Consider the following 144,179-nt stretch of genomic DNA (forward strand, 5'->3'; position numbering starts at 1 on the left):
CTCTGTTAAATGTCACTTGCCATGTGTCTGCCCAGTTCTGAATCTTGTCTAGATCATTTTGAATGACCTTTGCTGCTGCAAAAGTTTTTGCCACTCCTCCTATTTTTGTGTCGTCTGCGAATTTAACAAGTTTGCTTACTATACCAGAATCTAAATCATTAATGTAGATTAGGAACAGCAGAAGACCTAATACTGATCCCTGTGGTACTCCACTGGTTACCACACTCCATTCTGAGGTTTCTCCTCTAATCAGTACTTTCTGTTTTCTACATGTTAACCACTCCCTAATCCATGTACATGTGTTTCCTTGAATCCCTACTGCGTTCAGTTTGAGAATTAATCTTTTGTGTGAGATTTTGTCAAAAGCTTTCTGGAAATCTAAATAAACCATGTCATATGCTTTGCAATTATCCATTACCGAAGTTGCATCCTCAAAAAAATCAAGCAAGTTAGTTAGACATGATCTCCCTTGCCTAAAACCATGTTGACTGTCTCCCAGCACCCTGTTACCATATAGGTACTTTTCCATTTTGGATCTTATTATAGTTTCCATAAGTTTGCCTATAATAGAAGTCAGGCTTACTGGTCTGTAGTTACCTGGTTCAGTTTTGTTTCCCTTTTTGTGGATCGGTATTACGTTTGCAATTTTCCAGTCTGCCGTTACCACCCCTGTGTCAAGAGTAGTATGCAAAGCATATGCAGCTATTTTTTTTTAAAGAAATAGAAGTATGAGCAACATAAAGCAAAGACTATATATTTTATGCTACAGATTACAATTACATCTCTGAACAAATCATCAATCTGTGGCCCCAACTAATTCAGATTTGCAAGAGTCTACTCTACAATACAATGCATTAAATACACCATTATAAAAAAAAAAGCCTTCAACTACAACTGAAAATATGCATGTTATTGTATATGGCAATATACTTTGAGAAAAGAAAGCCTGCATGTGCCAGTAATATAATACATGAGGCGTGTGGTTTGACCAGGGTGATTAATCGATCAAAAAATATTTGAAGCTTGCAACATAAGCCATGATGACCAATAATCAATTATTCGATTAACTGTGAGTTTTGATAGCTGTGGTAAGTGACAGTTGGTGGCTTTTACCGTAAACATGACATTCTTTTAAGTGAAACTCTGTCTTCCTTTCAAAAGAAAAAAAGTTAAAAGGTGACACGCTTCAGTTTTATCCAATCGCAGCAGAAGACATAAAGTATACACAAGGTCTGCAGCCACGAGCAATGCATATAAGAGATAATTTTCCAGAACAGACAGAGACAAGCAGCTCGGACCTCAAGTGTGGCTAAAAGCATTTTGGATATAAATATCTTCCTTCTCTAAATGATGCGCAGGTTCCAGATCTGTTTTTTTAATCTTTCCACATTGAAGGCAGCCATGATAAGATCTTGAGAGACACGAATAGACAGATGCAGAACTGCCAATATTTTCACTAAACCTCCAGCCTCCCCCCCATCAGAGTTTTGCATCAACCCCTTCTGCGGAGATAGTGTAGTAGCTGCTTGCATTTTGCAGTTGCATCACTGGGCTGGCTCCAGAGACTGCAGGTTGATTCATATGCCTTCAGAGCAGTCTACCCAGGCTGAGAGTCCTTGGCTCTTCACCAGAATCAGATTTAGACTCCGAGAAGTGGTTAAAACACTTAGGCCGTCAGTGATCTTGGGCCAATTTTATACATACACTATATGTATTTGCCAGCACTAAATGAGTCTGAACTTCAAGTCTTTAGAGGTTTTCAAGTCCATTCACCCTTATAACCTGGCACACAGTAAGCAGCAGGGTTGTTAAAATGAGTAAACACAAACACGGTTCAAGCTGAAGTTTACTGAGGCAGTCTGTTTAACAGTGTGGGAAATAATCAAACTTGCAAAAGTCCAATAGAATGTAAGCTTAACTCTTCCCAATGGAGCCATTCCTGACGCCACTGCCACTCGAGGAAGCATTTCACAGATGCGCGTGCAACAACTTCAAACAGCCTTATCAGGCCCTTAAACACAGGAAAACAGCCACTGATTGTGACAACAAATTAACATCAAGGTCATTTTTTTGAGAACTTGTAACATCAAGAATGGCTGTGTAGAACCACTTTAGAACCTTCCAGTCGTGTTGAACCAGTGGCATCCTTGCTCCACACACAATCCACAGAGTTACTGAGAGTTAGTTAGGTTTGTCCAACCTTATAGGAATAAAAAAAGAAACAAAATAAATTAATTAAAAAATGACTAGAAGTCATGGATTGAAGACACTGAAAAACTCTAAATAGGTCGATGAATTCAATAGTTTCTTTTAGTATTTCTAAATGCAGCACTATAGAGTTTTTTACAGTTATGGGTGGAATATCTACAGTATCACAACAGATATCTACAATAGAACAGAAAGCGCCATATGAGCTCTCTGCAATGAACACAAAGCTATTCACAAGGGTTTACAGAGCAAACAGAAATCTCAGGTAATCACTGTGAGACAATGAGGACCTCACAAGGGCAGTTTAAGAAAAACATTCAGAATACAGGACGCTTTTTGTATTTCGGTCCCTGTGGCAAAGTGCCTGCCCCTGTGTGTATTTTGTGTTGTATGTTGTGTGTTCAGTGAGTGGAGAATGGGATTGGAGACAGAGGTAATAATAAAATAATAACGTAAAGTAAAATAGAAGCTCCCCGTGTTTGTCTGTGTAGTTTGTTTTGTTTGTCTCTTTTGTTTTGGCGAATGTGCCGTGTCCTTTTGTTTTTGTTTGTCACAACTTTTTTATTTATTGTTCTGTTAATTCATTAAATGCTGAGCGACACCATTCACTCAGCTCCACCAAACTCCACCTCTCTCTTGTTTATTTCCTGGTTCCTGTTTCTGTTCTGTCTTCCCCCACTCCAGCCGTCTTTGTGACACGTGGTTTTAGAAGTGGGATTACCAGCGCCTCCTAGACGCAGACCATAGCGGGAACCGTAGTGTTTTTAAAAACAAAACAGACTACACAGACAAACACGGGGAGCTTCTATTTTACTTTACGTTATTATTTTATTATTACCTCCGTCTCCAATCCCGTTCTCCACTCACCGAACACACAACATGCAACACAAAATATACACAGGGGCGGGCACTTTGCCACAGTCCCTCAAGCAAATCAGATAACTGTAACTTGTGATTGTCTTCTATTTATTTATACCAGGACTATGAATTTGTTTCTTAGTCATAACCTTTATACATTAGTGAGGAAAAAAATACGGCAAACGTATCCAAAGCTCTGGTAGCAGAATACACAAAAAAATGTTCCACTATTTTGTCCTCAGACAGTTAGCTTTTAAAAGCTATAAAAAGATCCAAATATTAAAAATAGCAATACACTCAATAGCGTACATATTTAGGAGGGAAACTTTGTTTCTGTCTTAACTATTATAATGGTAAAACTAGCAAATAAGTTGCCACTAAATTTGTGCTACATAAATACAATTATAAACATTTCAACTTCAGACCCACTTCTAACTCATTACTCTTAAATAAATGTGCAACCCTAAAGAGCACACAATGATTCCCAAGATCTTATTTTCCATACTTTACTGAATTCTACTTCTCTAGATGGGCCAGTTTCAAGACCTTTATACCTTAAAAGTGCAATCTAAAAGTCTAAATCTCTAAAAGAGTTCACCATTGAAGACAGAAAGACTTCTTGTCATTTGTCAAAGAGTGTTGCTAAGTTTCTTTTAGTTTTGCTGTGGGTTAACTGCTTCTATTCAAGTCAAACGTCCCAGAAAACACATAATGTGTCTAAGTGTGATTGGAAGTGACAGGTGGCAACAATAACGGGCCCAGAGGATTCTGACCTCTGAAACACAACCTACACAATAACCTAAAACAGTGAATGCAGTTATAATGATCAAGACAAGATGGGTTTTCACCAAATCACGAGGCAGTGGCCATGCAAAGAACCTGGGCACACCCTGTGGGTTTATTTTGTTGTTGATGATAATGTAAAGTTCTATTGCCTCATATTTCATAACACACAGTTCTGAGGATTTTTGCCAATTACAATAACTGAAAACATAAAACAAGCTGTGACACTATGAAAGAAAAATAACTTAAAGGCAAGCAGGGTTATTTTACCTTAATATTGGTAGTGGTGGTAATAATAATAATAATAATAATAATAATAATAATAATAATAATAATAATAATAATAATAATAATAATAGCAACAACAACAGCAGCACAGTCCCAGTGTGTAGGTTCAAGCATAATTAACCTTACACATGCAGTATATATCGGATATTGAGAGTCACAGTAGTTACTCCTACCAAGTAAAAATAAATAGTAAATAAATAGTAACTGCCATCACTCTGTGCTACAGTATTAATACACTTTTCCAGTTATTTCAATGCCAGTTTACTTACAGCATGTAGCTTTGGTACAGATCTTGACACATGTGGACATCTCAAATATAGTAAATTAAACTTGGCGTACTTTTTTATTACTACCCCCTTTTTATAGACATCACCTTTGTATGGCTGATCCCTTTAATCGAAACAACCTGGGTTGTTTTTTTTGTTTGGTTTTCTTTTTCGCCATATTATTAAAGAGAACTGGTATATCATTTTTTTTATATTTTAAATAACTTACTAGAATACTGAATCTTTTTGTTCAGTTTATGGGACCAAATCCAACCACAGTATATCAGGAAATGTTTAGCATAGCCAGGGAATCTGTTCTGTGGCTGGGCGAGGGAAAAGGGCTTGACGGAGATGATCGCCACTGTTTACAGAGCAAAGAGCTCCATCCGTCCTACTGGGTGGAAATGTTTGGAAGAGGTGAGGCTGCAGACCAGTTTTCCAAAAAATAACACTTCTTAGTGTGAAAATCCATCTTCCATAACCTTTATCTCTGAAACACAAAGGAAATGCTTACATTGGCGTATTCCGCAATTTACAGCTATGACCAAAGTTTTGCATCACCTAGAATTTTAGGATTGAGACAATTAAAACATAAACACATTCAAGAGACATAATACCGTAATTCTACAAATACAAATCACACAACTTTATTCCATGTATGTGGATAAGTAGCCCAGGGTTTCTATTCTTAAATAGCACTATTTTATAAGGAAACTCAAACTGTACTGCACACCTTGTACATAACACACAAACCACATAGAACATACTGAAAATCTCAAAATAAATGCAAATTATGGTAGCTTTGTAACAATGTCACGCCACATAAAAGTTGTGTTTAAAAAGGTCAGCCTCAGCTTTAATATTAATGCTGGACTTATTTTATTAGTAGTATTTACTTCTATATCTTCTTATTTTTCAGTGAGTATATGGTACTATCGTGCATTATCCTTTCATACAAAATTAATGGTTAAAATCTTTGGTATAAAAAATATGTTGACAAGATTTTATTCCTAGATTATGGTTTGCATTTTTTTTTTTTTGGAGCAGTACTTGTGCTCCGTGCTGCCTTGGGAAATACCAGCTCCATGTTGGAGAGTATAAACAACATTAATACTTTTTAGTGCCACTGTTGGCTTGCCCTCTCTGTGGACCTGCTGTTAACTGTTGTTATCTGCCAAATCAAACTCATTAAGTGGGAGACCGACTGCGGTTTGACAAAACATACACATTTTTGTTATCGCCCCGTGTCTTGCAATGTAAACCTGACAAATTCTAAAGGGGAACCAGACTGGAAGCACATGAACAACAAAACGCTGAACCTGTGCAAAAACAAATCTGCTTCAAGTTACTAAGAATGAGGAGAACTTGAATGAAGATTGGATTGTCTAACATTTATTACCAGAAACAAATGTATTTAATGTTTAGCAACTATAGGTTTAAAGCATGTTTATTGCTGAAATATATTTCTGCTATATGTTGCTCCTGCACACAGATTCCTGTTGCGTGATGCAGGAGTAGCCAATAGGTGGACAAATATGTATCATGTGGCATCAGGGCTACCAGAGCTGTGCAGCATTGTGTGAGGATGCCATTCTAAAGAATGCCACGTGTTGCATTATATAGGGTTCCATCTATGTACCAATGCAAGGTCACACTTGCAAGGCAGCCTTATTTAGGTACAATACTAACTTACATACAAACACTTAAAGTTTTTGACTACCAGTAATCCGCAACAGGGTAGTCCATGTCTGTAACTGTATGTTCAATACATCTACAGTAATAAAGCCTGTTTTTCACATAACTGTACTGCTCTAAAAAGGAAAAGCCAATAGAGCATTCAGTTTATCTACAAAAGCCATGCAGAACTGTAGTGTTGGAACAGAGCAGAAGTGAGTAAATCTACTTAAAATCCACTTACCAACCAAAGTAATACCTGGATATTCATATTTGAATGGCCCACGTCAATATACACTGGTTAGCCTTTGCTGTTCCAAGTGTGCTAGCAGGACCACTGTACAATATTACTGATTTGTTTTAATTCTGTAAGCTGTCAGTGGATTTCTTAGGGTTTCTTCAGGAAAACATGTATGTCTGTGCTGAGATCCAATAGTATGACAGAGTTCTTTAACATCAGCAAGATGGAATAGAATGCCAGTCACTGCTAATCGTATTAGAATGCAGTCAGTGACCAGCAGGATAGAATTTGGCATTGCCAATGAGCTGATCCACCTGGAAGTATGCAGCTGGAAGATGACAGTGAATAGTTCAAAATCTGTACATCAGTAATAGCTCCCTTGGAAGCTAAATGTTTGCCAAATCCCACCATTGGAAGGATCAGCAAGGCGTTGGGAACAGGACATTGGGTTCCTGGTGACATCTGGTGGAAATGTACCCTTACTTTATTTATTCCAGCGTGTGTGAATGGGGACACAAATAGTGCTGGGTCAAAAGACTATAAATCTAAAATGTGGAGACTTTCAGGATAGGTGGAGGCTTCCTTTTCATAAAATCCAGACCAGCGGGGCTCTGCTAAATATAGGGGTGTGTGTGTGTGATAGAGAGAGAGAGAGAGAGAGAGAGAGAGAGAGAGAGAGAGAGAGAGAGAGAGAGAGAGAGAGATGGAGTTAGTTCTGAAATATCAGTTATCTTCACTATTGTATTCTTGTTTAGAATCACTATTTAGATATATTTTCTGTCTCAGTCTTCACATCCTGGTGACTTTTGAGAACAACACACCTCTGGCCTCCCAAACACAACCCAGTACAGTTGGTAAAACAGAGTGTAACCATTCACTCTGCCCCACACATACCTGTGTCTTTTCTCTTGAGCTCATAGGTGGTAGAGGTATACTGCAGGGAAGTTAGGCCTTGCGCTAAGCAATTCCCAGTTGTAACTGGAACCATGCCCTTTGAGTGCTTTCTATCACTGTATTTTTAAAGATACATGATTGCACCACTCACTTTGTAACCTCTAATGTGATTAATATGCACCCGATGTTTTCTCTACCTACCATCGTACTATAATTTAAAACAATTACTTTTTACAATTACTGTGACTTTGAAATTTTTGTGTTAAGACAATTGTCAATTTGTCAACTTCATATGAGTATTTTAGGTGCATGCTGTGTAGGCCAGTCCCATATTCTCTGCAGTGTTTCTTTAAAGGAAATGTCTTTATAAATCATGCATACTGGACAAATAAATATGAACAGGAGATGGTGGACATATTGTACACCACTTTGTGGAAGCAAAGGTTGGGTCTACTGTGAACTGCTGCTGAAAGGTTTGAAATCTTTCTAGTCTAGCTAGGAGAAGTGAGGAGTGAAGAATGTGCCTTTGTTGAAATAAAGAAACAAACTCTGAAATATCTCTTTACCAATGACAGCCTTAGACTGAGAAGCACTGAAAAGACAAGGCAACATTCAGGAAACTAATTTCCTTGAGTTTACACATGGACCTTGGGTAAAGCCGTGAGTCTCAGCCCTTTCAACCTCACAACCCTAGAGATGACACAGATTTTCAAATGCTACCTTCTTTGGTGGGGGAGGGAGAGTAGAGTTGTAAGGACTTTCCACAATTACTACATAACAAACCAACCTAAACCTTCTAGTAGCGTGAGACATACCAGTGCACCTCAAATCCAAAACCCAGGTCCTTACGAATTCTTCCTGCTCCACAGTACATCTGGCATAACTCACATGCTCTCTGTAAATAACAGGAAACCAGCCCATCATGACCCACATGTCCGTTTGATCACCAAAGTATACATTTCAAGCCAAAATGTCCCTGATTAAGATGGATGGAATACATTTAAGCATGCTAGCCAGATACGCTAGAGCACCACAGTAGACAATTGCACATTTCTTCCATGAGGACGGATGCTATTTTCAGATTGTTTTTGTGGGTCCTTATTCTTGGCAGCTAATCGCCCCAGCTGAGCCAGTATCAGTGAAATATTATAATAAATACCCCCCCCCCCTGCTCCCCCAGCCCTTCTCCAGATGGGACCTCTTGCTGGTAACAGTGATTTGACTGCAGTCCAGCCAAAGGGTCAAGCCCCAAGATCAAGGATAACACAGTCACCACTGCTTTCAAGCACAATGCTATTCCTGTTTCCAAGCGCATTCTTATAATGTGTTGCTTAAACTGTATAATATATATATATATATATATATATATATATAATATATAATATTATATATATCTATATATACACACACACACACACACAAGTCTATAGATATATATCTGACGTAGACTCTTCGGGTACACAAAAAAAAATAGAAGTCTTTTTACTTAATTGTTGTTAGACTTATCTTTATAAAACGTATAAGTACAAGATAAATTCTGTAAGATTTAATTTTTACATGAAATTTGATTTGAGGTGAAGATAACTGACCGGGTAAAAAAGTGACGGGTATTCAAAACAGGTTCTGAAAGAGTAATCTTCGACAGGACTTGATTTGTTTCTTTTTATATTAATTTGGGATTTCTATTTTGAATTGCCAGAAATCATAAGACCGGTATAATAATAAAACAAAATCTAATATTAAAACAGGCATCTGTTAAAAGAGAATTATACAATGTGGTGGGTTTCAAAACAGCAAGACCAAAAATTCTGGTTTTTGATAATAGTCTGAAGCACCAAGCTTTTCATAAAATATACCTAGATATGTTAAGAGATTAACCCCCCCCCCCGAACCCCCCCACGAGTCAAAACTAATTTAAATATATATATATATATATATATATATATATATATATATATATATATATATTTGTACAGTATGTATGTGTTTCCAGCTGATCTCCCATTAAACAATGTGATTACATTCGAATTCTCTCCAGTTTCGCTACAAGTCTTTGCATTAAGCAGCAACACCAAAATAAGGTTTTTTAAAGCTTCGCTTTAAATACAGCTTTTCACCTCAACAGCTGCAAATGAAACGAATGAGAACTGAAGTCGAGCCAAAATGAAGACATTACCTTTGCTTCTTGCTAACGGACACAAATACAGTACGTACATTCATTACTGTATACAGTAAGAGTTGGTACCTTCCTTATAATTTAATTGAATGACTTTTAATGCCACAAACTCAGTAACTAAACTGTGCTAGAAGTGAACATTTCAAAGGCTTCCATTTTTCTGCATTTATTTTTACATTTTCAAACTTCTATACTGTTAAAGTTAATTGATTGGTTCTTTCTTGTATTGGTTAAAGGAAACTTCTGGAGTTTTGACATATTGAGGAATCCTGATAACCACTCAAAACAAATCACAGTGCAGATAGGAATCCCAATATGTACTGTATCTTCAATGCAACAAAATACCATCAGGTGCACGACGAACAGGGGTGAGTGAACACAAAACCAATACGTCAGTAACCCCTGTCACCAGATTACATCAAAATGAGAGTAATCGGTATATAGCAGTAGTATACAATATGAAATGGCAAATGAAGAGATACCCAAGATAGAATGACCTATTAATGAACAGAGGTTCAAACACTATGTTGTACATCAATCAGATTGTGTTACTCAATAACTTCAGCAGTAGTCTGGTGATTTTTTACTTGATATTATTTCGAGGGTGTTTATCAGTCAAAGCCTAAAGTCACAAACTGTTATATTGTTATTCCATGGAGCTAACCTTTTCTAAACTGTGGTAGCTAACACAGAGCTTATTTCACAATGTTCCACTAGAAATAGTACCATTGGGATGCTACTATATAATCAGTGTATTAATCTGAAGGCAGACCATCAAAATATGAGAATCAATTGCAGCTTCCTTCTGCTACCCTGACTACAGAGATATTGCCATTGTCGTGCCACTCGATAACCACAGAAGATGTTCTGTTCTTTTCTAGCAAGGAATTACCGGGCCATAAAAACCTCAAATGGAGCATGTCATTGATAATAGCATGTGCCGAATTAGCCCTGGCACCAGCACCCCCAACTTCTCAACAATTACTGCTTAGTTTCTCGTTTGGAATATTTTAGTGGAATCTATGTTTTTGTGTCTTACAAAAGCAAAGAAGTCTACGTAATTGGTGTTTGTATTTTCAAAGTGTTTACTCATCTTTCATTATTGAAATGAAAAACAGACAACTTGAGAAATCACTATTGCTGAGTGATTTCTAGTTATGGATGATAAAACATAAGTATACATACAGTGAAGTGCATTCCAGAGAGGAAAGGGGAGAAGCATGTTGCAATGATGGTATATGTGTAGAGGGTAGAGTTTGAGCATAAAGGAGTTTGGAAATACACCCGAGATACCCATTAGAATAAAGACACCTCTAGCTGTCCTCCTCTGATGCTACTATGAGTGGCTGACCTTTACAATTCTGTATCTCACTAATTCTTATCTGGTTTTGACTTGGCTATTTAAGATGCTGCAAATGTAAGCCACAGTGCCCTGCTTTTTCATGGTACTGACATGTATCTGTCATATGTTTCTGGCAGAGGATACTTGTATTTAAATATAAAACACCTGGTCTGAATTGGCCCTGCGTGCCTGCATTTTTATTTGGTGTATTTTCAATGAAAATGTGAGGACTACAAAGAATGCCAGTGAATGTTCTTTATGAATTTCAAACACATCATACCAAAAAATGATCTTTCTCTGTATACAACACCCTGGAGATGTCAGTAGAGAATTAACAACAAAATAACATGCAAGGCAAGCATCTTTTCAAACAATCCTAAATTGGCTGAGCTTTGTCATTGTAAGAAAATGGTGCATTTTATGACTATACGTTGCATTTAATTGCATTATTTAGTTGGCATTGAGAAGGTTATTCACATGCTTGAGACTAGTTAAAAATATGAGTCTTTGGCTATGGGTCTCACTGTAATTGTACTTTTCATTTGTACAGGACCTGCAATACATATTCATGAAAAAATGACATATAGCAGGTAATTAGAAAACTGTAGTGACAACATCTACGAATACTTTATCGAACTATCAGGTCATTTTAGAGGGTTAAGTACTTTTTTGGAGCTGTTCATGACTCAGACTAACCACAATGTATTTAAGTATTTTGCAGATTTCCTTTGAGCATCAAATTACAACATTGTTTTTATTTTGCGCCAATATATTCTTCAATTTACCTGTGAAAATAAACAATGAATTAGAACAAATATTGCACACTCCCCTCTTTTATGCTATTCTCCTTTGATGGTTGTTTTCTGTTCTATTCAAAACTAAAAAATAACTTATTCTAAGAAGAATTTACAAAAACAAGGCTCAAGGGAAAGGATGAATCATATCTATGAATCCTTGGGGTTTTTATTTACATGGAGGGAGAGCAGTTGAAATGTATATACAATGTTTCTACTTTGTCTAATATTTACTGTAGTTGAGTTTTTCATATGCTGCAACTTGAGCCATCAAAATGACCCAATTTTGAAAGATAGGCGGACTGGTTTGTTGCATATCCTTTAGAATTAAACATTAACAAACATAGTCAATACAGACCATTTTTGTGACTTCGAAATGCACCCCACTTTATATTTATGCACACCTTTAAGACTGAAGGACCCATTCATCCGGGGTCTAGACGGCTTTAAAGACTATGGTCCCTAGTGTCTCAGTGTACTGCTTCAGTATCCTGGACAACCTGCAGAAAAACTAACACTAATAAAGTTTGACCTATGCCCTAACTTAATATTTCTGAGATGTATGTCGTTCTAATTGTTGGCTTAAATTGGGGATGTCCTCCAAGAAATAAGCTGAGGTAACAAGAAGAAAGGAAAGACATTGTGTTCGATGCTGTCTGCCAGCATTATATGCCTGTGTATAGCCGATTAATGCCTTTCAATGGCTAACTGTCTGCAAAAGCACATTCTGTTTTACAGTCTTAAACTGCCACACTCTTTCTGCTGTGGAAACAATGCCCTCGGGCAATGGAGAACATAATTAGTTAGAAGGGGGTCCATCTCTGAAGACATAAACTCTGTACACATTTCAAGTGGTCTGCAGTATTGTTTTTTTTATTTTGTATTCTTATTGTTCCCTCTTTAACTGGGAGGGCACAAGCAAGCACCTCATCTTTTAATTGAATATCAGACAGGTAATAACCAACTTAAATAAATTGCATAAATAACACTATTGTTTAAAAGCAAGAAGCAAAAAACAGACTAACAAAAGCCTTCAAATACAGCTGAAAATGTGTGTTACTAATATGAGGCTCCACATTTAGCACCAGGATGAATGATCAAACAATGAATGGTTAATTGTTGTTTGCAAAAAACAATCCATGGCAATCAATAATGGGTTAGTTGAGACTTCTCTAAATCAGTCCTTAAAGTATTGTGCTTATTTTTAAGGACTTAAACCGCAGTAGGTACAGTGTGGTGAAAAAGTATTGCGCCATGTCTGATTTTCATCATTTTTGCACATTTTTCACATTGATCAGATTTGGTCAGATCTTTTTGTAATAATATATAGAGGGAGTCTGAGAGAAAAAATGACACCAAAGTTTGGTGCTTCTTTCATTTGTTTGGTGTGCAAGGTAATCAAACATGCAATCTTCAGGTGTGAAAAAGTTATTAGCCCCCCTGAAATACAGAAATACAATGAGTTCTGGTGATAAATCTCCCTCCCAATCTGTGAGGGCGCTAAAGAACGGGAGGAGAAATATCTGGAAGGGCTGGCCTGACAGTTCGTTTCCGGGACCAGGAAGTGGGTCAGCTAAATTATCGTTGTCTGTTCATCACTCCTGCACTGCATCACCTCTACACCTGTTCCCCTTACCAGCCACTTTGCCACACCCCCTAGTTAACTCAACCCAATTAAAGGGATAATTAGGGTCAGCTGTTTGAATACTTTGGTTAACAATGCCTGATTTGGGCCATCTCTCCCCAATATAAATCTGACTAACTTTGGCCCTTACCATCAGAGTGAAGTTGTCAGCTCACAAATTGTAGAGGCGCATCATGCCACGATCAAAAGAAATTCCTGAAGACCTCCGGAAAAAAAATTGTTGATGCCTATCAGTCTAGAAAGGGTTACAAAGCCATTTTAAGGCTCTGGGGTTCCACCAAACCACAGTCAGAGCCATAGTGTCCAAATGGAAAAAGTTTGGGCAAGGCAGAAACCACTGCTCACTAAGAAGAACATGAATGCTAGTCTCAAGTTTGATCCTCAAGAGTTCTAGAACAATGTTCTATGTACAGATGAGTCAAAAGTGGAATTTTTTGGCCAACGTGGGCCCCGTTATGAATGGCAAAAACCAAACACTGCATTCCACAGTAAGAACCTCACACCAACGGTCAAGCATGGTGGTGGTAGTGTGATGATTTGGGGATGCTTTGCTACATCAGGACCTGGATGACTTGCCATCATTGAAGGAACCATGAATTCTGCTCTGTATCAGATAATTCTACAGGAGACTGCCAGGCCATCCATCCATGAGCTGAATCTGAAGCACAGCTTGGTCATGCAGCAAGACAGTGATCCAAAACACACAAGCAAGTCTACATCAGAATGGTTGAAGAACAAGAAATTTAAAGTTTTGGAATGGACTAGTCAAAGTCCAGACCTAAACCCCATTGAGATGTTATGGCAGGACCTGAAACGAGCAGTTTATGCTCAAAAACCCACAAATGTCATTAAGTTGAAGCAGTTCTGTATGAAGGAGTGGGCCAAAATTCCTCAATGGCACTGTGAGAGACTGATCAATAACTACAGGAAGCGTTTGGTTGCAGTTATTGCTGCTAAAGGTGGTGTAACCAGTTATTGAGTCTAAGGGGGCGATTTCTTTTTCACATGGGGGCATTGGGAGTTGCATATCTTTAATAAATAAATGACATAAGTATCAAAATTGTGTGTTATTTATTCACTCAGGGTCCCTTTTTACTCAATATTAGATTTTGGTTGAAGATCTGATAACATTCAGTGTCAAAAATATGCAAAAATGAAGAAAATCAGACAGGGGGCAAATACTTTTTCATGGTACTGTAAGTGTAGAAAGGAAAAAACAATGCTAGAAGTACAACAGCATTGCATAATCAGATAATAGCACAGGCAACCGTGTGCAATCTGGCAGAACTTAATGCAAGGACTAATCATTAAACAGTTATGCATTGAGGGTCTTATATTTTTTCTTGAAAACTGATTAAAGACGATGCTGTAGAATTTTTTTTTCAGTATCCCTGGCAAAGTTGGATAATGCAAAAGCTTGGAGTTGTAATATCTTTTCATAATATTAGATTATTTTTGCAAAAAGTTATAAAAGAAAACAATTGTAATTTGCACCATGTGCACCATGCTGTGAAATAGATTATTTAGGTCTTGTGTTGTATTCTTCAAAGGGGGTGGATATTGTTAACGAAAAGACAAATGCCTCAATACTGGCAGTCACAAGCACAACAGGGAGATTAGCAGACCTTTGTGCGACTGTACTAACAAGAGTGAGATGCAATCAATGATGAAGGCAAACCAGATTTAGACATTTATTTCAAACTTACTTGATCATTAGTCAGACCGATGATTTAAGAGCTTTTTGTCTTTTTTAAAACCAGGGAATTATTGAAGTCACAGGGACCAATAAAAAAAAGATAAATTAAGTTAAATACTTAATGAGGACAGTGGCTAAAGCTGAGAGACTCAAAGCCTAGAGATCCTGGGGTTTGTCTCAGACACAAAATAAACAAGATTAAACAAATATTCCTTTGTCAACAGCGAGAGATGCTTATAATGCTGCGCTGGTAATGGACATTTTTTAATGAAACTGGGCACTGGAAACTTACATTACAACAGTAATGGAGCATGGCCGGGTTATTGGGACATTGTGGCACAACAATGGCAACAGTATAATTCAATTGCCCGAAGCCACCCCTTATATAAAGGTCTTCCACTGCCAGATATGCCAAACAATGATAGTATTGTAAAGGCAATACTACAGCAGGGGTATTGAGTAGCCGTTATGAAAACTGGGTGACCGGCAATCATGCGGTGCTATTAATACAATGGACACTTTGTACACCAAATGGTATTGCAATAGCAATGAGCTTGCCATATAACATGCAGAGTACCAGTATTATAGTGGTCTGTTTCCTCTCATGTATTTTAGGAATAAACCTGTGTACAGTATCTTAAGGGGTTAACTGCTCCCAGTTTTCTTAGAAAAAAATATATTAGGAGCCAAAACGTACTGGAGACTGACATGGATGAGTGTCCATTGTTCTTTTTCTGTAATCAGAGTACAAAACAAGGAATTATGATGTACCTTAAAATGAGGAAATCACATTATGGTAATACAACGCACATGTTTGTTCTGGATCATGCACAGCTGTATGCCTAACTCAGTGCTTGGTTCTAACAGAACTGATACAAATAGAAGTGTTTGGTTCCATTAGGTTAACTGGAACTGAAAGGATTTGCTCACCCTCCTGCATTCATATCTTGAAGCATTATTTGCGGTTTCATTATTAGGGGTACCTTTCTGGACTTCAACCATGTAGAAAAGGGTTTGCGTTACTGGTTTTTAAATCGGCACAAAATATTTAGCTTTTTTTCTTATCTGAATCCTTATTCATCAAAACAAGGTTTAAATGTGTTAGTGTTAAACAGTAGGGTTAAAAAACGTGACAATAGATAGAGTTAGAAATGAGGAGGAAAGACTGGTCAGTTATATATACACACAAGTGCTCCCCTCCAATTGTCTGAACAGATGTAGAGGTAGAGGATCAGGACTTGGCAACCTCCTCAGACCTGTAGAGTAGGATTTGCTTCAAATGATGTACCTTCCATCTAGGACTGCTTCCTATTCAGTAGAGGAAAAGAAACCCAAAATGGCGGAGCACAATGGCTGAAAGCAGTGTGAAATTTATAAAACTCCACTTTAAAAATCAGCAAAACCAGTAAATAGACCACACCGCTGATAACTTTCCTGATTGAAAGCTTCCTGAATTAAAAAAAAAAAAAAACACTGTTTAAAAACTATACACAGGGCATCGGAAATGTAATTACAACTTAATTCAAGCCACCTGCATTTCTGCTTAATTTTTTTTGAGTCATTTTAAATTGTATTAATCCAAAAGAAAATGTAAGCTAGTTCACCAGCTTTCCCCTTTCCACTGAGGAAACTTGATTTGGAGGGACCTCTCTTGGGTGGTGTGGTATTGCATCCACTGGTAACACTAACAAGGCTTGCATTCTTGGGTGTATATCAACAGATCTTAAGACCTGTTTTTGTCTAATCCTGTAAGTCTTTCTGATTTGCTATTAAACTTGAGTACTCCAGCCCTTACCAGTACTGTGACTCATTGAGGACATGGGATCAGAATTGTTATATCTAGACCCTGAGTTAATTTATCTGTGATCTCAACATAGCACATTACTACTTAATTTGCTCCACTGTCCTTAATGAGCCACCTTATATTAGAGATTTGCACCACAAAGGTGCGACATCCAATTGCTCCCTTATCGCATGCATCTATAAATGAGACTCAGTGTGAATATAATCAAACTGTTTATTCCTCGAGTTGGAGCACATGAGGCATTTTGGCAGAGCAGAAAACAAGCCGTATTGTTCTGGCTCTAACCACTTGGTTCAATAAAAGTTTCATAGTGTGTAATAAATGCCAGTGGTCATTATGACTGATCTCCTTTTCAAGCCATTCTGTAGCTGTAGTGCCCTCAGGCAGCACTTAGATTGGACAAGAAGTACTTCTTTCACAAGCTCTTCAAATGCTTGCTCATATGCTCTCAGCCCATGTATGCAATGTCACATGTGCATGATTTGTACACTATTGGGATTTATGTTATACATGAAGGATTCTGTGATCAGTTGTTGACACCCGACAACCTGCTTACATGGCTAGTTTTGTTCTGTGTCTACCGACAATCTTACTTAAAGCAAAAGAAACATGGCTGATATGCTGTAGAAATTGTTAACTTTACTCATAGGCTTTTAAGTGCCATCTTTTAAATGTTCGGCAAGCAATGAAAGGTTTTTAAATCCCACAATTTTATTTTAATGCCATTTTTAAAAAAAGCGAGAAAAAAAAACTTATTTGAATTCAAAACAGAAATGTCTAAAGAAACAGCCACAAGCCATCCATGAAGAAAAAACTTTTTGGTACTCATCACTCTTCAAGGCTTCCAATCCCAGTGAATCCTATGTTTTGGTCCATACACCTCAGTCCAATGAATCAACATTACTGATATTTCTGGTTCAATTAATGTTCCAGTAAATAGTCCAGTTTGACTGAGGTCCCAGCCTTAATTAAGTTTCAATCTAGTTTGTTACAGCCAAACTCCCCACTCTCACCAAACACAACAGCAACTCAGTTCATTATCCAGCAGCTCACTTAATTGATGCACTTTGTCAACTTGTTGGACTACTCTTAAAGGAGCAGACCATTTAACTAATCCAGGGCGGTTGCAAGGTTCTTTAGTCTAAAACTAAATAAAGTTGACTTAATACATTTAAAAAAATGTTGTACCTATCTTTTTGAGCGTATTGACAGCCTTTAGTAATAGTAGGTAGGTACTTGATGTCATAAGAACCATGTCTCAATTATCAATAAATGGCTTAAAACCCGAATATTTTATTCATTTAAAGCTTTGTAAAATATATGGGTGCTTTCTGATTGCACTGAACATTTTTCATCTTGGGTGAGTTGTTACTCCACAGCACAGGCCTAATAGAGAAGCAGTGCCCTGGCAAGCCTCCCAGTCACATGCAAGACGTGCGACCCAGTAACAATCAGTTAATATTTCCTTAACACAAAGGCCGCTGAATTGTCCACAGTGAACTGTAATGAAGCTTGTACCTTCACAGAGAGGCATATTCAGATCATAACAGACCTGTAATCACTTGCATGACCACTTGTTTAAATTATTGCATTATCATTCAACATACAGATTAATGGACTGTCCAAAAATTGTTTTTGGATGGAAAAAGGATCTTCAGTTTCAAGAAGGTATTTGCCATGGAGATAAGGGTCTCTTGCAGGTTCTACATAACATTACCCTTAGCAAGGCATTTAGCTCTGGCCAAAAATGTTGCATAACCCTATAGAATTAAGTCATTGTGCTTCTTGAAGTCAAATCAAACTTGCTGACTAATGTTATGCTAACATATTGAATTACATACCTCTTTGTAGTTTTCCATATACTTCACATTAAAAACTGACAAAAATTGAAAAATGTGATTGTATCAAGCATGAAATACTCTACTGCTATTATGGCTTCCAATAGACTTTAATTTTGTTTTAACCCTAAAATTTTAGGTGATGCAAAACGTTTGACCATAGCTGTATGTGTTTTGGCCACATGTAGTGGTAATACTTAAATGTAGAGTTTGCCTTCAAAAATACAGGAACCAGAACATCAAAGCGCTGGCTGACACCATTGTAAGGATTGCATGTTTTACCAATAAAGTAGTCTATGAATCATTCCTTTATGTGGTGTTATATATTACTCTGCAGGTACAGAGCATGTTCACAAGCACAGCATGCACCCAAATAGCTACAATGTATTTCAACACATGTAAGGCCGCGTGTTAGCTGCTCTATAAAAGGTTGTTCTTGGGGTTCTGTGTTGGTGTGTTCTTTTCTGTGTGTACTGCCTTAATAAACAAAGTTTTATTTTGTACGTTTCTCCTTGTCTGGGATCACTTATTTCCGGACCCAAACTGCACAATAAATTGACGACCAGGATGGGATCTTGCTAAAAGGATTCAGCACAGTTAGAAAAAGAATACAGTTAGAAAAGAGCAAAAGGATGGCTGCTATTGACGAGCCGAGGATTTCCAGTTCGATGAAAATGAAGAAAGTTTCGATGTGTACCTGGACAGGCTTGAGCAGTACTTCTATGCTAATGAAATCGCAGATGAAGGTAAAAAGGTGGCAGTTTTTCTAACGCTGGTGGGCCGAAAGACACATGGCATGCTCACCTTCCTTATGTTTCCAGAAAAACCTAGTGAAAAGAGGTTTGATGTGCTAAAGACTGTGCTGAAGGGGTTTTATATGCCAAAGAAGAACTATATACCGTTTTCATACACGGAACCAATTGGAAGGAGAAACTGTAGCTGAGTTTCTGACGCACTTAAAGAAACTATCGGTCAATTGCCGTTTTGGGACATTTCTGGAGGAAGCTCTACTAGACCGGCTGGTTTGTGGACTCCGAAGTGCCGAACTAAGAGATATGTTGCTGGATGCTGCTTCTATGAAGGACCTAATGCTGGCTGCTGCTACAGAGATGGCCTCTCAAAGGCCAACTATTTTCTCAAAGGTCAACTGTGTCTACAGACTCTATCAAGGGAAATACTGCACCAATGGAGCCCTTTTTTGTTGTTCAGGAACGAGCCATGCTCCAGAATTCCAGCTATTTTAAGGATTTACAGTGTTGGTGTTGCAGAAAAATGGGACACGCACAGCGGGCTTTCTGTTCAACTGCACCAAAGAAGAAAGCAGAGACTGCTGGAGAACGTCGCAAGACATGGGTCACTGGCGGGACTCATTACCTCGCAAACTGGCCAGTGAACATCCCTGTGAGTCTGACTGCAATGTTGAATTATACACTGTAAATTCCAGCATTGATTTTGAAAAACCATACTATGTAAATGTAAATGTTAATGATGTAGTCGTGAGAATGGAAATAGACACAGGAGCTGCTGTAACTTTGATTTTGGAAAAAGTGTACAAACAAAAGTTTCCTGAAGTTAAGCTCCATCTGACTGATTGTGTGTTAAAGACATATACAAATGAAACGCTTGATGTGTTGGGTAAACTCAATGTAAGTGTAACATATTGAGAAGAAATCTATGATTTGACTCTTGTAGTTACTAAGGAAAATAGCCCTGCATTGTTGGGTAAAGATTGGCTCAGCAAGCTGAAACTGGAGAATGATACTTGGAGTTACTAACGCAGTAGGAGCTCTGTGTAATAAGTGATGATTCTGTATCCATTGAGTCAATTGGATGTAACGCTGAAAATGTTGGAGCGCTTTTAAAGACCTACAGGGGCTAGTTGGTTGACTTGATACTAGCAGATTTCGCAAAAGTTAATTATCCTCAATTAGACCCATTAATTGGACCACTTATTTGACAGGTATAACTATACACTGTTGACTTTTTTGACGGGTATAACTATACACTGTTATATATTCCAAAACCCCATTAGGAATGTCTCAATGCATGTTTTACAGGGACTGATCAGTTTTGCTAAGAAACGCATGGGTTATTTCTGGTTTAACTTGATTCAATTCTAGAGAGCATTTCTAAGATGGTCCTGAACAAATATATTCTTCTTGTTTATTAGAATCACTTGTATGTCATATTTTGCTTCAGACATCACAACCTGTTGACTTTTTTAGATTTAGAAAGTAAAATGACCCCTCTCTATGTTCTGGACAGCTGGTACAACAAAATGTAACCATTAACCCGTCCCCCTGCAACACTCTAACCCCAGTGGATACAAGAAATACCACTTTTGCTCTATGTGGTATTTCATACTGATGTATTTCTTGCATCCACTAGGGGCAGAGTGTTGCAGGGAGGCAGGTTACATACAGAAAGACATGTTGGAGAGCTCTACCTTTTAAATTGTTTTTAAAAAAGTAATCAGGGTGTAATGACGGAAACAAAAAGTATTATAAAGTTAATCTAATAAGAACATAAGAAAGTTTACAAACGAGAGGAGGCCATTCAGCCCATCTTGCTCGTTTGGTTGTTAGTAGCTTATTGATCCCAGAATATCATCAAACAGCTTCTTGAAGGATCCCAGGGTGTCAGCTTCAACAACATTACTGGGGAGTTGATTCCAGACCCTCACAATTCTCTGTGTAAAAAAGTGTCTCCTATTTTCTGTTCTGAATGCCCCTTTGTCTAATCTCCATTTGTGACCCCTGGTCCTTGTTTCTTTTTTCAGGCTGAAAAAGTCCCTTGGGTCGACACTGTCAATACCTTTTAGAATTTTGAATGCTTGAATTAGGTCGCCACGTAGTTTTCTTTGTTCAAGACTGAACAGATTAAATTCTTTTAGCCTGTCTGCATATGACATGCCTTTTAAACCCGGAATAATTCTGGTCGCCTTTGCACTCTTTCTAGAGCAGCAATATCTTTTTTATAGCGAGGTGACCAGAACTGAACACAATATTCAAGATGAGGTCTTACTAATGCATTGTACTGTTTTAACATTACTTCCCTTGATTTAAATTCAACACTTTTCACAATGTAGCCGGGCAACAATGTCTAGATGAAGACATTTCTGTGTCAACAAAAACTCCTCTGTCTTTTTCATAAATACCTTCTCCAATTTCAGTATTTCCCATATGATATTTATAATGCACATTTTTATTTCCTACATGCAGTACCTTCCACTTTTCTCTGTTAAATGTCACTTGCCATGTGTCTGCCCAGTTCTGAATCTTGTCTAGATCATTTTGAATGACCTTTTCTGCTGCAAAAGTTTTTGCCACTCCTCCTATTTTTGTGTGGTCTGCGAATTTAACAAGTTTGCTTACTATACCAGAATCTAAATCATTAATGTAGATTAGTAACAGCAGAGGACCTAATACTGATCCCTGTGGTACTCCACTGGTTACCACACTCCATTCTGAGGTTTCTCCTCTAATCAGTACTTTCTGTTTTCTACATGTTAACCACTCCCTAATCCATGTACATGTGTTTCCTTGAATCCCTATTGCGTTCAGTTTGAGAATTAATCTTTTGTGTGGGATTTTGTCAAAAGCTTTCTGGAAATCTAAATAAACCATGTCATATGCTTTGCAATTATCCATTATCGATGTTGCATCCTCAAAAAAATCAAGCAAGTTAGTTAGACACAATCTCCCTTTCCTAAAACCATGTTGACTGTCTCCCAGGACCCTGTTACCATATAGGTAATTATCTATTTTGGATCTTATTATAGTTTCCATAAGTTTGCATATAATAGAAGTCAGGCTAACTGGTCTGTTTGTTATTTTCCAGTCTGTCGTTACCACCCCTGTGTCAAGAGACTGTTGCATGATCTTGGTTAGCTGTTTGTAAATTACTTCTTTCATTTCTTTGAGTACTACTGGAAGGATCTCATCCGGCCCAGGGGATTTGTTTATTTTAAGAGCTCCTAGCAAGAACATTAGTTAAGAAAATTGTGATGTTTCATACCCCAAACATTTTGCTCTTTAAGTGGTATATTTGCACAGTATATACTGTAAAGATATTGTAAGATGAAGACAATAATTTGTTATCACTCAATAATATATGTCTAAAACCAATGAGATATTGAATATATATTATCTTTTCGATAATATTTTTGACCCATATGTTGTTTTCTATATTATATGTTTCTTAAAATAGAAAATAAAAATGGCTTAGGGAAGATGGGGAAAGATTATGAAGTAGAAAGGCGTACATTACAGTAATATATTTTTGCTCTTACCTTCATATCAATATGAAGAGTATACATAAACACAATCACATGATTGGCTAGTAATAACATCACTGCCCAGCAAAAATTGTAAAGTATATTACCGGAAAATAAATTCACTGACACATTTCACAGTAGATACTACTCTCAATGGTCTGGCAAATCATACCTCATGAAATTGTATGTCTTATATAGGTTAACCTTTTCCAGAGTACTGGCACCAGCACAAAAAAATCCCAGAGGCACTTTAAATCCATCAAAGAGGTACAGCTTCAGTTGGGTCATGACATCTACAGAGGCTGAATATGAAGGACATGTGTATATGTGTTTTCAATTAAGGCATTATCAAATGTTGCCATGAGAATGCAGCTTTTTTCTTGATTGCCTGGTGAGTATCAGCTAACAGTGTGTATGGATGTTTGATTCATTACGACCACAGAAGAATAAATAAACCAGGTCATGATTGTATTTTTTCAATGGAATAATTTAAATGTACAAGAGCGATTCAGATGACATTCAAAGCTGATGAGATAGTAGTGGTGGGGACCAACCAAGACGTAGCTTCATTGTGATGTAGGAGCCTTCATTGCTTTTCCTCTGCCAGGTAATGTGGATTTCCTGTTGGCCCGGTGTTGATGACAAAAGTGTAATACTGTGTAAAGTGGGATCTGCCTATTTGTGGTCTCCCATAAACCATATGTATTCACTAAATCCAGGAATGTTACGTGGAGTTCCTTTTTTGTTGCCATATTAAGATATATATTATGAGCCCCCACTACTTAGATTGGTAGAAGTGGAGCCAAATGTCTTCATTATTAAGGTTTATGTTTCAATATGCACCAACCCCTGAATATTTGCTACCTGCATTCTATTAAGAGCGTGACAGGGAGCCAGTAGATTGCTGTTATAGTAACTCCATTATGTTCCATGTTTGTTCACTGTTAGTGACTCTGCACTTGGGTGCACTGAACACGGCTCAGAAACCTCAGGGGCATTTCCTTGATTCTGCCCCTTGATGTGGTCGTTGATGTATTTATTCTCAGACGAGGAATTATTTGGATAAAGATCATGACAGCTTGGCTTTGTATTTTAAGTCTTTTTTTAATATATTTTATTTGAGACTGAGAACATTTTCAAAGCAGATCTGCTGACCAGCGCTCGAGGCAGTTACTATGAATGAAGCTCGTTTTTTGTGCAAGGTTGTGAAACTGGCGATACATACCATGCGTTCGTGCTGCAGGCTACTTTTGAAAACCCCTCAATCAACCAGTCATAACTGTGTGCTAGCTCTGAAAAAGATAGCTTTGCCGATAAGTAACTAGAAATAAAATCCAGTGAAATTTATACTCTAGAATGGTTATTCTATTAAGCTTTTGCTTAAACAGCAGTCAAGAGCACTGTTCATTTTAATGTTCATAAGAATATAAACAGGTTTGGCATGGTATGGTACTGTACATTTTACCCAAAAACAAACATGTCTCTTTACTGAATCAAATGCTGTGTGAGATCATAATGAAGATATACAACTATAGTTTTTTTAAAGAAATTTTCAGTATGCTAGAAAATACTTCTTCTAATTGTACTTATTTTAAACAATTATATTCAGTTTGACAAAATAATTGCTGCTTTGAGCACCTGTTCAAAAAATAAAATCACAATGTTCCATCTCCCTTTATTTGTAGTAGACAACTAGGGACATCGTCATTGTAAAAGTCACCGGTCTATGCAATTCATTTACATTTCTGTACAAAGCGCACTGACCAGAACCACTTCAAACCTATTCTGTGATACTAGCATACATGGCACAAAGAGTTTATTCACAATGACCCCCACTTGACTTCATGCGTCAATTTTGACCTCAGCCTGTAAAACATTGTCTCAATATTGCCTGGGCCCTAGCCTCAAGGTTGTGGTTTGAGAGGTCAATGTAAAATGGTAGGATGGGGTCAAGATGAGGTCATCATGAATAAACTCCATTGTTCTGAGCGTTTGTTAGATTTGACACCAGTCTTTCAGTTTTGTATTATTCTGGTGTAATTTATAGATGTTTATGAACCCATCAGAAAAAGCTACCACAGCAACCTGAACAAGTGGCCCAAGCAAGCTCTTACCAATACCCGGCTTTGATTAATAAACAATAATATTTCATGCACTGCAATTCCTTTGTCTACCATGCCAGTAATATCTTTATAGATTTGTTAAGCATAACCGCCCTGCATAAATCCATTCTCCAAGTCAGCTGTAGATTAAAACATACTCTTCCAAAGAATATAATTTCAGTGCTATTGTCAACACTGCTTTTTTTATCAAACATAAATGTAAACATTCAAACTTAAGTTACATGGATTTACTGTACGTCATTTATTTGATCCATATTAGCAAAGATGTAGAGAGCTGATTATATTTTGTTCCAAGGGTGGTTTCTCTAAAATGTTCCTTAATCCTAGATGTCAACATGATACCTAAATATTTATCTTTGACAATTTGTTGATTATCATAACATTTCTTGTGTTTACAAACTTGCCAAACAATTTTTTATACATCAGCTACATTTGTTTGTTTTCTCATTTCATCTCATAAAGCAGTTCTCATTTAATTTGGCATTATAAAGTGTTTACATTTCTTGTCTTTTTTTTTCTTATCCCTGTCAACATTTACCACAACTTTGAAGTTTTATCTCATGCATAACAAGTACAGCAATCAAATACTGTCACATAAAAATAAACAAAATCAACAAACATGTTCAGATTAACTTTTACCATGTCTCTATATACTTGGGGATGCAATTCCTCCTTTTTAATGCAGAGCATGCAAATGCTATCCTTCTCTAATCTTTAAGTATCTTTGGGAAGTTATGTTCTTTGAATCTTAGACCACAGGAGTTTGCAACCGGAGACACACAGTCTTTCAGAGAGGTTGGATACAGGTGTGCATTTAAAAAGTTTTTGATACGCTATATCAATCATACTGATGTCTTTGTTCAATAAAAATTCATTTTGCACATGTTCAGATGTGTATCCATTACAAATCTGCAGTTTGTAAGAGGTGAATCTGGAATTATGAAGTGTAGGTTTGTACATATGCTTTTAAAATAACATTTGAAGTGTTTTGTGTCGAGTCGCTCCACTAATGCTCTGAGCCTAATAGTTTGCAGAGACCTCAATAAAACCCTTTTAAATCACAACCGGGTGGCCTCCATTTCCAAAAACAAGTACAAAAAGTACAACTCAAAGTCCGTAGCATTTTAAAAATCAAGAGCCATCTCAATGCATCTAGGTTGAGTACTTCCACCCACTAATCCCAACAGTAAGCTTCCTGATTTTAATAAACATCAGTTAATGGGTCTTTGTTTCCTTACAACACACACAAACTGATAAACACACATACACTATGGTTCGAACTGCAATCCTATATTACCATACCTTATAACAAACGAAAATGGGTTACCATTATCTTAAATGTGTATTACAGATAAAAAAAACACAAGAAGAATCAAACATGTGTTTACTAGCAGTTTATTTGATCACCCTATCCCCATTGGGATAAGCCAAAGCTGGATTTTCTTAAGACAATTTTGTGGGGAATTATCCTGGATTTCACCAACCACCAATATGTAATTATCCTAGTATTATACCTAAAAATAAGTGTTTGAAGCTATTCAGATGGTATCCCTGGTGCTATAAAACTGTATAACAATCCAGATGTGACTTTTCCTGCTGGGGCAATGAGCTATGGTGCTGCTGCTATAGGTAGCTAAGGTTCTTTTATATTTTTACATTCAAATGGTATCACAATGGTATGAACAAATACAGACAGTGGGAATCCATTGCAGTTCCACAATACCATATCAGTACCAGTGGATCATTCATACATTTATTAAATAGTAGCCTCTTTGTGTCAAACCTTTAACACAAACAGAATAATGTGCAGAACTTGTAAACTTGGTTACTTTTCTGGAAGGAGAATCCGCCTATAACCAATATGCCATCAGCAAGCACATAAAAGCGTATTTTTGTTTCGGCTGCTCAGTCAAGCACTGGGAGGCCGAAACGAGAGTTGACCACTTAGAGCCTGGAGGAAGGGCTGCCCTCAGCCACAGATTTCCTGAGGTTTCCCCCTAAAAAATATTTAAAATATGTGAATAGGGGGTTTTTCCTTACCTGAGTGCTGAGCGGTTTGTATTTAGTAGCTCTGCGGGGCGAGTGGTCGGGTTGGAGAGGCTGGGCTCTCTCCCTTGGTGCAGTCATGCTCTGGGGGACGGGCCGTGTCTCAGCTGCTGATTTTCATTAAATTCAATATTTGGGGGTTAGGTGGCAGAGTGCCACTGTGGAGAGCGTAAATATTTTTCCTTATTCATTCATGGTTTGGCGGCCTCGTCATTTTGGGGCGAAGTGGCTACAGCCACTTCTTATCTGCGGCACTGGGATGCATGTATCTGTTCATGTATTTCCAGCTGGCCTCGCGCGGGTAGGCTTCGGGCACCCACAGATGAGGCCTCCGGCCAATTTTATCTCGCAATTGTGGGGTGTGTTAATTATTTATTAAACTCCATTCATGGTTTGGTGATCTCATATTCTGGTAGGGAGGTGGCTCATAGCCACGTCCTATTCCAATGGAAACACTCTCAGAGTTAAACTCTCATTATCAACTTTTTCCAGCTCAGTGAGCCTGGAAACTTTTAAAATGTATATCATTTAACCAATTATATTTTCTTATGACTTTGTTCAATTTTCTATCTGGCTCACTTTCAAGTTAATTTCCCCTCAGCAGTGACCTAGGGCATGTCACAGACAGCTAGTATATCAGTCATAAAACTGGTTGGTTATTAGTTGTTTATTTATTTTTTGAAAAAAAAAAGAGGTGTTGAAGGTAAAATTACCTAAAAAATGACCAAAAAAGGAAAGCTTTCTTTTCAAATGTATAAAATGCAAATAAATGTCTTGCTGCACATATAGGAGTTGGCAGGGGCTAGTGAGTAAAGTTTTGTTTTATTGATTCATCTCATCATTCATCTCTGACAGGATTCTAGCTATCTGGATGTAGTTAAGGTAGTGATTACAGTCCCTAAGAGGCAGTGCAGGGGTTGTGTAAAGAAATGTTAAAGAGAGGAGGAATTGAGGTAGGAGCCATTCACTACACATGGCATGAAATAATCAGGAGCATAGTTTTCCAATGCAAGATGATACTACAGTAATACAAGTAATTCAAGTATAGATCAGATAATCACAAGAGCTTGTATAGATTGTGTAAAGCCCAAGGAACACTGCTATACCTCCTCAGACGATTCCTGGGATTCTGTTCTGCATTTGCCATTGTTAAAAAGATAAAAACTAAACACTTGATTCATGATTCATGTTGCAATGTAGCATTTTTACCAGGTGAGACACTGGGGATCCTTGTGGTGGGTTTATGAAGTGAACTACAATCCTTTGCCACTATCTGAGACAGATAAACTGCATCTCTAAAATGGATACAGTAGGTCACTGACGCACTGCAAGACACAGCCAGTTTTTTTTTTTTTTTTTTTATCTCCCAAAACTGTTGACGCTGTAAGTAAATGCCTTCAGCACAGGCAGTGAATGGATCATTATGCAGTACTGAGCTGAGAAAAGGGAAGTTAAAGCCCATAACTCTTGGTTTGCAGTGTGCGCCTGCCAGATTGGCTCAAAGTGTCTCCTTGCTCACCAAACTATTTCAATTTCGTGACATTAACACTCAACACACTGGGGCGCCATATGGTACAGTTGTTTACTACATAGTACATATATTGTGAATGTCAATTACACTGAGTTACTGTCTGAGGATGTGAAGTGCCAACTTTCTGTTGGCTGTGATAAAAGAGCAAAATCAAAACCATACCTCAGAGTAACACATTATTAAACAGCAGGAGCCTGGTTCTAAAAGCTGTTTTAACTTACAGTTAGTGTCTCTTCCTATTGTTATTGATAATAATAATAGTCATTTTATATGTGTTCTGGTATGGTGTTATCCCAGATGACAGATATAATTTAATTTAAATGTTCTTGATTTTATTGTTGTTGTTGTTTTTGTTTTAGATAACATTGATTATTTATTTTTCACATAATGTAACGGGCAGTGTTGTGTGATATACTGACGTTACGGATTTTGCACAGCGGTTAAGATGCTTGCTTGTGGTGTGCGGGGCCGCCAATTTGCACCCACCTCCATCCTGTTACAACACCACAGGTTCATTTGCAAAAACTGGCAAATTTATATAGTGTCTGTCTTTCAAAGAAGCAAGGAAAATTTTGTTGCAAATACACTAAAAATTGCAGGTAGATTAACTACATGCAGTTAAACTGTAGTTACCATGTACTAACATTTACATACACTTAGTGCACACACGCTTTTAAGTAATGTTCCCAGTAATCTTAGCGTTACATATTGTAACAACACACTATTACACATGCAATTGGTTTTAAAAAGAATTAGTCATCCTTGCAGGGTATCCACCACAGCACCCTTGTGCAGGGATCTCAACTCATCATCTTTTGGCTCCAAAGCTGGTTTACCAAGGAAAAGTCTTTTCTTAACCAGGACAGTAAACGCACTGTAATGCATACTGTAAGGTAAACTCTCCCTTATGTGAGACATGTGTACCTAATCCATAGGGGTTCATAATCTAAGTCTGTGGATAAAAGGCAGTTGTTAAATAAGTGAACTGCAGACTTCACGCAAGTAGACACAATTATTCGTTCTCATGTTAAGAAAGCAGATTGCAATGCGTTCGATTGTTTCCAGCTCTCCATTTACTAGGGTCAGATCGAGAAGCTCCAAAGTGCTCCAGTACTGTATGTAAGAAAGTGAAATGAAGACAAACTAAAGAAATAAACTAACATAAAAGGCTCTTTTCACAGACACGTAGCTCCTACTGCTACACAGGGCCGGTGCTAGGATTTACTGGGCCCTGGTGTAAGAGTGGGAAGTAGACACTAATTCACGTCTTTCGTCTGACTCAGCTGTTGTTTATTTTTCATGCTAGGAGGAGGCTGTCAGCTCTGCTGCCGCACTATACTTCCACTGCTGTTGTATCCCACTTTTAAACCATTTACTGTTTAACCATTTATTATTTTTTTTTGTTTTAGCATTTTCTACTTTTTGGGAAATGTCTACCTGTCTTTTCTGCTTTTTTGCTTTGATCAACCCGAGTTGTGTTTTGATGGCATATTCGATATACCGTACGTTATGTACTTATTACAACGGTGGAAAAGTTAGCTTACTTCCACCCAGCGTTTTTTTTTTTTTTTTTTTTTTTTTTCCAGGCAAGTCTATAATGGAAAATTGGGGTGTCATATAGGAGTTGGCCGATAGGCCTATATGTTTTTATTTTTTAGGAAGTATTTATGATTATATACCTTGTTAGTAAACTATTTGTTATAATCTTTATAAACAGAAGCTGTGAAAGAAATGCAGTCTGCCCTCGTAAATGGAACAGTCTTGTTTTTTAATCGATACTGACCTATTATATAGTTCCACGCTAAGTCCCGCCTACGTAGCTCTGATTTGCTAATGCGTGTTTTGACTGACAGTACAACTTTGCCACTGTTTATTTTTGAACCACTGGGAGAGCAGTTTTTTTGTATTTGTTTTTCGAAAAAAAAAAAGGATTGGTATGGGCGAAGATATTATAGAATATCTTTGGTATGGGCCCCAGCAGAGGCTGGGCCCAGGTGCAGTCGCATCCCTCGCGCCCCCCCTTACGCCGGCCCAGCTGTTACATTATGCTAAACACGGGCTATTCTTAACCCTGCGTTTGCTGTTAATGTCCTGATTTGATTTATAAAAAACTGGGAAAATCACAAGCGAAGGCCTGGAGGCCTGCTAGCGGGATTCTGGCCCCTATCTCGCTCACATGTGCATCACTGTAAGCCTTGAAAGGCACCAAAAATAAACAGTCATAAAAATACATCTATTTAATGACGGCTGTAGGAACCTCATTTAAAGTGGAGCTCGACGGAAATCCGTAGTCTTAGGAAGAGTAAGAGAGCGTGTGTTAAGTGTAAGAAATTCTTGACACCACATGCTATTTATTATTGAAAAGGAAAAAAGGAGGCACATTTTCTCCTAAGCTTAGGTTTATGAACATATTTGTATTCTGTGCATTTTCCATTGTAAAACGCACTCTGAAGCATTCTGTAGTTCTGGGGTCATTCCCTAAAACTGAGAAATTGTTATGATGTGTGTCTAATTAAGCTTGTTCTTAATATATCCTCCTCCAGTGTCTTAAAGAGAAACTTGCTACAGTAATCCAATGCATTCTTCTTAGATCTCTCCCACTTCCCCTCCACCTGTATAAATTGCATTTCCAATTGGCCCCAGAACCCATGTTTGGGCAGCCTGAGGCTCTCTGTGATGGAGGTTTCAATGCTCCTGAGGATTTGGATCCACGGTCAAAGCTTCTTCTCTCGTCAATCAAATCATTTTACCTCCAGTTTTGTTTAATTGTATTGTACAAGCTCCTAATTGAATTTCATTTAAAATCTGGTCCAATTTATTACTTGGCTCAAGATCTCTATTTCTGTGAGTTTTCACCTGTTGAAATAATTTACAATTTCTGTGTATTCTTTGGTTTCTAAAACACAAAGCCTTGTCATGGAATTACTGCACTCTTAAAAACAGAAAGTAAAATGCAAAAGGTGCAAAAGTAAAATGTTACAGAAAAGTCACAATAGATATGTACGCTAATAGATAAGGAGTCAAATCCACAACTTATTTGCCTGCCAAAACCATATATCCCATAACATACTGTATACTGCATTACACAAAAAACATATTGTTGGAGCATGAAACAGAAAGGCAGCAAAGAGACACAGGAGGTAGGCTGGGTGGGCCACGTTTAACCAACATATCAACATTATTACAGCTGTAAATTGCCATTCTTATCAAATGTTACAATCAATCAAATGACTCCACAGTTAAAACCATGTGATTGCCCCGCAGTCCAATAATATGACAAAACATAAATCAGTAATAGAGCTATATTGTTGGGCAGGAGATATGAGTTGCAACTCCTAATGAAAGTACCTCTAGCTGTAAATGAAACAAAGGCAGAGTGTCCCGGAAAAGACCAAGAGTGAGACAACAGATGTATGAAGTAAAGCAAAAAAAAAAAAAAAAAAAACTTCATACTAGCCACATGAATGAGAGCATCAGTTCTAAAAACCCACCTCACGGTCCCATGTGAGCGCGCAGACTTGTTTACAAAGAGACGCCCTGTTCTGACACAGGAAGAGGAAAGTGGATCAGCATTACAAAGGTCCCTGGGGTTAGGTCTCTTTGCAACAAGTGTTCTGAGATCTTTATCAGCCACAAAGCAGATGGGTCTTTTGTCTTTATCCCATGAAAAAGGAAAATGTACCTTGAAATAATGTTTAAACATAATGATTGTAAATGTATAAAATGTTTTAGTACTGGCCCAGCCTTTTTTCTCTCCAGGAAGCTAGGCAATGGATGAAAGCATGTACAGTTATGGATTGTTGAGTCTAATGAAGAGTGGGGGAAAAAAAAAAAAAAAAAAACAACTGTCAATTCTTGAGATCTGACAACTGCAAAACTGAAAAATCTGTTATGAGGTGCAGACATTTTGGTAGATAAGAAGCCTAGAGCTCAAATAAAACACCTTTTCTGAGGACATAAGGCATTTCTGAGGAGCAACACAATTTAAAAAAAAAACAACATTGAAATTCTGACAATTTGGCAATTAATCGGTTAAACTAAATATTTTACTGGCTGGTTTTGATAAGAAGTAAAATAAAATGTCTACTTTATATATGGAGATCAAAGCTGCAGATTATGTTGGATTAATTGCTTCAGAATTAAGTTCTTCGTAGACATTTTTAAAAAGTACATGCCGTGCAAACAATATGTTTTGTTTTAAATCAGGAGATATTTTCTATAACTAGAAAAATGAATGTTGTCTACATCTGCAGCTTTACATAAAGATGTTTCCAGTTAAACCCACAGTCCTTGACTATAAGTACAAATCAAGCGAGGTTTCTCATTACACATAAATAAGTTTCAGCTTGTAAAGATTTACATTTAACAAGACAAATCTGTTACCCATCAAGGCACTTCTTAACCTTCACCTGAGTTAGAATTTTTTGTTTTTGCTTAGTTCAACTATTAATATGCCTTTGATGAGCCAGACAGAACAGAGACAGCCTTACTACTAGTGCAACAGCCATGAACACAGTGACACGGTCACTCGGTCTTTGAAGTTCATGTTGACACCATGGACGCTTTGAAAAACACAGAAGCAGTAGATGAAAGCACCAGTGGGGAAGTAAACAGAAGTCAATTTTTTATTTTTTTTTAATCTCATTGTCTGTTGCTTCCTACACTGTTCCTGTGTAGCTCGGTGTATTAAGGTCATACGCACCATTGTATACCGAGTTGCAAAGGCTTTTGCTCATCTATGCGAACGTCTTTTAATTTTATTCTTTGTATAACCTAAGCTAGCAGCTGAAGCCACGACCTACGATCGATAGGTAATGACAATGAGTTATGACAATGAGGTAATGAGTTACTTCATTAGTTTCCCAGTCCATAAAACCATCCTCTGGCCTTGGAGGCCAATTTAAGAATCGATACATTTTTTATACCAAATGAACAGACTTTATTTATCTAAAATCATAGCTGAGGAAGTTTTCTAGCATTGCATTGGTAACACAGGGGGACCCTTAGCTGCTGGAATAATGATTCTTCTTTAAAACATATGATATTCTGCAAAAGGATTGTGTTCCAGGCTATTTATGAGAACAGAGACCTTGAGCAGTGGCCACACAACAACATGAAAGAAAAGTGTGGGGACAAGAATGTTGGTGATATTCCAGACAGCCCTGGTGACAGAGCAACCCCAAGAGGCAACAGCCTGCAGCAAACAGAAGCACATTATTTTAACAAAAGGCCATTGAACCCACATCCTGTTTTAGGACAGGCAGTTGCATTTCACAGGCCTGACTGTTTTCCATTTTATTTCATACTTATTTTTTCTTCTTCTGAGAAATTATACATTTCTCTACCATTGGGGGGTGGTGGAATTAAGTGTACACTCTGATTCTAGTGTATTTTCCCCAAATGACACTGTTTGGTTTAAAGGAAAAAGACATAAAAAAAACATTTTGATTTTAATTAAATTATATATTTAGATAAAAAAAGGGGTACACTAAAGGATATTTTCAGCCAGCTGGGCTAGGAAAAGAACTGTACACTTAATTTTCTAATTTTGTGTTAAACTCAGCAGGTCCGGTTTTAAATGTTTTGCTGCAGGCCAGCACTCTAACCACTGAGTTACTGGCAGTCACTTAACTGTGGCATGAAAAATCAGTTTCTTCTGCAGTTTAAACCAACAGTTGAACACTGTCCTCCCAAACTGTAGCCCTATGTACCTATTTATATATTTAAATCCCAGATTTCCCAGCATGCTGGAATGCAGTTAGTAAGCAAAAAATTGAGAAGAAAATTTTAATCCGGATATTTATTCGGTAGGTCAACAAACAATTGCAAAAGATACTGGGGCAGTCAAATTTAAAAGAAGCACTGTCTGCCCGATTCACAAGGCCAAATAATACCCTACCCACCTCCCAGACGTGTTTTTATACAGGTCTGGCCACAACCCTGTATAAAAAAAATATATAATAAAAACCCAAAAAGCCTAATAACCAAAGAATTTGGTGAAAATTAAAATAAGCAGGTTTAAATTCATGTTATAAATAAATAATTTGGTTCAAGTGATTTAAGATCAGACCTCCAATCCAATGCCAAGTGCTGAAAACAAAGGTATTTGTTTTAGGTAGTGGGGGTGGGGTGTATCCACGAGCCTGTGGTGAGAAGTCTCTTGGCCAGCTGGCAATGGGAGCCACTGTCTAGCGCATGCGCATGTGCAGGCTATGTTTGGGCCCGTCGACCCGCTCCAGCTTCTCGAAATGCTTCCTGGCGTTGCGGATGTTGATGAGTGTGGCTGCAGAGGCTACAGAGACAAATAGGAATACAAAATTAAAAAGCATGTCAATGAAATTCCTCCTGTACCACGGCTGTAAATACTAAATTAGAGCTAGCAATAACATGAAAAAGTAGCTCGCCATTACCTACAATCACTGTATGCACATGTAAAAAAAATGTAAGTTTGACAAACAGAGATGGCTTCATACACAACTGGATAAGTAATGTTCTAGACATGTGCAAAACACTTGTATATACAGTATGTTTGTCTGCCTTCATCATGTCCCCCATTGGGGATATGTATCTCCAGACAGGAATAGTAATACAATAAAGTACACTTGCTTCTAAATACTAGAACATATGGAAACTGACTAACATTAGGGATTAAAAAAAAAAAAAAACTTGGATAATTATTCTGTGTTCTTACAAGCAGTTTAGTTTAGGGATTTTAAGACAAAACTAAGCCGGAGATTGTGTGTTAATTATTTGCTCCTGGATTGCCTGGAGGAAGGGAAGTTGCTTGACCTTTCTGTGCCTCATTCCCACCTCGACCGTAAAACTTAGCACAAGCAGAAACCTTTTCCATGGACAGGGAACCAAATTATTAAATACAGAAATAACATTTAACTGCACTGTGTTTAGAAAAGAAACAAACTTAAATACTTACGTATGGAAGGGTCAGACATGATGACCATAACATAGGTGTTTGAGGTGAACACGTCAATGAAAGCTGCAAAATTCGAATTTCGGACTTCCATACTTTGAAAGGAGGCAGCCAGCTTACTGCAAAAGGAAACAATGGGGTCATTTTCAGTTTGACTTTGCAATGTTGCTACCGATTTCTTATATGAAAGGTGGATGTTATTACCTGCAGCTCAGCTTGAACTGTTTGATGATGTTGCTGATCTTCTCAAATCTGTGTGCATCCCTCTGCTCCTTGCACTGATAGTGTGATATCACCTGAGTGAACAAACACTTTGTACTTCTAATACACTCATTCACAATTTGGAAAATTAAAAAAAATAAATTAATAAAAAATCCTTTGGACAAATGTCTAAATAGTAGCTTTCAGAAAGGAAAAGGCAAGGGGCAGATTTACCAAGCTTAGGTTTCAAACATCCTACATATTAACTATATGCATAGTAATTAATTCACTTGTATTAAATATTGCACTGGTAACACTAAAAGGGAAAGGGCTCTTACCAGGAAGGTAGCTCTTTCAAACAGCAGCACCTCATCTGCCTCAATGATCTGAGCAAAGTTGCGCAGGTTTGTCTCCAGTTGTTGTACATTGGGGATTAGCTGGTACACGATACTGGACCAGGCCTGCAGGGAAAACAGGTCAACAATTAACATCTCTTCACACTGCATGGTGACTGTGCCTTCAGGAGACAGTGTATGATACAAAGGGACTTGCATTAATCAGATGCCAAACCAGAATTTTGTTGGAAATATTGCTTCTGTCTCTCATAGGGCATGCTTCAGTCTCTCTCTACTTTATAACAATAAATACAAGAAAGTGACTAATCCAAGAGTCAGGTTCCCCTGTACCCTAAACCTTTACCTTGTATAGAGTTTCATCCCAGATGGACGTCCTGAAGCAGGTACATTCCAGGGGGCGAGACAGTCTCTTCAAGTCATCTTCACGTTCTTTAAAAATCTAAATAAATCAAATTTTTTATTCTTACATTCAACATAACAATACTGTGCCCCAATAATGTCTTAACGAACAGAACACACGTGAAGATCACAATAAAAGTTACGAATGGGAGGATTCGGATGATTAATGCTCATCTGATTCCTAGTCGCTGACTGACCAAAGAACTTAGTCGAGTTTTAAAACTAGTTCTTGCTTTTAAGATGCTTAAGGTGACCTTAACCTTAAAAAGGGGTCAACAGTTTAACCTAGAAATATCACAAGAAACCAACTCAATGACAAACTTTTCAACTAGAAGTCTTTTTCTGTGTCTTCTTTGAATGCCTCATGTCCCTCCCCACCAGTTGTAATGGCCCCTGAGCTTCTCACCAGGTCTCTCTGGTCTTCCTGGACCAAGTCCATCTTGTGTACCAAACAGAAGACCTTGGCGTCAGGAGAGTTCTGTAGGATAGCCTCCAAGCAGGACTGGTAGTAATGCATGTCCTTCTCCAGCTCTCTGCTCTCCACGTCAAATACATAGATCAGCACTTCCACATTCCGAAAGATGTTATCCCGCTGGCTTGTGAAGTAGTTTTCCATGAATGTATCCTGTCTTTACATGACAAAATAAAAAATAGAAGTGTGATGTGCAAGCAGATCACCTAATCACAGATCTCTTCTTGTTCTGAATATTGTTTTATAATCCAACTGTGTTTATACCTTACACACTATCCAAAGAAACTAAAGCTATTTGGGGATTTAACAATTTCAACATCAGTCAATTAATTAGTTCAGTTTTAAATAATGAAAAAGGTGCAATGTGGTACAACAGAAGTACCCATTCTGTGCTATGTTTTGAAGCCACTTTAAAAAGTGGGCATCAGTTTATCAGCTGACTTCTGCTAAAACACTTTAATCTGTTTGATCGTTCCCTTGCTTTTCTGTAGAACCTGTGCTGCTTGTGTGAAGTATTAAAATGATGATGTAAATACAGCTGCAGATGTAATGGGTTAAACCTGGTGTGCCAGGCCTGTGCAAACAGGAGAACCCCAGGTGTTTGCACAGCTGACAGTTCAGCTTTGTGTCTGTCTATGGTATTTGCTTCAATTGAATTAAACCTATTCAAAATATTCAGGTTCAGAGACCAGGGAGTCCAGGCACAAATAATTGAAAAAAAAAAATTAACATTACTTTAAAAACTACAAACAAAACCAGAGTGAGCCTGCACTTTGTAGCTGAACTCTGACGGTAAACTAACTAATAAAGACTTAGTGTGATAAGTCAGAGCATGTAAACTGTGCACAGGAGACAGAAGGCGAAGCAATGTAAAATCCTGACTCATGTTACAAAGTATTCCTGCTGGCTGTACTCACCCTCCACAGTCCCACAGGTTCAGCACGAGATTACCCAGAAATCGCACGTGGGAATGCTCCACATCAACTGCAGAGGACAAAGAACAAGCGCAAAACCTTGATTACCCACTGGAGTACTCCTTTTGATCTGTCTCTCTACCCACCTCAACTATATTTCCCTAGTACCTAAAATTAGTGGGGGGCGGAAGTGGAGGGGTGCACAAAATACAAACACATGGACACACACACAAAGACACAAATAGTGTCAATAGACACAAATAGACATTCAAATAGCTCAATCTGAGGCACTTCTCTATAAAGACATATACAGATCTTAATCTAGCTAACTGTTTTTCTTAAGGAAGTGAAGTCCTGTTCAAATAAAATCAAGAGTTTGAAAACATGAATTGAAAACACTAACTGTAAAGTTCACATTGTCACCCATATAGCCAATTCTAACATTGCAGCTACACACCAAATATAGAATCTTTCCCTGGAATGCTTACTTGTGGCTCCTAGTCGCCTGGTGTCTCTGGCAATGTAATTGGCGAATATAATAGACCTCATACTGGTCTTCCCAGACCCACTCTTTCCCATCAGCAGCACCTATGTGGACATTTTATAGAACAGGAATGACTTCTTATTAATAGATTTGTAAATGGATTTTTAAGTCAGTTGGCAATTTGGTTTGCAGCCGTTATACATTTCAAACTGAAATAGAACTCCATTATTCTGTACTGTTAGGGTGCCATCTACTGGATATACAAGGACAAGTTTCACATTTAAAGGGAGCATTCTGTAAAATAGACATACTGTAATTCAAAAAGTAAATCAGAACATTTGAATAATCTGATATCCTTAAGTTAGTAGTAGATGTGCCCACTGTAGGATCATACTGATATTATAATGATACTGATAATATTGCTATGTTTAATGTTCAAAAGGAGGCACACTGCTTCCCTGTTACGGAAAATACCCAAATGTGGACAGTGTCTTACCTTTTTCTTCATGGCTGTACTCGACATCGCCCTCCTTCACTCTGATCACAATCTCTTTCCCTGTTCCTGGATTCCCAGTATAAACCAGTTCTCACTCCAGTACAGGCTTGTTGCTTCTTGGTCTGTTTTTAATTCCTTAGATTGTTTACCTTAAACTACAAAACAAGAACAACATTTTTTTTTTTTTTTTTAAATGCGTGTTTACTGGTATCAGATAATATTTCTCTCGACCAAAAAATGTAAGAATGCAATGCTCTGCGTATAAAAATACTGTAGTCTGAATTGCAGCAATGCATACATTCAGTGGCATCAAAATGTTTCATGGCCTGAAGGCATGTAGATTATTCATTTATGGTGAATACAGCAAATACCTAAAGGCATACGGTTAAAACACAACAAACAAATGACAGTAAACAAGGACACGAACATGCAGTTTTGAAAGAGTAATACCTTGTGACCAGCCCTTGTCGGGTAATACGATCTGGATGACTGTACCGTAGCTACTGTATCATGACTGAAAGGAACTGATTTCCATTAACAGCTTGCAGTTTTTTGCCAGGTTAAAGAAGACGACTTTTTCTTGTGTTTAAGTAATATTATACCAGTTTAAAAACTTTGAGAACGACTAATAAAAATGATGTTTTTTTTGTTTGTTTGTTTTTTGCGTAACACTAGTTAGACCATTTGCTTCTCATTTAAAGCAGACGAGTGACAATTTTAACGAAAACATGTTTCAACAAAATACCACTCCTGTCCCGTCACATATTATTATCATTGTCATACTAATGCAAATGAACTGATATCTGTCTTACAGACTAAGCAAGCAAATGTATCTGCTCAGCATTATACCAAGAAACAAACGACAACCTGAATTATTCTATTTTACACGAGTCTATAGTCACGTTTAACCAATGCTTACATGAAAATATGAAAATTAACCAACTTACGCTTTACTGTTTACAGTGTTATTTGTTCATTTTGCACTGCCTTGTTTGTCAGGCCCAACTAAGTAGTCTCTTCTCTACCTCCCACGTGACACACTCAACCTCAACCGAGTCACATGAGGTAGGCGTAGCAACACCCAACCGAGTTTTTTTTAATCTAGGTGCACTATGGGATTTGTAGTTTTATCGAAGCTCTGACAAGAAGTGGAGACAACCTCATTCTTTATTCCTAGGGCGCAGTTGAGTGAACAAAACTTCCATATGTGTTTGTAAACATTGGCCCGATTTTCATAAACCATAACTATAAACTACAAACGTCATGTTAAAAAAAAAAAAAAAAAAAAAAAAAAAAACACTTTGTAACCGTCTGATACATAAGATGTATATCTGTTATATCCACACATTTCAAGAGGGTGTGCACCACTCTAGTTAGCTGCTTTTCACTGCTCTCTGTCCACCACTGTTTTTTTTTTTTTGGTGTTTGTATGTGTGTGTGTATTATAAATTACATATATATATATATATATATATATATATATATATATATATATATATATATATATATATATATATATATATATAAACACACACACATATACAGTGCCTATAAAGTCTATACCCCCTTTCAATTTTTTACCTTTTTGTTGCCTTATAGCCTGGAATTAAAATGCATTAAAAAAATAAAAAATAAAAAAATCATTTAGCTACACATCCTACCCCACAACTTCCAAGTGAAAAAAAACATTCTAGAAATTTGTAGAAAATTAATTAAAAATAAAAACTGAAATAGCTTGGTTGGATAAATGTCCACCCCCCTTGTAATAGTGATTCTAAATTAGCTCAGGTGTAACCAATCGCCTTCAAAATCACACTACCAAATTAAGTGGCCTCCACCTGTGTTAAATTGTAGTGATTCACATGATTTCCGGATAAATTCAGCAGTTCCTGTAGGTTCCCTCTGCTGGGTAGTGCATTTCAAAGCAAAGGCTCAAGGCTCAAAAGCGTTTTCAAAAGAACTCCAGGGCAAAGTTGTTGAAAGGCACAGATTAGGGGATGGGTATAAAAAAATATCAAAGACCTTGAATATCCCTTGGAGCACGATCAAGACGATTATTAAGAAGTGGAAGGCGTATGGCACCACCAAGACGCTGCCTTGATCAGGCCGTTCCTCCACACGGGATGACCGAGCAAGAAGATTGATCAGAGAGCCTGTCAATGGCATCGTTGCAAGAGCTAAAGGCTTTTATGACCGAGACTGGTCAAAGCGTGCATGTGACAGCAATATCCCAAGTACTCCATAAATCTGGCCTGTATGTTAGGGTGACAAGAAGGAAGCCATTACTCAAGAAAGCCCACCTTGAATCCCGTTTGAAGTATGCAAAAAAACACTCAGGAGATTCTGTAGCCATGTGGCTAATATTGAACTTTTTGGCCTAAATGCAAAGCGTTATGTATGGCGTAAACCCAACACAGAGCATCACAAAGAACACCATCCCTACTGTGAAGCATGGTGGTGGCAGCATCATGTTATGGGGATGTTTCTCATTGGCAGGGACTGGGGCGCTTGTCAGGATAGAATGGAAAATGAATGGCACAAAGTACAGAGAAGTCCTTGAGGAAAACCTGCTGCCCTCTGCAAGAAAGCTGAAACTGGTATGGAAGTTCACCTTTCAGCATGACAACTACCCAAAGCACACAGCCAAAGCTACACTGGAGTGGCTAAGGAACAAAAACGTAGATGTTCTTGTGTAACTCAGTCAGAGCCCCGACCTAAATCCAATCGAAAATTTGTGGCTTGACTTGAAGATTACTGTCTATCAACGCTCCCCAAGGAACTTGACAACTTGAACAGTTTTGTAAAGAAGAATGGTCAAATATTGTCAAATCTAGGTGTGCAAAGTTGGTAGAGACCTATCCCAACAGACTCACAGCTGTAATTGCTGCCAAAGGTGCTTATCCAATTATGATCTTTTAGTTTTCTATTTTTAATATATAATTTTTTTATCAATAAAAAACTTTTGTTCCTCCTTAACAGTGTGGAGTATGGTGTGTAGATAAGTGGAAATAAAATCTTCATTTAAATGTATGAAACTCTGAGGCACTGACACAACAAAATGTGAAAAAAGTTCAAGGGGGTGTAGACTTTCTATAGGCACTGTATACACAACATTGTTTCAAAGTATGTAAAGATCCAAGTTATAAAAATAAATATTAATGGGGGTGATTGCCCCAGTAGAAAGGTCTTACAGCTATGTATTCCTCTTTCAATATTGCAGATACTGCAGAAAGCACTCAACCTATGCACGAAAATAGAACTGGTTACCATGGGATCTTTAGCAACCTAAAATATATTACATTTTGTATCCTTATGAATCACTTGCTAACTGCCAACCTTGACTTGAACATATGCCAGCCAAAGACAAAGGTGCCATATAATGAATCTTAGTGATGCCTGCAGGAGAAAACAGTCCGAGTCTTTGCTTGACAGAATGCAAAAATTCTGAAACATGGAAAAACAAACAATGTCAACCAGAGATGACAAATGGCTTCAGCTAACACAACAGCCTTTAATTAGGCTCAGGAACACTTTGTGTTTGTTGCGCGTTCTTCAGCATTCGACATGGCTAATGTATCATAAACAGAACTAAATGACAGGGCCGTGCCGGTTCAGGGGTCAGACGACACAAAAGAGCAGGCTTCTGTTAGCTTAGCGCTGCACAGCTTCCTCTGGCCTGTGAGGAAGCTGCATTTATAGAAACCTTATTTTGATGTTAGCGTGACTGGCATTGATTTTAGGCCAAGCAAATATTGAGCCAGCTTGACTTGACCAAATAATAATAGCTGAAGCCTGTGTGCAATAGTTAAGTTGCCTCATATTCTAGCCCGTAAAGCCAGCCCCCTTCCAGTTTTAATCTGCCTGTCCCTGTGTTTATAAAACACCTGCTAGCAGAGGACAGGTTCTCCCACAGCCACTACCTATTAGTGCATAAGTCCCAATACAATGGGGTCAATAAGTGGATAACGCAATACAAATAGTGTTAACCAAGGTACTATGTGTTTCCTTTGTGGGCATATAGAATACCACTCTAACCTTTGATAAAGACCTGAGGTGGCAATTTCAGTTTCCTCACTAACTCTCACCCCTTCACGTGTCAAACATGTATAAAAATGGAAGCTGATCTGATGCACACTGGTGGAAATGCGCTGCTGCCTTTTCACCATAGGCTGGTTGCCGGTCAGCAGTGTGTTTCTCAGTTATTGTGATGTTCTTTGGAACATTTCTCTCTGTGAAACAAGCACAGTAAATATAAAAGTAAGTAGGAAAAAAGATTACGATAATACAAACAATGAGAGTGGTGCATCACACTAAACTATATAACCTACCTCAAGACAGAGTGACAGAATTAATAAGATCATTGAGAAAAAGAAAGGTTCTTTAAAGTAACACAATTGCGTAATTCAGAAAGTGGAATAAAAAAAGGGGGCACAGTTGTTGTGTACTTTGGCGTGTTACAACATAGTTATTAATTTAATCTGTCCTGTGTGTATATATGGTATGCAGAGGTTAAATGTCAGCAAAACTTGCAAAGAAAATGTACAAAATTAAATTTACTGGTTGCATAAGTATACAACCCCTTAAGTCAGTACTTGGTAGAAGAACCTTTTGCAGCAATTACTGCTATGAATCTTTTTGGATAGGTCTGTACTAGCTGTGCATAGTAGTATGGTGAACTTTTTGCCCATTCTTCACAGGAAAATTGCTCCAGTTCTGATAAGTTTCTTGGGGATTGTTGATGGACTGCAATCTTTAGGTCTCGCCATAAACTTTCAATTGGATTCAAGTCAAGACTTTGACTGGGCCACTCAATAACTTAATTCTCTCCTTGTTCAACCACTCCAGTGTGGCTTTGACTTTATGTTTCAGGTCATTGTCCTGCTGAAATGTAAATTTCCTCCCCAGTCTTGGTTGACTCAAACAGGTTTTCCTCAAGGATTCACCTGTACTTTGCACCATCCATTCCCCCCTCTATCCTGACAAGCTCCCCAGTCCCTGCTGAAGAGAAGAATCCCCATAACACAATGCTGCCACCACCATGCTTGACAGTTGGGATAGTGTTGACTGGGTAATGTGCAGTGTTGGGCTTGCACCAGATGTAATGCTTGGAATTTAGACAGAAAAGTTATATTTATGTCTCATCTGACCACAAAACCTTTTTCCACATGTCTGCAGTATCATCCACATGCTTTTTCGCAAACTCCATATGTACTTTTAAGATGAGGCTTTTTAAGTAATGGCTTCTTTTTTGCCACACGTCCATACAGGCCAGCTTTGTGCAGGGATCGGCTTATTGCTGATGTGTGAACACTGACTCCTATCTCAGACACAGAACTTTGCAGATCTCTCAAGGTCATTGTTGGCTTCAGAGTGACATCCTGAACCAGTTTCCTGCTTGCCCGGCTGCTCAGTTTGGGAGAGCAACCTGATCTGGGTAGTGGCTGGGTGGTATGATGCATCTTCCACTTCTTAATAATGGACTTCACTCTGCTGAGTACCTTTGAAATTGTCTTGTACCCTTCTCCTGCTCTGTGCCTCTCTACCACTTTATCCCTGACTTGTTTCGAAAGTTCCTTGGTCTTCATGGTTGCTTTGTTGGATCACTGTGAGTTGCAGCTTAAAAGTCTTTATATCCCTGAGGGAAATTATCTACAAGTTAAACCACTTTGAGTACAAACAAGCTGAAACCATTTCATTAATTTTGTGACCTTTCAAACAAATAATTTGCACCTGAGCTGCAGTAGCAGTAGGTTGAATACTTATCAACGTGGAGTAGTTTGTGTAGATTCTACATCTAAAGTCTAATTTGAAAGCATCGTGGAGTATGCTCAGGTGCCAACAAAATCTGAAAACTTTGAAGGGGGGTGAATAATGCAAACCACTGTGTGTGTGTGTGTGTGTGTGTGTGTGTATATATATATATATATACATATATACAGTGCCTTGCAAAAGTATTCAGACCCCTGACCAATTCTCTCATATTTCCGAATTACAAATGGTACATTGAAATTTCGTTCTGTTCAATATTTTATTTTTATACACTGAAACTCAGAATCAATTATTGTAAGGTGACATTGGTTTTATGTTGGGAAATATTTTTTAAGAAAAATAAAAAACTTAAATATCTTGCTTGCATAAGTATTCAAGCCCTGTGCTGTGGAAGCTCCCAGTTTGCACCGATGAAAGAAATTCCCAAATGAGGACACAATTACCTTACCATTGGCCTCCACCTGTGAACCATTAAAGTTGCTGTCACATTTTCTGGATAAAAACCCCACTGTTGAAGGACCATTGGTAAGGCTGTGAATCTGAAGGAAAATGAAGACCAAAGAGCATTCTACAGAAGTTAGAGATAAAGTAATACAAATGCATAAATTAGGGAAAGGGTACAAAATAATATGCAAGTGTTTGGATATCCCAGTGAGCACAGTTGGATCAATAATCAAGAAGTGGAAGCTGCATCACACCACCCAGGCACTGCCAGGAAAAGGCCATCCCTCAAAACTCAGCGCTCAAACAAGAAGGAAACTTGTGAGAGAAGCCACAGAGAGGCCAACAATCACTTTGAAGGAACTACAGAGTTCAGTGGCTGGGAGTGGAGAAATGGTTCAACAGTCAACCATAACAAGAGCTCTGCATAACACTGGCCTGTATGGGAGGGTGACAAGAAAGAAGCCGTTACTCAAAAAGTACCATCTGATAGCATGTCTGGAGTTTGCCAGAAAGCATGAGAGTGACCCAGCTGCGATGTGGGAAAAGTTTTTGTGGTCAGATGAGACCAAGATAGATCTTTTTGGCCAAAACTTAAAGTGCTATGTGTGGTGCAAACCTAACACTGCCCATGCCTCAAGACACACCATCCCTACAGTGAAGTATGGTGGTGGCAGCATCATTCTGTGGGGATGCTTCTCATCAGCAGGGACTGGGCATCTTGTTACAATTGAAGGAAGAATGGATGGAGCAAAATGCAGGAAAATACTGCAAGATAATCTGCTTCAGTCCACTAAAAAACTGATGTTTGGGAGGAAATTCACCTTTCAGCAGGACAGTGATCCCAAGCACAAGGCCAAAGCAACATTGGAATGGCTCAAGAACAAAAAGGTGAATGTCCTGCAGTGGCCCAGCCAAAGTCCTGATCTCAATCCCATTGAGAATCTGTGGCACTATTTGAAAATTGCGGTCCACAAGCGTCGTCCAACCAACCTGAATAACCTGGAGCAAATCTGCCAAGAAGGATGGGCCAAAATCCTTTCGATACAGTATGCAAAGCTGGTACATACTTACCCCAAAAGACTTAAAGCTGTTATTGCAGCGAAAGGTGGCTCTACCAAATATTAATGTGTGGGGGTTGAATACTTATGCAAGCAAGATATTTCAGTTTTTTATTTTTCTTAAAAATATTTCCCAACATAAAACCAATGTCACTTTCCAATAATTGATTTTGAGTTTAAGTGTTTTAAAATAAAATATCGAACAGAACGAAATTTCAATGTACCATTTGTAATTCAGTAATATGAGAGAATTGGTCAGTGGTCTGAATACTTTAGCAAGCCATTGTATATATACACACACACACACACACACAGTAGCACTTACAACCTTTGTTAAGTGCCACTACCTTTTGGTAGTGGACAGTAACCTGTAATCTGATGGCGTCTCTCTCAGAACTCATTGTGCCAGCAGACGTGTTTATTTTGTCATGCTCTAAAATGGGAGGCCAATAAAAGGCACGCTTAGTCAAATCCCTCACAGCAGGCAGCGTCACCCTTTGCTGCTGGTAATTACTCCTAAGAGAGAGGAGCATGTCTGCTTTGTGCCCACAGTCATTACAGGACCAGTAAACACCCTGCCGCACCAGGACTGGGACTGACGAGCCTGCTCTTCAACCCACGTCACACAGCTTATTTAAGGGAATCCTCAGACCAGCGAGGAGGCAAACACCTCCTTGACACAGACCTTGGGAGTGATATCTCCTGGAGAAACCTAGACCTGTAATCGAACACCTGTTTAACTGTGAGGGTAAATCAAGCATGCTTAATTTGTGAGACAAAGTATTTGATTAGCTACGGATCTTGGATTTTCTTTACAAGTTCCATGGGTGATCCTTCAATTTGTGGAGCAGCATCCTCAAATCACGTAAATATATCTGTGTGAAGCTTCAATACGTTAATGTAGAATGGTCTGTGAAGGTTGAACTGTTAAATACTTGCTGAGCATGACTATATACTGGCTCTGCAGATAAGCTCGGAATTATCTGTTTTTATTTGGATCAGTTTCTGTTAGTACTTACTACAGAATATTCTGCAGCACATGTTTATGACAAGAACAGTTATTATCAGTCTCTTGAAATTGCATTTTGTCATTGGAGATTGTAATATCACTTAAGGTCATATGAAATGTAAGGGATGTTTTGATACAGGTGGCTCTATTGTATTCCTTTTCACTTTTCTGTCACTGAAGAAGATATGCTTTTATCTAGAAGTGTATTATAGAAGACCAAGAATGCTTTCCACTACCCAACCTTCACTTTTCCAGGTAACTTACTTTAACCTGCACTTATGAGTAACTGTTTTTAAATATTTTTCTCGGAAACGACCTCAGAGGAACCATTCTTGAATTCCAAGATCTTCTCATACCCCATTTTTATAATTGCAAGAACTGAGGTACAAAGATTCAGAAACTACCAAGAACCCTCAGCTGGGCCTTGAACTCGACAGACATCACTGCCTTCCATGGAATTTGTATCAAACTTCAATCTGTCTGAAAACTACAGAGACTGTCCCTACCAGCCACTTCACTTGTCCCTGTTCGAGCTCAAAACTCTAGTTCCGGTCACGGTAGTGTGTGTGGGCCTATTCTTCCTAGGAGTGCTTGGGAACCTGGCCACCATCTTTGTGTTTCAACGATGCAAGGAGATGAGGACCACCACCAACCTATATCTCTCTAGCATGGCTCTTTCTGACATCCTGATCTTTGCTGGCCTGCCCCTTGACCTCTACCGCCTCTGGAGGTACTGCCCGTTCGTGTTTGGGGACTTCCTGTGCCGCTTCCAGTTCTATTTGAGCGAGACTTGCACGTATGCTACCATTCTCCACATAACCACCCTCAGCATGGAACGCTACCTGGCTATTTGCTTCCCGCTCCAGGCCAAGGTGCTGGTCACCAAGGAGAGAGTTAAGCTGGTTATCATGGCTCTCTGGGTAATCTCCATGGTAACGGCCGCCCCTGTTTTCTTTATCGTCAAGGTGGAGAGCCAGGAATGTAAGCTTACAGAGCAGGCTGTCCAATCTGGTCTTTTGCAGACAATGACCTGGGTCTCTACGCTGTACTTCTTCCTGCCCCTGCTGTGTATGAGCCTCCTTTATGGGCTCATTGGAAGGAAGTTGTGGAGGACCAAAAGGGATATCCAGGGGCCCAGTGCTAGGAACCGGGAGAGGTACCATCGGCAGACCATCAAGATGTTGGGTAAGGAGGGATCCTTCTTTCCGATGTCCGTAATTTTGTTGAAATATTTTTTGTTAGTTTTGTTAGTTCTTTTAGTGTCATGTGTGTCTGCTTTTTAAAATACATAAGAATCAGACAATATAGGGGGAAACAGCATCAACAACTACTGTTGCAATTCATTAAAATATGACAAGTTTCTAGCTCTCAAAATACTTTGCTTCTATATAAAATGTTTACATGATTAACAGGGGCTGTGGTCTCCTAGGCTAGAAATAGTATTTATAGGGGCTAAAAGGAATAACACATGGCTGTTCTTTTCAGAATGTGTGCAAGCAAGCACAAATCAGGCAAATTGTTTTGATTATGAGGACAGACCCATGACACGAATCTCAAACCTGTTGTATAATAAAGATTTGCAAACTATGGATTTTACAGCACCTTGTGGCAAGAAACGTACTCTATAACAGCCTACTACCTGGTACTCAAATGGGGACACCCAGCTGTTAATCAAAACTTGAACCAGCAGAACGTTGGGTCTTACATAGATAGGGATTGACTGGGGATAAGTAACACTGATTAATATGTATGGAATTCACTTCACACATTAAAAAAAAAAAATCTTAGTTTAAATGTTTTCTTTAATCACAGAGACTGACTGAGCATGCATGGTTTTGTTTAACAAGAAATAATGCCCCTGTGTGGGATTATAATTGCTTAAATATATTAAAAGAGTTGAATGATATTCATTTGACATGTTTACAGCTACATACTGGTCGCTTCATTACTTGCTGTAAATTTTTTTAAGCCTATTGCTTAGTATGTTACAATAAAAAAAGGTTAATTACGACACTGCCTGACACAAAACATACTGCATCTGGTCCATCAAGCTCGCTGTGGCATCCATTTAAGAATCTCTACCCTGTATTGTACTTAGTGTGAGTAAGAGGGATCTGTGATTGTCCAGTCAGGCATGACTCATCTTCTGCATGTAGTATAGGCTGCCACTGAAATATAATAATTATTTGACAAGCCTATGCCATTTACTTTTTAATAGAACATGATCTGCTATAAAATGAGTTCCGCTTGAGGACCTGGTGAGAGATTGCTGCATTATTTACTTTAAAAGAACAACAATAAAAAACTAAGTATTCAATATGAAGTCACGGTAGTAAATATTATATTTGATGAATGAATCCTCAGTAAGTTGTCTGGAGGAAGATGGATATAAAAATGACCAACATGCCACAAAGCCATTACTGCATCTTGTACTGTGTACAGATATAATCTTGTGCATAGAACATATTGCTCAATTCATCAAATCAAAACAATATTTATTATTGCCATAATAGGTTCTTATACAATACACAGAGTATTATAAAACAGGTATGTTATTTAAAGATTCTGGTTCCAAGGGACAACACAATTATACCTGTGACAATAACACATATGTATTTGGCGTATGTGTTGGACAACCTCAATCTAGTAGCACCCCAAAAATGCATAGTGACATTCTGAGCTGAGAGGAAGTTAAGAGTCCCCAATACTCCATGCATAAATTATACCTTTTACACCTGGTGTGCTCAAGGCAGTAGCCTCAATGATGGGGACAAGGAATTACCCAAGCGACTGAAAACCCATCATGAAATGCAACAGTGTATGGCTAATATGTAGTTTCTGTTTTGCGTTTCCTCCACAGCTCTGGTGGTGCTGGCCTTCACACTGTGCTGGCTGCCCTTCCACGTGGGCCGTATCCTGTTCTCAAACGCCTCCAGGAGTGACATCGAGGCCCAGGACCTGTTCACCACCAGCCAGTACTTCAACCTGGTCTCCATGGTGCTCTTCTACCTCAGCGCCTCCATCAATCCAGTCCTGTACAACCTCATGTCAGAGCGCTACCGCAGCGCATTGCGCCGCCTGCTGGGCAAGCCCGCGGCACCCCTACGAGGGCAGGGCTCCTGCTGCCAGAGCCAGGTAGAGTGCCCTGAAGGAACGGAAGTCAGCACCTGTGTGTGAGAGGGTGATCAAAGAGCAGCACAGCTCACACCATCCTGCAATGTCCATTCTCAAACCATATATACATAGGGAACGCCATCTCAACATACAAGACAATACTGTGCCATGCTACAGCAGTGCTATACGTTGTACCCTGGCAGAACCATGCAACAGCACAGAAGGAAGTTTCTGGGCTGTGTTTGATACATTTTCTACTCATTAAAGCAGACTTGCCTTCTACACAATATTTTATTTGTTAAATGTGAACCACATAGTAGTCTCCATTAGTTATAACCATGTAGTATTTAATATAATTGTGTTTCTTTTATTGATCACTTGCAGACGGGATCTCTAGCCAATACTTCTTTTTGGATGTTTTCTAGTATTGTATTCCCCGTTATCTCCCATATCTGTAAACCCACCCTCAGATATATAGATAGATTGATATCAATCAATATAAAGATCTCTATATCTAGCTATCCATTTTTTCAACTAATGGCATTCTTTGTAAATGTGATTACTTTTTAATCTAGCAGAATTCTAGTTAATACTTGATGTCCTGTATAGCACTCCATATTGTATGTTAAATATTCTAAGGGAGTGATCCTCACAACTATGCCTGCAACGGATGTTAACATAAAAAAATATTCTGTATAACGTCATCTTACCCCCCTTTTCATTATGCTTTAAGTTTATGAGTATAAATACAGTGTTGATGTGGACTGATTTGCACACTGTATGCAAGTCATGCGCAAAAGTATTTTAGGGCAGCAGAGGCCTTCCATTAAAATAAATACAGATAGGCCAAAGCATGGCCACTCCATTTTTTGTGCAAAACAATGTTCCGTGATAATGGTGGATATCAATCAGAGCATGTTTTGTCATGTTTTTATGTCGTGTTGACACGGTTTGAATGTTGACCAATATTCAGGAGTTGTAAACTCGTGATGCAGACTCCAAAAAAAAAATCTAAACATTGGGGGCCATATTCACCAAGCTTTAAATAATTGTTATTATTTATGTTTTTAAAACCGCTGTGAATGTGGCCTTATGTTTTTGAGCAGATGCATTGAGATGACAGAAAAGCTTTTAATTGCTCGATTTACACAACAAAAGAAGAGTTTTTTGGATAATGACTAATTTATTTGACATATTAAATATATTATCTATTTGATAGTTACAATTTAGCAATACATAATGCATGGCAGTTTTTAATATGAGTTTATGAAATACCTCAACATATTACAAAAAGTAAAAGAACACAACAGATTTACAATAATGACACTAAAGTATGTAGTGTTTGGAATGTATGATTGTTATATACAAAATTAAAACAAATATAAAAAGGACAACAAAACTGATAGACGGCATGATTTAAAAACAACCGCATCCTGTAGAATACATGGAAATGTTAATGGCAATAAGAATCCAGCAACGTGTGATTTATAACTGGCATTCAGTCAGGATCAAGTCCAGATAAAAACGGACTTCGTTCATGAACTGAACCCATTCTAGAACATGTGGCTTTCTGCACTTGCTTATGTATTGTGTGTGATCTTTGTGCTCATGGAAAGTTCTGGATTGACAAGTAAAGATTCTCCAGGATTCTTCATGATCACGTCTCAAGCCTGTGAGGGATTACTCCAAAACTGTGTCCAGTGACACTTACGCAAGACGTGTGATTGAGCACCAAGTCTTAAAACAGCCATCCCACTGAGCTAAGGCCTCTGGCGGTGAAAGGCTAGTGCACTATTCAAACTTTTGACTATATAGAAATACTAAAATAAAAACTTAGAACTGAAGACTTGAGCGCTACAAGCCTGCTGTGCTTGGAGAGCATCCGAATCCCCAGAGCCCTATACCACACATTAAAACAAAATCAGCTGCTGTTTTTCTAGAAATATTTTTAAAAAAGCGAACGGCTTCGGCTCAAAAGAACCCTCTTTTAAGTAACCCAATTAAACTGATCTTTTGCGTAACTTCAAAACGAAGGGTGGACCCTTTCAGTTGCAAATACAAAGCAACTACAGGGTCATTAAAGGCATTCGATGTGTCTTTTGTAAACTATTCGTGTGACAGCAGAGTGAGACAGCATACTTTATCTGTGTGCCCACATGTATGTGTATGTACAGTAGCGGTATGTTGTACACAAAGTAGCAAACAAACATAGCAAAGCCATCTTTGGAATGAGACACTGCCCTTAATGTAGCTCTTTACAGTCCAACAGCAAACAATTCAGGCCTAAAAAGGATGGATATGTAAACATGTTCTAAATAAAGACACAGCTGCATAAAAACACTGTTTTCCCTCTCAAATCCACTGCATAAAGCACTCACTAAATTGAATTGGATCTATTAATCCAATTTGCTACAAGTAGAACAATACATTCAAACAAGCATATCAAAGCCTTCTTAGCTGAAATAAATAGAATACAAATTGAGGCATAAATAAAAGGGATTACAATTAAATGAAGCTGGGATGATACAAAACAGTCTTAAATGAAAGCTGATGTTACTCAAGCTGAAGCCAGAACGTATTGTGTATACTAATGCAATACCTTGCATTCCACAGCCCTGCTCAGTGACTGGTTCCAGTTCCACTTCAATAAACACCCAGGCCACGGCAAGCTGGCACTCCATCTGAGATTAGTAACACACTTGTTCTCACGTAACAAATCTGATTTGGCAATTTACAAAAAAACAAAAGCAAAGGTAGTGATAATATGCAGGCCTGTATAACATTTTGTAAAATATAAAACTAAATATTGAAAACCAGCAACGACCAACCAAATTGTTACAGAGCGACAAAACAACCAAAAAATATATACTTTGATGTAGAGCATGAATATTTATTTGGCCCAAATATTTGGTATTTTATAAATTACATTACAGGTCTATGACCATCTCTGGTTGATTTTGTTATTTAAATTTTTTTTTTTTTTTTTTTTTTTTCAACCAACTGCAAAATACAAGCTGCATATCATTAGTTTGTTGGAGAGATTTGTGTTTTCTGTCTAATTCAGCACCTGCAGTCTAGCACAAGGGGGACCACCTTACTGTGAGAACACACAGTCTATAGGCTACGGTTTACGGGCTTACAGGTTCCTAAACATTTTAGACTGGTATAACTACTTGTTTTCAACAATTTCCCTAAATGATAACCATTTTATACATTGGTATATATGTGTATATATATATATATATATATATATATATATATATATATATATATATATATATATATATCTATATATATATATATATATATCTCTCTCCTTGGCAAACCGTTAATTTAAACCTCCTCAAGTTCTACATTTCAGATGTCCACACTCACAAGCAAAATATAATAAAGATCATGTCAGAATTTCATCTTAACCTCCATAGTCAATGAATAAAAAATAAAGGAGATGAAGAAATTCTGACAATCTGTAAGTTTGCATTCATAAATGCAGACATCCAAAATTATATAGTTTATACTTTTAAATATTTCCCTTAAAGAAAATTGAACAAAGTCCCCCACCCCCCACCCCACAGTATATGTAGGCCATTATATAAGGTAGTGTGTTAAAACATGGCAACATACAATTTAATTATTTTATTTAGAATAGCGTTTCCCCTTAAGATTAGCAAGAAATCAATTAACATTAGTGTGCAAAACTGAGTGAAAAACATAACTGATGAATTTCTTGAAGATCTGCAAAATCGCATCTATTCTGTAAAAACACTACAGATATAACAATCCGCATGTTACTGACCAAAATAAACCGCTGCGAAAACAGAACTAAAAATATGGGGGTCCCCAAGTAGCTCATCCAGTCACATGCCGATTTGCATTCAGGCTGTGCAGAGGCCAAACTTTGCTGGGGACTCCGAATGGGGCGTCACATTGGCTCTGACGCTCCCCGGGGTGGGGATGAGAAACCAGCAACAGCGAACCCAACTGGCCACACACCGAGCATATTCAAAGTGGATAAGAAGCAGGGCTGATCTCTGTCTTCCAGGATTGGTACCTGTCCACCCCTGCTCTGCATTGCTCATTGTAAAAGCGAGTCTGGCTTTAGGTTTGTGAGATCGGAGGACGTTCTCACGCCCTCGGAACATCTGTGCTGTGTGGGGACTCGCTGTGGTGAAGAGAAAAAACATAACTGGAGATTTCAAATTGGAGGAAAATAACTTAATTTTTTTTAAAAAAAACTGGTCTCTCTAAATTAAAAATATATAAAATACTGTTTTATTTATTCTTATACTCTGTCGGTATTCCTTTCATTTCAAATTCCTCCAAGTATTAGCTGGAGCATATCCATTTGGCTCACTGTGTGATGGACGTGGAAAAGAGCTGTATGTAGACTGGCAGCTGGAGCAGTTTAGCTACAACAGAATAAGACACCTCAGGACACTTGCCTATTTGTTATGCACTCCCTCTGTTTCATGTTCTTTCTTTGAACGCTACACAAAAATAACAATTTGAAAAGCTTTCAACAGCTTTGTTTTAAGACATATCCCCTGGGAATTCCAGGATATAAACATTTGCTACTTACTGAACTAAAATAAGATGCCAAAATTGAATAGTAGTAACCCAGTTAATCGTATTGCAAAATATATAATCAGGTTCACTGACTCAAGCAAAGTCCAAAGATAAGACTCTTATGAAGACAGCGTGGAATGCAGTGGAATATAAAGAACTCATCCCCTTCTGTATTTCAATTTGGCAGCTTGACTTACTGATTCTGCTGTAGATATACTGGGATAACATGAGAAATAAACATAAGTGATCTGGTGCAGCTTAAGATAGCTATATCTGTTTTATAACTTATCTATGGAAAGGATTTTTTTAACAAAGAAAAACAAAAACAAAATGTTTTAGGTTGCTCAGTTTGAGCCAAATAGTGAAACATTTATAACAAATGCATTTTGATATATATTGTGTGCACACAGACGCACACATTAATTATATAATTACACGCACACATACACAATCACTGTAATCTAGTTCTCCCAAAAGACCAGTAATATATACTTAAAAAAAAAAAAAAAAAAAAAAAAAAAAAAAAAAACTGCTTCACCACAAAGCACCAATTTTCATTTTGAGCATAGAAATGTACCGATACACTTTACTGTAGAAATGCTGACAGAGAAACTGACCTGAAATGAGAAGGTTTTTATCACTGTATTGAGGAATATGTATAAATTGAGTGTATCAAAACTTTGTTAGATCACCTCTAAAGCATAATAACAAATCTTACCTCTATGTAAAAACCAAAAAAAAACAAAACAAACATGTACTTTAGATAACTACTGTATCATACAAGCATCCACAAGAAGGTTCAATGAAGGCTGTTCCAGTTCTCTGGTGGACACCACTGGTACACTTTCACCAGAATGAAGCTCTCTGGCATCTTTGCTCAGAGCTGCAGAACTTCCCATCGGCTCTCATTACTGGTGTTTATTTTTGGCTATCCCAAAACATTTTTAAAAAAGGCAGTTTTTTTGCTCGCCCAAGAACAGCTTAAAACACAATCCATTGGTCCTGGGATGGGGAAGGAGTACCCCTTTGGATTATATATATATATATATATATATATATATATATATATATATATATATATATATATATATATATATATATATATATAATATATATATATTTCTTTTAATATTATTAAAAAATCCCTTGGGGTTCTGCAGAGCCTCCTTGTTAGACAGCAGCAGTAGAAAAAGGAAAAAAAACTGGCATTTTGGACTGTCCCTTGAACTTGAGAAATCCCCACTCCTCCCGCAACAGCTCCTCCCCCTGCTGGTCTACTTGATAACAAAGTACTGGATGACAACAGCGAAAAGGATGGCTACCACTGCAAAGCCCACTAACAGGAGCAGGGTTAATTGTTCGTCGGTCATGGTGCTCCCTCGGACCATAGCCTGCTCCCCCCCTGCTGGTCCCGTAGCCCCCAGGGGGTCGTGCTCCTGCCGCTGGAATGTGAAGGCTACGCTGGGGCTGTACGGTCCCCACAGCTCCTGGGTCACGCCACTGTCCTGGTACTGCCGGCCTGCACACACACGCAAGCGGTACTCGCAGCTCGGCTGAATGTTTCTGAAGAGGAATGACGTCTCTCGTCCCTTATATACCTGCACAGACAGTGGTTTGTCACCAAGAGATACAAGCCAATATCCAACCCAGGAGTGGGCTGAGCCCCATTGTAATACAAGCCATCTGATCCAAAGAAATTTCACATTGCTGTATCACATCAATATCAGGGTCTGCTATACATTTCATGTTAAGTAATAAAAGGACAAACTCTCTAAATACAATTGCATTACGAATCTTTCAGTACCATCAGCGATAACGGAGACCCGACATATTTTTACAATGGTTACTGTTAACATTAGTATTGGAATGTATCTGTATTAAACCAAACTGTTTAACGTGTCTCTTTCCTCTGTTTCTTTAGTCTTTCTAGTCTTTACTCTGACTTTAGAACAGTGACTGGCGTACCTGCTCTATATCTCTCCCGCTGAGGAGGTGGAGCGTGTAAACAATGGAGTCTCCTCTCATTGGCTGAAGGGGCTCCCATGTGACCTCAAAGAGGTTATCCTCCCGCTGCTGAACTTTGGGAGCTAGGAAAAGAGAAATAAATTGTAATTGGATAGGAAAAATAAACCGTGGAAGATATGCAAGGCTGTGACTGTCACAGGCCAGTCAAGGGACTGTTGAGCTCAGTGAGAAACAGCTCATGCCTGATTGACACAGCTGATGGAAATAGCCTGTCGATATGGACCTGCTCAATATCTGGGATCATCTGGAGTGTAGCCAGCATGGGATGATGTGCGGAAGATGTCTGTCAACCCTCTAAATATGTTTTCTTGAGAATACAATTCTCTCAGCTTGGAAGTTTAATATCATCTTTATAATAAATAATTATATTAAATCACATTTTCAAAGTTTCATTTATTACAGGGAAGTGTGGTTACCAAATTGTACCTCAGGAACTTTGTGTTAACCTGTATTAACCATACATTATTATTATTATTATTATTATTATGATTTTGAAAAATACAGGCAAGCAAATACATTTGTTTATTTTAATATAACTCAGTTATATCAACCCACTAAGTGCCACTTGTCCTCATTTGAAGACAGGCTACTTTGTAATTTTTGTAGGAGCATTTTTAACTTAAAAAAAGGTACATAAAGTGTTAAAATGGATTAAAACTGCAATGTAGTAACATTCTCTCAACACATACTTATTATGATTTTATTTCTTAGCAGAAATAAAACACTTGTAGCATGTATTCCAGGGTTCCCTTGACAAGGACATTTGCTCGAAGCTTCTTGTATTTAGTGTGCATGTAATTAAGTTGCACAACATCACTGTGTAAAAGGCCTGACCAGTGCTGTGTTCTACTCTACATAAAAAGCAGTTCCTTACCTTTGAGCTGGGCAGGAGGGGATTTGATGGTAGTGAAGGTATAGACATGAGAGAAGGGGCCCTCTCCAGCATCATTGTGTGCTTGGATCCGGAAATGAAAGGCAGTGGACTCGCTAAGCCGTTGGACCTTGTAGGTGTGGCAGGGGCCGCTGTAAATGCAGACAAATCTACCAGAGGAGAGAGGCCCACATAAATAAGAGATGTATTAGTTACTGACACCCAGGTATCTGGTCAACAAGACGATAATGCCCGAACAAAAAGTAAACAAACCAAATAAAAGCTGAACTGTGTTTTAGTTTTATGTTCAGAATGATTTGCCATGCTAGCAGTTTTACTCCTGTTTGTCTACCCGGTTTGAAATGCTTAATGTGAATGTTGCCTCTGTACCGCAACCTGTCCACTGACAGAAAGAAAACAAACAGCTGCTGACTAATATTCCAACCCATCTGTAGCCAATTTTTAACTGTTACCCAAATTCCTTATTGTTTAATTCAACCTGGATTATTTCCAAGGGACCAGTTTTAAAACACCACAAGAGTCCATGCAGGCTCCATTTCTCTGCAGCCCTGCTTAGGCCCGTACCTGCCGTTCTTGTCCTCTATCTGCAGGCAGTACTGTGTTGAGCTGGTGAGCTGGTGCTTGCTGGGGCCCTCCCCCCACTTCAGTTTAAGGCTCTGGTGTCCGAAGACAGCACATTCCAGGTGTGGGGGATCCGGAGGTAGTGGTCTAGTTTTGGTTTTGAGAGAGTGGCTGAAGGGTCCCGCACCCACCCCATTCACTGCCTGCACTCGGATCCTGGGAAACAGATTAAAAAAAACAACAGACACACACTGAAGAATATGTTCATTTCGGGAATCTAGTCATTTTATATCTCTCGAAAAATGTGTTTCTGTTCTTGGAGCTTGTTAATATTCTATAATCCAAGTGGTTACATTCAAAGTGAAAACATGAATTTAGGTTAAATAAATAAATAAAAATCTATAATTATAAAAATTTGAAATTTAAAAAAAAAAAAGGAAAACTGCAAAAACAAAAAAAAAATGTAATGTAGGTACACAAACATGTGAATAATGGATACAAAAATAAAATTATAAAAAATCAGGATATTTCAGACCTCAAGTAGTTCTTCAGCTGCATGGAAAAGGGTATCAAGATTAACTGCACTGTAGTGTTAACAACTTGCACTGCCTAAGTTATGCAAAATATCAAGACATGAAATAACATTTTAAACTGGAATTGTTAATAGCCAATTCCCCTGCACTTGTCCCCAGTCTCCCCTCAGTACCTGTACGTGGTGTCTGGCTGCAGGTTCTCCAGCACACAGCTGGTGCTCCTCCCCACAGACAGGGGCTGCTGTTCCCCGAAGTCGATATTGTAGCCGATGATGTCTGCGCCATGGCAACAGGGTTCCTGCCACTGGACTGCAAGGCAGGTGGAGAGGGAGGGGAGGGGAGCAGGAAGACAGTCTTCCTCTAGGACTTCTAGAACCGAAACTGCTGCCGGGACTGCTGCTGGGGTTGTTACCATGGCGACCTCTCCAAAGAGCCCCGCCCCTGCAATATTCAACGCCTGGAAAAGAAAAGATAAAATCTCATCCAGAGTCAACTAAATCTTTATTTCACAGTCGAGCAATGCCTGTGGACCTGTTCTAGCCAATTACTGTTCCTTTAAAAAAGTAGTGCAGCTCCAGGAACCTTTGATGTTAGATGAACGTTTTCTTACAGGTTCCTAAAGGGAAAGTATAATCCGAATTGTCCACAAACCCCTGAGGAGGTCAAGTGCTCAGCCCCTCAAGTCACAAACCAAGGAGCTCTGCTCTAACCACCACAGAAAACAGGGTTGCCACTGGTGTTATATCCAAGAAGTCAGCCCCGTCAGCTTCTATTGGTATCCCTACCTGCACCCTGCAGTAGTATGTTGTTGATGGAACAAGGCCTTTGACTTCGTAGGAAAGAGCAGGTCCAGAATACACCAGCTGCATGCAGCCCTTCGTGCCTCCCCACTCCAGCCTGTACTCAATGACCTCTGCACCGTTACAGGCGGGACTCTGAAACAGTCAGGGAGTTACAAAGAGTAAGTAGTGAGAATGCTGTGCACAGGATGGGGCATTTGTGTTTGTCAAGATACAAAAAGCTCTTACCTCCCAGCTCACCAGCACACATGTGGCTGCCCGGACTGACAGCTGTGGGGCCCCACACTGTTCAGGAGACCCCGGTGCTGTGGAGGCCTCCCAAGTGTCAGAGAAAGGGCCGTACTGAAAAACAAACAACCAGCTTTACACTTTCAGAAGGGAATTTGATTTTACATTCCACTGAATTTAGCAAAGGTACCAAATGTATCGGTATTTTTTTTAATATGTATAAACTTTTCATAGGCCAGGAATTTATGATAAAAGACTAGAATCTATTGTGGAAAATTCAAGGCAGTTGTTGTGTACACCATGCAGAGTGTGACAAGGTTCCACCTTTTGAATCAGCTAATGTTTTTAATAGTGTTTTAAGCCAGTAGCTGAACAATGTCTTCCTGAATGATAGATAGAAATTTTATAAACATTAAATAAAACTATATTTCAAGACAATAATGTGATTAACAAATAAATAAAATCTAGATCCTAGTATTTTAATTTGGGTTCTGATCTCGGTCTCTGAATGTAGTTCCTCACCCCAGCCTGGTTGGCAGCTTTCACCCAGAAGCAGTAGGTCTGGCCGGGCAGCAGGTTGCTGGCAGTGCAGTCTGTCTCGGGACCCTGGTACAGCTGCCTGCGGCTGGCCTGGTCCGTCTCCGACATCTCCACAGTGTACTCTATAACTGGAGCGCCCCCGTCCATAGCAGGGCTAGCTGCAGGACAAACGGCTGTTAGAACTACTCTGACAAATCCCTTTCAAAAACAGATCCATTTTCTATTAAACTATGCACATGTATGCAAAAAGGCGTCAGAATGCTAGACTGAGAAACAAACTACTCAAATGAATGTGTCTGAAATGTATTGCACAATTCTCATGCAACATAATTAGGATTTCTAGTTTTCAGGTTTTATTTTTGGTCCCTTTAAACATATCTGGACTTTAAACACTAATGACCAAAGGAAGTTGTTTCTTTTTCCCCCTCACATCTTGACTGAGTCAACAAACAACATGCATTGTTATCACCTGATTCTATTTGAACCTGCATTTCGTTCTGGCTCTAAATCACCAAATTCAGCTTATTACTTTCCACTGCGTTAGTTTCTGCGTCACTAATTTAAACAACCTGGTATTCAGTTAAGGCTTAACAACTATTAAGGTTTAAAAGGGAAGAGAGAGATGGAAAATAAAAACAGAAAACTAGAAGCCCTAAACATAATGTATTAGCAGTACAAATTAATTAATCATCACTGATTTTTTTAATTAAAAAAGGAATCAAGCGCCAGGATTTCTACTTGGCGACAGTGAAGGGACAGAAATAGTACTCCCACTTCAGCTGCTCTGAAATTGATGTCTTATTCCCACCACTGAGTTTCAGAATTCGAGTCTATTAGATTCCACATTGATGAAGACACAATCCGAAACATTTGTCAAGTTGACAGGGGTGTGTTGCTATTCTTACCCCATCGCAGTGGAATCTCCCGTGGCTTGGCTCTCCCCGCCAAGTGTGGTGGTTGGCACGGTCCAGGAGGAACAGCAGCCGTCTGAACTGAGAACACCTCTGAGACCTGAGGGGGCAATGTACTCAAGTATGAAGTGCAAACACATATCTTTAGCCTGGCACATCTGTGTGCAAGAACATGTGTCATTCCGGTTGAAAAAAGGAGCAACCGAGTGGTGCGGATTCATTGGTTTCTGAACAGAATAATAAATCAATCAAAAGGTTATAGGATGACATCAGGGATGTTAGTATGGGATGGGTTGTATGATGGGTTGGGTAGTATGTACTGTCTCTCAAGTACTGCACATGAAAATCCTTAAGGGGAGTTGATGTCTTTTTTTCCAGGTTTTGAGGGGAAAAGTAACAGCATAGTATTGCAGAAATATTTCTCTTGATTACTGCAAGTTTGGTTTTTGGGAAGGGGGAGTTGGGCAGACATAACAAATGCACCCAAGGAAAGTCCTCTGAATTATTTGGATCTCATCTCATCCATCCATAATATATATGAGATTAGAGTATGAATAGCCACATAATTGCACTAATACCTGGTTAATTACAGAGTCCCACTCTTACAGGGCAACTACATAGAAACTGCCTGGTGCGCAACATCCTGTCACCTGATGAAATTACATGGCGCAGACTATACCCATGTGATCACACACTTATTCCACCAGCAGTTACCATGCAAGAGTTGGTAGTTGAACAGTTATAATATGGTTATGTATTAACTGCACTCTCTAAAGTGCTGTCTATAATATTCCCCCCTGTGCATCTATGTGATGTGCCCCTGTATTTCAGTTGTGTTTCTCCAGCACCCCCTGCTCTACGTACCTGGCTCTGCCCACCACAGCTGACGCAGTAAACCCGCAGCCTGTACCAGCTCCCAGGGCTGAGATTATCACAAAGATATTCTCTTGCGGAGCCACTGTACGCCATGTCCCATTTACTGCCTGGAAAAAGAAAGATAAATCAGCACGACCAGGATACATCTCCTCTTATCAAACCTGCAGTGCATGCTTCTTCCACAACTCTTCACTGCATAACCAGAAACGCAGCAGACATCTCTCAGCACCAAAGTAACTTTATACAACTAGAGACTAGTGTCTGTAGTTTCAGAGTTTAGTACTGAAATAAATGCAAATGGGAATCTATATATTAGTTTATTAGATTAGCTCATAGATCTGCAAGTTGATTTGCCTTCCTTATAATGTACGACACCCCCCCATCCCTCACACACTCAATGTGTAGAAGCGTGTCAAATTCATGTGTAAGCTACTCAATTTGCCACCTCATTACACGGAAAAAATCAATATATCCCCGATTACAAACCACATGCCTGTCTGCTGTGAAGCACTTAAAGGTTTTTCCTCCTGATCGACAGGAAAAATGGATTAGGGCAAATCAACTACTCAGATTCCTTGAACTGCTAAATTGGATTTTAAAAGTGGTTTCTTACCATTCAAACTTTCTGACATTTCTAAAACATACTTCGTAACCTCTGCTCCTCCATTGTCCTTCGGGGGATCTGTAACAGCAAATCAGAACAGTTAGCTTCCTTCATTTCAAACGTGTGTGATGATGCACATGTCATTCCTGTGCTTGTCTCAACTGCGACGTGGAGTTCGGTTAACCGGTCAAACTGGAATTTGCTTTGTAAATTAAACTGGAGAGGTTTACCAGCAGGTGTCAAAAGACTGATGCTCATGTTTGACAACTGCTATTTAGAACACTTTGCTTCAATTGAGTTAGTCACAGATTTATTGCTGTACAATACGACTGGAGTAAACAGCAGGAAGGGTGAAGCAGCAGCAAGAGGCATTTGCTGAAGAGATAGAGAGATGTAGTATGTTACGAGTGAGCTATCAGTAAAAGCAAATACACAACAACCCCCTTTTCATCAAAACTGCCCCTGGACATGGGCAAAAGTAGTAGCAAGCACTGACATACAAAAACAGGGAGCTGCTTCAAGTGTCTATAAACAAAAAAGGGCCACAACAATTCAATTTAGTATTTAAAAAATATTGAGGAACCTACCCCAGACTATCTTCAGGCAGCGTGTGTGGCTCCTCCCCTTGATGCTGGGCTTACCCGGGGCCCCTGGTTTGTCCGGGCTGGTGCTGTACTCCACCACCTCACTGGGGCTGCTCCGGCCCTCTATGTTGCAGGCGAAGACCTGTGAGGGGGTCAAGGACACCTCTTAGAAACTAGGAGGTCTGGATCTAGAAAACCCAGAACCAAAGTTCTCCTTATTGAATTCGGCCCGTTATCAGCATCTTAAGAGTCATTCATAATTTCACAAATCAGTCTTACGTTAGATTTAAAGTAGAACCCGTCACACTTTCACAACAAAGATCTGCTTCCATGGAAAACTTGTAGCAGCCAGAAGATACCAAAACGTACCCTCCTCAGTGCTTATAAACTGCAGCGTTAGGGGCTTTGAGAGGGCACATCGAAGTGGGCCTTTCATGTAAAAGTATATATCTTTAATGAATGTGCAAGCACTCTTATTTATGTTACCTAACCTAATACACGCTGTTTCTTTGTTGCAGACTACAGGAATTAAATGTATCCCTTGAGGTCACAGTGTCCTATTGGCAGTGGGTGCAGGCTGACCTACCCTAAACTTGTAGGAGGTGCTTCTGCAGAGATTCTTTAAAGTGCATGAGAGTTCCTCCCCATTGTGTTTTGGTTTGAAGCCATAGCCCTGCAAGATACAAAAGACAGAAAGCAGTGAGAACAGCATGTCAAACTTCTGGACTTCTCAAAAGAAACAAAAACATTGTTTTGCTAATTAAGAATGAACACTCACCAAGCTCTCCTCCTCCATCTCTAGGATGTAGGTGAGGGTCTCCTCTCCCGAGGCTCCGCTGGGCGAGCTCCACTCCAGGGTCAGCCAGGAGACCCCCACCCCTGCCAGCCGGGGGGGGGGCGGCGCTGGGGGGGAGCTGCCTGCGGTGTGGTATATCACCGCCTCACTGAAAGCACTGAGGAAGAGACACACAACAGAGGCTTAGGGACATTCTTGTCACATGGTCATTTTAACATTATACGAGTTTCCTACACAACAATTTCTATCCAGCAGGTGGTGCTGTTCCACTATTTTACCATGTGCTGATCTGTGGCATAAGGGAACAGGGACTTGTACTACTGTGTACCAATGCACTGCCATTATCAAATGACAAATTATGAGAAGGCTTGTCTATTGGGCAGCCATTAAAGACAAATACATACCTCATTCCCATATCATTTTCAGCAGCTATTCTAAAGGCATATTTTGTGGAAGGAGACAATCTGGTGACTTTGTACTGTTTCGCATGTCCATAGTAACATTCCTTAAAGACACTCTGTTTGCCCTAGTAAAAAACAAGAAAAACTATAATGAATGAAGAAAAATGAAAGGACAACCAGACAGACAGAATAATGAATCACATTGTCTTCCTGAAATTAAGCAAACCACTAATCATTAGGCATTACTGAGGAATCTGGGGGCCTCTGATCAAATTTATATTTCATCTGTTTGTGACAAAACCATGTTTCAGCAACTCAACCGCTGCCCTATAACATGGTATTACGTCTCACTAATTCTAAGCTGGTTCTACATTAGGGAGTGTATGCAGGTATAACAAAGGCCAGACGTACCTCATCACATTCCAAAAGAAAGTTGGTGACTTTAGAGCCATTGTCATTTGGCGCCTGTAACAAACAGGAACACAATTCATACCACAGATAGGTGCAGAATTTCACACAAACAAACAATGCCATACATGCACAGGTTTACCCTATTCTCCTTAATGTGCGATTTAAATGTACTTTGTTATTCAACATACCACACATGCAGAACTAGTCCTTCGATTTACATTAGAAAGATGCCTTCTTTGCACAAGGAAAGATCAGTAAAACAATCTCATTATGTACACGGGCTCAACTGGGCTCTAACGGCTACCTTCCACTGCAGGGCGATGGAGTTCTTGGTCCTGTGGAGGAGTTTGGGAGGAGCAGGGGGGTCAGGCTCACTGCACTCTGTTGTAAAGCTGGCTGCTTCTGAAACGGGACCTTTGACTGAGCTGCACGTCACAGACACCCTGTATCCGAGAGAAGAAAAGGACTCCAGTCACACCTCAGGTCTGCCCAAACAGGGCAGGCATGTTTACTAATCTCATACATTCCAATGAGAACAAAATGCCAGTCAGGAGGTCAACAACAAAGCAGCACTCAAACACAGGAAGCCTAGAAGCGAATGTGTATCTCAGCGTGATCAAGCTAAGCAGGTTCCCATTTATTGAACAGCTTTTCTATGGCGAGTGTGGTTATGGATCTCATTTTCTACTATAATGCAATTTCACTTCAAAAGACAACATGCTCGTCATAAGGCAGAACACATCTCTCAATTACGGTTACGCAGGAAGCTTAAATAAAAACAGCATTCAATATCTGCTCTAAAGAAACACTAATGCTGGATTGTTTTTACTCACTTGGGGACTAAACAGCAGTGGGGCGGGGAGGAACAAAGTTTATATTTTACAGGTATCCACTCTGACTCATAGTGGGCACAATTTTTCATCACTAAAGTTGGCTGCAGTGAAAGTTACCGTCACATGGCAACTCCCTGCCAGATTTTAGCAATCCAAGACATACTTTCTCAGGCACTTCTGTTTTGTCCCAAAATGGCCCTGCACGAGCGACAAATCAAGAACAGAGCAAACATACTGTGGAAGTGCTGTCCCTTCCCCTTAGCACACCTCCAAAGAGCTTACCTGACGTGGTAGTCTGTGGCTGGCCTCAGATCAGGGAGTGTGAAGGTAGTTTCTTTTCCCCTGTATGAAACAATTTGAAACCATTATTGGAGAGCATGATCTTGAGTAACTTGGTATTAACAACGGGACAAAACAAGCACTCACAGGTAGACAGATTTGAAAACGCCGTTCCTGCCGTTGTTGGAGACAGTGATCTCGTAGCACAGGGAGGGGGCAGTGTGGTCCCCGTTCTTCTCACCGTTCTGTAGGGTCAGGGGGAGATTCCAGGAGAGTACAGCCGACCTGGCCTGGATTTCAGACACCTAGGAAACAGGCACATCAGCAGCCATGGCAGAATACACCGATAGAAAAGGATTGCAAAAAAGCCACCGCCATTCTCATTGCTTCGCATTCCAATTCATGCATCTGTCTTGTTTCAAAACTAGAAAGAGACCGATGTTTTTGCAGTGGGTGTGAATAGCCCAGCTGATAGATACCTGGCTATGGAATTTAAAAAAATTTGTATTTAAAATAAATACATACAAATATTTAAAATAATCCGGGAACACAAAACATAACACACTAATCTGGACCTATTTCAGTACAGGCGCTATGCTGGCAATTTTTAAAAAATGTTTTTTTATACAGAACTGCATTACTGCTCTTGCAACAAGGCATCCAACATTACCACAATACACACTCTCTTCAGCTTAGAAGTCATCAACCAGAGAGACCTGTACTCTTAGTGGTTAATAATAAAATACAGCTCGGTACTCACTGTTGGTTTAGCAACATTGGACGGTAGCTCCAGTATCCTTTTCATGTCTGTCTCTGAATCTGGGAACATGAGAGAAATATTTTTAGCGATATAACAAAACTCAGCAACAAGCAGTATTACTGGAACTGGTTATAGCTGTGTCTCTCTCCCTGGGAGCGCTTAATTACATTCTGAAGTTTCTCTCTCCCCGCCCACCCCCTTTAAATCCTGTAAATCAATGGTTTTAAAAAGCAGCCTACAATCACTATTATACATGGCTCCACTGCTCAATGTTAATTTTCAACACCAGGGGGCGCTGCAGTCATTTATTTTCATCAATGATAAAGGGTTAAGGTTTCTTTTGTTTGTTTGTTTTTTTGGTGAACCAATATATATAAATATATATATTTTTTTTTTTTACATGATATCACCATTAACATCACCCCTATTTAAAATGCGCAATCATTACATGCTCAGCATTTATCGTTTATGATGGTACTTTTATATGCATGAAATCCACCCCCATCAATCTGCATCCCCAGACTGCCAGTGTTCACTAACGATACACTTTGACTGGAAATACCCAGAAAGTATTCACAGCCCCACCCCTCAGGGCTCGCTGCGAGAACCTCACAGAGTAAATATATTTACTCAGGCTGCCCACATGCCTTCCCATCTCGCAGTATCCCAGAAACCTGCTCAGCATTTCAGGACAAGAGGGTCAGAGTGCACAACTTTGTTCTGCTTCTTTCTGCGTCTATCCCAGCAGGGGACACTCTTGCTAAGTTGCTAACTTCCACTGTAATTTAATTGACGATATCTGAATTTCTTCCATTTGCTTGCACGTGGTATACAATTAGTCAAACTCACCTTCATCAATAACTTTTCAAACCACTACTACCTGCCTTAACACTGAAAGACCGGTTCAGGGGCAGTCGAGATGATAGGCATTTCAATTATTCTGGATGGACATTTGACTGTTCCTCAATGATCACTGCCTTTAGAAAGAAACCTGCAGCGAAATAGTTTACCCACAACGGACCCTAGAGACATCACTTTTGAGACTACTTGTGAAAACAGCAGTTTGTGTAGACTTGGATAAGGAAACACCTTCCTGGTATTGTGACCAGCCCTGTGCTGTATCGGTCAGTTCTGCAATCACAGGTGTTCCTAATTTACTGCTCAGCCCTACTACTCAAGGACTCCTTTCCCCGCTCGGCTCTCCCCTCACCTGGGGTCTGGCCCTCGGCAAAGGGGGTGCTTCTCATCCTCCCGGTGTGTTTGGGCTTGATGGGTCCGGTGGGCATGGCAGACATCAGGTGCCCCTTCCCGTAGCCGTTCTGCACCCCGGGGGAGTAGCTCCTGTGGGGGGACGGGGGCGGGCTGTTCAGCTTGTTGTTGGGGACCCCAAGCTGTCGGTCTTTCAGCCTCTTGCGTAGGTGCTCCTGCATCTTCATGGTCCTTTCATCCCGGTGGATCAGACTGTTTCTGCCGTGGGCCAGCGCTTCTGCACACAGAGAAGTAAGTTTCCTTAAGATTAAAACCCTTTTAGATTAGTTTGTTTTTAACATGCCTGTTCTTTTTTACCCTTGGTGTCAATAATTATCATCAATATAATTTTCATTATCATCTTTTATTCCTACAGCTAGTTACTGAGATCCTGCCTTATCGTAACACAATCTAATAAATCTCGCTCATGCTGGTGCTAGGCCTCACCCTGCTCGGTGTAGATGTGTGGTGGGGGGTGCTGGTGGATGAAATGAGGTGGGAGCTCTCCACTCCCTGGCACTGGGGGGTAGACGTGGTGGTGGTGCAGCATGGCGGGGTGGTGGTGCATGTAGTGTGGAACGTGGGGTGGAGGGGGTGCCATTGACGGGTGGAATTCCGCCGAGTGGGGCAACACAACCACCTTCAAGACGCCATTCTCCTCAACCACCTGCAGGGGGCAACAAGAACCACATTTAGGATCACAATATTTCATCAGATTTTGACAGAAAATATTTGGGGGATTATGTGTTTTTCCCACCATTCTTATTCGTGGAATAACTACGATACTATAAATGTTTATGGTGTAGCCCCTATATAAACAGAACAAAAATTATGAATTTTGAGAAAAGTCAGCTCCAAGCAACCGTTGTTTGTAAATATCTGATCCAGAAAACAACAAACCGTATCTCTCCAGTCCGAGCCGTCAGTATGACCATGCACAGCACAGACTGAAAGGAGATAAAGATGATATCTGACCTAGATACAAGCATGCCCACAGGCTGCCCAAACCAATGGTGGATTATAATTCTACAACCGTGCATTATAAATATCATATGGGAGATAGTGAAATTGAAGAAGGACTCTATGAAAAAGACCTAGGAGTTTATGTTGAATCAGAAATGTCTTCATCTAGACAATGTGGGGAAGCTATAAAAAAAGGCCAACAAGATGCTTGGATATATTGTGAAAAAAGTGTTGAATTAAAATCAAGGGAAGTAATGTTAAAACTTTACAATGCATTAGTAAGACCTCATCTAGAATACTGGTGTTCAGTTCTGGTCACCTCGCTACAAAAAGGATATTGCTGCTCTAGAAAGAGTGCAAAGAAAAGCAACCAGAATTATTCCGGGTTTAAAAGGTATGTCATATGCAGACAGGCTAAAGACTACTATGCGGTGATTTGATACAAGTATTCAAAATTTATTGATAATGTTGACCCAAGGGACTTTTTTCAACCTGAAAAAAGAAACAAGGACCAGGGGTCACAAATGGAGATTGATAAAGGGGTATTCAGAACAGAAAATAGGAGGCACTTTTTTTGCACAGAGGGATCTTTCAAGAAGGGATCCTTCAAAAAGCTGCTTGATAAGATTCTGGGATCAATAAGCTACTAACAACCAAATGAGCAAGATGGGCCAAATGGCCTCCTTTCTTATTTTAACTCCCTCATTGAGTGCAAAAGCACTGCTGCGTTTCCAGCAATTTAAATGAGCTCCTTGTGTTCTGTTGAGTCACAGCAAGGTGGATTTCCAGACTGGGTTTCTCTCCCGCTCTTGTGGAGGCCAGCTGGTTCTCTTTGTTTATTTTGGGTCAGGACGAAAAACTGGAGCATTCCTACTGGGCCACGTAGGACTCTGACGCCTATCTATTCTCTCCATCAATGGTGGACTGACTGCACCACTCTGGAGACCTGGGGATATGGTGGGTATTATTGGTTTCACACAACCCAAACTGGTTCTTGCAGCCTCAACTCACAGTACCCTTCCATTAGTCTGGCTCTGTTAATCAAGGATGACTGAGCGCTGTGCCCTGGCCTGCTTCACTTGTTTTGACTCAGAAATGTCTGTCAAAACAAGCTTGCGTTGTGGGAGTGAGGATGCTTGAGAGCGGGAAGCAAACAGTAAAGTGCTGCCACTCCACTGCACAACCTGGTTTGATAGTTACAAAAGAGATTGTGACATTTACTTAATGTACCTGATGCTAAAAATTATATATACACACACACACACACACACCATACCATTTTAAAGTATAAAACCTTGCAAAATCATATGTACGTATTCTGAAAGCACAGCTGGAGCGATACTGAGCATGTGGTTCCTCTGCATTGCTAAGCTAAGCACACACCTGTGACATGTAGCCAGGAGGCACGAAGATAGGTGGCATGGAGCCATTTGGTGACATCATAGGCACGTGAGCAGGACCTGCAAATGAGAAGGATGTATTAAGCTTACTTGTCATTTCAAACTAATACAATTAACCAGCCCTAAACAACAGTTTTTGAAGGATTTTCTTCATAGTGCACAGTTGAAAACAATATGGTTTTAGAACAGCAGTAAATAACTGAAACCTAGAAAGTTATCATTCTCTTGGATTGTTATCTTGATACATATTACACCATTGTACATTAAAAACCATATGTGATCATGATTTAAAAAAGCTGAAATCAAACAATGAAACAGATTTATATTCAGCAGCAGAAAGACATCAAGGCAATACAGTAAACAGATCTGCATGTCCCAGAGGGCCTGTTCTCCAATGTAAGCATCACGGCAATTAAAGCACAGTGCAGCGGCCTGCTGTTATGTGATTAACTTTTTGGCTTTGTTTTTTTGGGCTGGCAAAGAATGGTCAAAACCGACTAAAGGAAATGAACTGCGACAACTTTTGTCATTAATCATTAGCTAGACGTACTAATTTCATAACTCCATTGTTCTTCCAAAATTTGTTGGTGGTAACCGAAATAAAAACAATGCACGATGTGCAGGTGAGGTACACTCTGAATGCGGACAGACTGCTGATCTGCTGGAATGTGCGCCAACAGTCATAAAATTCCAAAGATGATTGGCTCCCGGTAACTTTCCAAGAGGTCTCAGCACCAGAAGAGCTGGAGGCAATCAGTCCCTTTATTGGCATGACAGAACAGAATACCATTTTATCTAAATCTGTATGACAGTGGCAAACTACATTACCTTGAATGCACTGGATGTGTCCATCTTCTGTCCGAATGGTAAATGTTTCTCCAGGGTTTACCTGCACCAGGATTACCTGCACATACAATTATGGGACAGCATTAAAAGTAAAACAAAAAGAAGCCAAATTTAAGCTTAATTAGCTTGAGTACCTAGCTTTAATACAGACACTAAATGGATTTACCATTCTCAACTTCACAACCATGTAAAGTTCAAAAGCCAGTCAAGTCCAGAACAAAGGTCTCACTTTGTAGGTACCTTTGCTATTAAGTATTACAAACCAATTAAGTCTTACATGTACTTTTCTCCCTCTCTCACACACACACAGACTGGGTATCCATTTACTCTGCCATATACAGCCAAAGCAGACACCACCCATCCCCCACCCATGCCCTAAATCAAGCCAGACCCGAGTTTGGCAAACACTGCTGCTTCCTGAGAAATGCACAACAACCTTGACACAAGCAAACACGGCCGGGGTCACTGAACTGGAGACAGCACAAGAAAGGGGTGCGGTACTCTGCTTCTCTTTTAAAGATACTACCCTCAAAAAGGAAAAATTAGGAAAGAAACAAACACTTGTTCTGAGAAACATCTTCTCTGCTGAATGTAGAGTCTCTTATCATATGTCACTTTGCAGCTTGCAGTGTCAAAACATTTAGCAGCATTCTTCTACAGCAAAATACACACGTACACTGTATGATAAAATAGTTCTTAGTCTGGACTACTGTCTTGCCTGTGCTGGGATGTGTCCACACTGGAGGCTTACTTGCATTTACTAATTCATTAGCATTTCATCTCTTGAGGCCAGTATTTGAATCATTGCAGGACCACCACACGATTCAGAGAAAGTGACAGTCTCTGCTTGAGACCAAGACTGATTGTTGGGAGGTGTTAGTGTCAGGATTTAGGGACTTGCAGAGCTGTGGGCTCCGAGCCTGCAGTGCCATTGTCCCTCCTCTTTCATTAGCATCAAATAAATATTGTGTGTGAGCGTTTTATAAAAAAGGTGGCCAAACAGTGTACTTACAGACTTGGAGATGCAGCTGCAAGAAGTGTGAGAATGAGAGAGCACAGTATGCATGGAATGCTAAGAAAGTAAATTAGGAACAGACAAAAGGCATGTGTGGAATGCGAGAGCCGGCCCTTACAGCCATGAACGTCCCTGGGAGCTGGAGTGACAGGATGGAGGGGGGAGGGGTGGGGTGTTTGGTCTGGGCAGGTCAGCAAGGGGTTAAAAGAGAGTGCCTGCTTGCTGCTTGTACACAAACACACCCAGTCAGCTTGACTGGGATTGGATTTGAAAACAGGTTCTGCAGTTTTTAAGTCTTCCGAAACATCTGTGCATCTGGTACACTAACCATAACACCACATTCAACTAGTTTGCATCTAGATTTTCTGCCTCCCACAGGCCGCTTGGCAACAAATACGGCACTGAAAGCAATTGATTCAGCACAAGCTTATGTCCGACTCATTATGGCTAGCAGGTAGAGCACAGTGTGCTTTCGAGGTACAAATCGCCTTTTGATAAAACCCACATGGCTAACTCCGCTCCCCTCCCCTCCTAAAATAGTAGTGGTACATCCCTGCCTCATCCAATTTAGCTTAAGCAGAGCCTGTCTGTGTGTATTATCACCCTGGCAACCTAATAAACACAAAAGCATGAGCACAAAAGACACTGACGTGGTTTTCCATTTAACCCAGCAAACCACAGAGAAGTTGAGAATCTCTGGGCTTTTTGTTCAGTTAGGGCCCAGCCATAATGGAGAGATCTGGTTCTTTACACACAGAACCCCAAGACTCCACCACAGCAGTGCTTAACAGCTGTCCTGTACAGTGAATCAACATTTTTGCATGGGTATATACAGTGCCTATAGAAAGTCTACACCCCCTTTCAAAATTTTCACCTTTTGTTGCCTTATAGCCTGGAATTAAAATGCATAAAAAAAAAAAAAAAAAAATTGATATATATATATATATATATATATCCCCATTTATATACACATCCTACCCCACAACTTCCAAGTGAAAAAAATATTCTAGAAATCTGTAGAAAATTAATTAAAAATAAAAACTGAAATAGCTTTGTTGGATAAGTGTCCACCCCCCTTGTAATTGCAATCCTAAATTAGCTTAGATGTAACCAATCGCCTCCACCTGTGTTAAATTGTAGTGAATCACATGATTTCAGGACAAATTCAGCAGGAAATGTAGGTTCCCTGCTGGGTAGTGCATTTCAAAGAAAAGACTCAACCATGAGCACCAAGACGCTTTCAAAAGAACTCCGGGACAAAGTTGTTGAAAGGCACAGATCAGGGATGGGTATAAAAAAAAAAAATATCGAAAGGCCTTGAATATTCCTAGGAGCACGGTCAAGACTATTATTAAGAAGTGGATGGTGTATGGCACCACCAAGACCCTGCCTAGATCAGGCCATCCCTCCACACTGGATGACCGAGCAAGGAGGAGACCGATCAGAGAGGCTACCAAGAGGCCAATGGCAACTTTGCAAGAGCTACAGGCTTTTATGGCCACGACTGATCAAAGTGTGCATGTGACAACAATATCCCAAGCACTCCACAAATCTGGCCTGTATGGTAGGGTGGCAAGAAGGAAGCCATTACTCAAGAAAACCCACCTTGAATCCTATTTGAAGTATAAAAAAAAAAAAAACACACACAGATTCTCTAGCCATGTGAAAAAAAGGTTTTGTGGTCTGACTAAACTAAAATGGAACTTTTTGGCCTAAATGCAAAGCTTTATGTTTGCCGCAAACCCAACACAGCACATCACCCAAAGAACTACATCCCTACTCTGAAGCATGGTGGTGGCAACAACATCATGTTAAGGGGATGTTTCTCATCGGCAGGGACTGGGGCACTTGTCAGGATAGAAGGGAAAATGAATGGACAGAAAAGTCCTTGAGGAAAACCTGCTGCCCTCGCAACAAACCTGAAACTGGGACGGAAGTTCACCTTTCAGCATGACAATGACCCAAAGTGGAGTGGTTAAGGAACAAAAAGGTAAATGTCCTCGAGTGGCCCAGTCAGAGCTCCGACCTAAATCCAACTGAAAATTTGTTGCATGGGATGAAGATTGCTGTCCATCAGTGCTCCCCATGGAACTTGACAGCTTGAACAGTTTTGTAAAGACGAATGGTCAAATATTGCCAAATCTAGGTGTGCAAAGCTGGTAGAGACCGATCCCAACAGACTCACAGCTGTAATTGCTGCCAAAGGTGCTTCCACCAAGTATTAACTCAGGGGGGTGGAGACTTATCCAATTATGATCTTTCAGTTTTGTATTTAATATATAATTTTTTTCTCAATAAAAACTTTTTTCCCCCCTTAACAGTGTCGAGTATGGTGTGTAGATAAGTGGAAAAAAAATCCTAATTTAAATGCATGAAACTGAGGCACTGACAACAAAATGTGAAAAACAGTTCAAGGGGGTGTAGACTTTCTATAGGCACTGCGTTTGTGTAGATTATAATTAATAATTAATTCATCATTTAAAAATAATAAAATAAAAGGATATATTACACAACTTTCAGATATTGTTTTTAAGGTTTATTTTAAAAGGATACAGAAAACCCTGTTGCGTTTACATTAAACATAACTTTGTTGTATCTACTGTTGCACGCATTGTGTCAGTATATCTTTCCACAAAATCCTGCTTGCTTTCATTTTTATTCATACGTCATGGGTCATAATAAAACCAGATGGTGAGTAAAGCAAAAACAAACACTCTCGACTTTCAAGTCAGAGTGTTCGACATGGTGTACCTGCTAGCTCTCCAACACTGTCAATGCTCGGAATTAAATGAATCACTCAAACAAAAAAACCTGCAACAGACAACATTGGATACAGCAAAGGCAAAGCCAAGGCACTCGTTGTAAACACCGCAGGGGGGTTCTGCTACCCTTTAAGCTTCTAAAAGTCCCAGATGAACACAAAGTATTACAAACTCCCTGTGCTTCAACAACACACACAGAGGATTTAAATCCACACCACAGTGGGGGGAGAAAAAGGTATTGAAAATGCAGGCGATTTAGTTCAACCGAAGCAGGAAAGAAAACAGAATGGTTCAATTATACAGTGGTAGGTATGCACTCTCATCGCCGTCAGGAAGGTTCACACAATCTCAGGCCCTCTGCATTAAGCAGCTCATAGAAACCGCTGCTGAAGGGGCTCCCTGTTTCTACAGAGTGGCTACCGGGGGCTCTGAAAGCCTGCTGTGTCCTCCCAGCACTAGCCTCTGTGGTTAGGGCTGCAGGAATGCAGTGAATTCCAGGAGAATGAGGTTGGGGGGGAAAGACAAGAAGAAAACTCAATGACTGGAACACATGGTCAGCACAGGAGAGGAGGTGGGGGTTGAGAGAGTGGAAAATCCTAGCTTGCTTTTTGATTAAAATAGTCATTTGTTCCAAAACAACGATATCTCTGGTTGCCAGGTTACCCCCCCTCCCTGCCACCAACAAAAGTTTGGCAGCTTTACATTATATAATACTAGAAGATGATGTTTTATTTATAAAATGTGGTGGGGGTACAGCTGTGTTAATGGGGGTTTATTTGCCCATTTATTTATTTATTAAGATAGTTTAAAGTGTTCACCTACACATAAGGGTCACTTAACATTTCTTCAATGCAGTAAAAATCAGTTTCCCATGAGGGGGCCCTGGAGCTACAAGTGGCTGCACAGTTAGAAAAAACAAAAGAGGAGAAACCTAGAGCGAGTTCTTTTGTTTTAAGACAGCAGAGCGCAGGCAGGAACACACAACAGGGCGGCCAGAACTCAGCAGGGGGATTGGGGAGGGGTGAGTAAGACAAGAGCCAGCGTGCTTAATAGGTCAACACAGCTGCCGTGGATATCTCATCTCTCTTTTTTCCCCCCCGGAAGTTTACACATCCAGTCCTTTCTCCTTCCCCCATCCCCCTTCCCTCTCATTTTACTGGAAGTGTTGCTGGCATTCTGGAAAGCTGTCAGGAATGCAGACAATGAACTCTTGAGTGGAAGCAGAGGCAAGAGAGCAGTCCCAGAGCACTAAATCAGCCTCAGTTCCTTCCCAACTGGAGCAGCACGGCCCAAGCGAGGCAGCAGTTGGTTTACATCTGGTTTTAGAAAAGTGAAATCCCTTTTATTAAAAAAAAAAAAAAAAAAAACACAATGGCTATACTAAATACTGTACACATACCAGGCTTTACTGTGAGCTTGAGTAGCCACAGAGTAGAAGTAACAACCTCAGGTGTGTCTTAACTTACAGTAGACCAGGAGTGAACCAAACTTATGCCATGGGAGTATCTTATTTACATTGTAATTAATATATATATATATATATATATATATATATATATATATATATATATATATATATATATATATATATATATAATATATATTTTAAATGTATACGATTTATTGCAAGTGTAAGGTTGAAACGTGCCGTACAGTAATCCCCAGAACACCAACATTTAAGAAGCTAAAAAGCTTAACGTTTTTGAACTATTGCGCCGTCATCAGTTAAATTGGTTTTTGAATGGTCAGGACTTTCCTTTCCTATTTATTTAAAGGTTTATTTTATTTTTTTTAAATTAAGAATGACTTTATCCATGATCTTGTTACGCAAATTGTTTTCTGTGGAAGACAACACCTTTCATGACACAATACATCCATCAAATTCAATGGAAGAGGGGCCACAACACAGCAGAGGCTCAAACCCACTGCAGTACACGGTACTGTAAAGCAAGTTATTCTGTTGAAGAAACAAGGAGGCATTCCAAACAGCAGCCCCTGCATGTTTGGCACTTGCCTGGTGCACCCCGATGTCCTAATTTGGCCTTCATATGACCAAATGCCTTAGTAATTAATCCTACTGACACTATTTATAATGTAAGCTTTCAGAAAGCACCTCACTTACTGCAAATCCCCGACTCGAGATTTCTAAGCATTTCCTAAAGTGACTCACGGAGACTAATCACTAGCTATGGCGAACTGTGACCACAGTTACTCTCAATAGCAATTGTTTTTACAGGTACTGAAATACATTCATAAGGTATTGTGAAAATGAACTCTAAGCATTGAACAACCCGTCCACCCGCTCCAGATGCCCGCTCACCTGCTGCACGCTGTCCCCACTAAGCATATGAGGTAGTAGCGGCACTTCATTCAACAGAGCTGTAGCTTCCAGGCAGGGAGGCTGCTCGGACATCATGGCTGGAATGTTCATTCATTGACAGCACCGCCCCCCTGCAAAAAAGAGTGACAAACAGAGTCAGTTTCCATGTCTTGCTATTCATCTGCCTGCCTACAGTACAGAACCACTGCTTCCGGCACCTGGGGGGAGCAGAAGTTTGCAAGACTTTTAATGGAGTGAGCAGTCCCGTCCCCCGTCCCCCGTCCCCCCCCCGCGTCTTAAACATTTCCGATATTCCAGTTGCGCACATGTCTATTCTCCAAGTTAAGTAATTAAACAGTAAGTAACGTTTCCAGTTTGTATAAAACCTTTTGTTTTTCTTTTTGTAAATGAGACTGTGGATACGCATTAGCTAGATTTCTACTAAAAGCAGTCATGTATAACAAAATAAACACTGCGCTGAGTTTTCTTGGAAAGTAAAACGACAAGGAAAAGTTCTTCCTAGAAAACAACCCAAACATACTGTACTGACTGGTTTAGAGAAATCCCACCAACAATACAGTTGCTTTCACATGTGTTTTGCGCCCCTGTCGAAGATTAATGGACACCCTTCAACCCAGCAGGCGCCAGACTCTCCCCTAAGCGGATCCATCTGTCTTCAAGTCTATAGTGTATGTGGGTCATTCCAGCTGTAGGGGACCAAATTCTGGGGAGATGTTTCCTCTATTTGTCACGGATGACATATAAACCACATGTGCTTGATAAAACGGTTCAGTGAACAGCTGTGCAGATCAAGCCTGAAGTTTGCAAAGACAAAACCGTTGACGACCTCTCCTCTTTTTTCCAATTGTGGCGTACGACCAAAAGAGACAAATTGTTTCAAAGACTTTGTACATTAAAAATAAATAAAAATAAGATTCAAGGATCAAACCTTTGTCCACCCGAGCTGGAATGATAAATTTGCGTGTTAAAATTTTTTTTTTAACACTGCATGCTTCAATATCTACAATAAAAGTTGAAAATGACTCTCTGATCAGACTACTGTAGTAGGAATACATGTGATGATAAACAGACATCAAGAAAACAAATTCAGACATGAGCTCCAATGGATTTTCTAAATGAAAATGAAATACTGCAAACCAATAAATGAAAAACCTCCTCACCCTTAACTTAAACTGGTACCAAACCACACAGAGCTTTTAACAAGCAAACCACACACAACATCTGTCCAGGCTGCCAAGTTTCTGACCTCTGCACACGGCTCTGCAAATAAAACAGCTGTTTCTGCTGCAGTGGTTTCAAAATGGGGAGAGGGGTTGGAGAATGCCAGATAAGAAACTCAGCAGTACTCGAGTACAGGATCTAGATTGTACAGAACCTGACTAATCCAGCCTCCATTGAAATCTGCTCTGTTCTCTGTGGCTTTTCCATATGGCCAAAATTTCCACATTAGCCAAAGATGACTATCCAGGATACAGGATGTTTGTCATAAAAAAAAAAAAAAGAAAATCTGAGGGCGAGTCCTGCAATACAGGAGCTGCCCTGTCCTTATTAATAAAATCAACAAGGAATGAATTACTCTTTGTTTGAATGGCCCCACAACTTAGTACACAGGGATATTTCTGTAATGGCAAACTTCGAGATGTGTACAACATACAGACAGAGACAAACCAACAGGGTGCCTCCATATTTACTAGCAATAACTTGGTCCATTTCTTTTTATCCCAGATAACTTACTCAGGATGTCTCCAGGATTTCTCTTACAGAAAATTGAGCCCTCCTGTAAAACTTCGAATTCAAGCGTCCTGTGACCATGTCAGTGTTAAGTTAGGAGGAAGCACCTGAGAACATGGCCCGCTTGAGTTGAAAAGACCAACGAGGCAAGAGAAAACTCTGATAATACCAAACTGAAACTCAAACATACTTTATGAAAGTGCATGGTTTATATTTGTTCTGGGACCAGCCAGTGTTTCAGTCAAATTAAGATGTTCAAACTCAAGCACAACAAGTCATTTAAAAAAAAAAAAAAAAAAAAAAGTAGGAACATAGATTTTGAAACCACAACACTTAGCAATGTCACCGGCAACAATTCCCAGCACATCGGCTTTTAATAACCACATGTACTACTTGTCTAGAACAAAGCTCAGAGTGTATGTGTAAAAATATGAAAGGGATATCCCATGATACTATCTTCTAAAGGTAAAGCATGCAGGTATTTATAGGTACTGGTGCATTCCCTTAAGGAATGGAACACACACACAATTAGCAGGCTACAAAGACTTGTGGTGATACTGTAGTTCACTGCGTTCCACATCTGTACCGGATAACTGCATTCCTGTGAAACTTCAACGCGAACAGACTTGATCAAGAATATCTTTCAAAGTCCCTATCACATGAGTTTCGAATTACTAAACTAAATGAAAGACTATGAGTGTTCATTTTTCTTAGTCAAAAACGTATCTATTGTAAAGAGTAAGCAGCTAACAAGCACCTAGGTTTTTTTGCACAGCAGGTTTTAGATACAGTACTTATACTCTGAATAGACACTTTTAAATATGATTGTACTTTAAAATCTGTTTTTTTGTAAAGGAATGCTTCCATTAATGCCAGATAATAACAGCATCAGATCAGAGGTAACAAGGCCTGGCTATTTTCTTTTCTTCAAGAAATATGTTCGTTCACTGCGCCACTGCCCTGAACAGGAAGTTGGGAGTCTCATGCCTCATTTCCACAGCAGGCAGTCACTGGCCCTGGCCAAGAAAAACGTGTTTTCAGTACATTTTCCACACCTCAGAGCAGTCCGGCTGAAAGAACATTCGTTGCTATTTTTACTTTCAACCTATATACGATTTTAGACAACCTTCTCAAGAGCTCAAAAACCCTCTAAAAGAAGACATATTGGAAGTGAGTCCGATTGTTCTGCATCAGAAAACAGCGACAACAATTTGTGGAAAAAAGCTTGAAAAATGTGTAGCTCTGTTCCCCTGTCGGCTTCTTGTCCAGCACATGCCTTCCTGCTACGGGATGACAGATTCCTTTGTGGCCAGACCTGGCTACATCGGGTATGATATAGCAAACCAGGCCAGAATCGTCCACAGCCAGCCAGGGCTGATATGGCCAGCAGTGGAAGCACCCTTTTTGAGGGGTGGGGCCGGCAGTGGAAACGGGCTATTATACTGAATCTCTACTGAGATTCCTGGGAACAGGCCCTGCTTTGTGTTGAGACCAGCTATAACATCTCATCATACAGCTGTGACTTCCTGGCTTTGCTGCCACAGACTGTGCCAAAGAAGCAGGCAGTTGTGCCTTGACAGATTGAGCTACAATAACTATCCCCACCCCTCCATCCACAAAACACAGAGCAGACACACCCTAACAGCAGCATGAGCACGAGTACAGCACACAGATACTTAGACAAACCCAGGAGCATAACACACTTCCATGCGCAAAATGATCTGTCCAAATGTTACTGGATACGCAACATTTACACAAATGCACTTCTCTTGGAAAGCAAGCAGCACACATGCATACAGCACAGCCAAAAAAAAAAAAAAAACTTTCACCACCATCACAAGCTTTCATCACAGCTGTAAGCATTCTCTCCATCTGGTTTTAATAAAGCTGCCTTCACCATCCAGAGTCAACACGCTAGTCAGTAAACAGGATGTATGCAACACATCCTCAAGTGGACATTCGTCTAGTAACACAGAACAGCTCACTGCACTGCATCGAACTTCTCCTGGATCAGGAAACCACTATAAAATGAAACCAGTTTTACACAGGTACAGGACACAGTGTGTTCGTATACAGCATCTCCAAGATCACAGATCACTTGACTGAAAGTCCTCTCGTCTCCAATAGCTGTCAGGTTAGCAGCCAGAACTGGTTCTACAGGCGATGGGTGCATTAAACAAAAATTAAAAAATCATCCATGCATTTTTTTCCCCCGTTTTTATGGAACTTCAGACAGCTTAAGCTTCCTTGCAGAGTATATTCATTGAAGTTAAGGTCTAATCATATGGCAGATAAATGTCATCTCCATTTCCAGCCATAAGCAGGATTTTACCTTTCTTCACACCAAGATCTATGCACACCTCGCTTCAGAATACATTTCACAATTTGGGCAACATCTGTCAGCAGCTGTACATCAATAGACAGTTATTCCAGGATTGCACAGAAAAGGTCCTACAACCAGCGTATCCACTGGTAATTGCCAGCTAACAGACATAATCACTCTTTGCATGAACGGTTCCACAAACGAATTCTTGGTTTGGTAGGAGACTCCTGTATAATGCTTCTCATTCATTCAACAACCCCACTGCAAAGTAATACAAGACAGACTATCTTTTTAATTATGAATACAGCCATTCATGTTCTATACATGAGGGTCCCTGTGGTGTGGTGTGAAAACAGACACTGCTAAAAATCGGAAGACAATGCTGCAAAGAATTTGTGGATGGCTTATCCCTCCTAATCGCAACCAAGTGTGATTTAATAATCAGAGCACGTGAAGGATTCGTCAATCACATATCTGCCAAGTCCCATATGACTTACTACAAAACATTCAGCAAAAGACGACATTTTACATAAATGAGACATTTAAAAATAACAGGACAAAAATAGCAGTATGGTTTTTAAACTGATCCAATAGGTTTAATACAAGTGCTGGCTTGTATTCATTTACCGCAGGGAGATTTGATTTCACCAACTGAAGCCAACTTGTGGTTTTAATCTTAAAAATCGATTATATCCACCTATAAAAAGCATGAAAACAAATGAAACGGTTACATACAGAATCTACTAGCTGCTGTGCAGTCAGGGCCTTGCTATTCCTTGCTTGAATACAGTAGGTGGGAAAGTAGCGCTTGAGCAGTGCCCTTTTCAAGCACATTTCTTTTCTGACAGTACTGAACAAGTTGGATTCGTCATTTACTAAGTGTATGTAATCTTAAATAGCCACAGGGTACTATTTTTTTTCTCTCGCATTAGGACACGGCAACACACAAAGTAAAATAACAAACCAGCTGTTTCTACTCAATAAAAAAAAAGGATGAATGAAACCAAGTATATTAAGTATTACTGGAACAGCTGCAACATGAAATACAATAAAATTCCACCCATCTTTGGCTGAAGTTTTGAAACCACCAGAGCATTCTGTTCATTCTGCCAGCTGAAGCACCTTTCAACATTCTCTCTCACAGGTATTAGTTACCCAGGGCAGGCCTCTAAATAGGATAAGCACACATATGCCACATGTACTGGGAAACTGAGAGCAATAAACCCAGCATGCCTGGTGTCTGCCGTATACACACTGAGGATATGATTCACCAATCACAGGAATATCGACCTTGCCTCAATGAGCAAGTTGTAACGCTGGATGATAATGGTCTGGATAGCACAGAGAGCTTGCCATCACTTAAATAGGTTTTGGGCGAGTGTTCTATTGTCCTGTCTTTGGATTACAGGGCGTCGTAACTAGCCACATAATCAGCTGGGTTCAAACAATTTCCTAGCAGGAACAGAGGGGCTGTTGGAGCAAGGCCTACGGGCAATTCTCTCAGTTTACTGTAGCTGCGTTCTTAAGAGCAGGGGGTCTAACTGAGAAGGAGGAAGAGGTATAACACAAATCACAGTTTAGGAAGCCTCAGGTCAAGGAGTTGGAGAGTAATGTTTCCTGATGGGAATTCTGCCACTGTAAAACCAAAACAATGTATTATGTCTTATCAAGGTGTAAGAATGCAAGCAGTAGCAAGATAAATACATTAGTACCCTTTTAAAGCTTTGAGACTTAACACCAATTTAAAAACCCTTGGTTCACTTCAGCTGGAATTATGCTTTTGTAGCAAATCTTGTTATGCAAGCAGCAAGTTTCTTTGTTTCTTGAAACAGAGTATACATTTAGTTTGCCCTTCCTGAATTCAAGTAGGTGGTTCCTGATAATCTGTCACAGATTGATGTCCACTGTGCTAAAGTAGCTCACCTCACTACATCCCCTACTACTGTATATTAAATAAACCAGAGTTTTATTTGCAAGAAGGGAAACACAGAAAGGATATGAGTAACAGGTGTTCCGCGTAGGCCTGGAAACATAACCCGTTATTAGGATGGCATCAGGAACCGGCATAACAAAACAAGGACAAATGTGTCAACAGCTACAAAAGAGCAGGTTTATTTTTAAGACACACAGGGTGTGGGACAAGACAGAAATACTCCCTTTTGAAAAGCAGACAAAAGGAAACACAGCCACTGTAACCGCACACACACTCGCTTACCATGCTAAAGAAGTGCTAGTTGGCCCAGCTCACAGCAGGGTCTGAACTCGGGTGACCTTGTTTCTAGACAACACAGATGGAAGACTACTACGGGGTCATCAGCAGCAATAGGAATGGCAGTTTTAACAACAGAGCATACAGCAGCACTCAAATGTACACATCCACAGCTCCGTTTTTACAACCACCCGCTACATGTTTACCTGTGTTCCAGTGGTACAGATCTTTTCTTGGCACACAGGAGGTCTCTCTACTCTTGTATCACTTCTTTATCACATTTAGTCTCAATGGCCCTCACATAAGGCAATGGGATACAATATGCGAGTCAAGGAATTGTCTACTTTGCAACACAAAATGAGCAGATTGTTATACTTCAAGGGATGTGCGCCTCAGGCTTCCCAAAAACGTGATCCAATTCTGAAAAAGTCCAATTACTTTCAAAGCAGCACAGGCCGGCAATACCTTTCATCCTGAATAGAGACGCACTGCTTCCCTTTCGAGAGATTTAAACCCTTTAAAAGAAATTCCTGCTGTCAACCTCGTTGACTCGGACTGTTGGGATGATTAGAATATCTCAGAGTTCTTTGGTTGTAAACCCTCTAATTCTTGTTGTGACCAGTGGGGTAGCTGAGCAGGAACATTGTTCCGGTACATTTTTTCTACAGGCAGAATCTTGGATTAAGAATTAACTTAACAATATTTACTCATTTGTTATGAAAATGCTTGTTTAGCGTCCGACTGCTGTAATTTCAGTGCATGAGCACCGATGAAACCATCTCTTTTTCATGTGGAAACAAAAAGTGTTTCTGCACCATGCCATTGAGTAGGCACTAAGAACCAAAAAAAAGTGTCCTATTCCCTATGTGCCACTTCTAATGGTACACGATTCGGATTCTCCAATAACAGGCATGTATTTAAACGTTTGTAGAGTCAAGACACACACATCTCCCGATTCCTACACAATTGTCTGATTCAGTCAGTCTTCCTTGGGATGCAACGAGGAGAACATTAGGAACTTTTATTACAAACTATAGCACTAAAGTTTAATAAAGCTAACAATGTTTGTTTTTTTAGCAGAAATGCTGATGAAGACAACAGCAAAAGTGCATCCTAAGACTGTGGCCACAAGCACAGGTTGGTATATCGGTCAGTGGAGAGGCCCAGATATTGGAATGAACGACTGCCCTTGCAGCTGGCTTGGTATGAGACTTTGTACCCTGGGGGTCACATTGTAAATTTACATGCAAACAAAGTGTGTGTTAAGCTATGATTTGGTGGGAGAGGAATGAGGTGCCTGTGTGCTGAAATGTGTGTCTATGTTAACTTTTCCTACTGTCTCCGAGGTGAGGTTAATCAAGGCCAGCGGTGGCGGTTTTTTTTTTTTAACCTGATCAGACCAAATGCAGTAGATCCAGAAAGTTTATTCAGAATGTAGTGTAAAATTAAATTGTCCCGAACGGTCAGCGGATACAGCCTTTAAAAACAATTCTAATTGGACCGATCCAGTTGTTGAATTGGTGACAAATAAAGAACAGCGTTTGTGTGATTTGTAATTTTACTGGATGCAGAGCTCCAGAAAAAATGATCGGGGAAGGATGCGATATACTATACAGGGCACCGTTGCGACTGAAGTTCTGCGCTGGTGAGAACCTCAATGGAAAGGAATAGAAGAAAAAGAAATGAATGATAAAAATAACCAAACTACAAGAGACAAAATTTACCGGCTAGATGCTTTCAAAACAAGCCAAATGTGGCTGGAAAAACACCACTGACAGCACCGGACTGGGGGAGTAGCCTATAAAAGTCACATGCGAGGTGCATGCATTGCCTATTAAATGTTAGCTCAAGCGCAATGAACAAATAAGACTGTATACTTTTTGTTTAAGGAAATCTTACTTTTCTTGACATTCCAGCACTTTCAGATTTAGGACTACACCACTGACTGACATGCATCACGAAGAGGGTTGGGCCTAGGGTCATTTGGGTTAAATTACTCACACACCCTACTCCCCTGCTTCTCTTTTTATCAATAGTTAATGTTTATGAACCTAGAAATGTTACCTTTGGGCATTACTTGCTCAGTACTTCATACAGCTGCAACAATGAAGTCTTATTTCAAAACCCAGGGACTGTTTACAAATCACCCTTGGGCCCGATTTGTAGTCTCACGCCACACATTTGTTTGCTTGAAATTGCATATTAATAATAAACGTTCTTAGTGTATTCTCCAGTCCGATATCGGATAAGGAAATTAGTTGCTGATTGCAGTAAACCTGAAGCGCAATTTTTCCTCCATTAAGCATTTACCACATCTCACTGATAACTATGTAAGGTGAGAAACTGTAAATGACTGATTTTAGAGATCAGAGAAAAAAAAAGTTACATTCTCTTTAGCGCTCACAGGGATAAAACTACAGAAACACAACTGAAGTTTGACCTTCAAATTCATGACTGTTTGGTCACATTAAATTATATATATATATATAATATTATATATATATATAATATATAATATATATATATATATATATATACATGAAGCAGGTATCATTTATTCCCCATCGGTCCATTTCCTGACTTCCCAATCAATAAATAAATAAATATTTTACTTAACACAATAGTGGCTGGATCTCCCTTGTATTATGTTAAGTTGGAACCTAAATCATTTACAAGGTGGATTTTTCCATAGCACTATCTATATCGTGATATATCTATCTATATATATATATATGTATATATATATATTATATATATATATATATTCAAGTTACCATGTATATATATTAAAATGGTACAAATAGATTATCTCATCTCTGCCCTTTCTCATAACTAAAGATTTTTGCCTTGAGGGGCCTCAGGCACGCTCTTATAATCCACCCAGGTCCTGCAATGTGAACGAAGAACAAATTCCTAATTCCTTCAGGAATGCACACCATTCACTCAGTGTGGCCTTAGATTGCCTCCAGCTGCTGTCCTGACATCACCATCATCTTCAGTGCCATACAGGCAAGGCATGACAAAACAAATGCATCACGTCACCTAACTGTGTGCATGTCACAACCTGACTAACCAACAAATTATTTTAAAATAGATTTTTAAATTAACAAGAATGGCCCTTCCTAGTACACGTTCACTGCCTATCAGTACTAGATTGCAAGAGAATTGTATGTAATTGTATGTAATTCTCACACCCGGGCGCTCAGATCAAAGAACCGACATCCCAGAAACGTTCACAGCGTGTTACTGTACACAGAGGGTGACGTCATTCCTAACGCAAAAAGGGTATAGAATGCAGAAGAGATAAAGTTGACTACTGTTAAATTTTTAACATGTGACTATATGTAAATCTATCAAACAAATAAAATAAAATGTAAAAAAAAAAAAAAAAACAGACAGACAAGTGCATTCAAGTTTAACCTATGTAGATTTAAGAATGTGATTTCCCACATACTGGAAAAGACTGCTGTGAACAGTTAGTACTGTCAGTGAAAAGTATACGTGGCATTCTCCGACCATACTGAAAATATTACAAAACACCTTTACGCAAAACAGAGAATGAAGCCTGGACTTAAGCAGAATTTAGAGAATGTCTTACTTCTTAAAACAGTGTCAGCATTCAGCTGTATTACTTGAAAACTGCAGCATTGTGCAATAAAAATAAAAAATAAATATTGACTTGTAAAACGTGAAATATAAATTACTTTAGACTTTACATTTAAACAATATAAAAATGTTTTCAGCATCAACGTTGTTTCTGTGTTAACAAAACTACTTTTTCTTGAGTTTTTTTTATTTTTTTTATTTATTTTTTCTATCATGATAACGCATGACTGGAGTAATAATTATAATAGTAACCAAAAAGAGTTCCTATTTTATTCAAATCTGCAGCCCGTCCTTATATAAAAAATGACGTTTAGATAAAACTAAGGCAAAAAAAAAAAAAAAAAAAAAAACAGAATTCTGTGCAGGATAGTGCATAATAACTTAATCAGATTCAAATTAAAAAAAAAAAAAAAAAAAAAAAACACGTGTTTTTTTTCAAAGAGTGATCTACAGCAACATATTGCAATATTCCATTTCTACAATAAATATAAAAACAGAGAGGGGTAAAAGTATGGAAGATAAAAATGCAACTTTTCTCCACCAAGAGCTGAAGGAAATTCAATCCGTGCGTTTTTTCCCAATCGATCAAACGCAGCACACACACTTAAAACTGACATACAAAAATAAAAGCAAATTACCGCAATGTCTGAAGCTGGAGCCGAAACCGAAGGCTGAAATGTTGTCAAACAAAGCTTTCGTGTGGTTTTTAATGGCTGGATTAGTTCTAATTATGCTGCTTTTTTATCTTTTTGTCCAATATTCTCCACTCCCGTTCCTCCCCCGATTCAGTGCTGCACTGAAAGTCTGAGAGACCCACTCCAGCCAGACAGCGCCATCATGGAATGCAAGCATGCGCACTAAGTGTTAGCTGAGAACTGGGGTAGGGGTAGGGGTGGGGGGGTGGGGGTGGGGGGGGGGGGGTGGGGGGGGGTAGGAAGAAAACTGGACACGTTTATAATCATCAAGGCAAACTAAGGGTAATTCAGATTTATTTCATAAAATATGTCACGCAGCAGACAGTTCTAACTAATCTACAAGAATATCCCATTGCTAATGAAGCTCTCAATAACACAACAGCAGCAAAGCTCAAGAATGTAATAGGCAATGTGGTCATTTCTTGTGCAAGCTAGGTGTGAAATTAGGACATACCGGTAATATTGTACAAGAAACTTCCCATGGGCTTTTGGAAGATAGTCTGTTTCTGGAAAGGCTGACGTTTGCTGAAATGAGGGCAGTTCAGAGATGCTACTGGGATTCTATTTTGGGTTGAGATGATTGACGTCTGTGTTCCTGGACCGTGTTAGACATGATAGTATCTGTTTAAAGCGACAGCCGACATTCGGGTATCAATCTGTTACAGTGGAATCAGATCCCTGGCAGCTTCTCACTCCTCTTCTCAATGCAATGTCACATTTACCAAAACATTTTTTTTAATTGCTTGTTTGTTTCATTAGCTTCTTATGGATCTATTTCGTGATATGAGGTTTGCAACGAATCTTACTGCAATTACTTTAACACTGTGCTTGTTTAATCTGTGTTCATCTGTGCTTTCATCTAGTTCAGAAGCTAGAATACACATTTTAGATGTTTTACATATATGTGATTTTAAACTATTCTGCTGTTAACAATTTAAGTGTATCTGCTACTGTAGTATATGCAGCCATAGGGATGCATCTGTAACTAACTTCATGATCAGTAATGTGTTTATTCTTGGCTGAGCTAAATTAAAGACATGGCTTAATTCCATGCACCTCCAAACAGTATGAGACCATTAGCTCTGTTTGTAATCACCTATTAGGCAATATCAGGTTGTTCTATGATAACCTCTGTAACTGATACAGTGTCCTTAGGATCTCATTTTAGTAGCTCTATTAACTCGTTTGATCTTGTACACCGACATCATTAAACAGCGCCCTCTGTCGCTCAGATGCTTTACAAAAGTACAGTGGCAACAGTAAACCTTAGGACTTTGGCCATATGCTTCACAATAACACATTGTGCTAAAAACTTCAAAGGTGTTTAAAAATGCATAAATAACTACAAAAGTACTTTCGATGATGAATGGTTTGTGACAGAATGATGGCAAACACGTTTAATATCAGGTGCATTGTTAAAAGACTAAAAGCTAATAAATGAATGGATGTTGCAGTTCTTGCAGTGATATTTGCTGAGCCTGTCTAAAGTTCTCTGGGTGCATCCTAAATGTCAGAAAAAAAGAAAAAAAAAACAACAAAATGTTGTATTGCCCTGATCTACCTTACGATTTATCAGATGTTTATTGTTTTTGCCACTGCTGAATCAAGAATTGTAGGGCCTAGCATCGTGTGCTAAGTAGCAGACAAAGTGAAGCACAGCAGTAACTTACCCGGTCAGCTGTGACACATGCAGTTCCCAGTGACCACTAGATGGAGCAAAATGACAATAATTCATGGCTTGAAAGAACTGCAGGGTGACACCAGAGATAACCATGGCTTTTATCTGCATATCCCAAATAAAAGTAAAGCAAAACATCTTTGGCATAGGAAAAGGGGACTAGAGGGTGATGTTCAAATTGCTAATAACAGAGAATGATGGATTTTAAAACCTTGGTTAGTAATATCCTCCAGTGTAATACATACGCTGAATAAGGTTTAGGCTGAACCATGTCTGTTTAACAGGAAATCACACAGGAAAATCACAGAACAGTTTCTCTTATCAGCTGAATTTTCTTTTACTATAAATCATTGCTTACTGGGGAGTATTTCCTTCCCAATTACACGTAGCAAGCATATCTGAATAATGCAAGTTACAATTGCTAAAATTAAGTCTGTCGGAGTAGAGTGAAGGACAACGCCACACTCATGTCTCTTGATAGGACCATTTTGATTTTTTTGTTTTGTTTTGTTTTTTACCCTTAGTTACAAACTGCAGTGCCTGGCCACTTCATTAGAACCTGCTATCCAATTAGATCTGGCATACATTAAATAATTGCTTTCATTTAGTTAGGTTCCATGAATGTGCATTTTCCTCCACTAGGGGCAGACATGTACATTATCCAGTAGACCCGTCGCACCTACGACTGTTACATTGATATAATATAATAAGAGCCTGACATTGATGTGATATAGCGAAAATGTCTTTGTTGCAGAGTTTGTTTCAGAGAAATAATGTCACAGACTATTGTTATTTAACTGTATATAACATTATAATATGTGGTGCTCTAATATACAAGCTGACCTACTCAAGCCGGTCAGAGTGGTCAGACATCATCTCTTGAAGTGGGATAACCGGCTGGATCGAGCAGTAGCAATGGAGTTTATTCTATAGTTAACAGTTTGATAGTTCTCTAACATCAGATCCCATCCCATCAGTTCATTTCCCATTTAAGTAATCATTTAGGGTCAGATGTACAGCTATGTGCAAAATGACTGGAAAACACCCATATTTTGTCCAAAAGCAGAATTTTGCACACGCCTGTAAAGTGGGACTTTAGCAGCCACTAAAAACTCGGCGTATGTAAAGAATGTGTTTCTCCTGACATTCTGCACCCACTATCAAATTAGCACTTTGCCATCATTAATCCATTTAAATGATATTGAAATATTTTCAAATGGAGAAAAGAGCACGGAATTGGGTGCAGATCTGGAAAACTAAGCAGGAGTAAACATTGTAATGAGATGTAAGGATTGTCTGTTGCACTTTGACAATTGATGACCCTCCAAAATGAGTATTTAAGAGCTGTATAAAACCACACGCCTTCAGAGACCAGTCACTGGCCTCAGGATGGCTGCTGTGGTACACTTCCTGAAGCGGTGACGCTTGGCTCTTGTTGAGTAACCTCCCCTTCAGACGGTTACTTTGTTTGGGGATACAGTGCCTACTGCTGTCTGTACTCCTAACTCACCTCACCTCTGGGCTGTGTGGCTGTTAATAGCCCGATACACAGGCAGCCCTCTTTGCGACCCTCATTATCATAATAGCTGATCATTATTTGTGCGTGTTGAGTAATTTGCACTGCTCTTAAACTTACATAGGTCGCAGTGCAAAATAATTTCCTGGCCACTAGATTATTTAAATCGTGCAGCTGCAATTGGTTGCACTATGCCTATCCTTACATCAGCCCCTGCTCACAGTACAAATATGGCATATTTACATATCTAGTAATTAACACATTTGTAAACAGTAAATGCTGGAGCCCTCAAATGTACATCCTAGTTGAAAATTGATATCAAAATAGTTTTGCATTGTGCCTTTACAATTTCTCCAGCCAAAAGGGTAATTAAATGACAACATTGATGTAGTGTTAAGGTGGCGAGACTAAAAGAAAACTACTGATAATGGGTGTAAAATATCAGTTATTTAAACTAATGTATGTCTTATTCTTTTTAGATTCCCAATGGGTTTTCTTTTGTTTTTTGCATTAGTCATCACATCCTGGTTACTTTGAAACTGTATTTAATTTAAATTAAAAACAAACAGACTTGTGGAAACTCCCATAGAGAGAAGTATAAATAAATGAATTCACTTAAAACCTTTGCACAGGGCAGGATAGTTATTGAAATAAACAGCTGTAAGCTTGTGACTTCCTTTTCAAGCAGTCCATTACCACAAGACCACTTCAGTGAGGGTCGTTGCCCTGTGGTGAGTGAACTTATAAAGAACTATGACTCCAGTAAATCGCACGGAATATGTGAGTGGTGGTGTGTTCTATGATCCAGTGTTACCATATTTCTCTTTATCTATCCTTACAGTGTTTCAGCATGATTGGAATGGACAAGTTCACAGCTAGAACAATTATAATGACGTTTTAATAATGTTGTTTTGAGTGGGTTGGTTTCTGTATTTCCAATAATGATACTGTAGCTATAGAAACATTTTTCCTTTTATATAGTCATATGCTGTGTTACTGCAGAACATCACACTGTGCAAGGACTGAGATCTGTCTCCGTTGTTTCCTATGGGGACACAAGACAGGATCCTCAATAATGGTAGAAATCCTTTTTTTTTTTCTTTCTCAAACTAATTCTTTAGTTCTAGGTAGTCAATTTGTAGATTTATAAATATTTTTCCTGTTGGAGTTAATAAACACCTCTTATTTTTCCAAAAACATATTAATATTTATTGCTATTTAAACTTTTACTAAACAAAATGAAAATAAGCACATTCTTACAATTATGATTTCACTATGCTTTATGTACACGTATACAGAATAATTTGTGCAAAACAAAAAATAAATAAATTAGGTGGCATTTGAACTTTACAGGTCAATAAATAACTAATTATTACTTAATGTTACTTCTTCATGCAATACTACATACAGCTTTTTGCATTTTGACTAGAAGTCTCTGAAGACACAGATGATTTTGATTTCGAAAGTACTTTCACGTTTCACTCACAATTAAGTGCTTTGGACCAGTGTTGAATAAACGATAATACTAGCAGGAATTAAGGCTTGGTTACATATTATAAATAATGCAAAAGTTCCTAGAAATCCGAATTCTCACACATAATTTTTGCTTGGGACGTCCATGCAAGGATGAGAACTAGCAGCAGTGTAGAGGACAGAGTAGTTCCCATTCTTCTGTGGGCAGGAGCAGCACAGCAGAACACCCCCCAGCATCAGCACGGCAGAGGACCCCCAGCCAATATACATGGAAGCCCCCAACTCACACTTCTGTGCATCGGTGACCATCTACATACTGTACGTGTTATAATGGATGTTATGTACTGTCAGTGGAATCTTAAAACTATGTAACATATGTACAATATTATGACATGCTTTTCTCTAGTATATGTCGATGCAATTGTACTGAAATCGACTTTTATATTGCGTTAATAATCATCAACAATTTTAATAGCATGTTTATACAGTAGGTATATTCGAAAAGTATATTTTGGTCCGTTTACAATCATTTACATTGGTATTTGTGAAAAAAGAATTAAAAAAAAAAAAAACCTTTGTATTTGTATTATTATATTTTATATACAGTACACAGTAACATCACATGATCAAAAACACAGCTATGAGTTTCCTGTAATAAAAAGTAAAAGTGCAAAAAAAAATGAATGTCCTTCTTTTTTAAAGAATGTTAGTCATAAGGAATAAACAAACTGTACAGAAGTGCTGCCCTGCCTCTTCTATACCAGGGACAAGGTGCAAACTCTGCTGAAGCCAAAAGACCGTCAAATTAAAAAAAACAAACAAACAAAAAAAAAACATAGTTTGCAGCTGTGGCAAAAGCACCTGTTATTGACTTCACATTTTTTGCATCAAAAGGCAAGCCCACCAAGGTCCAGCAATCCCACTGATGTCTTCAATACAGATTCACTATTACAGTCATGATCAAAGTGCTGGGATCATTCTAAACAATTTTGTATAGCTGGCTCCTTCAATTAAATCTGCCAAGTCTGACCACATATTAGTACTGCTTAAAAAAATAACAAAACATATATATATATATATATATATATATATATATATATATATATATATATATATATATATATATATATATATATTTTTTTTTTATTTTTTTAAAAACAACACAAAAAGAGGGAAAAAAAACACTAAAATGATCTTCTTGCAGCTTTTGGGATTGACTTGTTCATTACAAAGCAGTACATTTACATCTGCAACAGGTTTAATCAGTGGTGAGTCTAACAGTCACAGCAAATGGAAAGTAAATGGATTGGGCTGCGCAGAATTCTGTGAATTCCAACCATGTGAGTGATTTAGCAGCCCCAACCCAACTCACTTGCACCATTCACCCATGATTTATCAAGGCTTACAACTAGGTTACAATCTGCGGCAGGTTGTGTTCAGGGCTGCTAATTTAAATTACTTAACTGAGCAGTCCTCACCTGGTTCAAAGTGTGGGTGCTTCTTATTCCAAATGGGATTAAAGGCGAAATGACACACCCAACAAGTTATAGAGTAGACTGGACTAGGTATTCAAATCCTGAGCAATAACGTCCTTTCGAAGTCCCTCATCACTGGAACGTAGCCACAATTCCTTTGATTACATTCAGCATGTCTGACAAGTCAGACATGCCACTACCTAGGTTATCCTATTCCAAGTTTATTTTTTAGACCACCCCTCCTAAATTATTCACAGTAAAAAAAAAAAAAAAAAAAACCCAACCATAGTCCTAAAGAGGAAAAAAACATCTTCCCATTACTTATGTAACGTGCTACTAGACATCCTGTTTCTCCACTGAGGAGAAAGGCTAGTCACCAGCAATAACCACCTTCTCATCATTGCCCCTTAATGACTCTTCCTCTCGTTTGTGGCTCTCCACGTTTATTTCATTGACAGTGCAGGTCTTCTTCTTCTTCTTCTTCTCTGTGAAATTTGTGCTGACAGAGGGCTTCTGGAAACTGGAGAGCCTCCGACGGAAGTTGTCTCCGGAGAAGAAGTAGAGCATGGGGTCAAAGCAAGAGTTGCCAGCGGCCAGGCATAGGGTGATAACCACCGACTTCTGCATGTAGACAATATCATCGCAGGAGCTTCCTTTCTTCATCAGGAAATGCAGGTGCAAGGTGCGCTGGATGTGGTAGGGCATGAAGCTGATGAGGAAGGCTGCCATGACAATGCAGATCATTCGGATGGCCTTTGACTGCATGTTCCTTTGCTTCTTCATGCTGCCTGAGTTGACCATCAGGGTCCAGATCATCCCTGTGTAACAGATCAGGATGACCAAGAAGGGGATGCTGAACCCCACCACCAGGGAAAAGTAGTTGAGGATCACCAGTTTATGGGTGTCATTACCACTAGGAGGCTCAAAGCACTTGGTTTTGTTTCCTTCTTCCTTAGTGCCAGTCATAAGGAACGGGGAGCTGGTCGTGCAGATAAAGATCCAGATGCACGCACAGATGATGCTGGCCTTCCTCTCACTCACCAGCTTCAGGTTCTGCACTGGGAATACGATAGCTATGAAGCGGGTGCAGCTCATTGCCATCATAAAGAAGATGCTGCAGTAGAGGTTAACGTAGAGGGTGTAGGAACTGACGCGGCACAGGAAGTCACCAAAGGACCAGTGGCCCCTGTTTACATAGTAGACAACACGCAAGGGTAGAGTTAGGCAACACAGCAGGTCAGAGACGGCCAGGTTCAGCATGTAGATGTGGAAGGTAGATCTCTTTCGGAAGGTCTTGATGAGGACATACAGAGCAAAGCCATTTCCTACAAAGCCGAAGACGGTAATCAGGGAGTAGACAGTGGAGTAGATCTTGTTACGGAAGTCATCAATTGATGGGCAGATGCTGTTGTTGTCTGAAAAGTTTACACCTGACATCTTGGCACTGAAACAGCCACTGGAACAGACTCCTTAAAGAAAAGAAAAGGATAATGAATTTACTGATTAATTATTCTTCAAAATGAATGTCTATATCACATTTTCATTGTAAGCCTTTCCATACTACAGTATTTCCAGTGCAGTATGTGTCAAAGCTAAAGAATAATATAAGAAATATGATTGCAGGACACACACACACACATATACAGACATATTTGGTAGGCCTGCGTGTTATTTTTGACATCATTTTTAAAAGCAGAAGACTACGTCACAATCTGCCCACTCCATGGGGCAACATGGTCAGACCTCTCTCCAATAACATACTTATCTTTAAACAGACCTGCTGCTTTTAACATTTTTTATTTTACTTTTTACTTTACACATCCAGTTACTTTATCTAGAACACATATAAGTTGAAGCTGAAAGCAGAATGAAGAAGCATGGGCACTTATCTGCTTTTAAGTGACATTTCCTTTAGGTTAAACCTTTCACTCTTGTTTCAGCACTGGGGAGTTATTTCACAAACCACCCACAAGCACATTCTCTGGCGCTGGTAATGTTTGTTTTTATCATTTGAATAGCATGTAGCATCTGTTAAAATAAGTAATGCAGTCAAGAGATCCCCACTCCTGCTATCTAACTAAGCACTGTATTTTACCAAGCTACTGAACCATGGAGGTAAGTGCTGGTTGAGCATCTGACCAGTAGGATTTGATTAAACAAATGAGGCAAACAATCCGTCACACTGACCAGGGAACACACAATTATGTTCACACATTGGGAGAGGTTCCCTGCTAAAATAGTCTGTTTTGTGTTCTGTTTTTGGGTTGTTTTACTGAGGCCCAAGTGGAAAGACACTTCACAATTGCTATGGCGTGGTTGCTTGAGGGTTACAGTAGGAAACTAGGCTGCTCCTGCTCCCTCGTTTTATTGGAGGGCGTTAGGGTCTCTACGCAACCCGTTCTTTCTCATTTTTTATATATACTATTTTAATTTGTACGTGGAGGGTAATTGCTTCTCATCAACTTAAGTATCCAATTAATTTCACAAGTCTTCCTCTCCTTTCTCAAATGCACTGTGATCAGGATGACACTAGTGGTGACGACAGACCCGGAAGAACACAGAAACCAAAACAGGTAATGGCAGTGAACCTGAGACCTGAGTGATTTATTAAATAATAAACAAACAAAAGATTTAAACAAGACAAACAACTGAAAATAAAGGGAACGTTGGCCAAACAAAACAGAAAATGGACGTGGACGAACCGAACAAACAAGTGCTGTAGCAATTGCTTATATTTTTAAATTAACTCTCCTCTCTCACCCGTTCTCCATTTCCCAAACACACAACCCGAGTGAGTGAAAATATGCTGCTTTTATGCAGCTCTACAGAGACTCGATTGATAATCAATCATTCAATTGGAGTCTCGGTACAATGGCATGTGAATTAAATATGTGTAATTTCCCGTGCTCACATATTACATTTTACCTACACGTGCAGTGCTGTGCAATCCTCATGCCTAAATACAAATATACATTTTAAAAACTTGTGCTCGTAACCCTTATTTATATAATGTGTATTTTATACATAAACACCAACATACAACATAAAACACTAATAAACATAAAGGGGCGGGCCACATGCACAAACCTGCTGCATTGAAAGAAACCATTCCCAACATAGGAAGCTTGTTGCTAGGGAGCTGACATCACTGCGCTGTGACTTTTGTTAGTGCATTGCTGCCACAAGTGAACACCTCGTCAGCTAAAATAAAAACCACTTCAGCAAGTAGATATTTAATTTGCTTTGTGTTGTTGTGAAATGTGTGTATATGATAACACTATAATATTAATGCTTTGTTTTTAATTGTTTTATATGTATATATATATATATATATATATATATATATATATATATATATATATATATATATATATATATATATATATGTAACAGTTATTTTGATTGTAATTAATATTCACTTTACGGAATATATAATATATATAGATATATATATATAATGCATATATATATATATATATATATATATATATATATATATATATATATATATATATATACACACACACACACACACACAGTGCTTTGCAAAAGTATTCAGACCCCTGACCAATTCTCTCATATTACCGAATTACAAATGGTACATTGAAATTTCGTTCTGTTTGATATTTTATTTTTAAACACTGAAACTCAGAATCAATTATTGTAAGGTGACATTGGTTTTATGTTGGGAAATATTTTTAAGAAAAATAAAAAAAACTGAAATATCTTGCTTGCATAAGTATTCAACCCCTGTGCTGTGGAAGCTCCCAGTTTGCACCGATGAAAGAAATTGCCCTAACGAGGACACAATAACCTTACCATTGGCCTCCTTTTGTGAACCACTAAAGTTGCTGTCACATTTTCTGGATAAAAACCCCACTGTTGAAGGATCAGTGTTAAGGCTGTGAATCTGAAGGAAAATGAAGACCAAAGAGCATTCTACAGAAGTTAGAGATAAAGTAATACAAATGCATAGATTAGGGAAAGGGTACAAAATAATATCCAAATGTTTTGATATCCCAGTGAGCATAGTTGGATAGATAATCAGGAAGTGAAAGCTGCATCCACCACCCAGGCACTGCCAAGAAAAGGCCGTCCCTCAAAACTCAGCGCTCAAACAAGGAGACTTGTGAGAGAAGCCACAGAGAGGCCAACAATCACTTTGAAGGAGCTACAGAGTTCAGTGGCTGGGAGTGGAGTAATGGTGCACCAGTCAACCATATCAAGAGCTCTTTATAACACTGGCCTGTATGTGAGGGTGGCAAGAAAGAAGCCGTTACTCAAAAAGTACCATCTGAAGCATGTCTGGAGTTTGCCAGAAAGCATGAGAGTGACCCAGCTGCGATGTGGGAAAAGGATTTATGGTCAGATGAGACCAAGATAGAGCTTTTTGGCCAAAACTCAAAGCGCTATGTGTGGCGCAAACCTAACGCTGGCCATGCCTCAAGACACACCATCCCTACAGTGAAGTATGGTGGTGGCAGCATCATGCTGTAGGGATGCTTCTCATCAGCAGGGACTGGGCACCTTGTTACAATTGAAGGAAGAATGGATGGAGCAAAATACAGGAAAATACTGCAAGAGAATCTGCTTCAGCCTGTGATCCCAAGCACAATGCCAAAGCAACATTGGAGTGGCTTAAAATAAGAAAGTGAATATCCTACAGTGGCCCAGTCAAATCCTGATCTCAATCCCATTGAGAATCTGTGGCACTATTTGAAAATTGCGGTCCACAAGCGTCGTACAACCAACCTGAACAACCTGGAGCGAATCTGCCAAGAAGAATGGGCCAAAATCACTCCGACACTGTGTGCAAAGCTGGTACATACTTACCCCAAAAGACTTAAAGCTGTTATTGCAGCGAAAGGTGGTTCTACCAAATATTAATGTGTGGGGGTTGTATACTTATGCAAGCAACATATTTCAGTTTTTTATTTTTCTTAAAAATATTTTCCAACATAAAACCAATGTCACTTACCAATAACTGATTTTGTGTTTAAGTGGTTTAAAAAAAAAAATCGAATCAATGTACCATTTGTAATTCAGTAATATGAGAGAATTGGTCAGGGGTCTGAATACTTTTGCAAGGCACTGTATATATATATATATATGCTATGTACTTTGCAGCTAAAGCATGCGCAGTTAGACTGTAAAAATGGGGAGCCAACTCCAGGACCGCGATATATCCGAATCCGCCGCATATATATATATATATATATATATATATATATATATATATATATATATATATATATATAGTGCTGGAACGAACACAGTATTTTCATGTTCAGATATTTGCTCTTAATTTAAATATTAATAAAACAAAACAAAACGTAATAAAACAAACTATTATTACTAACAAAAAGTAATAAAATCCATTATATTGCTCAGAACGCAGGCAGAGACAGCATGGCAGCAGGGGCAGGGGGCGTGGCCCCTGTGTGTGTGTGCCTTTAATTTTACAGCAAGACCTTACAGTATGTAAAACATGAAGTAGAAAAATACCCCAGGAGTATCCCAGGCCTTATATTACCCAAGTGAATTAACTGCAAAACAAAGGATGCCGAATAGCAGTTCAAGTTAAACGCTGTTTTGTTCATTCCCAAAATAGTACATAAAGTTGTTACTGCATTTTACTTATTTTTTTCTCGTTTATTACATTCCACATACCATAGTAGCAAACCTGGTTTGTTTACTTTTTAAGAGGCTCAAGAGCTACTGTGTGTCAGGGTTCTCTCCAGGCCTTTTGAAAAGTGACTGTCGCCACCCGGCTGGAAAAACCCTATCCGCCTGACTTGCAGATGCTACCGTGCCTTTAACAATAAGGATTGATTGTGCTTCTAGCAGACCAGATCAGTTGCGCATTGCTGCGTGAAATTTTTTTTGGAACCACAAGACAGCTGTGTTACAGCTTGACACAACATTTAACCAATCAGAGTGTTGAAGGGGAGGGTTTTCTATGTTAAGAACTTCGAGCGGCTAAAAATGACTGTAAAAAAAATCCCAATTATTTTCAAAACAAAAATAGTGACAATGAATGAAAATAATTAAAAAATATATTTAAAAAATATTACGATTATTTTCGGGTATTATCATTCAGTCAATTTTTTGTCGTATATTGTACTGTAAGGTGATATATAGTATATTATATATTATATATATATATATATATATATATATATATATATATATATATATATATAATGTGCACCAAAAAAAAAAAAAAAAAAAAAACGTATTCCATTTGTTGTGTTATTGTAACAATATGTACTTGCAAGATATTGGGGGCTCATTTATAGAGGCTGTATGCCTTTAAGAAGAAAGGTGTGATGGATATCAGCTGTCTGTCAGTAGTGGACAAAAAAATGGAAACACCTGGGCAAATGAGGGACACCAACTACATTGAAAGAAAGGGCTTCCACACACGTGTGGCTCATGCGTTAATTAAGCAAATAACATCCCAGCATGCTTAGGGTCATGTGTAAAAAGGCTGGACAGGCCTGGTTGCTATAATTATGGCTAGCATGGGTGCAAGAGGAGACCTCAGTGACTTTGAAAGAGGGGTGATTGTTGGGGCGCGTTTGGCAGGAGCTTCAGTGACCAAGACAGCTCAACTTGCTGATGTTTCACAAAGGTGTCTAAGGTGACGTCAGCATGGAACTCCAAGGGAACGACATCATCAGCAAAGGGCAACAGTGGGCGGAAGCACATACTCCAGGATCATGATATCCGTGCATTAATTAGAAGTGCAAGGCAAAACACACGAGCAATTGCAGATCAACAGACTACAAATTTCAACCTGAGGCGCAAGCAGTCAGTTTCATCAAAAACGGTATGCCGAGAACTCCACAGAGCGGGATACCATAGTTAGCAATGCACGACTGCGAGTCCAGTGGTGCAGAGAGCACAGGCAATGGACTACTAGGCAGTGGAGAAATGTGATATGGTCAGATGAATCATGTACTGTTTGTACTTCCATGGCCTAGCGAGGCTAACCAAACTAGGGGGGCAAATAGGACACATGTATTTCTTAAATAGAAAGAAAGGGCTTCCCTTGATTGCACATTGTCACAATATGGTTATCAATGACAATTACAAACTGTTTTTTTCAAAATCTTGACATTCTTGTGTTTCTCAAAAACCTTAACAAACTCCTCAAGATCTAAGACCTGGACTCTCTACATGGAGATTTAGACTCCATTCTGCTGGGGTCATTGTATCACCCCTAGTGGATTAAAAAAAAAAACAACAAAAAAAAAAACAGTAGGGGATTTGAGTAAGAGGTGTTAATGCCTGTTACATAGTTGCCAGTGTTGTCTGTACCTCTTATACAGCACCAGTTAGCCTCCTATCAACATGTCTTCCTTTACAGCTAAACATATAATATTTTTAGATTGTCCTCCAGAAAGCTACTTTAAAAACACTTTTCTTGCTGATTGAGTTGAGTTTTCTCATTGGCTCAGGCTGTCTGTTGTGAAGTAAAAAGGTTGAGAAGGTTCAACATGAATAAAAAAAAGTATTAATTTTTATTTGAAAAAAAAAAAGATTAGAAAGTAGCTCACAATAACAGTTAAAATGTGATTTCTTTATTTATTAAACTTTTTGTAACACACCATTGTTGTAGGTTTACCATTAATGTAATAGAAAAGTAATGTCAGTTATTTATTTACCTGTACTTTCCTTCTCCAGCCCTTTAAACCTCTGCAATAGCAAACGAGATGATGTATTAAGTGTTTCTTGTGCATGCTCGTCAACTGAAACACTCTGCCTGCAGGCATTTAGACCAAAGACCTGAAATACTTCTGCTCCTGCTCCTTGGGGAAGAAAAACATTAAATCTGTGGTACACGGGGAATCATTAATTCAGTTATTTTTTTAAAGAGTATTTGCATATTATTGGTTCTGGGTTCCAAAAATGTTACTCCTTATAAGACATGTATCCACCCCCTCATCACCCCCATTTTAAAGATTATTCATGTCAGTAATTAGGGGGAGAAAAAGAAAGTGTCAGAGTACATTAAAGGAGCCTGTATTTTGTGATGAGTATCTTTAATATGAAGAATGTATCTTAAGCATGATTCCCTGACTGTAGGAGTCATAAACATAACCATTTATGCTTCATCACTTCCAAGGGGAATTACATTTTGTGCATCATTTTTTAAACAAAATAAGATCAAAGCAGAAAAACAATATACAGTATATATATACAGTACCGTTGAAGTTTTCACAATAATCCCAGACCCACAATGTATATATGTCATGTAATGTTTTACACAAAGTTCTTCACATTGACAACTCTAACTTTTGTAAATATAATAACCTTGATTTTAGTGAGACTTCCTATTCTGTGATATGGAGCCCAAGGGGGTTGTGGTTTACTGTAAATGCTAAACAAGTTGGAACATGCACCTTTGATTCTGGTTCCAGGCAGTGACATCAGAACAGCTTCCCTGTAAAGTAGCTAAAACTGGACACAGAGCCAACAGTATGACAGGAAGCTCTTCTTGGATAATAGTGGAAGAGAACGTTTTGGGGAAAAGCAAACCCCTTTGAAATAAAACTAGGAAAGAGTCCTATGTATATATTGACAACATTCAAGTTCTTCTATTTCTCACTGGAAAATAATTCCCAAAGCCTTGTCCATTTTCTCTTGTCATGTCGACAGGACTGGAATTGTGAATACAGAAATATTACAATGTCACCTCTGTGTTTTTAGAATATAGTACCTGTTCCCTGTTACCTCCATTAAAATGAGAAACCATCCCAAATTTGATTGCTTATAGGTTTTTGACATAAATTTGTTTGTGAAATGTTGAGGCAAATTGACCACAGATCACATGAACTTTTAGACCTTACCCCTCTTGAACTATTAAAGATAGTAGATTTATGAGTCTATTAACAATGTCCCTTTATATCTTAAAGATGCATTAGTGTTAATAGGCTTGGTTATCAAAAGCTATTTGCTTGCCAGCAATCTGGGCCATTAGTGTAGTTATTTCAGAAAAGAAAAACCCACCCAATAGTCATACTAAACCACAATCCAGCCACTCTTATGTTCAAGGTTTTTTATTTGTTTTAGATTAATAACCTACACTCTTGGTAATCTGGCAATATAGTGTTTCCACTCAACAGAAGAAGGCTACCAATCAAATTGAACATTTCTGTAAAAAAACACATTAATTTCTTCCAGTAAAATCACCCTCTCCTACATTCTTTTTCAGCAGTCTTGTTCCAATTTTTTTTTTTTTTCTACAGTGAAAAGCCACTTAATATGGTCATGTTTGTATACTTTCAGGTTGATCACAAAGCGGTTTGTTCTGTAAATTGACATAATTGCATGTTAATCAAAAACAGCAGTCTATAAGTTTGTTATACGTCAATAGCCAGCAATAGCTACCTTAAAACCCTGTATTGATTAATTTTGTTAATACTGTGACAGAATAGCAGCGAGAATGAAGAGACTCAGAAGCCAGGAAACTGCAGTACAAGCGCACTTCAATAAACAAAACATAACACAAAAGTACAAACAAAAAGGCACAAGGACAAAACAACAGTTTAAACAAAAATACAAAAACTGTTCATGCTGGGCAGAGACTTCACTGAACTGTTAAAAACCCACAACAAGTTCACTCACCAAACTCCTCTCTCTGAATGGAGCCCTGGGCTCTTCTTTTATGGGATGTGGCTGGAGCCTAATTAATCAATAATTAACAATTATCTAATTAAGGCTCCAGCCACATTCTCACATTTTTTTGGCAGGGAGGAATTAACCCCATCCCTGCCAGCCACCACCAAACAATAAATATACATGGGCAGAGTTCTAGATCTAGTTCTGCCACAAATACACATTTGTATGTAAAAAGTACAAAATGCATTGTAGTGACATTTTCAAGTCAGCAGATAAAAAGATTGCAAATTTAAAAAAAAAAAAGTATTGCAAAGTAGATCAATAATTAAAACATATCCTGTAACTAGCAACCTAAATCTCATAATCTTAACCTAAATCTGACAATTTTATGAGGCACATTTGTTTTCACCTTTTTGACATTTTTTTTATGCTCAAGGTGCAGATTTGTGTTTCTTCAGTCTGATATGGGGCCTATAAAGAATTCTTATCTCTTCCATTTCCCCCGTTATCAGCAGAAAATGTTACATTATTTTCAGGTTACAAATGTAGCTGTTTGTGGTCTTTTGGCTGGCTTTCCTCAAATTATAACTGGCAATTGCAAGTACTCTGCTTTACTAGACTTTTAAAGATAAACAGAGTTGGTCCTGGTCGGTACTTCACCACATATTAAACTCATTTTTTAAGAAAAAAATTATACAACAGAAACAAACTAGTGACCAAATCCCCTTTGACAAGCAGACTGTAAAATATTGTCAAAATACTTGCAAAGTGTCTTCCTTTTGATAACAATTTGATCCATTCTAACAAACAGCACCTTTCCTCTTTATGTAACATTAAAGATCCCATCATGCTGTAGCACTGTTTCTAAAAAGAGCAGGTATGTTAACTCTGGTATAAATCACGGGTACATTTTCCATTTTGAAAAATCTGCATAGCAAATGAGACACCACAATACTTAGAAGAAAGTGGGGCATCACCACACACATTAGGTTAACGAGCAATGAAGTACTATATTGCAGGAATCTATTAGCAAAGCAAGATAATGCAAAGCAAGATAATTAAAAAATAAATAAGTTATAGATAATGGTCTCCATTTTAATTCTTAGTAACCTTAAGGTCAATGTTTTATTAACGTTACGTGAATAACAGAAAATATGGGCCATTTACAATTAAAGCCCGCCTGTTGCATGATGCAACTTAATTTCATTTGAGAAAAGGAAATGTGACAGACGTCTGACTCATTTACACCTACTCCCAGAAGAATAGATAGCCAAAACGTAATTTCAATGCAAATGCTGCCTTCCTGGAACAGCAATTCCTTACTAATTCTACAGACAAAAATGTATTGCAGAAGGCTTTTCCTGTGAGTAAATCTTATTTGGAGGACATCCCATTTTAAATAAGAAAATCAGATTTCATGTATAGTAGCTCCTAATTATATAAATTATGCCAAAAAAAAAAAAATGTCTTTATTTCAATCAATTAGTTTCTGTTTCAACTTATTCCCAATTACGTGGAAATAAAGACAATTTCAGTTAAATACCCCCCCAAAATATTTCACAAATTTTGAGTTAGTTCGATGATTCAATCAATTAGATTCTGTTTCAACTCATTCCCAATGAGCACAGTTGATTCCTTTAATCTTGCTTGTGCGTGCCATCAGCCACCTTTTAGTATGTTTAAGGAATGGATTGTTCTGTGCTTGGTTGTTTTGAATTAAAAAACAAATGCAGAGTTAACATGCCAAACTCAATCGCTTCAGAGTAATGGATGCTTATGGGATGAGCCCATGCCTATGACTCTCATTAAAACCCCAACATTATTACAGCTCAAAACTGGTTTAACATACAGAATACATAGATGATTTGGGAATCAGGTCCTCAGATAGGTAGCTGGAATGTGATTAGATTGTACATATAAACCACGTGATTCACATTTATTTAGCACTGATCAACGTCATTCCATTAGGTCATAAAAGCTGTAGCCGAGGGCTCTTTGTTACAGCGTACCTCAATTATGTGCTTCGGCCCGTCATTGTACCCTTCCCCATGCAGCAGAAGAGTGTTTTTGTTCCAGCAGGACAATACACCTGACGCAACACTAACAACATACTGGAATGGCCTGTGAATCCTCCAACCTGTTTCTGATCAAAATCTTCTGCGACAGGCTTGAGAAACGCATTCCAGATATACATCTCCACTGTTAGTGACACATGTACTGGAGGTGGAGATGAACTGAATTCCTCCTTGTCGGAGCCAAAATATCATTGTGCGATAGCAATGACAATGCACTGTTTTTAGATCAGTACAGTATTTTATTTCAACCTTGAATTTGAATTATTTTTTAAAGCAAACTTTTTTGTTGGTTCAGTATGTTAAGACAGAGGTAATGAAACAGGTTCAGGGGCTAATCTGAGTGTCTGATCAAGCAGTGAGTCACATGAACAGTAATAGCAATCTACTGTAATAACAGCAGATCTGGCGCCTATCTGAAATGACAAATGACAAAGCTCTGTGGGTAAGAGTGGCTGCTTGGTCTAATTCTATTATTATAAAGAGGGCTGGAAGATGATACCCACAAGATGTACAGTCCATATATTTTTCATGATTGTATTGCAGTGTATAGAAGAGGGGAGATGCAGAAAATTATTTGTCTGCATTCCTGTTTTTTTCTTACATTTGTGTTGTTCCATTATATTGTATTTTGTTAGGGAAAATTCAATTTTGTGGAATGAAAATAAAGACAATTTCAGTTAATACCCCCTAAAATATTTCACAAATTTTGAAATAATACTAAAATGATGTTGCGTTCCCCATAGCCTGCTTAAGATTTTGCTGCAGTTCTATGGTACACGCCTATGGCCTCCTTCATTATTATTGTGTTAAGTATATATCATTTTCACTGGGTTTTTATTTTTTTAAAAATTTTAAGTCATTGTTTATGTAGTGTAACAGATAAAACACATTTTTTTTAAATAAAAGATCCAGAACCATATTTTTCCTACAATTAAAGTACATCCTTGAAGATAAAAGTTGTAATATCTGAAGTTATAAAATGCACTTTAGGACAATCATAGAAAACAAACTATAACATCCACATCAAAATATAACATACAATCATTAAATAAATTCCTAAAATATATTGTAATTGTAACGCCTATTGTTTCCTTGTAAAATATCAGAGCTCCTAAGCAGTTCATCACACTTCAGCCCCCACTGTCTGCCTAACCTGGTTTGTCTGCTTGACTGATGTTTGACAGAAACCAAAATTAACCGTATTAGGTTTGGTGTTTTAAATTGTGCCTCTCATTAAAAAAAAAAAAACATGAATGTCTCAGGTCCAAAAAGAGACCTCAAACTAGAGTGAGCCACATTATTTTCCATGGAACAGCTATTTCATTAGCCAATGTTTGCTGGATATAATCCTGTACCTTGTTAATGAACCATTTAAACCAAACCAACAGATGCTATGTTGATTCTCCTAGCCTGGGACAGAAGCAGGGGGGACAGTGTCAGACTGATTGTTAACCACATATGCTGACATGTATTCAAACAGTATAAGAAAATAAACTGTCAAAAAAGCCCAACGTCAATTATACATGACATTGCTTCTGCTAGAGGTAGTACCTTTTTTTTAAACATATTTTTTTCTGGTGCATAATGCAACATTAACAGCCAGTCACACTACCACCTATGAACCCTAAAAGCACAACACATAGCAGGTTATCTGCAACTAACATTCTGTATTCATCATTCAAAACAACAGCCTTGGAGTTAGCAAACACAAACAACCACCAGTAAGTGCTCTCCACTAATTAAGTAATTATAAACGTAGGCCTAATAGGCTAAACAAAATAAGTAAATAAATAAATCATTTAAAAAAAAAACTTTCCGTCACATGATTTATATTTTAGCCGTATCTAATCAGGTTAACTACAGACAGCTTTTGCTATATGTACTGGAAATGTCAGAGGTTTCTGCTATGCTTTAATAAGAGAGTATAATAAACTTTATAAACATCGGCATGTCTTTTTATGATTCAAAATGTGAATATCTTAATAATATACATAGTTTTTTTTTAATGTATTTGTTCATTAACTCGTTTTTATATACAGTATTTCTGTGTTTGTTTAATTATTTATTATGAATACGCACAGTAGAGTACGGTTTACAGTCCACAACCACAACACGACCCATGTAACCAACAGTGTGGAATTTAATGCACTAGCCTTGCATAATAATAATAGCTCATATCAGACCTGTTTAATGGGAGTTCTAACAGTTACTAGTTTCATTATATACAAACGCATCCCCACACCTGGAGTGCCCTGGACTACAGTGGATACCACTTTAATGATGATACACCGCAGAGCATATACAGTGCCTATAGAAAGTATATACCCCCTTTCAAAATTTTCACCTGTTGTTGCCTTATAGCCTGGAATTAAAATGCATTAAAATAGTTTTTTTCATTTATCTACACATCCTACCCCACAACTTCCAAGTCCAAAAAAATTCTAGAAATGTGTAGAAAATTAATTAAAAATAAAAACTGAAATAGCTTGGTTGGATAAGTGTCCACCCTCCCTGCAATCGCAATCCTAAATTAGCTCTGGCGTAACCAATCGCCTTCAAAATCACACATCAAGTTAAATGGCCCCCACCTGTGTTAAATTGTAGTGATTCACATGATTTCAGGATAAATTCAGCAGTTCCTGTAGGTACACTGCTGGGTACTGCATTTCAAAACAAAGACTCAACCATGAGCAAAGAAGACGCTTTCAAAAAAACTCTGGGACAAAGTTGTTGAAAGGATCAAATCAGTGGATGGGTATAAAAAATATCAAAGGCCTGGAATATCGATTGAAGCACAGTCAAGACGATTAAGAAATGGAAGGTGTATGGCACCAACAAGATCCTGCCTAGATCAGGCCGTCCTTCAAACTGGATGACCGAGCAAGGAGACTGATCAAAGAGGCTACCAAAGGCCAATGGCAACTTTGCAACAGCTACAGGCTTTTATGGCCAAGACTGGTCAAAGTGTGCATGTGACAATATCCCAAGCACTCCACAAATCTGGCCTGTATGGTAGGATGGCAAGAAGGAAGCCATTACTCAAGAAAGCCCACATTGAATCCCGTTTGAAGTATTAAAAAAAACATTCAGGAGATTATGTAGCCGTGTGTCAAAAAGTTTTGCGGTCTGATGAAACTAAAATTGAACTTTTTGGCCTAAATGCAAAGTGTTACGTTTGGCGCAAACCCAACACAGTGCATCCACTCAAAGAACACCATCCCTAGTGTGAAGCACGGTGGTGGCAGCATCATGTTATGGGGATGTTTCTCATTGGCAGGGACTGGGGCGCTTGTCAGGATAGAAGGGAAAATGATTGGAGCAAAGTACAGAGAAGTCCTTGAGGAAAACCTGCTGCCCTCTGCTGGGACAGAATTTCACCTTTCAGCATGACAACAACCCAAAGCACAAAGCTAAAGCTACACCAGTGGCTAAGGAACAAAAAGGTAAATGTCCTTGAGTGGCCTAGCCAGAGCCCCAACCTAAATCCAATCAAAAATTTGTGGCATGACTTGAAGAGTGCTGTCCATCAACGCTCCCCAAGGAACTTGACAGTGCTTGAACAGTTTTGTAAAGAAGAATGGTCAAATATTGCCAAATCTAGGTGTGCAGTTGGTAGAGACCCATCCCAACAGACTCACAGCTTTAATTGCTGCCAGTGGTGCTTCCACCTAGTATTAACTCAGGGGGGTGGAGACTTATCCAATTATGATCTTTCAGTTTTGTATTTTTAATATATATATATTTTCTCGATAAAACCTTTTTCCCCCTTAACAGTGTGGAGTATGATATGTAGATAAGTGGGAAAAAATCCTCATTTAAATACATGAAACTCTGAGGCACTGACACAACAAAATGTGAAAAAAGTTCAAGGGGGTGCAGACTTTCTATAGGCACTGCATGTATATATAATTTATTACTATTATTATTCTCATCATCCTCATCATCATCCAAAAAACAACCCAGCATAAAAACCCTGTTTTCCTATTTCTGGATTCTCTTTATAGTTTTATATTTACTTATAATCCAGCATTGTTGTTACATTGTTTGAACCAACTGCTAAATCACCATGGAGTCAGTTTATTACTCTCCTTACTGCATTTACAATGATCGGTTTCCTTTAGTTTCCTTTACTCATAGAATGATGTTTTTCACTGCCGTTTAAATAATAATAATTTTAAATTATCTTTTATTAATAACTTGAAATTGCCTAAATAAAACAAAACATTCACTGAGTAACAGTTATATCCTCCATAATTGTAAATAATATTGTTTAAAAATAAATGTGGTAATTACAATGTTAACGGATCTGCGGTCGGTATCGTACTTAGCTTGATTCATGGGTTTGCAGTGGTCCTGAATTGCTAAAAGAGTACTCTGTCAAAGCTGACAGATTTCATTTGTTATTGTATTTTTGTTGTTTGTAGCAGTAAAACCACTAGTGTATTTTGAGAAGTGAAAGCATGTTTAGCATGCAGATGGTACAACGGACTAGATGAATTATGAGATGCTGGAACTCACTTGACAGTAGATACAAGTAACCCTCTTTCTATCCAATGAATCGTCAAAAAGTTTAAAAAATAAATAAACATCCCTGTGGCAAAGTGCCCAGCCCCTGTGTGTATTTTGTGTTGTATGTTGTGTGTTAATGTTGGTGTATAGTCATTGGTACATGGGATATAAACGGGTCTGTGTAACACAGGTGTTTAAAAAGTATATTTGTATTTAGGCACGGGGATTGCACAGCACTTCGCGTGCAAGTAAAATGTAATAATATGTAAGCACGGGGAATTGCACTTTATTAATTCACGTGCAGTTGTACCGCGACTCCAATTGAATGATTGATTAGCAATCGAGTCTCTGTACAGCTGCATAAAAGCAGCATGTTTTCACTCACTCGGGGTTGTGCGTTCAGTGAGTGGAGAACGGGATTGGAGATGGAGGTAATAATAATAATAATAATAATAATAATAATAATAATAATAATAATAATAATAATAATAATAATAATAATAATAATAATAATAATAATAATAATAGTTAAAATATCAGCTCACCGTGTTTGTCTGTGTAGTCCATTTTGTTTGTCTCTTTAATTTGGCGAAAGTGCCGTGTCCTGTGTTTTTGTTTGTTACAACCTTTTTATTTACTCTTCTGTTCATTCATTAAATGCTGAATGCAAGCGCGCGCTCAGCTTCCCCAAAACTCCACCACTCTGTTGTTTATTTCCTGGTTTCTGGTCTGACGTCACCCACTACAGCCGTCTTTGTGACAGTCCCATTCACAAGTCCTTCAGTTTGAGTGCTTTGCTACATAATGCAGTTCCGTTACTAATTTTATATTCAAATGATGACTGCACTCATTCAATCCTGTGCAGGAGTGTGATTTACGTGCGTTAAAAAAATTAATCTCCAAAAAAAACATACGTGTTAATCGCAGAAGTGGGTTGTAAGTGATGTTTCGGCTGCTATTTATGTGGATGTGATTGAGCATCTCAACAGGAGAAGGAAGTCACCACCCTTTCAAAGAGGAACTGACCAGAACCGTTAAGTCACCACTCCCAACTCTCATCAAGGGACTGCCGGCAAGTAGAGACGAAGTTGGAGATGCAGATGATAAGCGCAGCACAACTGAGATTGTATCCTCAACAAGCAGCTGTTTACTTCAGGATAAGAAAGGTCAGAATGTTCAAAGAGCTTATGAAACTTCCAACCTCAGAATCAAGATCAATCATTTTTTAAAAAAGCACAATAGTGTTTTATTGGGAGTGTGTATTGGAACAACTAAAAAGATAAAAATGGTAATTATGTGGTTGACTAACACTTACACAGCTGCTTCATATAATAGCTGTGTGTTTCCAAAGAAGTGTTTACCATAGCTGTACTTCCTATGTAACCATCCAGTGCTTTCAATATACAGCCAGCCTTGTCTTTACACTGTTGGGCAGGTCCCAATTGTTCTGCAACATGTCATGTATCGCAAACATAACTATTTGGTTTCTGACTAGACAGCTGATATGGTGTATATGACACTTGTTTGGAGCCTGCAAGGTGTTTTACTCCTCAATGCCTTGTGTACTTGGAGTGAAATGTGCAGATACTTTATTTTCCGGGTAAGTAAGAAGCATTTGTCGGCAGGTATTTAAAAAAAAATCCACTCATTACTGTGTTGCTTTCAAAAGAAGAAAAGCTGACCTTCCATCACCTTTACAATTGAGCGCCAATCAATGGTCCTTAACTTCCAAGTGTTTTAAAAGCTGATTCAATGGACCGCAGTGCAAAAAAAAAATTGTGCTCCTGCGTCAACCAAGATGACGACCCGACACATTTTTTGGAAACAGCTTTCAAAATCTTCTTGGGAACCGGTGAACCGATTAATCTGAAACCTTGCACATGTCATCAGCAACCAAACCCGCTTCAAGTTTGCGAAGCAGAAATTTCTGCGATAAATTTTACTATCAAAATGGCTGCCACCAATTTCTGCCAAAATGTGCCCAAACCTCAAACTACTTATGTTTGCAAAACATTTAACCAACTAACTCCTAACTTGCCAGGCATCATCCTGAGGACAATGGAATTCAAATATGGTGTTCTTTTGTAAAACAAGATGGCCACTAGACCCACGTTTTGTTATTAAATTTAAAATTGTTTCAGTTGAATACGGTTTAGTTGATTAACTCCAAAATTGACAAACATCAACCCTGTGTCAATACAACTGACTTTTTCAAAAATGGTGTTTGTACGTAAACCAATATGGCTACCTGACGCATTTCTTTAAAAACCTTTCAAAAACTAGCTTATAACTCCTTACAAAGTGCAGATAGGTTAATGGTGTCTACAAAACACAGATAGGAACCCATATATGCTCTCCTTAAAGTTAAATGTATAATTAACTTTAAAGTTATAAAGCGTCGTGGGATAATGAACTAATGCATTATTTTGAATTGAAACTTCTCCATAAAACTGATCTGTTGCTGACACTTTTCCTGCAATGTTACAGTTTGCCAAAATTTCCAACTGGTACTGAGCTTGGAAGCTGTAAAACTGCCTGGCAATTCTAGTTATTATTATTTATTTATTTGTTTGTTTATTAGCAGACACCCTTATCCATGGTGACTTACAATTCTTACAAAATATCACAGTACAAAGTATCGCATTATAAAATATCACATCACAAATTATCGCATTATAAAATATCACATTACAGAATTCTGTAATACAGACAAGAGCAGTTATGAAAGTACCATAAGATCAAATTCAAGTAAGAGCAAAATAAAGAATACAGTAAATTATAAGCAAGAGTGAGTTTGACTAAGAGCAGTTAAAACTTATAGTAAATATGGTCCAGTGTGGCCGAGAGTTGTGAGGTTTACAGGTGCTGTCTCAACAGGTGTGTCTTGAGGAGGCACCAGAAGGTGGTCAGGGACTGAGAAGTAAGTAGATTGAAAGTAATTATTTATATTGTGACAACCCGCTTCACATAATTTGTTTTCCGTTTCTAAGAATAAAAGGAACCAATCTACTGATCCTAAAAGCAGATACGAAGTCATACTTTTTCTGTGATAAGGTTATTGCATATGCAAAGTCATTTCAGTAGATCAGTGATTAGACATCTGAATTTCCTGTGCTGGGAGGTAGAGACACCGGGGTGTTTGTTTTTTTTTGCTGAACCATATTAAAATGTATTCCTAGGTTAAGAGCTATATATATATATATATGCCTAATATTATATTATTAGCATGTGCTGTTAGTGTTTAACATTTTTTTTAATGTTAAATGGTAGATAAAGTTAAGGTTAGTCTGATTATATTACTTTCATGAATGAAAAACTATATAAAAAGACAAACAGAATGTTTACTTATAAAGACAGAAGTGTAGAAAACAAACCAAAGGGAGCAATGATGAGATAAGCACAGCACACTGCAGAGGCCGAAATTAGAATACCTTGTTCTCTACATTACAAAAAAGCTATTAAGGCCTTTAGGGTTTTTATTTATGTATTTATTTATTTGGTTAATATACAGTATATTAGACTCACTGGGGCGAAAACACGTCATTTCAGAAATTCAGCCTACAGGAGACTTTTCAGAAGCAGCCCTCCAGGTTGAAAAGTATAGACAAGTATACTTACAACCTAGGACCATGAACAGGTTAGAAATTACGATTCTATTAAATATATAGCCAGTGACTCGAGTTGTTCTCTAAAATTACTCACAAAAACATACTTGGCATGCTTTCACCAACAGACAAAAACAAACAACAGCCAGCCGACACAGCAGCCAACACATCCTGTGTTATGTAAATAGAAAGCTAAATTAATAAAAGGAGACCTTGCCTGGGAAAGGAGTGAAATGTTGATCCAGAGAACTGTGACATGCAAAGCTATCCGACAGGTTTTCTTTCTTCTTCTGTGAGACATTTTTTGAATAATCATTTAGCAGTCGGGATTTGCATACAGAACACACCCCTCCGCTTCTACCCCAGGCTAGGAGAAGCAAGATAGCATCCGCTGGTTTGGTTTAAATGATTCATTAACAAGGTACAGGATTATATCCAGCATGCACTTGACTATGAAATATCTGTTCCATGGAAAGTAACGGGGCGCTATTACAGTTTCTTTGGTGGAGTAGCTGGTATTACCTCCATATGTAACAATAAAACCGGATATTTTTAGTTTAAACCTAATTTAAATGTGATTTCCTTTTAGGAATGCACTTTTCAAATGATTTTTAATGATGCTGTCAGAGATAGCAAAAATGCACAGGCATGGGACAAAACAAATGGCTGGGTTTTAATCTTATGCAACATGTGCAGGTTGACTAAACGCATATGTGGTTCTCCATGCACCAATATTGATTTTTTGTTTTTCTATTTGGAGGGTTGAAATGCAGACTGTTGGTATATACAGAATTGGGACCTGTCATATTACTGTAAACATGGTGGAGGGCATCCAAAACTAACAATGTTCTTTTTTTAAAATGTTTTTTTCAACAAGAAGATGCTGCTTTTAAATATTCAAGAATACATACAGGGGATGATTTTATTCTAACACATTAGCAGCCCATATATACAAAGTGTGTGCTAGACATGGATGGTATTTCTTGTTTTTTTTACATCTACTGTATATAACAACAGCAACATCAGCTTACACTCACACAGGGGGAGTCAAAATCACCCAATGTCATAACAGCACTTTGATATGACTTGCTTGCCAGTGTCTTCCGTTTTAAAGTTAGGTTCACCCTTTAGAGTTAAACAAATCATATTTTCTTTTCTCCAAGCTTAAGTCTGCTTTCATTTTTCCCCTTATTAGGAAGTCATGTTAGACTGAAAGCAAGAAAGAGCATATATAGTTTGAGCATATATAAAATCAATAGTTTGATTTTTTTTTTTTTAATTTATTACAGTACATACAGCTGTGAATAACATTATAATATTTTTAATTATTCAGTGCACCTTCAGGAAATTTGCAATCCTTCTGAATAGTTTTGCTGGGGGCTACACGAGCTGCGCTGGCTTGTGTGCAGCTCTGCATTTCTTAGACTATTATTCAACTAACTTGCAGTGCAAGGGACAGAAAGGCCAGGACTCTCAATAATTAGCTGACCGACACCGTTCATAAACTCAAATTATCAAGTGGCTGCACTGGGATTCTGAACAAACTTTTCTTGTCTCTAAACTTCTCTGTTGAGTATCTTATAAAAAAAAAAATAGCTGGCAAAGAACAGAGAATTAGTAAAAACCTCAGTAATAACAGCTAGACCAGCTTATGAGAGCAAACAGCGTCTCAAAATAAATGTTTACCCTTTATTAAACTAACACACTTAAATATAGACAAGCTTTACTTGCTCTGAATTGTTTTACTATGAACACCACGGCAATTGTCTTTCCTAGCTAAGCAGAGAGATACAGCTCATTGAACACACACTAACTATTTCATCATTAGGCACTGAAGAAAGTTCACATTCGCTAACAAAGCCATGTTTATTGTCTGCAATGGTCACTGCCAGGACTGGTGTGTCTTTCAGGGATAGTCTTAAGACTTCTACACAACTGCGGTTATAATTTACCCCTGACTGACCACCTTACTATAATAGTCATGTATAACAAACGTCAAGTCCTGCTAATCAGTCAATTGGTACATAGCTAGGGAGAATCCTTCACATCACCCAGTAATATAATTTGTAGATGATTCTAAACTCATTTCAACATTGAAGTCATTAAAAAAAGTGTAATTGCATTTATTAAGCTTCTATTAGAATTCAGCACTATTACATGCTTTTTAGTTATAGACGATGAGATGATGGTGCAATTAACAGTACACTGATGCTTTACATACTGTACACAAACAATTGTTGTCATAAAAATCAAGTTGTCGTGCTACAGTAAATAACATTGAAAGTTGTGGATACCAGTACCTGGAATCCTATTTTTTTCCAGTTAAAAAGGGTGAGGTGGTAGAGGACTGCAAGGGCTGCTGCAGAACATTAAATGCACTCTCTATTACACAAGCTAAACATACTGGGAGGATTTACCATTAACAGTCATCTCAGTCACTAGAAAGCATCAATTTAATAAACTACATTTACCAGCTGCTCTGAGGACACCAAAATGGGAAGTGATATGCCATATAACCAATTATCTTGCTACTGTTGGTCTGAAATTATACAGCAAGTTCATCTTCTGCACAATCTCCACTTCACTTTCACGGATAACAAGCAATGACCTGTCCATTAGGACCGCAGTCACTGAATCAGACTGCTCGGTAGTCTCCATTCTGTTTTGAAATGTGAAATGTCAGTCTGACTGCTACAAAATCCACCCACCAACACACATTGGGGCAGTTAATTAAATGCAAACTGTCGTCATGTACCCAACTCATAAGCTATGTTGGTATCTGAAGATTGGATGATGAGACTAATCAATCAGATAAACTGGATACAAATACCTCACCACCAGCTGTCCTATAAATCAGGCATCATTTTAAATATTGTCTTTCTGCTAGTACTGACTTAATTTGAGAGCCCTTTATCTAAATCAGATCCAGGAGATCGAATGACAGCTGTTCCAAACAATAGTCAATGTACTGTAGTAAATTACAATAACACTGAAGTCATCAGTGTATATATATATATATGAAAATATTTAGATATTAATATATCTAAATACAGGTATGAATATCCCAGCGGGCACCACCTTGGTGCTCTTGAGTAGTCAGAGTGATGACAATCTACACTTTACAAGATATGAGACTTGGGTGTGTGAACGATGCATCAGTTGCAGAGTCTCTTACAACAACGCATCACCCGAAAGCGCAAGGAGGTTAAGTGACTTGCTTAAGTGAGGGTCACACAATGTGTCAGTGGCTGAGCTGGGATTTGAACCAAGGACCTCCTGGTTACAAGCCTGTTTCTTTAACCACTGGACCACACAGCCTCCTCAAAGTAGTAGATAGTTTAAATGTCTGTGGTTCAATGTCCAATGATGGGTAACACTTCAAGCAATCTATCTTCATGTTCTTCCAACATGCGTCCAAATATAATCAGATCATCAAGGTATACTTATACTTCCAGAAGATTGGTGTCTCTGACAGTTCGTTTCATGTCTCTTTGGAAAGGCGCAAGGGCTCCACATATGCCCTGTGGCATTTGCTCAAATTCATAGAATCCTAGTGGACAGATGAAAGTTTTATTTTTTTGTTGGTTTTTTTTTTGTCAGTTTGACTCATGGGAATCTAGTAGTATACAGACCTAAGACCTAAGGCCTAAAATGGAAAACCATTTACTTCCAATCAAGCAGTTCACTGCATCTTCAATCCTGGGCATAGTGTAGTGGTCGCGGATGGTGCGTTTATTTTATATTTCGCTAGCCAATGTGCATCAGCACTGCTCCTGTCTTCTAAGGCAATGTTTCTCAACTCTGGTCCCGGGGGAACACTGCCCTGCTGGTTTTTGTTCCAACCAAGCACTCAGTTACGTAATTGAACCCTTAATTGAACTAATAATTTGACTAATCTGAGCTTTTTAAATAGAATAGCTTATAAAAAGTTTAAGAATTAATGTTCATTATACAATTTTATACCTACAGTGAAATCTCCATCTGTTTAAAATAATTAAAAAACAGATTAGGCAAATTATTAGTTCAATTAAGGGTTCAATTATGTAATTGAGTGCTTGGTTAGAACAAAAACCAGCAGGGTAGTGTTCCCCCAGGACCAGGGTTGAGATCCACTGATCTAAGGTACCACTAGAATCGGCGAAGCACAGGGACTTGTAGACTCAGACATTATTCCAACAGTGTTCGATCCTGTCAGAGTACCAGATTTAAGGAAAGGTTTCGTGTAGCACCTTACTACACCCAGGGAGGTATGCTGGCATTGTGCACATTTTCCTGATAGTTTTGGTTTTGTTTTGTTTTTAAGTAAAAAATAAGGATACATGAACACATACAAAAATGCTATTGTGATTTTATTATAGTACCACCCTACTAGCTGAACTATGTCTGCTGTACAGTTTTTACAGGAACCCAAATTTATTTATTTATTTATTTATTTATTTATTATTATTATTATTATTATTATTATTATTATTATTATTATTATTATTATTATTAAATTATTATAAATATGCAAAAACTGTTTAATCTATACACTGGCGTTCCCATCAAATGTGTTAAACAAAAGATATTGCAGCCAATCGTTGAACTGATCTCTTACCTTGCAAGCTCTGACTAGTTGAATCTTCCAGGACGTTGTATCATTTTGTTGCACACACTCTCCCTCGAGAAGCAGAGAATTAAAACGTTTCTTGTCTGTTTGCTTAATTTAGCTGCGTCGCAAGAAATTTAGCTTAAGAACTGTGTAGTGTAACCACCGCCGTCTTTTATAAATCCGGTCTGAATGCGTGACACTATTACACAGACTACAGAGTAAAGCTTCAAATTAAGCAACGCCCACATAATGAATATACATTAAATTGAATATGTTTTGAACAGACGAGACCGTGAGAAGTCGGATGTGCAGCTTTTGCAAAGACGGTCAGAGTTGCTTAATTTGTTTATTATGTTGCACAGCTCGTTAATTCCGAATTCCCTCAAGCTTAATTAATGCAAAATACCATGAAAATACTGTACTTTACATGGATTTTAAAGACGCCCTGATCGTCTTCGCTGTGTCCTGTATCTAAATATATACAGTGCCTGTAGAACGTTCTCACCCCCTTGATAGTTTTTCACATTTTGTTGTGTCAGTGCCTCAGAGTTTCATGCATTTAAATTAGAATTTTGTTCCCCCACTTATCTACGCACCATAGTCCACGCTGTTAAGGGGGAAAAAAAGTTTTTACTGAGAAAAAATATATATATATTAAAAATACAAAACTGAAAGATCATAATTGGATAAGTCTCCACCCCCCTGAGTTAATACTTGGTGGAAGCACCTTTGGCAGCAATTACAGCTGTGAGTCTGTTGGGATAGGTCTCTACCAACTTTGCACACCTAGATTTGACAATATTTGACCATTCTTCTTTACAAAACTGTTCAAGCTCTGTCAAGTTCCTTGGGGAGCATTGATGGACAGCAATCTTCAAGTCAAGCCACAAATTTTCGATTGGATTTAGGTTGGGGTTCTGACTGGGTTATACAAGGACATTTACCTTTTTGTTCCTTAGCCACTCCAGTGTAGCTTTGGCTGTGCTTTGGGTTGTTGTCATGCTGAAAGGTGAAATTCTGTCCCAGTTTTAGCTTTCTTGCAGAGGGCAGCAGGTTTTCCTCAAGGACTTCTCTGTACTTTGTGCCATTCATTTTCCCTATTATCCTGACATCCCTGTAACATGATGCTGCCACCACCATGCTTCACAGTAGGGCTGGTGTTCTTTGGGTGATGCATTGTGTTGGGTTTGCGCAAAACATATGCTTTGCATTAAGCCAAAAAGTTCCATTTTAATTTCATCAGACCACAAAACCTTTTACACATGGCTAGAGAATCCCCTGATTGTTTTTTTGCACACTTCAAACAGGATTCAAGGTGGGCTTTCTTGAGTAACGGCTTCCTTCTTGCCACCCTACTATACAGGCCAGTTTTGTGGAGCGCTTGGGATATTGTTGTCACATGAACACTTTTACCAGTCTTGGCCATAAAAACCTGTATCTCTTGCAAAGTTTCTAATTTTTTCTAGAATTTTTTTTTTTGCACTTGTAAGTTGTAGGGTAGGATGTGTAGATAAATGAAAAAAAAAACTATTTTAATGCATTTTAATTCTAGGTTGTAAGGCAACAAAAGGTGAAAATTTTGAAAGGGGGTGTAGACTTTCTATAGGCACTGTATATGCTCTGCAATGTATCGTCATTAAAGTGGTATCCACTGTATTCCAGGGCACTCCAGGTGTGGGGATGCGTTTGTATATTGTGCAACTAGTAACTGTTAGAACTCCCATTAAATGGGTCTGATATGATCTGTAATTGTAAATGGCCCATATTTTCTAGACAGGGAGGAATTCAATTTATCTCTACCTCCAGTATACGTGTCACTAACAGTGGAGATGTCTACCTGGAATGCATTTCTCAAGCCTGTAGCAGAAGATTTTGATCAGAAACAGGTTGGAGGATTCACAGGCCATTCCAGTATGTTGGGAGTGTTACGTCAGGTGTATTGTCCTGCTGGAACAAAAACACTCTTCTGCTGCATGGGGAAGGGTACAACGACGGGCCGAAGCACATAATTGAGGTACGCTGTAACAAAGAGCCCTCGGCTACAGCTTTTATGACCTAATGGAATGACGTTGATCAGTGCTAAATAAATGTGAATCACATGGTTTATATGTACAATCTAATCGCATTCCAGCTACCTATCTGAGGACCCGATTCCCAAATCATTTATGTATTCTGTATGTTAAACCAGTTTTGAGCTGTAATAATGTTGGGGTTTTAATGAGAGTCATAGGCATGGGCTCATCCCATAAGCATCCATTCCTCTGAAGCGATTGAGTTTGGGATGTTAACTCTGCATTTGTTTTTTAATTCAAAACCAATCAAAGAACAATCCATTCCTTAAACATACTAAAAGGTGGCTGATGGCACGCACAAGCAAGATTAAAGGAATCAACTGTGTTCATTGGGAATGAGTTGAAACAGAAACTAATTGATTGAATCATTGAACTAACTCAAAAATTTATGAAATATTTTGGGGGGGTATTTAACTGAAATTGTCTTTAATTCCACATAATTGGGAATAAGTTGAAACAGAAACTAATTGATTGAAATAAAGACATATTTTGTTTTGGTATAATTTATATAATTAGGAGCTACTATACGTGAAATCTGATTTTCTTATTTAAAATGGGATGTCCTCCAAATAAGATTTGCTCACAGGAAAAGCCTTCTGCAATACATTTTTGTCTGTAGAATTAGTAAGGAATTGCTGTTCCAAGAAGGTAGCATTTGCATTGAAATTACATTTTGGCTATCTATTCTTCTGGGAGTAGGTGAAAATGTGTCAGACATCTGTCACATTTCCTTTTCTCAAATGAAATTAAGTTGCATCATGCAACAGTAGAGCTTTAATTGTAAATGGCCCATATTTTTTGTTATTCACGTAACGTTAATAAAACATTGACCTTAAGGTTACTAAGAATTAAAATGGAGACAATTATCTATAACTTATTTATTTTTTAATTATCTTGCTTTGCATTATCTTGCTTTGCTAATAGATTCCTGCAATATAGTACTTCATTGCTCGTTAACCTAATGTGTGTGGTGATGCCCCACTTTCTTCTAAGTATTGTGGTGTCTCATTTGCTATGCAGATTTTTCAAAATGGAAAATGTACCCGTGATTTATACCAGAGTTAACATACCTGCTCTTTTTAGAAACAGTGCTACAGCATGATGGGATCTTTAATGTTACATAAAGAGGAAAGGTGCTGTTTGTTAGAATGGATCAAATTGTTATCAAAAGGAAGACACTTTGCAAGTATTTTGACAATATTTTACAGTCTGCTTGTCAAAGGGGATTTGGTCACTAGTTTGTTTCTGTTGTATCATTTTTTTCTTTAAAAAAATGAGTTTAATATGTGATGAAGTACCGACCAGGACCAACTCTGTTTATCTTTAAAAGTCTAGTAAAGCAGAGTACTTGCAATTGCCAGTTATAATTTGAGGAAAGCCAGCCAAAAGACCACAAACAGCTACATTTGTAACCTGAAAATAATGTAACATTTTCTGCTGATAACGGGGGAAATGGAAGAGATAAGAATTCTTTATAGGCCCCATATCAGACTGAAGAAACACAAATCTGCACCTTGAGCATAAAAAAAATGTCAAAAAGGTGAAAACAAATGTGCCTCATAAAATTGTCAGATTTAGGTTAAGATTATGAGATTTAGGTTGCTAGTTACAGGATATGTTTTAATTATTGATCTACTTTGCAATACTTTTTTTTTTTTTAAATTTGCAATCTTTTTATCTGCTGACTTGAAAATGTCACTACAATGCATTTTGTACTTTTTACATACAAATGTGTATTTGTGGCAGAACTAGATCTAGAACTCTGCCCATGTATATTTATTGGTGTTTGGTGGTAGTTGGCAGGGATGGGGTTAATTCCTCCCTGCCAAAAAAATGTGAGAATGTGGCTGGAGCCTTAATTAGATAATTGTTAATTATTGATTAATTAGGCTCTAGCCACATCCCATAAAAGAGCAGCCCAGGGCTCCATTCAGAGAGAGGAGTTTGGTGAGTGAACCTGTTGTGTGTTTTTAACAGCTCAGTGAAGTCTCTGCCCAGCATGAACAGTTTTTGTATTTTTGTTTAAACTGTTGTTTTGTCCTTGTGCCTTTTTGTTTGTATTTTTGTGTTATGTTTTGTTTATTGAAGTGCGCTTGTACTGCAGTTTCCTGGCTTCTGAGTCTCTTCATTCTCGCTGCTATTCTGGCACAGTATTAACAAAATTAATCAATACAGGGTTTTAAGGTAGCTATTGCTGGCTATTGACGTATAACAAACTTATAGACTGCTGTTTTTGATTAACATGCAATTATGTCAATTTACAGAACAAACCGCTTTGTGATCAACCTGAAAGTATACAAACATGACCATATTAAGTGGCTTTTCATTGTAGAAAAAAAAAAATTGGAACAAGACTGCTGAAAAAGAATGTAGGAGAGGATGATTTTACTGGAAGAAATTAATGTGTTTTTTTTTACAGAAATGTTCAATTTGATTGGTAGCCTTCTTCTGTTGAGTGGAAACACTATATTGCCAGATTACCAAGAGTGTAGGTTATTAATCTAAAACAAATAAAAAACCTTGAACATAAGAGTGGCTGGATTGTGGTTTAGTATGACTATTGGGTGGGTTTTTCTTTTCTGAAATAACTACACTAATGGCCCAGATTGCTGGCAAGCAAATAGCTTTTGATAACCAAGCCTATTAACACTAATGCATCTTTAAGATATAAAGGGACATTTTTAATAGACTCATAAATCTACTATCTTTAATAGTTCAAGAGGGGTCAGGTTTAAAAGTTCATGTGATCTGTGGTCAATTTGCCTCAACATTTCAAACAAATTTATGTCAAAAACCTATAAGCAATCAAATTTGGAGGCAAACAGGTGCTATATTCTAAAAACACAGAGGTGACATTGTAATATTTCTGTATTCACAATTCCAGTCCTGTTGACATGACAAGAGAAAATGGACAAGGCTTTGGGAATTATTTTCCAGTGAGAAATAGAAGAACTTGAATGTTGTCAATATATACATAGGACTCTTTCCTAGTTTTATTTCAAAGGGGTTTGCTTTTCCCCAAAACATTCTCTTCCACTATTATCCAAGAAGAGCTTCCTGTCATACTGTTGGCTCTGTGTCCAGTTTTAGCTACTTTACAGGGAAGCTGTTCTGATGTCACTGTCTGGAACCAGAATCAAAGGTGCATGTTCCAACTTGTTTAGCATTTACAGTAAACCACAACCCCCTTGGGCTCCATATCACAGAATAGGAAGTCTCACTAAAATCAAGGTTATTATATTTACAAAAGTTAGAGTTGTCAATGTGAAGAACTTTGTGTAAAACATTACATGACATATATACATTGTGGGTCTGGGATTATTGTGAAAACTTCTACTCTATATATTCCTTTTGTTTTTCTGCTTCGATTTTATTTTGTTTAAAAATAAATGATGCACAAAATGTAATTCCCCTCAGAAGTGATGAAGCATAAATGGTTATGTTTATGACTCCTACATTCAAGTAACTGAAAATACATGCTAAAGATACTCTGAACAAAATACAGGCTCCTTTAATCTGACACTTTCTCCCCCTACTTACTGACATGAGTCATCTTTAAAGTGGGGCGATGAGGGGGGTGGATACAGGTCTTGTAAATAATAACATTTTTGGATCCTAGAACCAATAATATGCAAATACTCTTTCAAAAAATAACTGAATTAATGATTCCCTGTGTACCACAGATTTAATGTTTTTCTTCCAAGGAGCAGTAGTATTTCAGGTCTTTGGTCTAAATGTTTCAGTTGACGAGCATGCACAAGAAACACTTAATATATGATCTCGTTTGCTATTGCAGAGGTTTAAAGGGCTGGAGAAGGAAAGTACAGGTAAATAAATAACTGACATTACTTTTCTATTACATTAATGGTAAACCTACAACAATGGTGTGTTACAAAAAGTTTAATAATTAAACAAATCACATTTTAACTTATTGTGAGCTACTTTATAAACTTTTTCAAATTAATACTTTGCCAATGTTGAAGGTTAAATATGAATAAGACAAATAAAGTTCTGTTTGACTCTGTTGAACTTTTTACTTAACTACAGACAGCCTGAGCCAATGAGAAATCTCAAAGTCAGCAAGAAAAGGGTTTTTAAAGTAGCTTTCTAGAGTACAATTTAAAAATATTGTTTAGCTGTAAAGGAAGGCATGTTGATATGAGGTTAACCCGTGCTGTATAAGAGGTATGGACAATACTGGTCTTTCCAGACTTTAATGACTAGTTATTCCTTAAACCTGATGTATATCCTCTGGTTCCTTGTATAAAGTAATTTCTGCTATTTTAAATTAAATTTGAATATTTCCCCTGTAAAAAAAAATAAAATGTTATATTAGACACATCTTGTTTCACCCACAAAGTTAATTAATGGTCAAAAGGTCCTGTAAACTTTTATTGAACTCCACCCACAAACACATTATTCTACAGTATGTGACGATTCTTTCTATTCACCATGGGTGCAGACAAGACCATTAATTGTACATAGTGTGGAGGGATGCTTAAAAACCCTGTTTAATGCAATGTTGCCTGGTTATTGGAAGTGCTGTGATGACATTATTTCACTCTCCATACCAAATAAAACATGCAAGACCATAAAGTTTAAAGAAAGAACTTTGCATAGATCACAGAGGTCACCCTTGGCCTGCCTGACCTTGTTTGGTCCTCGTGACTGCCAGTTTCTTCAAATCGTTTGATGGTCTTGGCCACAGCAGTTACAGACACTCGCAAAGTCCCTGCAATTTGTCTAAAGATTGACCTTCATTTCTTAAAGCAATTACAGACTGTTTTTTTTCTTTGCTTACCTGAGCGTATTTTGTCATTTTCTGCTCCCTTACATTCAGAAATGACACACTTGTTCCTATGCTACCTATATTTATAGTAATCATGGACCCTCACCTGTTAACAATAATTGGTGACAAAAGGATAATTAAGTAACATGCCAATTAACTCAGAGAACATCTAACAAAGATACTTTTATACTTAGGCCAGTGTTCTAACACCGTGTTATACACATTTCAGACTTTTAACTGACTTGGGCTTCAGACTGAAATCCCCTTGCTTTGGGTGACCATTTCACTGAAACTGACAAGATTTACATTTTCATGTAAAAATTAAATTTAAATTTAGACCCCGTTCTAAAAATAATAATAATTGTGTCAGTTTTTGAATTGCTCGTTGGAAGTACTCCCTTTGGGCATGCAAGCACTTTCACTGTAGCACCGTCATAAAAATAGACATCATCCATAACTTCCAAACACTCAATTAAATTGCTAAGGTAAAATTTACAAGAAGTTAAGTCAAGTACTGTAGATAATTGTTTCAGCTGGTGGCTTCTTCAGGGTTTTAAAAATAGACAAGCTTGTACTTGTTTTAAATATGGATCTCATCTAGGGTGAATATTCTAAGACTAGCATCCCACTAATATATAAGGAAAACAAAAGCACTGTAAAGGTAATAATGTTCAGGGATGCATAATAGAGGAAGGGCCAAATAGTCTGTTTATTGTATATTTCCCATGTACAACAGTAATATTTATAATAATCATTAGAGCTGATATAATAATAATAATAATAATAATAATAATAATAATAATATAGTGCTTCCTGGTTATTTCCCAAATTGGATTCTCAACTAAAATGTTGTTTTTAAATAGTTGTCCTGACTGAATTCAATGTCTTTCATGTTTTTTTGTTTTGTTTTGTTTTTTTTTAATGTGGGACAGACAACAAATAGCAAAATAATGAGGGAGCCATGCAATTCCAGGAAAACCACAGAAGCATTTTATCTTTTCAAAAGCCCTTAATGACTTGCCATTTTAAAGAGCTGCTGCTGCTTTCAGTGAGCATTTGTTTTATTCTAATTAGGACAATACATTCCTGTCAAAGACATTATCACAGTAGGGGAGACAAATTAAGGAGTGGAGGCTCATATCCTCTTTCACACTGGCCAGAGAGATATGTTAAAGGCAAGTTTTGTGTTTGCGCAGATGCCTCTTTCAGAGAAACCCTGTAAACAAACAGCTCGAGGAGACTTTCTGTCTCGTTTCTCAAAGCCTTCACAAGTATTAGCTGACCTCCAGTTCTTTCATATTATCAGTCATTTACATTGAAAACTTTTGAAGCTTCAATAGCTTCAGCCAAGGCACATGTCAGCCAACACATCATATCTTTGAGTATGTGCTAGGGCACCCTGTGAGCATGAGAATAAAACCTTTTAAACCACTTATCCATCTGGTGCATTACTCAAGATATGCACTGGCTTGATGTTTGAGACACTATGCTATGGACCCCCTCAGGGGGACTGCAGCTCATACACTACTATTCTGTCCAGAGCAACCCTGATACCTTACTGCCTTGACATCAGTTATATATTGTACAATTAATCTTCATTTCCAGTTCGTGCCAAGTGTGTGCCTTTATACTTCAACTCAGAGTGATTGTAAACATCATTTCTCTTAGAATTTATTGGGTGGAGGTCTTCAGTTAGGATGCCTATTGTGACAGGGGACCTTGAGTCAAGAAGGATCTGCGGCATGCTTTTGTATCAGCACTGCGGTGCATGGTTGTTGTAATTCTCTGGTGCTCTGCTGTTCTGATAGGGTTTATTCCATGTGTAACTGGTATTATAATGGTATTCCAGTTCCCCCTCGTGATTTCATGATTTGATAATTCACAAGTTTGGTTAATTAACTCTTGCAGCTCGAAATTGTCATGTACTATACTTAACAGAATAAGGATAAGGACTAACTCAGTGTTTTCATTGTTTTGCGATTTGTTGATTTCTTAGTCAGATAATGAAATAGAGGGGGCTCTGTATTTCCTTTCTAAAGTTGTGCACAAAAACAAAAATGTAAAGTGTTTAATGTTTTATTTGTAAAGAGCATGATGAAATAGAATTAGATTTATTGTGTGAATAACACCTAAATAAACTAAATTATATATAATATAACCAGAAATAGTAAAAATATAAAACACGACAATCAGAAATATGAAAAAGTGTGTTTCTTAATTAGCAGAGGTTGGGAAGTCTGTTGCAGTTATTGCTAGTGACTCATTTCCAATCCCTGTACACAGAAGCCCAGATGGCTACTGCCATTGCAATGCATTGTCATCCACTTACTTGGTTGTCATTTCCAGTCTGCAATGTTGTTATTATTCTTTGTTGCTACAGTAAACCAAAGAGGGAATGAAATTATGACTTCACTCATTATTAGTCCAATTGGTCTGGAAGTGCTGTTTTACAAAACATTTCCTTTTTGTGCTGTTTTGTCCTATACAGTGTACTGGTATATTTGCTCAAAATCATTTATAAAGTGTACTGCACTTAAGAGGAGAACTCAAAACCACACTTAGAAATATTAGTTTGCAAAAATAAAATCCCATTGATTTTATTGATTGGTGTGGTGGGGGTTTAATATCAGAAAAGCAGATAGGAACTCTGTTAAGCAGCACATTCCATGGCACACACACAGAAGTCTGTGTGTTAAAGTTTAGGCTGATGTATTTCTTATGGGATGACCTATTTTCAGAGCAGTTATAATTATGATTACAGTCATTTAGACACCTAACAGTTGAGAAGTGGAATAGTGTGCAGTACAACATAAAGGTAGAGGGTATACCACAAGCGATCATGTACAGCTATGACAGAAAGTTTAGCATCACCTAGAATTTTAAATTGGCGTAGTGGTTAGTGCTGCTGCCTAACAGTGCTGGGGTCCTGGGTTCGATTCCAGCCTAGGGGTCTGTCTGTGTGGAGTTTGCATGTACTCCCTGTGTTCGTGTGGGTTCTCTCTGGGTACTCCGGTTTCCTCCCACAGTCCAAAGACAAGCTGTTCAGGTTGATTGGTCATTCTAAATTGCCCCGTGTGTGTGATGCCCTGCGATGGACTGGCGTCCAAGGTGTAGTAGCGCCCTGTGTTTGCTGGGTTAGGCTCTGGCTCACCGCAACCCTGTAAAGGATTAAGCAGTTAATGATAATGGATGGATAATTTTGATCTTTTATTATGTAATCAAAGAAACTACAAAATTATATGCAAAAGTCTACCAGAAGTCACAATAGTAGTACAGGTTATCATGTTAGATTCCAAAATGTCATGTTGGTCCATTTTTGGCAGTTAATTGTATTTGGAAAACTACAAAGCGGCAAGTAATTCAGGATGTTAACATCACATTATTCAACAGGTTTCATTCAACTTTATGAAACACAATTATTTAATTCTATGGGGTGATGCAAAACTTTTGGCCACAGCTGTACAGCACAGCTTTTCTGTGACAGTTTTTTTTTTTTTTTTTTTTTTTTTTTTTTTTATGAGCCAACATTTTTAACCTTTACTGTAGGTTAATCCTGTTGGGGTTTTCCCAAAGAGTTGATTTATTAACCCACTTATCCACATTACGATACACAATTATTAAAAACTGAAATTTGGTCTGTGGTATGCAAACTTGCTACCGTTTATCATTAAAACAGACCTCATTGTATCAAAACATGTCAGTGGTTGCCATTAAAAACACTGGTAGTCAGTGTTACAACATATTACCATGAGTCAAAGGAATAGCGCTTCCCCTTGACGAAATGTGTTAACTCATGCAATGAAACTCAGTTTCCAAATTCGTAACTCTTTTGAACAGAAGACGCTTTTTATTCATTCAGACAGGCCCTGCTTTATTGAACTCAACCATACTGTGTAGCCCAAGGGTCTTGTGGCTCAAGTTACAAGCCATGTGATTTTCCTGGTATTTAACTGCCTGGAACCAGATGCATAAGATTTGGGATTGCCAGTTGTTGCTATTATTGTTGCTAACCATCTCAATGACACACACACACACACCCCTGATACTAATCAGAGAATAACAACATTAAACCATGCTGGATTTCCTCTGTTCTAAAGTGAGCATTTCTCAGTTTCTGTTGTATTGTGCTGGATATGTGTTCCAAAGGGTTTACTCTTCTTATAGCAGGTTGATCAACAGATTTACAGACAGATGTGGTTCTATTTTAAGGATCTACATTGTGAGGGAGCTGAATCTCATCATTGTTTCTGTCTATGAATCATGCTGGTGCCCCCCAGCTGTTCAATTGACCATCTTGTTTACCATTTAATTAGAAGAAGAAAAAAAAAACAATTAAAGACAGCAGTTTGAGATAAAACGGGTTTAAGGGTGGCGATATTTAGATCTGTCGCTATTATGATCATTAAAATAGCCCCTGACAGTAAAAACGGAACACGCATATACAAAGAAGACCCACGGGCACATGGATAGGGGAATTATGACAGACAGCTGGATGAAAAGGTGTGTGGATAAGTATATTAGACAGACCATATATAATAATTCAAAACTTCTGAGAATCCTGGAGAGTATTAGAATTACCATTAAAAAAATATATTATTACGAAAGTCAAAACACGTCATCTCATCCTAGTCATCAGGCATCACACAGGAGTTAGGGGAGCACTGAGTAGCTCCCAAAATGAGACGTAATCATCACAAGGCGGCGGCAGTGATTGGGCACTGCGGGCTGTTACGTGCTGAAGCCTGGAAGCATCACAGAGAGACAGAAAGAGATTATTTTAGTTCCGACTGCCTGTAGGACGGGTGCAAAGATGGGTCTCGCTACAAAATATTCTTATCAGCAAATGTAAGTACCATAGAGGTGTTGATGAGACTGGGAATTTTCAGTTTTGTTTTTAGATTTTTTGTGGGAATTGCAGTTTTTAAGGCATGGTAAGGAAATGCATCAGCATTCTCAAAATAATTGATTTAGAAATCAAATTTCTGGTGTCCGGTTAACAGTGCAAGGCATTGCAAGTGAATTAGACAACAAAAGGTTATATTATTTTTGTACGGTCTTTATGTCAGGTTGGAGCATCACTGTCCAGTGTTTACACTGAAGCAATTTGGCACTGAAGCCGTCACAGGCACCGCATTTTGCGTTCAATTTAAGGTGGATTTTTTTTTTTTTTTTTTTTTTTTTTCTCCAAGTAAATTGAATTTCCTGTTCTGCCACAGTTGATTGAAGAAATAAAGTGACCCAGGCAGTAATTGGTCCGAAAAACAGGTAGTCAGGGAGCTTTTGACTAGTATCAGCAACAGAACAGATAAATAAACAACTTGATGGAACTGTGCGGGATGCTAATGCGTATTCCACAATGGCAGAAAAGTAATGACACGCGGTGTGTGCGTGATAGAAAGCAAGTCATGGCTAAAAAGTCTATCTGTATGTCTTCCAATCTTTTCATTAGTCTATTGTGATATTTAGAAAGTATAGTGAAAAATATAACACATACCACGACAGGTACCAAAGGCATCATTGTTTTGATCACGGTACTGAGCACTAACAAATTACGCTAACGCGATCTTATCTGCCTTCTGAGTAAATGTGGTTAAGCCGCCAAATTGCCGACACCGAACTGGCAATATTGTTGTGTGTAAAAGGTGTATTTAGAAGACAAAGTGCAGGCACTGATCCTGCATCTGCTGTGGGAATATGGGACATACACATTTGTAAGTCTAAAGATTGAGAATCTATTTATTCTCCAACAATATCGATGATCATTTCTATTTAAGAGATATAAAATATAATATTTTGTAAAAATGTTCAAATGGTGCAAATGTACAAGTGTTTCGCTGTATTTAAACCCCTTTTAAAAGTGTTTTTCTTCGGTAGTACTGGATCTGTGAAATGGGCTTCGATTTCATGTGCTGTATATGCTAATGGAAAGGCATGCAGCTGTCTCTACAGTGTATGTGTTTACATGGCATAAACAGCAGAAGCAAATAATGTATGTGCCAATTAAAATTTACAGCGTTACAAAGTCTATATAAACAGAAAACGCTGATGTCTTTAGCAGTAAAAATACTTAAAAGCAGGGCGTGAAAAAGTTTACTTTTCAGCAACTTGTGTTGTATAACCCAAATACTGTGACTAAATTTCAGACAGACAACAGTGAATAATATGCCTATGTACAGATTTACAGTGAAGTGCTGACTGCATGCAGGAAACACAGTTAGCAGAGACATGGAGGGAAGTATTTATTGAATCTTTTTTTTCTCACAGAAACCATGACAATTCAGCAAGTCGCCCAGAAACTGACCCCAGAAATGTTTTACGAAGGTACCTGCTGCTGAAATACATCCAGTACCTGATTCTGCCTTCCTCGAACTTCTTGGCCTCTGTGTTTGGAATGCTGGGAAGCGTTTACACAGCAGTGGTCCTCCAGTCCCCTTCCATCTCTCGCAAGTCCTCCACGGTATTCATCTCCCACCTGGTTCAAGCAGATGTGCTGGTCCTTCTCCGAATCGCAGAGCTCCTCCAGGGCTACACGGATGTCAAACTGCTGGCTGGTGGGCCTAGCTTTCTGGAGGGCCTCTGTCACAACCTCCTGAATGCCAATGAGCATGCAAGCTTGCTGCTACTCAGCTGCCTCAGTCTGGAGGTCCTGCTCATCACTGTCTTGCCAGTTGAGTCACGGGGCCTCAGGACAGTTCGTTGGGCCCGGCTGGCCTGCACCTTGATCTGGGTAGCCGTGCTAGGGGAGTTAGCCGTTTTGCAGGCTGCAGAGAGCCTCCAGCGAGCAGGCCTCAGTTTCCATGGAGACCACAGCCTGGACTTCCCGCTGCTCCAGGGCTGTGTATGGGCAGCCCCTCTCCTCCGGATGGTCTCCCAAGTCCTAGGGGTCCTGCTGTGGCTTGGCAATGCCTATGTTTATTACCAAGTTTTCTACAGAGCACCTCTTAGGAGGAAAAGCTGTTGATGATTCAACTAGCCCCGTTAAATGACTACACTAAAGCATTTTTAAAGAGATTTAATTGAATTGTTATTTATTATTATTATAATTTTATTTTTAAATCTATTTTATTTATTTATTTATTCAATTTCTGATTTACTTGAGTGCTTGATGAGTCAATGGTTCAGCTGGAGTTTGACTACAGATATTTATTTTAGTACAGAAAAAAAAAAGACTTTTACCTCTTGAAAAAAAATATAGGCTATAATACACTGATTGGTCATAAATGTAAGCATATGTAAGACTGCAAGTACAATTAGAAAATCTCCTAGTCTACAATGTCTGTTGTTACATGATGTGTCACGTGACTCAGAAGCCATGTGTGAAAGCAGAAGGTTCTCAGTGATTCCACAAAGGGAATGATGTTGAGTGTAGGTCCAACTGACTTGTCCCCTAACGCAGTGGCTGCATTCACCAGCCAGGCCCAAATCAGAGAAACCTTCAACACTGGAAAAGACACGTCTGAACAATGCAAGGGGAGCTCTGTGGTTCTGACCACTGCTGAAGCCATTGTCATTGTATATTATATTACTAATTCTTTTTTATATATTAGCAACTTTTAATCAGAACAATCATTATTTACAGTATTAAAAAGTACATAACATAATCAATAAATATTTTTTAGAAACAATTGTATGTTTTTTAGTTTCTGTTTTGTTTTTGTTTGTTTGTTTGCCACACGGATCCCTGCTGGCCATTCAGTCTTCTTCGCAATGTGGAGTATTGGGTAGATAGCCAGTCAACATGAATCCAGGAATGATGGGTTCTTTGAAAAGGAACACCACCTACATATACAAAACATGTGAAATACAAAAGAGTACCATAAAAGCTCACAGTGATCTTCATCCACAAGATGTAGAATAGCATCTCCTAACACAATCTGTTACAGTACTTGGGTTAATGATATCAGACAGCAGGTTTCCAATTAATTGTCTTTAATAGTGCTGGTTGTCAGGTTAACTTGTAAAAGCCATTGTCATCACATTTACTATGTAGAATTGCTTTGGCAAGCAGTTCTGAAAATAGCTTATCAACCAATTAGAAAACATGCTAAAGAAGGTCCAATTGGATATACGCTATATTCCTTACACTAATGCATGTTGCCAGGAATTTACATTCCTATTAATGCAGTGTTTAAACAACACCAGAACTGCTTATATCATTTAGCATTCTCTTATGATCTTAATGTACCCTTTCATTTAAGTTATGTTTAAATGACTTTCTAAATGAAGTCTGTGAGATAAATGAGATGTGCATAAACTCTGATGTTGGCTAGAGGGAGGCTAGATAAATTCGCAGCATGCTTCTTAATTGCTGTTGTCCAGACAGACAGACGTCGACGAATGTACCACCTAGGCCCCTGGGATTGTAAAAATTATGTTTAATTCAGGAGCAGAAAAAAAAAACCTTGAATCATATTATGGCAAATTGAAATAAGTGCATTAGATTGCATTTGAGGCCATATCAAATCTGTATTAGACCAACAATTCCAAAGCATTAGGGAAATAGCAGGCTGATAAGAATGAACCTGATGCAACTTTAATATTTGCTGTGGTCATTGCTCTCCACCAATTCTCATTTTTGTTAAAAAGCTTACATTGAGTTTTGAAGTGCTCACTGTAATGACTACTTATTGTTAAAGTACATTTAAAAATGTCATACAGCAATTTTTGCAGGGTTTGTTTGTTGAGATGTATTCTCATTTAATGATGTTATATATAATACAGGAGCTGGGTTATTCAAGAAGAACATGTACCCACTGTTACTCTCCAATGTGGAATTATCTTTAAAGATAAGAATACTGACTTGATTAACTTCATTTTTTGAAGTTCACAGCTTCTATCCTTTACTCCTGTATTTATAGAAACTATGAGGGTTTTCCTCAGCTGACACCTATCTCTTCTGTTCTGTGTCAGAACATGCCCCTCCTGTCTGTGCTCTGCCGTGATTCAAGTGGAGTCACATTCAGATCAAAGGATTTTGACTGCAGCAAAACCTTAAGTGAAAAGGTTGATTTCCTATGAGTTTCACTCATCATACCTCAAAGATGAATACATTTGAATGACAACGGCTACTGGAATGAATGGTCATGTTTGCATTTATCAATCAGCTCCTCATTCGGATCCCAAAGCCCTCAGACACAAGGTCTATGGGATGAGCATCAATTCTTTTCCCTTGAACTGGCCAGAAGCAAAGCAGAGGAGGAGTGATGTCAGCTTTGAAAGGCAGTACCAAGCTGCTGAATGATCAAGTATATTGAAGACAAAGCTGTGACCCAATGGAGGCATGACTGCACTACCAACACCTACCCCAACTCCATTCCCATCCCCAACACCCCTTACTGGAGGCTCTGTGTTGGAGACCCCCTACCTTTTTAGTACTTGGTTTTCATAGTCTCATTGCTTAAAAACATGTTTTCAGATTTCAGTTTTTCTGGCTTATTCTTTTCTGTGTTATAACCTGGGAGTCTAGAAAAGTCCCTCTCTGTTTTAGTCAAACAAAGAAAACACACCACACAAAGTCATTAAAGGGCATTTATTTGTCTTGGACAGTAATGTTCTTTGTAATCAATTTCAGTGATGAGCAGTAAAGTAAACAGCAGCTAAAGAACAGCTAGTAGGAGGGCATCATTTCGATGTTTTAATGTCTGGTTAAGATTGATTTATTTTTATTAGCACATTTAAAATAATTCTCTCGACCAGGATCCAGATACATCCTGTTTTCCAAGATTTCCAGGAAGAACAACAAAACATATCCCAGCATGCTTCTCATGTATGTACTGCTCAGTATAACGAACTTGACCTACAGCTGCAATGAGTCATATGCAAGCGACTACTTTAGGGCTGATTCAGTATACAACAAAATGAATCAATTATCAAAGCATTTAGCTGTTTTAACCATCTGTAGCAAATATATATTTAGCATTTAGAGTTGAAAAAAAAGACAGACCTCAGCTTCATGGAGGAGTTTCCAGTAATGAAACTATTCAAATATGTTGTTCTGATTATGATCTTAATGCTAAATGTCTCTGTGATGTTATCAGTAACTCTTGGTATATACAGCACTATACGTGGTATTTGTTGCACAATAAACCCTGTAATATGTCATGTCATTTGCAGCTGAAGTATAGCTCATGAAAAGGGGTAGTTTCAAGTTGACCCAATTCGATTATACCTTTCAGTACTGTTTGAAACCATTGGGTTACTCGGATCTCTTTCAAAGCTTGGCCATATAAAACACAATGGTGTTCCAGGTATCAGGAGCAGTTGCCTTTTCTCCAGTGTGCACTGTCATAGATAAAAATCAGTTCTTGCCTTTGCACCACTTATGCTAGATTGTGTATGTTTTAGACATATTTTTATTTGTTTGTACTTTGTTTTGACACTTATCATTAAACGTTTAACCTTTCCATACCGTATGTACTTATTTTTTTTTGTAGGCTAACATTTTTTAACTCGTAATACATTTTGATTTAATAGATACACTAAGAAAATTAATTACCAGTTAGGCCGAACAGTTAAACGAATTTGCACGTTATTACAAAGTGATGCAAAGAAAAGTTAACAAATAATTATTCATTATAAGGCATATCTAACCTCCTAGCAATAAAATTTGTGGCAGAACCCCTTAAATGGAGTTGCATGGTCCTTTTACCAAACAACCTATTGTAGCATATCAGACAACCATGTCAATAGTATTTTTCTATGGGAACCAATGAGCATGCCCTTTCTTACAAGTCATTTTACTTATTTCACTATGTAAAGTAATAACGCCTTGTATGACTTTTATGCTGAACTTAAGCAATCTGATGGCGTGTTTTTGTTCGCTGCAGATTCAGGCTGTGTTTACAAGAGAAGATTACAAGTGTGTTAATCATTTCAGATAATGTTCAATGCAAGTTAACTTTCATTTAGGGCCAGCAGTTTGTCAAAATCAGTCATGTTACAGGAAATGATACTTAATCTGAGATCAAACTATTAAATGAGGTCTGCTGTAGGAAATACTCATTTTGAAAGTTGGTCTGTGTGTGTGGTGCTGGTGGTGGTGATAGTGGGTGGGGGGGCTGGGTAATTCAACGTTTTGCTTCAGATGGCTGGCATAAAAGAGCTCTTTGAACACCTTCCAACTTAAAAAGGTCCTACATACTTTTTGTATTTGAAATGCGCTCACTCTTTGTGCTCAATATTCCTTAAGAGAGGTTTTTTTATTTTTTTTTTTAAATTTTTGGATTTGTTTTACAATTTCACAAAAAAACATTCAGTTAGCACAATAAGTTTGAGCCCCCAAAAGTTTCTTGTTGCATTATTTTTTATTACGTTTAATGTTGATGAGTCCTTTTGCATTCCAAGTACATCTGTTTACAGTTTTTCAAGCTAATTTGTATATTTTACTTCTCTTGCATGCATTTTGACAACCGTTTCAGAGGCTGTGTTAGAAATGCTGCACCAGTGTTCTAAACTGTGGGTCTGTAGGTCACTCGGTCGCTATACACTCCAAGATATGATGGGACTGATATTTCACTGTGAGATGAGCGCTCCTTCACCTTAATCAACAGAGGTAGCCGTGCTTCAATTAGAAACCTATAAAACTGGGACACATGACAAGGAAAAACTGCTCTCTTGAAAGCAGGTCAGGTCATTTCTCTAAACTTGAGAAGCCAAGCTGAGTGAACAGTAACAGTTTTTGTCTTTGGGGGCCCTCTAGTGCTCAGCTGAAGCAAAGACATGCTTTTTCATCTTACCTTGGTCTATTTGGTTATATAATACAGTTGTAATCTAAATAACAAAAATCTATTTTAGAGACAAAAATAAATAAATGAGTAGCACATATTTCAAACTCTACAATAGGAGATATTCAGGAAGTTAAGCTGCCCAAGTGCTGTCCTTCCTTCATGTATGAAATACTTGACAAAACATTATTTTGACCACACATAGCTTGCAATAGCAGCACAATGAATTAGGAACACATAGTGCACAGCTGTCCTCTAGATATGCTACCACACTATACACAAATATTACCACTGCGGAACAATACCACTAGCGGCCCTTGTTCTACCATTGCATCAGTGCACTAGACACTGCACTACACATCTCTGATACATTCTGATGACCAAACAAGAAGTTTTGTTTCCGACAGTGAGGTCTAAGATACACCTGGGAATGAGACAATGGTATCAGTAACGATGCCTGCTCTGGGAAAGTAAAATTACACTACAGTTTATATTACACTACAGCCATAGGCAGAGGCATAAAAGCTGAGCCCCCTGTGTTCTAATTTGTACTACACTAGGGGGCAGTGTTTCTAAACTCCACTACACTGCCAGTGTTAACACATGGCCTTTTAGTACTGCTCTGACACTAGGAGGCAGTGTTTCTCTGATTGTTATCAAACCACATCAGTATTACAGTGGGGAGTGGGAATGTCAGTTTTTAGTGGGAGGGGTTGGGGGGAGGGGCGCATTAGATTGGATCCAGTAAAAAGCTGTGGAACAGACACCCTGTGCAGTGATGAGAAGGAACAGCCTGGCTCCATATCAACTCAGTGGAGGGGTGAGAGAGGTCACAATGTTTGTCTAATGTGTAATGCTCGTTACTTTAGTAGCATCTTGTAGTTTACTTTAATTCAGTTTTGCAGAGCCCACTGAAACACAAGCTAAGTTTAAAACTGAAGCTGATAGGCTAATCTAATTAAATACATAAGAAAGGACAGCGATACTGGGCCCTAAGAGTATGGAACTGGAATACAGTAACACGTCATTTTAAGGTACCACATTATAAACTCCAACTGATAATTAAGTCTACTTCCTACGGTCCTAATTTTCTCCTATTACTAGTCAAGCAACAGTATGTAGCAAGGAACACATTTTATTATCTATTCAGAAGACTTGATTTATAATCTGAATAATGGAGTTTCAGGGCTCCACCATTGGGTCACAGAGCCATTTTAGTTGTTTTTTTTAAGCCACGGGATGTTGTAGCAAGGTTAACTGGTTCAGATCCTTTCATATCTGATATCTCACGATCGACTGTTTGATACAGTATTTCATCAGGAACAGATGGACACAGATGGTGAATATTGTTTTCTTTAGAACTCCAGTACTGTAACTGGAGAAGCTTATTCCAAAACAACTAACTGTACAGTGTCTGAGAGAGTATCTGTTGTGGAGAAGTTACAAATAAAAACATCACATTGGTTTAATTGAATGTTGTATAGCTATACTTTTGCCAGTATAGTATTACTAAATGCAGCACTAGTGATTGGTAAATATTTCTGTATGTATACTTACTATTTACTATAGAAAATCATTACACCTCCACATATTGCAGGATAAAATATACTATATAGCATGAAGATAATTTGGTGTGTTGCAGATTTTTTTCAAGAGGTGGTGATAATGTGTTCCACTCCTAATCTGTATAAAACGCTTTAAATGTGCAGCAGTGCAGAACATTTTCCTGAATATCAAACTACTAAATCCATCAAAACATTTACATTCAACACATGCTTACAACTATAAATAATAGTGTATGTTATTTATTTAAAAAACAAAACAAAACAAAAACAAACATTAAGACACTTGGCTCAGAGGAGAAAAAAAAAACCCATCTGTTAGGAACAGAGCTTGGCCTCCTGCCTCAGCATCGGTTTATAAACAGAGTCCATGAACAGCTCTTCATTCCTCTGTTGATTAGATGCACAGTTCCCTTGATTCCGCGGTCGTTCAATTTACGAGAAAATTAGATTGTTTCGAAGAGAGAGAGAGAGAGAGAGAGAAAAATTATATTTTTTTGTTGTTGTTGATAATATGTTCATTGCATTACAAACAATGCTTCATTTGTTTTGGAGGCTGATCTTAATTGTACAAGGGTCAGCAACATCTGTTTAGACTGGGCCAGGAGTCTTCGTTCACTGTAGTTAATTAGGCCTTCCAGAATCTGTTGCTAAGATACACAGCCAATTAGGGTTTCTGAAGTGAGGATACTGTGAAAGGGTTCAGAGAATTCCAAGAGAGAAAGAGAGAGAGAGAGAGAGTCCCAGTAACACGATCAGCTGAGACATTAACCTTTCACAATCCTAGAGGCCTCTGCACTCTGCACCTTAGGGGTGCGTTACATGAGTCAAGCCGCCTGCAGACCATTTTATCTGCAGTATGTCTTTTCTAATATATTTGGTCATGCTTTATTTGATGTATTACTGTTTACAACTAGTTTCCTGAAATGTCAACAAATGTTGTTCATTGTAGTTAACAGTTTTACAACATAGTGTAGCGTGCATGGGGAAGACAGCAGCAGAGCTGGTAGGTGATGTAATCACATACGAAGACATAGGCCCGATATACGCTCCTTGCAAAGGAGCCGGCTCTTTTGTACAGCGGTATCAGCCCTATGCTTTAGTGCAAGAGGTCCCGGGTTTGTGCCCGCCCTCCGCCTGTGTATGTGGATTGCCTGTTATTTTTTTTAACTTTAATATAAGATATCACTGCAAGTTTATAAGGCAGGTTTTCATAAATCTCACAATACCATGTATATATAAATATCTCATCCCAAGCCAGTCAGCCTCATATGTTTAACATATTTCATAGAGTGACAGTCAGAGAGGTTTGATATACAATTTGCAATTGGTTCAGAAACAGAGTGGTGTAATTTTCTTGTTTTGAGTACTGCAACATTTTGAATACTGCATTGCCATTGAAGAGCACGATTTGCTAATGCAGGACCGTCTCGTCCGCCAAGAGTCAATGTGTGCAGAAGAGACTGGAATGAGTTTAAATAGTCAGAGAGAACATAATATCAGAGAGAATGCAGCCCTTCTCAAGGATCGTGAACTCCAGGGTGTTGCCAGGCACTGAGTGGCACCTAGCTGTCAACCGGTATGTAATTAAACTGAAAAGGTTCTTCTGAGAAGACAGGGGGAGAATGGGACTTGCTGTAACAAGCAGTTTCATGTCAAAAGTCAACCATGAAGGCAATCATTTGGGTCTGTGTATATGACATCATCATTAACATCTGTATCATGACTCATATTTCATGAACATTTAACTTTAAATATTCAGTTACAGCTTTGTGTAAAAGCTCTGTTGTGTTTCTCTCTCTCTCTCTCTCTCTCTCTCTCTCTCTCTCTCTCTCTCTCTCTCTCTCTCTCTCTCTCTCTCTCTCTCTCTCTCCTCTCTCTCTCTCTCTCTCTCTCTCTCTTACTTCTCTCTCTGCTATCACCAGGCTGTTGCTGGATTAGTTCTGCTTGCAGAACAATACAAACATTTGGGTTGTTTTACAGTACCTCTGTGGTTTCAGAAGCTCGGCACCTCTTTCTGTGGCACAGCTTGAGTTTCACCATAAGCATCCTGAAAACCTTTCACACGAGTTCAAAAGTTTCCAGACGCTCGAACCAGCTATCCGAGACTCCCAGGGTAGCCTGTGGTAGGAGACCATTGTCAGGTAGAATGGGTTTCCTGCTCAGGGAGCTGTGGTCGAGGTCACACGCAACTCAGAAACACATGGTGAACAACATATGTGAGTGGAATAAATGGAGTAACAAAATCCGATTAGTACTGGAGCCACAGGCACTTAGGGCATAGCAGTTCTGGTATCTGTTTATTGTGTATTTTAGTGTTTGGGGACTACAGCTATAGCTATAAAAGAACTCACAAGTGGTCATGTAGTAGTTCTGTATTCATTTATTTTTTTTGATGCAAAAATATTAGGAGTATGGGGGAAGGAGCTCCTGGGCTTCCAAATGCACTCAAATATGGATTTCAAATCTATTGCTAAGCAACATCAACATCTGAGCAAGGTTATCTCAGAAATAGTCTAGCATTGCTGTAAAGACAGTATGCATGGTCAGTTCTAATGCTATGCAAGTCTATACATGCTGTCGATGCAGGTCAAGGGGATGATAGACTTTTCTGTGACACTGAACACTCTTGTTTGGCATGTGTGTAACTAACATAGTCTTTCAGTTTATTATTTGCCTAGACAGCAAAATAGGTAATGCATTGAAGAAATAGTAGAACACAATTATAACTCAAATTACTGTACCTTCATACAGCTCATCCGATTGCTACCTTGTCTTTTAATAAATCAGCATTTGGATCAGGAATAACAAAACAAGTCAGCCCCTGAACTCTACTTTCGGTGACAAAGGGTAATAATAAGGAAGTAATGTAAACCAAGTAAAGGTTTAGTGCTAATAGTGACAGATAGACGAACTACAGTGCCGAGTCTTGTGGATTTTGTAAAGGAGAGAAAACATGATCACTTTGTGTATACAGTGTACAACAATCTCGTTTTTCTGACCACATCCTTCCTCTTGTGTGTGAGGGAACAAGGCGGCGCATGGAAATGATTAGCCATGGAGTGGACAGCCAGCCCTCACTGAAGCTTCTCCCGCACATCTGCTTCTATTTACAGTGCAGCAGGTTCTGGAGAGAGAGAGAGAGAGAGAGAGAGAGAGAGAGAGAGAGAGAGAGAGAGAGAGAGAGAGAGAGAGAGAGAGAGAGAGAGAGAGAGAGAGAGAGAGAGAGAGAGAGAGAGAGAGAGAGAGAGAGAGTCCAGTGCATTACCTAGACCAACCAAGACCATGTTACAGTACTATTATTTCTTATAGTTTTAATGTGTTTGAAGTTACTGTATGGATGAATTACCAATAGCCCGTACAATGGTAGTTGCACATTTATAGCATGCTCAGCCACTGGAGTGGAATTGTTGCATTGCTATTGAACATAATTTAAAAAGGGATTACATTTCTTTATCTGGGTTAGCACTGAGGCATGGAAAGATCAAGAGACATGCTTCTCCCCCACCCTGGGTCAACATTAATTAATGGACTGGCCTCAATTTTGAACCCAGGACCTATTGACCCCTAGACCAGCTCTGAAAATATTACTTTCATTGGTATAATCTCTGCAGGACAGGGTTTGCTCAAGTTTTAAACACAAACATTGTACTAGAGCAAATTAATCCAACCCATCACAAGTAATAAAGATAGAGCACTGAACCAAATGAATAGGTTGTTTGTTTCCACTGTCAGTGCATTCTCAAAATGAAACTGCAAACTGCTTTCTTGCTTTGTGAAAATCAGACGCAGTACAAATAGAAGGCTGTCGTGTCGGGTATTTGAACGCCTGCATATTCAAATGAAGAAACTGGATCCCACTTAGAATTGTGGGATTCATGTTAAGGTATTTACAACACAGACTCAAAATGAATCAATTTAGGTGATGATAATTCTGAATATGTGAGTGCAGAGGAAATAGTGGATTATAACTAATGCACTTATTTATTATAGCTATATTAATGCACTGTAGTATGCACACTATATAGACTCGGTTGTTGAATTGCTGTGTATAGCTTTTTTATTTTACTTCTTTTATATAACTAAGACCCGGCCCACTGACTTTTGTCCTCTATCATGGACATTGCTTTTTATTGCATTTTAAAAACTGCTTATTCCTACACAGTTAATTTCTATTGTACTCTCCAGTGGACATCCTGGGCTTTCCAATGATACCACATGTTTGACATCTATATAAGTCTATAATATTATAATATATTTATAAAATACTATTTTATATAATTAAAATAAATTATAGTTCATTAACATTTAAGGAAGTATTTATTTAGTTTTTAGTGCAGATTAATTAGATTAAATATTAATTACAAGTGATTTAGATAAATGCCCACTGTAGTAGACATGGGGTCACAGGCGTACATAATTTTACATATACTTATTGTTAATTTAGCTTTAAATGTTCTGTTAAGTGAATCCCAACTTCCACTGCAGTGTACATGTAATAAAAGTTAAATAAAAAATGTATATGTTTTTGTTGTTGTTGATAATATGTTCATTGCATTACAAACAATGCTTCATTTATTATGGAGGCGGATCTCAATTGTAAAGGGTCAGCAACATCTGTTTAGACTGGGCCTGGAGCCTTTGTTCATTGTAGGTGATGTTAATTAGGCCTTCCAGAATCTGTTGCTAAGATACACGACCAATTAGGGTTTCTGAAGTAAGGATACTGTGAAGGGGTTCAGAGAATTCCAAGAGAGAGAGAGAGAGAGAGAGAGAGAGAGAGAGAGAGAGAGAGAGAGAGAGAGCTTTCACAGAGAGCTGGGGTGATGGGCATGCATGATTTCTCGAGCAGTCATGTTTTACCTTGATCTGAAAAGATCACACTGGAGAGGACGATAGGTTGACATTTCATCTGAAAGAATGAATCATATTTACTCCTAGGGCCAGATTTCCACTCCACATATACACCAACTATATAAATTTGGTAGTCTGGTTAACTTCTATAGTTATTTCTATGAAGCCACAAACACCACTCATGTGATACTTCTCTCCATATTCAAGTAATGACCAAGCCCAACACAGCTTACCTTCAGAGGTCAGACCACATCAGGAACCGAGATTAAATATCTGGGACACTTAAAGCAGGCTGCTATCTAACCCTTTGGCTCAGGAATTAGTTCATTGCAGGGTAAAGATTTATGTCAGCACACACAAAAGTGTATATGCCCAACTGCCTAAATAATGGATTTGAACGAAAACCTATTCTGACATCAGCCACAGTTTAGGACCTCTGCTCCTATCTCATCATGCCTGAGTAAAGTTACAAAAATATGTACATTTCTAAAAATAGAAACAACACTCACTTTTCTGCTGTGAAATTTTAATTTTAGGTTCCAGAATACCAGTTGCAATTACAGGTGCTGTATTCAGGCAGAGTTCCATTTAGGTGTGTCTGTGTTTGTCAGATCTATAATAATGTATATGTGACTCTTCAGACACCTGCTAATTCCTGAGAACTCAGATATTTAGAAAATGAACAAAACAACAAGGAAAATAGGTTCACCAATCATTACCGGCAGATGCCAAGACCCTGTATTCGGTATGGATTTTTGAAAAAC

General features: G+C 38.5%; 5 protein-coding genes across 7 annotated transcripts; 2 read left to right on the top strand and 3 right to left on the bottom strand.

Annotated features, from left to right (window-relative positions):
• Positions 1-34,268: 34,268 nt before the first annotated feature.
• LOC121318757 (ras-related GTP-binding protein A) lies at positions 34,269-39,783 on the bottom strand. The gene is made up of 10 exons (XM_041255780.1): positions 39,681-39,783; positions 38,734-38,888; positions 38,242-38,341; positions 37,757-37,823; positions 36,774-36,996; positions 36,312-36,407; positions 35,951-36,073; positions 35,616-35,707; positions 35,415-35,530; positions 34,269-34,775 (listed from the first exon to the last, which is right to left on the bottom strand). Exons 2-10 carry the CDS (start codon positions 38,758-38,760, stop codon positions 34,672-34,674), a joined length of 948 nt encoding a protein of 315 aa, XP_041111714.1. The 5' UTR covers positions 38,761-38,888; positions 39,681-39,783; the 3' UTR covers positions 34,269-34,671.
• A 7,682-nt stretch (positions 39,784-47,465) lies between these two features.
• LOC121317869 (growth hormone secretagogue receptor type 1-like) lies at positions 47,466-53,354 on the top strand. Its single transcript, XM_041253966.1, has 2 exons — positions 47,466-48,198; positions 49,874-53,354. Exons 1-2 carry the CDS (start codon positions 47,466-47,468, stop codon positions 50,188-50,190), a joined length of 1,050 nt encoding a protein of 349 aa, XP_041109900.1. The 3' UTR covers positions 50,191-53,354.
• A 2,470-nt stretch (positions 53,355-55,824) lies between these two features.
• LOC121318758 (fibronectin type-III domain-containing protein 3A-like) lies at positions 55,825-88,007 on the bottom strand. Its single transcript, XM_041255781.1, has 26 exons — positions 87,810-88,007; positions 77,282-77,412; positions 71,167-71,242; positions 70,322-70,398; positions 68,423-68,642; positions 67,938-68,213; positions 66,728-66,786; positions 66,115-66,272; positions 65,971-66,030; positions 65,160-65,298; positions 64,856-64,909; positions 64,448-64,569; positions 64,026-64,200; positions 63,834-63,920; positions 63,251-63,389; positions 62,673-62,741; positions 62,048-62,166; positions 61,178-61,283; positions 60,255-60,430; positions 59,733-59,846; positions 59,490-59,639; positions 58,878-59,161; positions 58,175-58,387; positions 57,593-57,759; positions 56,659-56,780; positions 55,825-56,291 (listed from the first exon to the last, which is right to left on the bottom strand). Exons 2-26 carry the CDS (start codon positions 77,390-77,392, stop codon positions 55,968-55,970), a joined length of 3,597 nt encoding a protein of 1,198 aa, XP_041111715.1. The 5' UTR covers positions 77,393-77,412; positions 87,810-88,007; the 3' UTR covers positions 55,825-55,967.
• A 5,708-nt stretch (positions 88,008-93,715) lies between these two features.
• On the bottom strand, positions 93,716-118,585 carry LOC121318759 (cysteinyl leukotriene receptor 1-like). 3 transcript variants are annotated; one of them, XM_041255785.1, is made up of 3 exons: positions 118,422-118,585; positions 101,679-101,822; positions 93,716-95,477 (listed from the first exon to the last, which is right to left on the bottom strand). In XM_041255785.1, the coding sequence occupies exon 3, from the start codon at positions 95,443-95,445 to the stop codon at positions 94,378-94,380; it is 1,068 nt and encodes a 355-aa protein (XP_041111719.1). In that variant the 5' UTR covers positions 95,446-95,477; positions 101,679-101,822; positions 118,422-118,585; the 3' UTR covers positions 93,716-94,377. The 3 variants fall into 3 exon arrangements, with proteins under 3 accessions (XP_041111719.1, XP_041111717.1, XP_041111716.1); XM_041255783.1 differs by lacking the exon at positions 101,679-101,822; XM_041255782.1 differs by lacking the exons at positions 101,679-101,822; positions 118,422-118,585 and adding an exon at positions 110,765-110,796.
• Positions 118,586-129,957: 11,372 nt separating this feature from the next.
• Positions 129,958-132,799, top strand: LOC121318760 (proteinase-activated receptor 1-like). The gene is made up of 2 exons (XM_041255786.1): positions 129,958-130,121; positions 131,541-132,799. The coding sequence occupies exons 1-2, from the start codon at positions 130,087-130,089 to the stop codon at positions 132,235-132,237; spliced, it is 732 nt and encodes a 243-aa protein (XP_041111720.1). The 5' UTR covers positions 129,958-130,086; the 3' UTR covers positions 132,238-132,799.
• Positions 132,800-144,179: the final 11,380 nt, after the last annotated feature.

The sequence above is a fragment of the Polyodon spathula genome, chromosome 7, assembly GCF_017654505.1.
Source record: "Polyodon spathula isolate WHYD16114869_AA chromosome 7, ASM1765450v1, whole genome shotgun sequence".
NCBI classification, from domain to species: domain Eukaryota; kingdom Metazoa; phylum Chordata; class Actinopteri; order Acipenseriformes; family Polyodontidae; genus Polyodon; species Polyodon spathula.

Coding starts and splice junctions, on each gene's coding strand:
- LOC121317869 (XM_041253966.1), top strand. CDS start 47,466: ATGGAATTTGTATCAAACTTCAATCTGTCTGAAAACTACAGAGACTGT. Junction 48,199..49,873: donor GCAGACCATCAAGATGTTGG/GTAAGGAGGGAT, acceptor TTTCCTCCACAG/CTCTGGTGGTGCTGGCCTTC.
- LOC121318760 (XM_041255786.1), top strand. CDS start 130,087: ATGGGTCTCGCTACAAAATATTCTTATCAGCAAAT. Junction 130,122..131,540: donor AAATATTCTTATCAGCAAAT/GTAAGTACCATA, acceptor TTTTTCTCACAG/AAACCATGACAATTCAGCAA.
- LOC121318757 (XM_041255780.1), bottom strand. CDS start 38,760: ATGTCGAGTACAGCCATGAAGAAAAAG. Junction 36,408..36,773: donor AGGAAGACCAGAGAGACCTG/GTGAGAAGCTCA, acceptor TGATTTATTTAG/ATTTTTAAAGAACGTGAAGA. Junction 35,531..35,615: donor CAGTTCAAGCTGAGCTGCAG/GTAATAACATCC, acceptor TTCCTTTTGCAG/TAAGCTGGCTGCCTCCTTTC.
- LOC121318759 (XM_041255782.1), bottom strand. CDS start 110,786: ATGGACTACACAGACAAACACG. Junction 95,478..110,764: donor GGACTACACAGACAAACACG/GTGAGCTGATAT, acceptor CTTTTCTTTAAG/GAGTCTGTTCCAGTGGCTGT.
- LOC121318758 (XM_041255781.1), bottom strand. CDS start 77,392: ATGAACATTCCAGCCATGATGTCCGAGCAGCCTCCCTGCCTGGAAGCT. Junction 68,643..70,321: donor CTCCTGGCTACATGTCACAG/GTGTGTGCTTAG, acceptor TGCCCCCTGCAG/GTGGTTGAGGAGAATGGCGT. Junction 56,292..56,658: donor GCGGGAGAGATATAGAGCAG/GTACGCCAGTCA, acceptor CTGTCTGTGCAG/GTATATAAGGGACGAGAGAC.